Raw genomic sequence first — 144,179 nt, 5'->3', positions numbered from 1 at the left:
TTTTCAATTATGTAGAGCCCCTCATCCAAGTTCAGTTGATGCCCATATGTCACATCCATGATACATGATCTACAGATAGAAATGTGGAATAAATATTTGCCCCTTGTAGTGATATTGATGGGCCATAAAGTGAAAAATTCTATCTTAATGTCTTTTTGGACGATTTCTTCTTTCATTTGACATTTTTTTTTTAACAGATACCTTGGCTACACATTGTCTCATGCCTACAAGAGAGCTAAAATCTTCTCCATGAAGATCCTGGGTAAGAGTTCTACAGCTGTCATCATGGAGAGTGAGGGAGATACAGCAGACAAACATGGACAGGAGAGTAAAGCCAGACGGTCAAATGACTCGTACCGTTTGTCACAGGACAAAGAGGAAATCAAGGTGACTGAGGCTGACCACTGTGAGGGTCAAGAAAATCCAATCCAATCTGATGGAAGTGGAGAAGGAGGTGTGTCATCAGAGGTCAAGAAGGGAAGCGATCCCCTAGCAACGCAATGTGTGTCCTCCGTTACCGTGCAGCATCACCGCAATGGAAGCATAGTCACATAGCCCTCCTGAGGACAAGGACTCAGCATTGTATCCTAGATCTACGGAGGATTAGAACTCAGTGCAATGATAAGACTGTAAGTGAAGTCTCCTGAAAATCAGGATTCTCCCAAGTGAGAACATTGCAATCATGCTGTCACTGTGATGAAGGGTCTCTGCCAAGAACACACCAAACATGTTTGAATGATAGCTGGACAAAACTTTTCCTTTTGGTCATTCCAGCCAAGTATTTTGAACTCTTGGCTGTGTTGTTAGTAGTAGGTGATTTTTATCACAACTCTTACTGAGCTTGGCAGTTGTTATTAGAAAGCTATTTATGTGTGATTACCAGGAATAGCCTTCATACCGCACAAAGAATGAGAAGTGTACCAGAATGGAAGAGGAACCAGGCAGACAGAGACTATGTCACATGTTGTACAAAAACAACTCTTTTTTTTTTCATTTCACATCATGTGATCATCTAGAGAATCATACTGCTTGATCTATTTTAGAGATATCTTAAGGTCACTCTTCACAGAGCATATACACACATTTGCTTTCATCACTGAATCATTGAAATGCAAGATTTACCCAGATGTCATTCTTTTGCATTTAGATCTCTTCCATAATGCCATAGGAAGTACCTTGAGAAAATGTGTGTGGACCAGAGAGTCATATGATGCACAGGTAATAATGGAATTGTGTGCAAAGATATTCAATGACATAATTATTTACTTGCAGTTGGGGGGGGGGGGGGGGGGAGTGCATTGTGATTGTGTAGGGCCTAAGTGCTCTCTTCTTACAGTGAGAACAAAACAAATATATATCCACATGAATCAGTGCAAGGGATCTATAGTTATGTTCTGTTTTGTTTGCTTTTGTTACTGTTGATCCCATTTGCACTTCGATCCACGATCAGTGTTATTTTTTGTAGTGACTTGGAAAGTGATTATTTTACTCCCGATGTTTAAGACCTATGTCTGTCTGCCTACCAATGGACAACATATTGATTAAGTGTAACATCAGGCAGCAGTACTTATGAGTTATCTCTGTTTTGTTTATGAGATATATGAGAGGTAAATACTCAGTGTCCTAATTATAAGTGCATTATATTTTCTTTGCAATGTTAACCCTTCATTCGTGAGCTGTTGTGAATCTTGTGCCAAAATGAGCTGCAATAGAGTTTGTCTTTACTTTGAGGCAATATTTTTCTGTTTCTTTGCATCTTGATTTTTTTTTCATGTATAAGTTCATAAAAAGTTCATGTCAAAGCCATATTCTCTATTGTTATTTGTTTTCCCATTACCACTCATAAGAATGAAGACTAAAATGCATATATGTGTGCATTTTCCTTTTCTGAGATTGATTGGTAGTGCAGTGTATTGCCTGCTTTAGCTTTGTAACAGGATGAGTGCATGAGCCAGAATGGTGATATTTGATTACAAATGCGTGTGGGAAAGCACAGACATGGAAATTCCATGCATATTGCTATATGTGCCTCAAGACGTTTTTTCACATTCGTAGCCCATACACCACAAGGCCATTGTGATTCATGTGTAAGAATTTCGCTATGTCAGATTGAATGGATTACTTCCCAAATCGGCTTTATCGCTTAGGCCAGTAGTATGCTAAGGAGAGCCTTATTTGTAGCTTTGGGCATCATTATTTTTACTGGATAATAAATTGACAATGATTAGCAGTTCCATGTCAAAGTTTAAACACAGTAGATACTTCAGCCTTATCAGTACATTCGGCATCCACATACACAGTAATATGGAAAGTCATTTCATATTGGGTCTAGGGCAATTACCTCCTGGACAATTACCCCACCCCAGGCCCTTCCCCTGACCCTAACCCTGATCCTAATCCTGATTCTAATTCTAATTCTAATTCTAATTCTAACCCTAACCCAAATTCTCTCTCTAAACCCAACCCTAACCTTAATCTTTACTCTAACCTTATCACTAACCAATATTTAGGCGGGGGTAATTATCCTCTGGGGCAATTGCCCTGATACGATATTATTATCATCAACCATACTCACTGTATATTAAAGAGCATGGGGACTATTTGCTGTGCTTACAAACTTTACATATTCTTTGATATAACCAGGGAGTGTCTCACCATCTTGATTTAACATGAAATAGAAATACATCTTAGTTGATATTATCATTCTATACCTATTGGCAGTCTTGTAAATGGTCATAACATTGCCAGTGTAGATTGTATATATTCAGACCACTTGAACATATCAGCTAACTGCTATAAAAAGATGAAATTATATTTAGAACAATATGTAAGGATGTATGTATATGTTAATGAAGAATTGAAGGAAAGGGCTGTGAAGAAATGGAACTGATCTTCACTTGTTGTTTGGATTGGTCCACAGTGCTAAGGCAAACTTCATCTCTTCTTTGACAACCATTGGATTGGTCCACAATGCTAAGGCATACTTCATCTCTTCTTTGACAACCATAGAACTATGTGGTCAACTCACATCATCACCCACATTCCTGTTAACAGTTTATACTTCTCATCAATTCAACTACTTTCTTTATTTAGTCTACCATGTAAAGTCATGACTCTGAATTAACTGGGGTAGTTAAAATTTTGTCAATAGATTCTGTAGATTTTGACTGTAAATGTTTCATTTCAGTTTAACATAGAGGTGAATTACAACTTGTAATACATTTCTCGTACTTGTATGGTTGTGCCACAAACACGCATACACACAAAATGCATCTTGCTGAGAATGAAACAGATAAAGAAATATTGATGGAATGTAAGTTTGATATGTTCACCTTACCCTGCTCTTTAATTCTCCCATCTTGCAATTCTCACTATTTTCTCTTATTCTCCCATTTGGTGCAGTGATGTCTCACATGTTGTGCAAATAATTTGAGTGTGATTTAATGATATGTGTGTAAAAACATGCAGCTCTTTTTTTTTTCATGAATATTAGCATAATGATGCATCTCTGAGAGAATATTGCACTGGAATGTCTCAATTTATTTAGTGACTTAACTCTTAATGACACTTTCAGCAGAATTAGAGCAATGATCTATGCAAATAAAACAGCTGTGTGCCATTGTATATTTTGCTTGATATTCAGTATACAAAGGAGCTTGGTGACTATAAATGAATCAGTGTGTGTTGTAATTAATGTTTATTTATTCATGATGCATTCCATCAATTTATTCCATTACTGTCACAAAATTCTGAATGAAATGTGCATTGCTTAAGATATGTAATTCAGAAGCGTAGTTGTTCATTTGTGAAATTAATGTTTCATGGATATCACCCAGAATTTGTGCAAGAATTTCTCAGGACAGTCTGATGAAGCTGGAAACAGACTTGCATAGAAATATTATTGAGCTTTCAGGCATCGTTTGATTTCCAAATTGAAATGCAATGATTTATTTAAGTAAAGGTTATAAAAACAGTGCAAACAGTTACATAAAAACTTTAATTGTCATTCCTGCTTGATATTTTGCCAAAGAGCCAAACAATCCATCGAGTAATATGGCAAATATACTGTGAAATGTTTCATCTATCATGCAAAGTGTAAACTGTAAAGTCAAATAAAAATTATTATTCCAGAGAGATTGGAAGTGTGTGACTTGTTTGTGTTGTCTATAAGTTGTATTTTGGGTCGATACAATTAATCTACACAGACACATCATGATTACAGTGTATCTATTCTTCCTGTAACAGCTGGTCATGACTCATATCATTCTGGATGGGGAGCATTCAGTAATGCAAAACTTTGTTTTGTGTTGTTTCTTTTTCTTCTTTGCATTATCTCTACATTGAAATAAGAGCACGACCACATGCAGTGAATTAGTATAGCAGTAATGCTGTTATTCCCCTTTAAGTTGATGTTCAAACCACTCTAATCCTTTTTTATGAATGTACAATGAATAATATCATAGTGCATTCATTTCCTGTGTATCGGCCTGTTTTGATTAAAGGCATACATGTATGATTCTTTTGTTGAAGTTAATATTTGGGAACTTGTGCATATATACAGCTGGTGAATGGTAGATATGTAGATGAATTGACAGATAGATTGATTGATTGATTGGTTTGATTGATTTGATTGATTGATTAATTGGTTTGATTGATTGATTGATTGATTGATTGATTGATTGATTGATTTGATTTGATTTGATTTGATTTAATTGATTGATTCATTGGTTGATTGATTGAGTGATAGATTTGATTTGATTTAATTGATTGATTGGTTGATTGATTGATTGATTGATTGATTGATAGATTTAATTATTTGATTGAGAAGATAGATTGAGAAAGATGGGAAGCGACAAGGGAAAGGATCTGTAGTTTCATTCAATATACAATACAATGTACAGCTGAAAGAATAATTAGGTACATAGATGTAGATATAGATATGTGTTTACAAATAAAGAACAAAAAGTATGTAATAGTCAAATATGGGATAGTTTGGAACTAAATGTCAGATATACAAAAGTGATGACCATTAATTATAATTGCATTTGTATGTCAACAAATCATATCCCTCGTGGATGGGACCCATATCGATCGAGTTGCCACCATTTGCACACAATCATGATGACTACTCACACAATATTCGACATTCTAAGAATTGGAAGAATTTTATTTGTGCCTGAGTAAGAAACGTACTCTTGTTATGATTGCAAGACAGGGGATAGCAGTGGCTTCACCTAAGTAAGAAAACAAAAATTACTGTTGTTTCACTCTTTTGACAGCCAGTGGGGCATATAATCTTTAAAAAGAAGTATAATTACAACTGTATATGATTCAAGGTCAAGTGCTCTCAAAATCATGTGATAGATAAGATGTGGTTTCTCGAATTGATAACTGAGGAGATTCCTTTGTAATGACTCATTCGTATCCAAATTGTTAAATTTGAGGTATGTTGAAGTGTCTGGTCTATCTATGATATGATTTTTGCATTTGATTTTTTTTTATACTGACGTCATCTTCAGTTTACAGAAAAACGCAGGTCGATCAAGTGATCATGAGATGTACGGCTACCTGCTGTTTGCATTTCTTTTGCCTTTAATGATAGTTCATATGAATGTCTGTGTGTCCTACATATTTTCCTGCTTTGTAATAAACGTAACAGACGCTTTCATGCTTTTCCTTTGGAAAAAAAAAAGAAGCGGTTTATTGTGCCCTTTATGAAAATGACAGATCACACGACAGATAAAAACACAAAAGGGTTAGTTTTCCGTGAAGACTCTTTTGTGTATCATATCCTGCCATCACGCGCGCATTTGGCATATGACGTGTATGTTTTGTGAAATATTCGCGTATTGTGTCATCAAAGATGGTTTGGTTGTATTGTGTGTGTACGTGTGTATAAAGGCAGAAAAAGAGACGACCGGCGAATGAATGAAAACAAATCTGCTACGAAATCGAGATGTCAGACTTCAAAACTTTCGAAAATGAACAGCCACCGATGCAACGGCAGGCACAGGCACCACAGCAAGAGGCCGGTTTCTGTTTTAGGCTTTTTGTGAGGATAGTAGCTGTGATTACCGGCCTAAGTAAGTACACTCTGATAAAAACAGTAGTCAATAAGGCACAACATTGTCATGCGTAGTCCCGAATACTGAAATCACCGTGTGCTGTGTGCATCGTGCACTCGTCACTCACTCGTATTCATTTTGATCATCCAGACTCTGCAGAATTAGACATCTAGTTAGATCTTCATCATCTAGTATAAGTAGTAAGGGTGCCGGTCATGGATTGATTTCCGGCCAGTGATCAGTGATTGAGCTATTTTGTCGCCGCTTGGGTGATGTTTAATTTCAAAGACTTAATTTAATCATTGTTGACGGCGGGGCGCGCTGTAAATTATAAATTTATAAATTTTACTGTAAATTTAATATTAACTAGAACGTTCTACGTGTTGGGGTCTCTGGTGCGGTTAACCAACCACACATTCCCTTTGTTCAACTGTTGTTGGTAAGTATTTGTTATGTATTCGAATATGGTAATTGATTAATTTGGTGGTAATTTTACCAGAGCCACGCACGCCACAGAGGTAAATTTTAACAATTCTTGTGGCTGTCGGCTTATCAGACAGATGTTATGGATCATATCAGAGTATTCAGACGGTTTCATAGAATTTCAAAGCCAATTCAAACGGAAGTAAGGTAGATAATTCAGACTTTTCAAAGTACTTTGGTCATGAGCTGTTTCAGCATATTAACTGATAGTGATAGATCACCAATCTGCCAATCCTATCATTTTAGAAGAGTGACGTGATGTATCAATCATAGATCTAGTCCATTTATCACAGTCTGTGAAACAACAGCTGTTACCCAATAATTGCATCAATTGATCGAATGTATTAAACTTAAAGGGGAAGGAAAGGGAGTGATGTGGAAAAGTCTGGAGTATTTCTGTTTTGTTTTCATTTTTTCTTGCATGTGATAAGTGATGAATAGTAACGACGGAACTGCATTGTTGGGGTGAATAGCACTTGCATTATGACATAGGTCTAGGCCTAGGTAGTCCTGGGCCCTGTTTCATAAAAGATGTTAGGATGTCAACTCTTGCTGGAATGACAATTTCCCGTAGCAACAGCCAATCAGGAAGCTGCATTCTTGTCATTACCATGACATATGACATTCCAGCAAGAGTTGTTATCATATCAACTTTTCATGAAACGGGGCCCTGGAGGTTTGGGAGTTCGCATATTCCATTTTCACCCGATTGTATGCCACTAATGTGAGCAAACCCGGTAACAACAATTTATTGTGAAATTCACATTTTTGTTTTTCATCGTTTACTTTCTAAATTCATCTTAAGGCAGCTGAAAAGTTGCAGTCTTCAAATTTGATGTTGAATTTGAAGAAATCAGATTGTAAGAGCTGAAAAAAAGAAGACTTTGAAGCTAGTCCATGCATACATGTATGTCAGAGATTACAATATGTGTCACATCGTGGTCAACGTGATATATTCTGCGCAAGTATTCCACCGTATTATGTGTAACAGTGTGTGGGTTCTCACTTTTGTTAGTTATGCGTGTGTACATTGTATATCCACAGAGTCAGGACTGACCATACATCATGTTGGCGTAATATGCAGTTTGTTCTGTTAGTCTTAACTTATTAAATTAGTCTCACAAAAAGCAATTTGGTTGATATACATTGTTAAAAAAAAGTGTCAGTACGGTAGTGGAAGTATTCTAGGCCAATGTGTGTTGCTTGGCATTTCCCACCCTTAGTGAGGAATATGCATGAAAACTTTTAATTGGATAAGTATGATATGTTTAAACTAGGACATAACATGAAAGACACAGTGCTGTCAGTAAATCTGTAGTCTCATGTGTCGTTACATGCAGCGATGTATGATTTCTGTCACTATAGTTGCCTCCTTACTAGCAGCAGTGCAGAGTCCCTAGGCAGGCAAGAAATCTGATAACGATAGACTTTGTAGATTAGAAGATAGCAATATTGAGTCTCGGCTCATTCAGTTTATACATGATGTGTGACTGCATGTTTTCTATTCCCTCTCTTCATACAGTGGGAATTGTCCTGGGACTGGTGTCTGCCATTTCCATCCATGGTTTGTGCATTGTAGCTGGAATCTACATCATGTGAGTGTTGTGAATCTCTCTTTGCACATCAGTAACTTTCACATACACTGTATATAATGCCATTTATTTCATGAGGTTGTTGTTTTTATGCATTTCGTGAGTCAGATGTACATTGTATCTGCGAATTTAACACCATAAATTTTGACTCTGTACCTGATGCAGTTTGCATGCATACTTTTCTCACTGTTCATAACTGTACCCCAAATTGTGAATTTAACCATTCACAAAATTGTTATGAAGTCCCAATTTGCAAAATATTAGACTGGCTAAATATATTATTGTGTACATACAGTATAAAATAACTAGGCTGTAAATGTATCTTGCTTATGAAGTCAAGAACATGTTCCCTTATTAAAACAAGATGCTGGTATGTCCCCTGAAAAGAGCAAAAAATAAATAAATGAATCAGAGATGATGGCTTTGCAATTGTAAAGTCTTGCAACTGATATCTCAGTCCCAGCTTGGAATGTTGTTACATTGTTGTAAAACTTAACATGATAACCTTCTTACTCTCACCTATAGGCAACAGAAATACATCAGTTGAAACTTTAGGATAGTTTGAGCCTGCATGACAGATCTGGATTTGACAAGCAATGTGACCAATATTTATATGATGCCGTGGGGCCAACAATCATTGAATTCTTCTTCTTCTTCTTCTTCTTCTTCTTCTTCTTCTTCTTCTTCTTCTTCTTCTTCTTCTTCTTCTTCTTCTTCTTCTTTTTAACTGAATGTGATTGCAGAAGGAATTGAACAGAAGGGTACTTTATTCTGGGAAGAACAATTCATTATGAAGTTGCCATCATCTGACCCACATGATCAATACATGCAACAGGAAAGGGATACAGTGTAGGTTTGCTGAGGTTGTTGAGCAGTAATCAAACAGGAAGACTGTTCATTGTTTCACAGGCTTCTAGGATTTCTGGTCATACTCCTGGAAGCACCTTTCTGCTGTCAGTTCTTGGAGATCACAGATGCCGTCAGCAAGTGGAGTGAGCGCCGACCTGCCTGGCAGAAGGCTATCTTCTATCTTGTGTGAGTAATCTGAAGGTTTTCATTCTTTTTGAGAGCAAGACCACTATGGCTCAAATCAACATTGATTGTCTAAGGGCACCTACAGTAGGCCAGTACGTAAACCATCATGGGCCAGAATTAGCTTTTGTGTTTACACAACTGAATTGTGATGTTGTAGTATTTCTTTGGAAAGCTTCTTCCCCCTCCCTCTTATTATTAATAATAATAATAATGATAATAATAATAATAATAATGATGATAATAATAATAATAATAATAATAACAATAATAGTAATAGTAATAATAATTATTATTATTATTGTTATTATTATTATTATCATTATCATTATCATTAATATTATTATCATTATCATTATTATTATTATTATTATTATTATTATTATTATTATTATTATTATTATCATTATTATTATTATCATCATGATCATCAGCACTAATGTGATCTTTAAGTTTCATGTGATGTTTGGTTTATATTACATTATTGTAGATAAAATAGTAATATTCATGTCATTGCTATTACTTTAATCATTTCTGATTCCCATTTTTTTAATTCCCTATATAGGGAATCACAATCTTCAAGCTGCTGGCTTTTTCATGGTTTTCTTCAACATTTGATTATTGTACAAAATATTGGCTGTATTGCTTTTGTGAAATCAATTGAATTGAATTGAAATTGAATTGAATTGATTTTTTTTATTCATATAGTTTTCATCATTGCAGTTATTTCATTTTATTTCCTTTTTATATCGCTTTCCCGTCTGTCCTGTACTCAATATCCTCTTATCCTGTATTCCCAAGCAGATGTTGAATGTGGGAGTTTAATACTCTTAACCCGTTAAGGACGAGTCCCGAGTATACTCGGGCAAGTGTCTATGGGAAATGCATGTTGTAGCAAAATCAGCCCATCCTCTATGGGTTAAACTGTGCACACCCTGTGCCCCCAGGTATTTATCCTTCCTTCACCTTTTTCTTGTCAACTGGAAATTGAAAAATGAAAACAAACAAAATGGAAAATGATTTGCTGCTTCTCATTTGTGTTACAGCCTACCCATTGTGCCATTCTTCTTCTGCCGTGGGGTCAGCCAAATCTTTGCTTGTCTTGGTATCATGGTTACAGGAGTTCTCTACGGACTTGTTTTTATCGGCAAAAAGTAAGAACAAGTGGAATTCACCCATATCTAGTTACGCCAAATTATTCGCATGTCAAGTATGAAAGTGGCAAGAGGGCAAGATGCTGTAGAACTGACTTGTTTGTCTTGATTTTTGTTCCCCAGCAGAAGAAACCAAACTGTAGAGAAAATAGATTGAGTATTGAAAGAAAATGGATAAAGAGAAATCAACCCAAAATGAGCGACACTGTTTGGCCATTCTCACAGTCATGATCATGTAATTCTGAGTAAATTGCAAGAAACAGCATCTTACAGATATAATGCTGTCCTGACTAAGGCTTTTGTCTATCACTACGTACTATAGGTTTTTGAGTGTTTACTCCTGATGAAGGTTTTTGACTATGACTCCTGACTATTAGGCTTTTGACTGTGACTCCTGACTAAGGCTTTTGTCTATGACTACTGACTGTAGGTTTTTTAGTGTTTACTCCTTATAAAGGTTTTTGGCTATGACCCCTGACTGTGACCCCTCACTAAGGCACTGTAGCATGATGGTGCTGATTAGTAAAAAATAAATGGCACTTTGCAGGTATTTCATTTTCTCTGGAGAGATAAGAGTTGTGATAACTACAAGTGCTATGTCAAGGACTAATGGTGTTAAAAGTCATCCAGTGAAGAGCAAATTTTGTACTTTGAAATATTAAAATAAATAGTATTTTTGGTTTTCTAAATGCAAACACAACAGAAACACAGTGTTTTTTTAATTACAAATTGTTTCTTAGTAGATTGACAAGGACAGCCATGGATGATGCATGTTGAACATCTAGTTCAGATTTTTATTATTTGCTGATATTTCAATACTTCAGCTCTCATATGAGCCTATGAGGTGTCTGAAGTTCTTCAAAATGTCATTGATCTATTTATTTTACTCTGTTAATTTTGATAGTCAAATTGTATTTCCTCTTTAGAGTGACTTCCCCATTAACCTTCAAAGACAGTTATAGTTTTTCATTATTTAGCACAGAAGCCAGTCAAGATTGTTTGTTGCTTCCTCGGAGAAAGATCAGTAGAGAATTGCCTGTTGATGAGAAACGTGACGTTAACAGAACAGTGAGCCAAAAATGTATCAGTGAACAACTTTTTACCAACAATGTCATAAAATGTTACATGATGTTATATGATAGTTTCTTATTCATATACCACTGACATTTGTCACTGATTCTAAGAACAGTTTAAGCCCAATATCAATAGATATTAATTGTTTAAATTATCATGATTAGTGATCTTGACACTGGAAAATGTTTCGTCCAAATGTAGAAACTTGTTCTGTTTGTTTGCTTGTTTGTTTGTTTGCTTGCTTGTTTGATGGTGTATATCTGTACTGTGATGAGTTATTAGTAGGAGTGGTATTATGGAGTTTTCCGGCATTGAGACATATATTTCAAAAGTGATTTTAAGAATATTGCATAGAAACCTTTGCTCTACCATAGTTTGTAAAAAGAAGAAAGAAAAAAAGTGTTGTGATGTTTGAATCACCATGTAACATACAAGTCTTCTGTTCAATGCATGCTACAAACTCTTGACTAAGAGTGGATCCATCATTAATGTTCCTCATTCAGCTTTGTCTTTTGTGTCGTTCCTGTTTGTTTACGTGTGCTATTTGTGTTTGCCTTTCGACAGACTTGGTTAAAGTCTTGAATGTGGAGAAGTAAAGGGGAAGTTGAGCACCTGAAACGTGTTCAAGAATGGTCCCTTTCCTCCTCTGTTTTTCCCAGGGGTGACGCGGTGAAGAATGCTCATCTAGCCCAGCAGCAGCAGCAGCAGATGCAGCCAGCACCCTCGGGGGCAGACGCCCAAACCCAGGATCCCTTTGGCAAGAGTGCTCTCATCCCTTGAGTGTCTCCATGGTTACAACTCCCTGAAGCAGCATCACTGATGTCGTACGACTCTACTCAGCTCACTGCATTCCTTATTGATTGCCACAATATGTCGGATCGCTGACATCTTAGACACCCCCCCCCCCCCCATCTTCTGAAAAGGGAGTATGAAATTTTGTTATCAATTTTTGAATGTAATGATTGGTATGGGTAGAGTACAGCTAGTACACACGCTTGTCTTACTAGTGGTAACATGTATAAGGTTTAATGTTTCTGTGCCAGCTCTTTGGTGTAAGATATGTTCATGCTAGTTTCTAATCTGCTTCAAGTATTCACTGCAATTTATGCATTATCATCAAATGTGATATTATGACACCATGAGAATGATGCATGGCCCACATACTTCTATAGAGATGGTGACTGGCATGGGAGAAAACAGCCCATATGATTCATCAAAATGGTTGCTATGCTATGGGGGAGATTTTACTACATGAGGGATGAAGTTGAAATAGCATTCCAACCCCTGAAGATAAAACACTATATATCCAACAACAAAAGCCATCGTCTGTTACTAGTATATCATATGGGTTAGTCAAAGGCTATTGAGAGTAATGCATACCTTTACCCTGAATGCTCATTGGCAGTCATGTCTGCAGCATCACTAACAAGCACAGCTAGCTAATTATGTACAGCTATAATCCTTTTCACCTTCGCTCGCTTACTGCATACCCACATTTGCCTGACCAAATTTTATCATGCCTTGCATTTCTAAATTTGATTTCCTCATGCACCACAATTTAGTTGACTCTCAAGTATTAGCATTGTAAGACATAAAATTACATGGTATCAATTGTTGTAAAAAATATACATATATATATTTTTTCTGTCCATTTCCTATTATGCACATTTTTGTTTCCATGAAAATGTTGTTCCATGGGAGAACATTCAAGATTATCCTTCCCATGGGAGAAAATGATGTTATCTAATCACTGACTAGTATTTGACTAACCCATATAAATTGTTTATTGTTTAAGGACACCCAATCAATGCAATCTACCAAACAGTAAATCAGGCAAAATAGGAAATTTCCTTCATCATTCTTCCTCACAGTAGCAGCCAGACAATTTAGCTCTAATGTGAAACTCCCATAGATTTTATCAAATTACAGTGAACTAGACAAGGTGCATTCCTGTAGAGCGATTAATATCTTTATCTTGTCGATTTAGAAGTCATTAAGTACAGCTCATATGGAAAGGTAACATTTCTAGGCTATTTACATCATTTACGCAGTTTGAAGTAATGGGGGAGAAATAGATATGAAGTGGCCAAAAAGTGCTACTTAGTTAAATTTTAGTCTAGGTAGACTATTGGCATACAAAATGATACAATGTCATTGGTATCAAATATATTTTCTACTCAGTGTATCAAAACATTTACCATTCTGTACTATCATGGCCAGTGCCAGTGTTTATTTAGTGAATTGAAATACTTAATGTTGGTTTGTTTGTTTGTTTTTTGTTTTTTGTAATGTGTGTGTGTTTGTTTCTGTAAGTGACCATTCGTGGTATAATACTGTCAAATACGTTCAGTAATCACTGGAGTGTTTAATTTACTTTCCATTTATGCATCTACAATGTAGTCCGTGCATAATAAAGTAAGTACTGATCTGTCCAGTGATATTACCAGGCTCGCAATAGAGTTTAATACAAGTAGATGCAAAGATTGGTAGTAGCTATCATATTTTAAGTAATTTATGTGCAGTGTGCAGAACGATCTCAATCTAGCCTTGAGCAACTATTTACTCAACAGGCCATGGACCTTTTACAACAAATTATAATTGACGTGTATCATTTGTCACGCAAATACTCATATCCAACTGGATAACTTTTAATTTCCATTCTTATCATTTTTATTGTGTTCTTAGCCCTGTTTTATAATGCACAAATTATGTATGATGATTTCAGCTTTGATAATGACATATCAATCATTCATCAGTCAACACGGAGTGTGTGTGGTATCTTGCTTGATGCTTTGAGGAAATACATGTATTATCGATGTAACAAACAACTGTTTCAAATCTCGCAATGAAAACCAGCCAAGATCTCCATGCCACAGTTTGCCCAGAACCCTTTGAGGGAGTCACAGTAAACCTTCCCTAATGGAATACTGATGACTGATTAGATTCAATCTAAGGCCAAGATGCTAGGGGCAATGAGAATGATCGCACAAATTTCTTTAATCTAAATATCATATCCAAGGTTTGCTTATACCTACGTGTGTATATGTAGCTCAGACGAATGTTGGAAAAAGAGACAGGTAATGATCTCAATCAGGAAACGGGTGATCATATCAACAAATATTCATAGTGTACGATGATAGAATGATAGAACAATAGAGTGGTAAAATTGCGATTTGTTAATGTTTTGTTGTTATTGGTGGGATTTTGCCAGTATTACGAAAAGGTCTCCTGTAGACTCAATCAGTGCAAATGATACTTTAGTGGAAATGTAGGGTATAGGCCTATCGATAGTTGTGCTTCAGATATGACCTATGTTGTGTGTGTAAAGACATGATAGGTAGTCATAAATCAAATTGTGTATATAGAAAGTTTCATGGTGACAGTGTAGACAGTCTTAGGAATGTGAGTGCCAGTGTTTCCTAGTTATTGTCATCACTTGTTAATGTTACGTTTACCATTATTGTTCAAATGACTTCTAGAGTTTTCCATAAAATTAGTATCATTCCTTGCTCTGCAATATGACAAGGCATTAAGCTATTTGCTATAGATTACTTTGTTGGCATTAAGTGAGTTCTTCCTGAAAGTTTGACTTCAGTGAAAAGTAGCCAGACCTACTTCAATACACCATACTCTCAGTCCCACAAATAGGCCAGTTTGATGCAACATGGGATTAATAGGATGCAATACTTTCCAACCATTGATAGTTGTTTTCAAGACAGTCTGATCACATCAGCAAAGAAAACACAGAGGAAAATGTATGGATCAGCAAACTAGAAACAAACAAAAAAAAGTTCCTTTAATCCTATTGCTACTAAGGCAGGACTCATAGTGTGTAATACCAGTGGATTTTTGAGCCTGCAGTTCCCAAAGAGTTTAAGAGCCAGTATGTAGAACAGTCTTCTCTCAGTTCTGATGAGAATTCACCTTAGCCAAGATGCTTCCTTGTCTTAGGGCAGTCCTCTGGGCACATGAAGCAGTGATTGCCAATATTTGTGAAGCTGTTTCTTTTGGATAGTTATCATGAACAGCATGTTTAAAACTTTGCCAGTTGGTTATGGGGTTTGTTTGTTTGTTTGTTTTTTCAAAAGTTGACATTATCATGTCGGTAATAACAACCCATTTGCAGCTGACTGCACTGTGTTTATTCTGCAAATAACACATTCCATCTCCATGGATAAAGGTGTAATGGAAAAAACTTTGAGATTTCATGTTTGGTGACCTATGCACTAAGGGTGTGTTTATGCTCAATTTGCGAAGGCAGAATCAGCGTTTTGAAACGCTGATTCAAAACGCCGTTCACGGGAGCACTGTTTATGCTCACTTTCTTCGAGCCTTGGAAAGAGCGTTTGCGATCGCTTCGCTGACCTCAGCAGAGGCAGGTCAAATTGGGGCGCGCGCTGCGATCAGTGGCCTGGCCTGGGAGAGCAGCTGGGAAAGACATGCGTATGCACAGTACATGGGAAAATTGCACAAGCCAGGGTAGCTGGCTGGCCGGGTGCACGCCTTTTCACGTGAACCGGAAAGGCGTATAGATGACGTCACTCTAAACGTGTATAGAAACGCTGTTGCGTTTATGCTTCCCCGTCAAACGTGATTAGTCAGAAACACTGATCGTAAACGCACCTTTTTGTGCGTTTTGGATCGGCGTTTTGAATCAGCGTTGCTATCCAAATGAGCATGAACGCAACGGCGTTTTGCACTCATCACGTTTCAAAAGCCTGATTTTGGCCCCCAAAATGGAGGCATAAACGCACCCTAAAACACCAAATTTCAAGAAGGATTGATTTCAGAAATCTCTGCTGTGAAATAATGATTTCAGTATCATCACTCAACAATGCACTTACTTAACACACATCCTGCATTATGGCAGTTATGTTTGAGAAAATGTTTTAGTCCTTCCTAGCCCTGTGCTGAAAGTTTGATGTTCACATACTATTTGATGACATATGTAGATTTATGCACCCAGAATACTAATAGGGCAATTAAAACTACTTGCAGTACATTTTCAACTCTAAAGATGACAAAACAAAATTGTGACCCTTTTCGTTTTATTTTTCTCAGGGTTTGATGCTTGTTACATTTCCTGGATATACTACAGTGAAATGTGATTTTATCATTCCTTGTCGTACCAACTTACTGGACATTTTGCCTTGGTCTTGTACTTACAGTGATAGTAAGTAAATTGTGAGATGTTTCTAAAAATATTCATAATGTCTTTCTTTGGTGTTGTAGCATGTCATGTGACTTTTAAAACTTGTAAAACTGGCATCATCCAATTTTATGAAGAAAAAAACATATTCTTACAGCATAGTAATTATGTTACATTGAGGTGTTTTTTCATATTGTGAAAATTTTTAAAGACCAATTTTCTTAACCAAACACACAAGTGACAGTTTAGAAGCATGATTGAAGTCCATATGTATGGAGCTGTTGATATTATACACTTTTGATATTAAAGCATGTGTGTTCAGGTCTTATATTATCAACCCTAGATACTTGCCCTGTGCATTTTTTTACTGATCAGGGGTTTTGTTCATTATCCATCTAATGTTTCATTCACAACTTTGGGAAACAGTAAAAGATGTAGTTTACACAAGGGAAATTGTTCCATGCATGTACCTTTGTACATGGAACAAGACAAAAACAAAGTGACACAAATTTTGTTCACAATTGAGATGATTTTGTTTTAATGGGGTAAATGGTTTATCTTGTATTAAGATTCCTGTTCTTTGTCAGCTTTTATCAGAGGTAGCATGCATTTATTAAAGACTTTTTGTAAGCTAGTAATGTAGAGCAAAGTTGTGAACTTTGTCTTATGTTGTGTTTTGGTGTAAAATTGTCAGTTGATGTGACTTTAATTCTATCCCAGTTCTTGTGATGATATAATTGCTGAAGTTCACATTACCAAAGTTATATTCTAGTTTAGTATTAGAAGCAGAAATCAGATCTTTTGAATTCATATGGTATTCATGTTGTGCTGCAGTACAGGGCTTGATATCTACTTGTATTTGAGTGCTTAAAGACAAAATACAGTTTGGCTAACAAGCAGTGATATTATGTAGAAGGACTTTGCCTTATGTTGTCCTGAACGGTTGGTAATACAATTTTCCGTATGTTCTGCATTGTGTAGTAGTTATTGCAAATATAAAATACAGATGTTGGCTGAAAATTACCAACAAAGATAAAGGTTTTTGGAAAAAAGTAGGAAAATTCATCATTTACAACGAATATTATGTCAGTATTACAAATACTCTGATCACTCTCAAAGTCCCTCGCCTAAACCAAAGTTTCAAACATGTCAATTTATGGCTGTTTTTATACAGTGTGTAGTTAAAAAGAAGCAAAATGTATTGTCTTTTATTGTATTTTGTGGCTTTCATATTAGTAAGGTGATGCAAGTGAAACCCAGTGGACAAATTGGATGATTGTGGCATTGTCAAGAGATTTATATATATTTGTTCAGAATACATGATACTATAATGTAGCTCGGAATAAGAGCTTTCACCAAGGACAAGATTTTGGGTCAAATCAGTGTATAGTGCATTCCATTCAAACTCCAAGTTGAATGTCCAAACAAATGTGCTGAATATGGTTAATTATTTAAAAGTTTGAGTGCAGAGTCTCATCTTTATTTTTACAGCTTTATGTGAAACATTCCAGTGGTTTACCTTCTTAATTGCTTGGATTCTCTGAAGTGGCATTATTGTGCTCTCTATAGAGTTGGGTGGAACATATGAGAAAATACCATGACTTACATTGTATGTCCAAGTGTTGCATTCAGTAACAACAAAGAAAATAGGCGTATAGACAGACTTAATATGGAGTGTTTTGTGCTAACTTTTTACCGGCTCTTTTCCATGTTTTACATTCCTGATGTGATGACAATAATTTGCACATTTTTTCATCTTCATATGGCAAACACAACTCCTATCTCTGCATTATACCGGTATTAGATCATTGATAGAGAGTATGGATGTTACCAATGAATGTATCTTTTGTTTGTAAGCAAAAACTTGTCTCTTCTTTCTCTCTCCTCTTCATCTTTCTCTCTTTATTTCTCTCTTTTTTTTTCTCTCTCTTTCTCCTGACAGGCAAGGCAGATAGTCTGCATTGAAGATTGGAGGGACAATATTGTTGCTCAGAATTTTATGCTGTAATTTCTGCTTGCCAATGTAGGAAAATGTGCTGCTTGATTTCTGACTGAAATGATTGGTATTTATGTCACTATTGTATCTAAGATTTCTATAAAGTCTTTTATTTCTCTTTATTTTTCACTAACAATGCAAAGCCCCTTGTGGAGGGTACAATTTGCTGCATTCACTCATACATAGGAGTAGTGCTGATATTACAGTAAAGACGAATGACAAGATTTCAAGATTTTGATTCACGCATTTAGCCTGCACCATAATAAGGAAAGTTATATATTCTACAGTATTGATGCTACGTGTTTGATTTCTTAGATTAAGATTAACATGTCAATGTGATGTCTGTGTATAAATGGTTTGTGATTTTGTGTTATTTCATGGATGAGAAATGTTAAATTATCAAATTAGCCAAATAAATGTCTTATATATTTATCTCAATCTATCACACATTTGTGTTTGCCAAGACTTGTCACTGTGCAGCTGTGTGAAGTTGCTAATCCCCAGGGATATAAAAAGATAAAATGAACAAAAACATGCTGTATGGTGCTTTATAAAGAGAAATACAAAGGGTATTGTTTTGGGACCTTTGTGATGAGGACCATCATATGCCATTTTATTAGTAGAGATTCAAATGAGGTAATGAGTCCTTACATCACATCCAATACAAATATTTACTCATTGGTGGTTTCAATGTCTGAAGGTCAGATATCTTCCTCAGACATAGATTGGCAGTTTGAAGTGAGCCTGCCAGTTTCCCGATTACAGTACGGTATTGTAGTAGTCTTGGTGGTGACTGCATGATATAGTGCAGAAACAGCTTGTATGCTTTCTTTAAATATCCCCATTAACCCGTCGAGGACAGGCTGACTTTGCTACAACATGCATTTCCCATAGACACTTGCCCAAGTATACCAGGGACTCGTCTGTAATTCAGCAGGTTAATGTTGTTGTATGTGTTTGTCAATCCTCCTGCTACAATCTGTGTTCTCAGTGGCTACAAGCCAAGAGCCCTCCTTAATAATGTCATCTACCTTGCTCATATGATCTGTCATTTATGAAGTTATGGTAGCTATCGCTAAGACCATCTACTGGCTCACTACATTTGCTACATTTGCAAAGTTATTTCAAAGGAGAAAATCTGGACTTCGACATCTTTCACTGATAAATTTCTGTTATGGCTTGATATGAGAACCTAAAATATCATGTTCCAAGTATCATGATGAAACTTTTGTGTTACAGACATCTGGGCCAACTTGTCAAAGGGTCTATACCAATAATATGTGCATGGGGGGGGGGGGCAATGGTATGGTACAACTCGACATGCAGTGGTTGTATTTAGGGGTGATTTTTTTTTTTTTTGGGGGGGGGGGTGGGAGAGGTACATTTTCACCCATTATAGATCTCTCCTATACTTTACATTTTATCATTCATGTTAAAAATCAACCTTGTTCACACGTGTGTCACTCAGAAGCTACCCCACCCCTTGGTTGGTGACAGAGATGTGCAAATTTTTAATTGGACTTCTAGTCCATATATCCTTCTGCCCATACACCCCAAATCACCATAGCAACCAACTGTCTCAGGAAAACCAGTGGATTTTGATCCTATGGTGCCATGTTCAATGCAGGCAAACTGACCTGAGTGGACAAACTTGCTTGAGGACAAAGGGCAGTGAAATATTATACTGCAACTGGTCAGATATGACTACATCCCCAGGAATTTGTAAGGCTAGATTTTGTGTGTGTATGTATGTGTTTGTGTGCGTTTGTATGCGTGTGTGTGTGTGTGTGTATGCGTGTGTGTGTGTGTGTGTGTGTGTGTGTGTGTGTGTGTGTGTGTGTTTCTGTGTGTGTGTGTGCGTATTTGTTTGTTATTTTAACCCATTGAGGACGGACTGACTTTACCTATTTTGCTACAACACGCATTCCCCATAGACACTTGCCCGAGCATACTCGGACTCGTCTTCAACCTCAACGGGTTAACTACCAAGTCCACCTTCATGGACATGTGGATTGAGTGAATGCAGCAATATTAGTAGAACACATCAGTGACAGTTTGAGAAAAATTGGACAACCCGTTAAAGAGTTATGAATTTTTGAAGTTTTTGCTCAGTCACTGCTGGATGAGGAGACTACTACAGCTTATGATGTCACATGTTTACAAAGATATGAAGAAAACAGAAAATTCAACATATTTTCACTCTTCGCGCATACTGAAAGAATGCTTGCCTTGCCTCTTTCAGAAGGCAGGAGGAATACTATTACTTAGTACCCTTTAAATACATCAGTGGCAGGTTGAGGAAATGTGCACTTTAAAAAAAAAAAAGATTTTGTTAAATTCTCTTTATATTTTCCTTATATCGTACGCATGTGACATCATACACTGTAGTTACTAGTAGTCTTCTCATCCAGCAGTGACAGCAAAGATAATTCAAAGATTCATAACTTTTGAGCGGGTTGTCCGATTTTCCCCAAACTTGCATTAATGTGTTCTAATAATATTGATGCATTCACTCAATCTACATGTCTATGAAGATGGACTTGTCCTTTAAGGAGTGATAGAAATGCATGCAAGGACGTTGTAATTGCACATCAAATGCTTTAGGTTCAGTTTTCAAAAGGTAACTGTGTTTAGTTGATTAAAGGGAGAAAGAACCTCTTTTTGGTTGTGTTTGGGAATCAGGGCTCACTTTATCTCTCTGAAACCAAAGAAGAACCATAATATAAGTCAACGCTCGTACCAGGTATATCACAAACAAATATGGATTTGAAATATTGTACATCTTTAATTCATATCACAATTTCATAGCTATTTTGTGTGATTTCTTACAAATATTCACACTATGCAAACTAGCAATACAACTAAAAGGACACATCAACTGTAAAAAGTTCTGATTTGAAATACATTTCTTTCATTCTACAGAAGAATAAAACACTACAAAAATAAACCCGTGGATTATAATGATACGACTTTGTATCTAGACATAGACTACTAACAATCCTGTAGTCAATATCTATTCATAACAGAGTTGCCTTAAAGAGTAATTCAACTTTACATGCATAGAAGCAAAGATATACAGTGAACACTCAATATAACTAACTTCAGTAAAGGCCCAGTGAAATCACTTTGCTATGCCAAAATTTGTTTTATGAGCATTTTAAAGCAATGAAAATACAAAGCAATTTTTGGGGAAAAGCCAAACTATGCAGTGTACAAGAAATGAGACTAGAATCAAGGGAGGATGAAAATTTGAGCAAAGTGAAAGAAATGATTGGCCAGTGATAGCTGAATATCAGTGAGTCACCTAGCGGTCAGACCTAGCGGTCAGACCAGGTATGTTAGCAATCCTACCAGTTTGCTCAATTTTTCAAATATCACTTGACTTCATTTCCACCAAAGGAAATTAGAATCTATTGGAGAGAACCATAAATAGAAATGGATGAATATTAAGGCAAACAGCGCTTGGAGACATTTCATGTGATAATGCGCTATATAAATGTTGTGAATTATTACTATTAACAAGATTTCTTTTTCTTCTTTTTTTTTTTTTGGGGGGGGGGGAAATAAACCAGTTCACTTAATCATAATTTGTTTTCATGTGGGAAATTTTGTATCTTAGGCAGAAGTGTTCACTATTCTCAATACCGAAGTAGGTGTTAAACTGTAACAGAAGGTAATAACCAAATTTGACCACGAGGATATCTGCTACTAATTACAAAAGAGAAATCTCTGAATATCTGGAGGGACCTCTGGAGGGACCTCTTGAGATTAAAGGTCTCCATGTATTTGTGATCTCCTGAATTCTGTAACTCCCATTCTTGCTCACTGTCACATGAATGTGCTCTCACATAACTGCAAGATTTAATATAAACAGGGTGCCTATTATTTCAGTGTTGTGCCGATCATCACTCAAAGACACAGCAGTAATGAATAGTTATTAAAACATAAAGTGACATTCTTCTTATACAGTTTTGTCATAGCACTACATGAAACATGTAATAAATTAAAAATGCTGAGCTGGGTACTAAAATCAAATACTGACTCACATAAATCAATTGGTGCAAAATGACACACAAGTAGGTCACTCCTCACGTTCACTACTATCACACTGTCAATATGATGATATGATAACTTACATTTGAGGTAAAATCAAACATTCCATAAAAGTTACAATTTATCTATCATTTGCCAGCTCAAAGTATTTTTTTATTTTGGTTTACAAGAAATTACTTTCATATCTGTTTAAGGGGCCCCCATTCTGATTCCTTTTTGAAGTTGTAATTGAGGGCTACCATATCAGACAAAATTACATCTCAAACAGGGCCAGCCTCAGAACAAAATCTTGATAGCATACAAGCACCCACACATTTTAATAGACCACACACTTGTTGCCAATATACAGACTGATGATATACATGTGCACTTTCAGTATGACGTCAACTCCTTAAATTGGCAACGACTCAAGTCCAGCTTGATCAAGTGATTAATGCTGTTGTTTACAAACATGCAAAACAACATCACCAAGGATAAAAGAGATGCAAAAAAAGCAAACAAACAACAACAAAAGGTGTGGACTTACTGACAGTATGTAGCTGTACTCTACAACCAAACATCATATTAGTAAATACTCCAAACATATTACTGATATACATCTGTATCTACTATAAGTAAATGAATTACACTGTATTTTCTGCCCAATCTAGTCAAGGACGGCAAATGTTTTGTTTTTAAAACTCCCTCCACCACTTTCCTGGCAGTTGATAAAATGACAACCCAAAGGTGCACAAATATGAGAAAACCCACACATTCTAGAGCAGATTATGCTCAAAGCGTCCACAGCAAAGTATTTGTGCATGAAATACAAATTGTCTTCCTACTACATGGCTAACTCTACATAAAAACTGTGGGGGGAAATTTAGCAATTTTCACAAGAATTTACCTCAGAGGAAGCATTTATGTCATTCAAAACTAGTGGAATATAAGCAATAGACATACAAAGAAAAAATGGTGCAAATTGAGTAAAACACGAACCCAATGTTTACATTCACCTGACAGCCCTGTACAAAGGTTGATGGGGGTTTCAGAATCTCATTGAGAATGGATGAAGACAGTTATATCTGCAAGACAGAGAATAGTAAAACAAGTCATATGTAGACCTCATATTATCATCGTGGTCAAAATGAGGCATTACCTCAATACTATATTATTACCATCACTATTATTATGATATCATCATAATTATTATCATTATCATGATGATGATGACGATGATGATGATGATGATGATGATGATTATTATTATTATCATTATCATTATTGTCATTATTATCATAATTATCATTATTATCATCTATTCAGCAATATCACACTTGTCATGTCTCTAAGAGATAGGATATCTCTTTCATTGGTTTCACAGAGTTCATTTTTTCTTGTCTCACAGGATGTGTAATAATGATATGTTGTTGTTTTTAAAGAAACAAAAAAAAAAAAAAACCCACCAAATAAACAAAAGCAAGTCAATTAGCAGACAGGTTCCTTGGGAAGAAAAAAAAAATTGGTGACATTTCAGATGAATGAGGAGTGTAACCCAAGTGATGCCACAGTTAGGCAACTGAGTGAGCTATAATGAGATACAAATTAATAGCAATTCTATAGATAGCCTGACTATAATCTGAGAGACACGCCCACCAACACAGCGTGCATAAATTATGTCATTGTGTGTGGGAGTGTCTCCTTTTGATGTAAGTTTTCGTTGAATCTGTCAGCTGAGAGCACTTCTCAAGAAGCAACTATGGAGGGTCAAACATACAAGATCTTGATATGAAGACATAATATCCTAAATGGGATGATTGATGAACTAACAGCATGTTGTTACGATCCAAGACTGCCTTTAGAGGTTTGTTTCATGGGGGAGAAGGGGTAAGACCTGGGGAGATCCCGCAAAGAGTTTTTAAGGCTTACCTCCAGAGAGTCTATGAAAGTTTCACTGAAGGACTTGAAGCAGAAAGACAACTCTGTACCAACAGTTCGTTGTGCTCAAGAAGGGCATACTATGCCGCAGGATTGTTGATGGATATGTCGTTCGTTTTCTGCCACATATGAATGCCTTATATGATATTGTGTAATGGTAACATATCAGCAATTTTAAGAACATATCCATTCCTTGAATGTACACAATTAATGAAATGTTTTTGGCTATTCAAAAGCAATTATGTGCATTAGGTTTAGTTTGCATCCAATGTGATTCAATGAGATTGATCCATTTTAAATCCAACAAGGAATTTATATTATAGGATGAGAAATTTGATTTCTGAATTACAAAATGTAAGTCAACAAAAATAAAATATATGAAGGTAAATATAAATTGATTGCATTTCATGGGAAGTTGTTCCTTTTTAAATAAAGCTAGGTAGTGCCCACCCTTTAATTGAAAACCACTTTAGCTGGAATCCGACTATGTGCAACAAAATTCAATGCAACAAAATCTATATGTGTTACTTAGTTAGTGCATCAGGTTGTATGGTTTATAGTGGCATAACTGCGAGTTTATGTTGAATTTGTATTTCCATCACTGTGAATGGATTTCCATTTTCAGTATTCACTAGTCTAGCATGTATTTAGTGTCTTGGTGCATGGTGCACATGTTATAATTGCCTTGCATATGATAGTTTAGAATATTTGTATGGTTATATGTTTACCAATATTTCACTCTTATATCAGGGTATTCTCATGAGTAAGGTATTTCTGCCTGAAATGCCACTTTGGTTTTAGAAAAGAACATGGATAATTAATGAATAATTGTGGCAGTTACATGGTAGTTTCATTTTATTCTCTTTGATATTGGGTTATTAGCTGAAGGTTTGTGTAGATTGAGTTTTTGGAGGATTACACATGAATTGTATTTTAAGCGGCTAATCAGTAATTTTGTTATACATGTAACATTTTAACTGTCTTGCATATGCCAACAAGTTAGGGACACACGCACCTCCTGTTGCAGTAGAATACAAGCATATAAACTGTTCTCTGTAATAAAAAACAACCTCTATACAGCAGTCTCCCAGCTACAGTAGAGAAGTTTTTGTTTCCTGTGAGAAGTCATTTTTTGAGAGAACATCACATTTTAACTAAGGATCAAACACAAATTCTGATGAATTGTTGTAGCTGAATTGTGGTAATGTCACATTACTGATATAATCTTAAACATATTGACACAACCAGAAAGGAAAAACCACAGAAATAATGCCCATTAAAAATGGTTTTCCCTATGTTTATGACATAGTTTCATGATATATATACAGATGCATTTTTACATAGGTTATGAACATCCAATCTATTTCAACCTGGATGCAACTTTCAGATCTTCAACAAACCATTGAATAAACTCTGTTTATTCTAGAGCGGGGACTGAAATCTTATGATTTCAGAAATCCATTAATATTAAAAAATAAAAAGTAAACAATCCAGAGAGAAAATACAATACAATACAAAAACAAACAAACAAACAAACTAATACATCCTTGCTTTTGAAATCTCCGTTTCTTGACAGGATTCTTCAGAGCAAGGTTACTGACTGGCTGAGGTACCTTTTAGAGACAGGGTGAGGTAACGACCATGACTGAAAACCTGATGACACCCTTTAAACTTCTGACGACATAAACTCTACAGATGATTACTATATTTCACTTGAAAAATAATCCATGATGAAGATTTTGCATTGTAAAATATATTAAAAGAATGGTAACAAAATGATGCTTGCCGCCAACCAATGTGGAATGGAACAAAATCAAAACAGAATAGGCTGCTGTCATACCACTTGAATAGAAAATGTGACATAAATTAAGCTGTAATCTCCACACAAAAAAAATAGCAACTTTTTTTTATGTTCTCATGTCAAATCCATTAGATGCTATAATTAGCATCAAAATCAATTAAGGCATTCTATAATTCCACTACTTCAATTTTGTACTAAATTTTAAAATCATTTTGGCACTAGAGATAGTACATGAAACATCAAAATATGATATCTACATTGTCAAAGCATAAATGTACACATATGCAGTAAAGCTCATTAAATTTGCATAACACTGAAGAACTGCAAAGCTGCATCCATAACCTAAACAACTTGTCACATGATGAGATTATGATGTGCCCACATTAAGAGGTGAAAAGGAACTTTAATCCATTCTCCTATTTCTGGATGAAGAAAGAAGGTCATTAAATGGGGAAACTCTCTGGCTCTCACAGGACAAGGCTGCTACCTCAAATAATTTGAACATTTAATTTTACCTTGGTACTTGAAAGTGCTTGTAATAATAAACATTTTTTCTTTTGGTACTGGTACTTGACAGTGCTTGTTATGAGCCATGTGTGTATGTGTTTGTGTGGCAAAGTGTAGACTAGTCAACAGCACAATTTGTGATGTATTTACACTGAACATCGACTGATGTTTTCTTAATATTCACAGCTTGTGAATTCATATCTGACTGCAATGACTACAACAGAGCAATTACCCACACTGCATGATCTCCAGTTGAATATTTGTGCAAACTTATGTGGACAGGTCTGCTATTGTTCTGTGGCAATGACTTGATTCTCATGTGAAATTCAGTGCTTGAACTGTCACTCAACGTCTAATGGGTCATCTAGTTTCCATATCATTCCAATTTGTGCTATTTTGTCTTTCTTTCACTTCACTCCTTCAAGAACTTAGTAATTTCAAGTTTTCATGCATCTGCTCCATCTGAATGTATTTCAATGTCACAGTAGTGGTAGCAAGCATTAGTCGCTGCTATGTCAGGCAGGATTTGTGTAAGCTTTCTGGTTGCTAGGGCAACCCTGTTACATAATGATATGAAATTGACTTGGAATTTGTTTGTAAAATATTTAATTTAAGCCACTGAATACATCATATGTGAGCACAATAACAATATCACCTACCAGTCAAGAAAATACCATTAGGTATTATTTCATTACTTCATCAGGTCACTTCTGTTCAAGATTCCAATGAATGTTATTTGATAAAGTACGAAGGTCACTACCTCAGCAACCTGTGACCAAAGATTTGATATTCATGTATGTCCAAATTTCATGGCATTTATTAGTTCCTATATGCTCACATGCCATTAATTTTAAAAACCTGTGACACCCAAATACAAACAAAAATGGGTATGAAGTCAAACATGCTACACACTAGTACAACCTTGGTTTAATAGTGGCAATCAAAACTACTTTGGTGATATTCTAAGCAAATACAGTACAATATTGCTTGGCCTTGAAAAAAAACCATTCACTCTTTTCTTATAAATTAATACCGTTAAAAATGAAACTTACGTAAAGACATATAACTATCCAGCACACGCATACTACTAATTAATATAGAACTCACTGCAGGATTTTGCACAAGGAATACTGCCACCTACACATGTACCATCAGATATGCTGTGGTTGCCATGAAAACAATGCTACATTGACATTTGCAGGTCAACACAAGTTGAAAGCCACAATAGATTAATAAATTATGCAACACTATACACATACATACTGACAAAACACCAATAAATAAGCATATCTGAAATGAAAAAAAAAATAAAATAACACAAAACAAAATGAAACCTGTGCACAGCAAATAGATATCGTCTTAACACAAAAGGAACAAAATATCATCAGATTCAAGAAAACAAAATCAATTCCAGAACTCCCAAAAGTGAGGTTTGATTTTTTTTTTTTTTGCTACCAACAATAATTATATTCATATATACAATTCTTTCAATGATGTTTTCCTATGTACAAACCATTCTTTTTACAAATATAAAGGATGCAAAATCTACTTTTGTACAGTTACTATACACAATGACATGAAATATCAAAGGAGAATATAACTTGAGATTTGTCTCAATCACAGCGAGTGAAGATCTTTCATAATAAAGTGCAGATATATAACATTAAATTCTATATCAGCTTCTGCTAACAATTACTCCCTGCTTTCCTTGTTCTTCTCCCTTTCATGAAAATAAAATCTTTGCGTGTGAATAAATACTTAATTAAAGATTGAACAGCATTAGCACAGGTAGAAGCATAATATAAGCACAGTCAAATGCGATATCAGTAATTGGAATACGTGAATTGTATCTTTGATATTCAAAAAGGAATTGTCACAGTATGTTGTATCATAAAATATACTTGTCTATCAAATTTCTTGCCGTAAAAACATATGACGACATGTCTGCACTCTTCCCTTTCTCTTGATCTTACAAAGTCTCGGTGGCGGAATGAAAATTGCATATGACTGCCTTCTTCAGCCACACCACATAAGTGGAGCATAACCAATGGTGTCTGTAATCTTGTACAGAAATCTGTCATGCCCTCCTCATCTCCCATAAAGCAATCTTTGCTCTGGTTGGAGTTATATGATGTTTTTACAAATGCCTAGATAAATAAATATTCAATCTTGCACCTGCAATTCACTCTTCAAGCCTATACATAATTATTTTCTGGAAAACCGCTCAAATTTAGGAGATATTACCCTCAATATGCACAATAACACAAACTATTACACATGAGTTCTGAAAAGCAAATATTTGTACATGAGGAAAATCAACCAAACAGTAAGCATGTTCTATATCATTTCAATGAAACCAACCCATCAGTGAGATTTTAAAGTAGCTGTCTTTCTCAATCAATGCTGTAGTTTGAAGAGGATATCAAATACAAGACATTATCTTAAATAACAGTCTGTTGCCTTATATTGTACAAGCACACATTAACAAGTAGAGCAATTGCGTATGAGTTTTTACCCTTTGATGAGATGCAAATCTTCCAATTTGACTCACACTAAAAAAGAAACAAACCAGCACCAAAACAACTTTTTCCTAATTCCTAACTCCTACACAATGTAATGTGCAATATGAGGAAAAAAAAACCAATGTAGGTTGAAGCAACACATTAAAGTTCTTATTGCATTTTATGATTTGGTAGCTGGTACAAGCACTTAAAGCAGTTCCCTTGATACGAGGTATCTTGCTTTACCACAAATAAAAAAAAAATCCCATCCAAGCATACTGCAATGCTAGGTTTGATAGCGGCATACAAATCCTCAGTCTCTCTACTCCCTTTCATCTTTTCATTGCCACTCTAAAAAAAAAAAAAAATCTGCAAAGAAGACTGTAGATGAATTGCATGGAATTAGAAAACACTCCAGTATAATGGTAATATACCAGTCTCTATATCATGCATGACAAATTTGTGGATAATTGCACCCCACAAAAAAAGCCTGATGGCAGGATAATCATTTCACCTGCTGCTTTCTAATTTATTCTTTTTGATTTGTAATGCTTTGTTGCAGTTTTCTTCTCTCTTTTTGCAATTTTTCACATTACAGCTCAGTGCTGATAATGGAAGTGACGGATCTCAGTCATCCTGAGGCCAAATTTCAGGTTGCCATGGATAATTCTTCAAGAGACGGCATACATCAAGCTGAATACATCAAGACAACTATGCAGGCAGAGATGGATCAGGGGTTACCTTCTTCCCTGGTGACATCAACATTTTTTCTTCTCTCTCTTTCTCTTCCTCCTTACAACATCACCTGATCTCATTGCACTTCACTGGACAGTGAAACAAGCAAATGGAGCAAACTAAGCCCAAATTGCCATTAATATACTGTACCCATCTCCTACCTAAGTTTGCTGAGTGTCTATTATTATTCAAAGACACTGCATGTATACAGTGTTGTAGTTATATCATTATGTGCTGTCACTCCAATTATGATTATCAAATAATTTCAGAGAGACTGTAATTTTGTTGTAATTTTGATGTATTCAAGACTAAAACTGGCTACCATTTATTCTTCCCCCTCCCTGTACTTCTATTTTCTCACTCATTTGCGCTCTGCCAAAACCTGAATGACTTTCTATTTTCTCTACAGTATGGATGTCTGATAGATACTGAGTTGTAGTGTGAAGATACCAGGGTAAAGAGGAAGCTGGAAGAGGGAAGCTGGAATAACTTGCAAGTATTAAAGAAGAACAAGACTTTTACCTTTACTCTATCATGTCTTATTTATAATGCTAAGTTGGAAGGACCATTAGGAGATGAGTTCATATTGCAAGGCATTCCTCTGAACCATTCCTTGAAGACATAGACCGACAAAAAAAAAAGTTGAGCAAGGTAGCAGAGACATAGCAGGAGGACAGATTGGCTGTGAAGGTCACATTCAGGTGGTGAGTTGTCATGGAGATTGCCCCACCCTGGGGTTGGGCTGACTGGGCGGGGTCATTGTGGAATCTCTAGGGAGAGGGCTTGGACGATCCAGGGGTCACACTTTGACCCTTCTCGAAATTCATCTTTTGTCAGCATGCCATCTTTGTTCTGAGGAGAGCGAATAAAGGAAGAAGAAGAAAAAAAAAAGGAAAAATTTAAAGACCATTGTATTCAGAGCAAGTTTTCTTGATTGGACTAAAGAAACATTGAATATAAATCAAATAACAATTGCAAAATTTTATTATGACTGATCACATACACAATAAAAAACATACAGTGGATAATACTGTTGCCTGAATTTTTACTTAGTTATAACCGGAATTTCGTTATAACCGTATTCGTTATAATGGGAGTGTACTCTATCTTCACTGTGCATGACATGGGTGACAGAAGAATGATTAGTGATCAAATGAGGATGAAGAAGATGGTGGTGATGATGATGACAATAACAATAATTATTCAATTCAATTCAATTCATTTATTAATAACTGCAATAATGCTAACAGTAACAATAATAATAATGAAAATAATGATCAATGACAATAGTCATAACAGGATCTTCTGTTTCTGATAAGACTACGTAGTATCGACAGCAACAAAGAAAAGTGCTGACAATAATTTGCTTTAGAATCATTTATACGAGATCCTTAACCTGTTGAGGATGAGTCCTGAGTATACTCGACGGGTAGGTGTCGATGGGAAATATGTGTTATAGCAAAATCAATCTGTCCTCAACTGGTTAAAATATCAGAGTGACATCACTAGTGATATTAGAAAGTTGGCAAATGTGAAAAGGAAAAGAGGAGAAGGTCAGCCTCAGCAGTATGACAGATAATGATCTTGAGAAAACACACTATCAATCTATCCTTGAGGTGGTTAATCATTGCATAGGATACAAAGCAGACTGAAAACAAACCACAAACTGATTAGTTTATGCCTTACAGTTTATGAAAGAAAAAAGCAATCAAAAACAATTTACATAATTTACTAGTTGTACCAAATCATACATTTAAGTGTTTTCTTGGTTCATAAACTTTCACAGCCAGCTGTAAGTGATGTCATTAACCAAAATAGGATTGTTCAAAATTTAAAAGAACAAAACTGCATAATAAAAATACACATACATTACATGCATATAGTACATTACATATTACATACTATTTATAAACATTACATGATCAATTTACTTCATGTAACTAACTTTTCATACACATAGTATCTTCCACATATCACTATGCATTTTATAATATTCACAAACATTACAAAATCAATTTGCTTCATGTACCTCATTCATTGCATGACTATAAAACCGACATAGACAGCATTTCTCAAAAAGAAAAAAACAAAAACAAAAAATTCAACAAGTCAGAAAAACAAAAAAATGAAACAACAACAACAACAACAACAACAACAATAACAACAACAACAACAACTTATTGACCATTCTGGCAGCAGAGGGTACACTCTTGCCCTGTATCAGGACAAAGCATTTATGAAAGCATTCTTTCACTAAAGACTAGTTTTGCTTTGAAGGGGGCTAAATGTAACAGAGAATCCTATCATATGAACTATTAATAGTCATGACACTGATGTACAAAATTACTAAGGTCAGCCCAAATTCAAAGTTGACTCATACCGTCTTTTTTACTGGCAAGTTCTTTTTACATAAATCTTTCTATCAAAAACAAACACACACACACACACACACACACACACACACACACTCATAAAAAATATTCTGCAGTGTTATCACATGCAAATCATAAGACCTTAACAAATGTCATCAATTTGATGAAATTATAACATTAAGGCTCTCTTTGTAATTTCAAAGAAATGGAAAAGAAAATACAAATTATCTCCTAGCTAGCACTTGAAAGTGCATTCTTTTTTGGAAATGGACAAAGATTATACTACTGAGATGAGATTCTGCTGGCTAAAGAACTGATTAAGTTTCCAAGGGATGAAGAAAGTGGGGTGGTTGGATGGATCACTACGTTGAATGGGATTGAAACCTTCTATCTCCTCCATCCTCTGGCGCCTGAATAAATCAAGCCCCAATGAACAGAGCACTGGAGTCCCCCTGGTGTCATACCAAGCTCCGTTGTTTGCATGCGTGCCCGTCTACATAAGTGCTTCATGACACCCTTAAAGGCAGAATCTCACCAATGAAAACCCTCCACAATTTTAAAAATATCCTTGGAAGTGAAAAATTAGAAGCAAAGAAGCCTAACTCAAATTTTAGTTGATACATTCAGGTGTTCAGCAGTGAATATTGAGAGAAAAACCATACTGTAATCTCTTTTTTTTAATAAAGCATTAACATACAGTTACTACAGATCTCACAGGTTTATACCTGAAGTGAAAAGTTAGTAGTTGTCCTCTGCCAAGCGGAATTGAGGTCTTGGAGAGAGACTAACTTATAATGGATACAATGATAGCCTCTGTGGGTGATATATCACAATCCTTTATCCAATGGAGATTATGGAAATACATGCATGTGAAATATCACATTTTCCTACACAACAACACAACACAACATTTTGTATTTGGCACACTTAAATCTGCTGCCAAATTACTAGTTTGTATCAACATCTGGCAGAAATTTGACAGGCCTTGCAAAATGAGGTCACTACCTCCAAAGATCACAGTTCTCATTTGTGAATTGCTGTTGGGTCTCAAATAGAAAGTAAGTTCAGTGCAACAGAAAAGCAATTTGCAAAACAGATAACACAGTATTCATGTTATTGCTGTGTGAGATCGTTGGACACAAACGTATGTGGACTGGTATAGTGAGAATGAAAGTTGAAGAAAACCCACAGACTACTTCTTTCTTCATTTGCAATTTGATCATAACTTCACATGGTATTGCAATAACCAAACCACATGTGGTGCATGTGGTAATAAAATTTCTAAGAAGCTGGTAGGGTGAGCAAAGGAGAGCTATGACCTCTACCATACCAAGTTTGAACTAGATTCATTGGAAGTGGCTCCTTATCTAAGAATTTGAAGATTTCATCTTTGTCACACTTCTTGCATTATAAGCAAACTTTACATGTGGCATGACTGAAAACTGATACCATGAGGGGTCTAACAACAACAAAAACAACATGCAAGCATACATGCATAAACAAACACACACATAAACAAACATACACAGGTACAGTGTATAAAAAAAAACATAATCATCAGGATTGGAAGACAAGCTGCAAACCAGGAATATCCAGACCAGAATGAATATTAGATGGAATAAAACTTTAAACAATCTACAAGAAAGAGTGTACCTCAATTCAAGAGGAGAAAAGTGTACACTATGTGCATCTGGGTACATACATAGAACACATTGCTCTCCTGTATCATGTCTGTCTGAGTAATTCACTGCATACATGCATTGCATATCTGAAAACCGGTGACACAATACCTGAAGCAGGGGAATTGTGCATGTATCATTTTCTCAAACCCTGTAACACAGGTCCATGGAGAAATGAGATGAATTTTACTACATACCAAAAGATAACAACATGCAGAACGATTCTTGTTTTTGTTTCAAATGATTTTAGCTCTCTGTATGTGGTACAGTCCATGGTTTGACTAATAGGGCGTCACAAAGCTACCTGAGACCCAGTTCAATCTAAGAGGTTAATCTACACCCACAGCCAAAGTTGGAGAATCTTTGCTTCTTTTTCTGGGACACAGGATTTACGACTGATTTCAAGATTTATGTCGATCCTGACCGTGTTTTGAAGAAACTGATTATCAATTTATACAACTTCTTACTATACACATCACTCAACTGTGAGTGTTTGAGGCAATTTTCTTACGTGAACTTATGAGATAGGTGTAGTATTACATCAGGGTAAAAATGCTTATAATGTTATTGGTAAAAACACACAAAAAATGTAAATATATACCCTATCTGTCTAAACCTGAAAATGATTGATTGATGTGATTCTCACTAAAATTCTACATTTATTGTATTATTCCTCAAAGACAGAAAAAGAAAAAAAAATGAAGAAACAATGTTTTATAGCAAACAGGGTCCCGTTTCATAAAACTTGTTATCAGTGACAACTGCCACAGTTCTGTGACAAATTTGCTCTTAGCCAATCAGATGCAAGGAATTTAAAAAGTTTTATGAAACGGGCCCCAGGTCAGTAAAAGTATAACATGACACTATATGCAGTCCGAGTCAATTTCGACCAAAAACCAAAAACAAACAGGAAAACAGTGATACCAGCATAGTGGTGCTTAAACATGTTTGTGGTTTTTAACCCTCCATATTAGTGTGATCAGAAAAGCCAGACAAGAATAGATAAATAAGATTAGAAATACAGTGTAGTTATACAGAGGAAACAACACTGATGAAGATTGACTGAAGTCAGCTTACAAGCCTTAATCAAACAGGTTGGTTTACTTAATCAATTCATTAAATAAGTCCTATGACACTGTATTTCTTCTTCTTCTTCGGCTCTGGGTGTATGAAAAGTTCATTGCAAAGTTCTTGAATCATCAGAGATCATTTGGGATGGCTGATTTTTTTTTTTTTTATTCATCAAATGAAATGCACTGAGAAGCAAAGATACTTATCTCTGCTGGAAACAACTACACTGTAGGAAGACAACTAAATCTTGGCTCTGATGCAGCAAAATGAAGTTTATTAGTTCTTATCTCATCATCTCTTCTAATGCTCACCAGAGAGACTTAAGCTTTTTGCCATGGTGGGAATGTTATTTTACATACTGGCCACTAGAGCCAAGAGCTGCTAGTACGGAGGATCCTTGCTTTATTGTACAATCCACTCAATCCCGGAGGTGTGTGTGGGTGGGGGTTAAGAGGAATGCTGATGATTATCAAATCAGCAAAGATGTGATTTCTGCATTGCAACAAGGAAGAGATTCAGGGACAGATGTCCTTGCAGAGACAATTTGAGTAATACAATGAAAAGAAAAAGAAGATGTCGTTGTTATTAAAGATGATGATAATGCATGGCCATACCAGAAAGGGAGCCTAAAGGATGAGACCGGAGAAACTGTTATACCCTAAAGTAGATTTTAGGATAATGACATAGCACTGGTTTATGGGAAAGAGTCAAGTGAAAGGAGAAAAAGGGAATAAGAAAATGAAACTGACAAGAAAAGTGAGATGCAGCAACAACAAAAAAAGAAAAAAGAAAAAGGAGGGCCCAAAAAAAACTGATACTTGTATCAAAGTGATAAAACATTGATCACTTAGTAGAAATATCAAAATTATTCATTTTAATCTTAATGTAGACACACAAGTTTATGGGAGGATGAGAAATGTGATGCATATTGAAAGATGATAAAGAGTAGGTGGGAATGAACTAGGTTTACTTGAGGTCAGGATGGAGAGAGGCAGAGGACAGAGAGAAAAAGTGGCAGAGAGACAAAAATAGACAGAGAGAGACAGAGAGAGAGATAGAGACGGGTCACAACAGCCATCAGACCGTCCTCTTCTACAAAGGCTCTTAATCTGTCACCATAAATCTATTTTCGCAGACTGAGTATTAAAGTAACATCATGTTGGAAGGTATGACATCGTCTTCCTAGGTACACAAACACAGCAAACATTACGATGTTACAACATATATTTCCAGTGGTATTGTACACTACCAACTAGACTCTAACTGGTTTAATGGAGTAAGTTATTAGAAGGCAGTAATGGAAGGGGTAAGAAAATGTGACGCAAGGCGATCACTGTGCTTCCATAGTAACCATGACAACCAGACCGTCATGGAGGACACAGGAAAGATGTCTGCTCACTTGACCTCAATTGCTTACAGATATTTTACTTCTCAGTTATTACCAGAGCTCACCAGAGCGAACACATGTTCTGTCTCTCAATACATTGTATGCACAGCCGAGCAGATGCAATTTCTTGCCACAGTGATCTCAATATAGCACTGAAGAGTTTATACCTCTGAGAAAGTTTGATACCTTTTTCATAAGCAAAGCTGATACTTTCCTCTTCAGAGGAATATTCTCAGTTCTATATTGAGTTGGATGACATCCGCACAGTTATTGCATCCGGTGAAAGAGAAAGCTACAGCTGTACCACAAATCTTGTGATTGCCCTTTTACACCTTTAGTTATCAACTTTGAGACAAATTCTCAAGGAGCCACCAACATCAAGGCACATTAGAACACTGTCATAGAACATTGACATCAAACAGGAGAGCCATGGAGTGCTTATTTTACATACTGTAGTGCTCCTGCTGTATGAAAACACTCACATGTGGGTGTTAGGGCAGTTCTTCTCATTCTTTGCAGCAATGCATCTACCATAACTGCAAATCACCTGAAGTGAAATTCCACACTCTTCAAAGATGACATTATGAAACAGGATAACTTCAGTTGAAAAGAAGAGTTAGAGTATCATATGTCATGTTTCCACTGAATAGTTGTGATATTAGTCATAACTGCAGATACATAGATTAGCTGAGCTACTGATGTCATCAAACAACTCTCCCACTAGTTTGTTCACACACACAAAAAAAAAAACTTAATAAAACCAAGGTGTCAATAATTTGCAAACTATAACTCCAATCCCCCTCTTCTCCATAAAACGACTAAAAAATAATAATTTCAAGTTTATTGCCAAATAACAAACTGATGCAAATGTAAAAGTTCCTATCTTTCATTTCATGTCAAAAAGGGATTTAGTAAAGACTTATGTGCACATCAATGGGAGGCTTGTGAGGTTGTGGTATCTCCACCTTGTTAGAAAGTGTTGCCTTTTTAACACTTCCACTGATCTCTCAAGTTGCACAGCACTCTAGATATCTCAACATCTCATTCAGAGTGCTACACCACTCTAAATTAAACACACTGCTTTATTGCCTCTGCTCAGATCCTCAATTCTCTTTCATCCTTGTTTTCAAACAGGAAGAGCCATCCTTTGTTGTTATTTTCCTTTCAAAGTTTTTCATCTCAAATGTCCATGAAGGAGACTGAATGTAAGAGCACTGAACCTATCAGATAGGCTTGCCTGGGAAAGCTGAACTCAGCTGTGAGTAACACATCTGCTGCCCCCAACCAACCATTTCCTGCCTGATCAAGTAATGAGGCATGAGCAGGGAGAGTAATGTCCCTTGATTTCACAGCTTGCCCCCTCACTGGGACAAAGACAATGCAATCCATGCCCACAGCATGGCAATAACAACAAATTTACACCTGTGCAAATAAGCTCACAAAATCCCACACACTTTCTTGTCATGTTATATTGGCTGGATGAGCAAAGGGAAACATCAGAATATATTGCCCAGTTCAGAAGCACTAATGAGAGAGTTGGTACACGCGGGGACACTATGTTGATGCCATGAACTAATGACATGCTTTCCAGTAACCTGAATATCTGGATTAGCATTCACATCATATGACTAGATGAGAAATAATATGGGGTATCATGAATCAATGCAGAACATGAAATATATTGCTCGTGGTATGAATAGCAATCAGAGCATAGTAACAATGAAGTTGAAATTGGGGGCAAGTTGAGAGGAGTTTTGTCATTAAACCAACTATTTTGAAAAATCATACATCAATCACATAACCCCATAAGGAAGTAAAGATATTTGTGCTCCATTTCAATAACCTCTTTTCAAATGATTTGTGTTTCAAACAAGACTTTGCCCATGGTGTACAAAAAGGTAGATTTTGATGGCACTGCATACAAATCATTCTAAAAACAAACCAGAAGACATCCCCTCAAAAAAAAAAAAAAAAATGTACAAAGGACAAGATCTTCATACCCCTATAGGTTAAGCCATGTCTACTATAAACCAGATAAATGCATATGTGGGCTTTGAACAAAGAATTTCAAAAAATAAAGATTAAGTTCTAGATGGCAACTTATAATTTTCTCAAGAAAGAACAGAAACAGACATCATATCACCGCTGCTGTTAAAAACATCCTACAGACTAAATGTAACCAGATCCCCCTTCTAAATGCCAAAAGCAAGAAAGTTGAGCCTCATGTTGAGTAATAAGCACCAACATTGATGTCATAATAGAACCTCAAGATAGCATGATTAACTGTCAATGAGAGAATAATCTCCAAAGAAGCCTAGGTAATATCCCCTCTCTGGCCCACTTCAGGTGTGTGCAGGCCTCTGCTGGATTTACCATTCAAATCCAATTTTCTTCCAACAGAATGCGCGTTATGCATCAGTTTCCATGACGATGTCTAGATTGACTGGACAAAAAAAAAAGGAATGACTTGCGTGGGTGAAACCACTGGGTGAATTCATGATTGGTAATCAACTTAGCTTTGAGACAGCTCAAGCAGGTAAAATACTTCAGTAAGAAATCTCAAAATAGCTATTGGTGTATCAGTACGCATTTTTAGGTATATAAACACAATTCTTCTCACAAGCCAACTAAGCAAACAAACATGATGTTGTAATCTCCTCAAAATGCAGCAAAAGGGTAAACTTCTCATATTTATGACAATGTATTAAATGTATGTGTCTTGTCTATCCAACAGCATTTACAAGGATTCATCATATGGCCCACATAGTATAGAAGAATACTACAGTGACTGTGGCCATCCTGACCAAATCCTGCATCACATTTTGGAAGACTGCCACAAGCGGAAGTTCCCAGGAGCGCTTGAAGAACTTGCTCAAGCAAGTGATGCTGCCCTGAACTGGATCCACAGCTTAAATATCAACCTGTAATCTATAACCCCTCACCAACCCCTTGTATTGCATCATATAACAGAAGAAGATTTTGAAATAGATGATAATATGTGACATGGGACATTATAGACACATTTTTAAAATGTCAACATTAAAAAACATTCAACTAAACATTGTGCTGTCAAGAAGACAAAACATCCAGTCTGAAGGAAGAACATTGCATTTCTAATGGGAATAGTTGCATTGGAGAGCATAGACGAGGCAAGAGATTGTGTGCAAATGTATCAAATATCTACGTCACCACAATCCCTCTGACATCATACATGATAATCAATGTAATACAATCATCCACTTCACGCACAAATGTGGGTAGGAAATGAAATCTCTGCCACATTGAATCTCTACTCTGCACAAAATCCTCCAAACGTAATCTAATCTTTCTAGGAGCTCATGTCAGCTGAAGATGTGAAAATGTCATGAAATCCATCTCTTTCTCCTACTCCCATGATTTGATCAAGTAAACAGTATGTTCCTGCAGGTGACATAGTTTGATAGAAAAAAAAAAGAAGGCTGAATGCTGTATGTATTCAATTTCCTTACAAAATGTCTTGAAACTTTAACTTTTGAAACTCATATCAGCTGAAGATGTTAAACTGTCCTACATGAAATGTTTCTGTTTATTGTCTTACTAACACTTGAAGCTATCATATGGGCATAAATACAGACAATGTTTATACCACTGAAAGCAGATGTCTATTGGTAAAATATGTTTGTCAAATCTTCTATTCCTCCGCTCTGTTCATGGCTGACATGGGCTAAAGATGGTAATATATTTAGGGGCAAAGAGAAGTGTTTCTTGTTGATATCTCACAGGATCCATCTCAGATGTGAGAAGTAAGGAAGCAGGCCAGCCCCTCCATGTGAGAAGTAAGGAAGCAGGCCAGCCCCTCCATGTGAGAAGTAAGGAAGCAGGCCAGCCCCTCCATGTGAGAAGTAAGGAAGCAAGCCAGCCCCTCCATGTGAGAAGTAAGGAAGCAAGCCAGCCCCTCCATGTGAGAAGTAAGGAAGCAGGCCAGCCCCTCCATGTGAGAAGTAAGGAAGCAGGCCAGCCCCTCCATGTGAGAAGTAAGGAAGCAAGCCAGCCCCTCCATGTGAGAAGTAAGGAAGCAGGCCAGCCCCTCCATGTGAGAAGTAAGGAAGCAGGCCAGCCCCTCCATGTGAGAAGTAAGGAAGCAAGCCAGCCCCTCCATGTGAGAAGTAAGGAAGCAGGCCAGCCCCTCCATGTGAGAAGTAAGGAAGCAGGCCAGCCCCTCCATGTGAGAAGTAAGGAAGCAGGCCAGCCCCTCCATGTGAGAAGTAAGGAAGCAGGCCAGCCCCTCCATGTGAGAAGTAAGGAAGCAGGCCAGCCCCTCCATGTGAGAAGTAAGGAAGCAGGCCAGCCCCTCCATGTGAGAAGTAAGGAAGCAAGCCAGCCCCTCCATGTGAGAAGTAAGGAAGCAGGCCAGCCCCTCCATGTGAGAAGTAAGGAAGCAAGCCAGCCCCTCCATGTGAGATGTAAGGAAGCAAGCCAGCCCCTCCATGTGAGAAGTAAGGAAGCAGGCCAGCCCCTCCATGTGAGATGTAAGGAAGCAAGCCAGCCCCTCCATGTGAGAAGTAAGGAAGCAGGCCAGCCCCTCTATGTGAGATGTAAGGAAGCAAGCCAGCCCCTCCATGTGAGAAGTAAGGAAGCAGGCCAGCCCCTCCATGTGAGATGTAAGGAAGCAGGCCAGCCCCTCCATATGAGAAGTAAGGAAGCAGGCCAGCCCCTCCATGTGAGAAGTAAGGAAGCAGGCCAGCCCCTCCATGTGAGATGTAAGGAAGCAGGCCAGCCCCTCCATGTGAGAAGTAAGGAAGCAGGCCAGCCCCTCCATGTGAGAAGTAAGGAAGCAGGCCAGCCCCTCCATGTGAGAAGTAAGGAAGCAAGCCAGCCCCTCCATGTGAGATGTAAGGAAGCAGGCCAGCCCCTCCATGTGAGAAGTAAGGAAGCAGGCCAGCCCCTCCATGTGAGAAGTAAGGAAGCAGGCCAGCCCCTCCATGTGAGAAGTAAGGAAGCAGGCCAGCCCCTCCATGTGAGAAGTAAGGAAGCAAGCCAGCCCCTCCATGTGAGAAGTAAGGAAGCAGGCCAGCCCCTCCATGTGAGAAGTAAGGAAGCAGGCCAGCCCCTCCATGTGAGAAGTAAGGAAGCAGGCCAGCCCCTCCATGTGAGAAGTAAGGAAGCAGGCCAGCCCCTCCATGTGAGAAGTAAGGAAGCAAGCCAGCCCCTCCATGTGAGAAGTAAGGAAGCAAGCCAGCCCCTCCAAGAATGCTTAGCATACAAAATTCACAGAACCTGCTTGACCTTCCCAACCCCCTCAAAATATGCAAATAAAAACATCTTTTAAAATATATATATACATGTCTATCTATATATGTTACTATCTTGAATTTCTAGAAAAAAAAAACTATATTGAACACTTCACTGAATTTTAGCAATGATATAAATATGATTTATTCACTGTCACATTGATGACCTCAGAAGAAATTTGCAGCTTGATATCATCCTCAGACACAGAATAATCCCAAGATTTATGGCATTGCTGAAAAGGATATATGGGTAAAAACAACATCAACAACATTAATGAGCTACCTCTGCTCATATACACTTGAACAGGGGTTTTCAGATTGGATATTGAAGGGAAGAAAAACAACAGGTAAGGGGAATGCTATGTCCCAAAAAAAAGAAAAAAAAAGAAAAAGAAAACCTGTAAATTAGATGAGAAGTGAACATCACTTACTGTGTCCATCTGAGTGAAGATCTTGTTGACTCTCTTCTCCGGCGTATCCTCATCTTGTGGAAGTTGCAACATATTGCCCTGTTTGAGGAATTCAAAGTATGGCAAGAGATTTTCTTACAAATTCTACATTCAAATTATCGCACAGTGTTTTGCAGTTGTCATTAATCATTAGAGTTCAGCTGTAAATATTTTGGAAATTCTAATTCATCCCATACTGCAAATCAGCAAAATCTATTACAGTACAATACTTATCTACAAATAAATGTATGAGATCATCTTCCATTATGTTCAATTTCATATCGGTGAAGAGTTTCTTATTTGTGCATCATGACATAAACTCAGAGAGAATATAAAGTACTGCTCCTTTTAAAATGACTTTTTGTTTTTTACTTACCACCATTTTGTATATTGCATCAACTATGTCCAGCATTTCTTGCTTGGTGATGTATCCGTCCTGATCTAGGTCATACAGGTTGAAGGCCCCTATAGGGAGAGAGAGAAAGTTTAGTAGCTAGGATAATCAAACAGATTATGTGACATTACAACCATAGGAAATTCTTTATAAATGCTATGATCAATGAATGATGGCCAATCTGTTGAAAACATAAAAGATTAGATATTAATTTCTCCTTCATACTAAAACACTTACAGGGAGAGATCAATCATTATACCGGAAGTCAACTTTGTAGTCATGAACACTAGATCGATGAAAAGCTCTTTTATATCACAGTTTTGTAAAGGGTGTTTTCATGAAAAACTCAAAACATGCCAAAACAATACAACCAGCACATGAACGGTATGATGAAACTAAAAGGGAAGAAAGAACTTGTTAGAGTGAGCAGAGCTTGCAACAAAGTGCATAAAGCTAACACAGTGGGACACAGTAAATGTCCCTGGACTGTAAAACCCTTCTTTAGTACATCCTCCCAATACTTTCCACAAACATTTTCAAGCACATCTCCAGCACAATGCCACATATTTCGCATCATAAAAATTATGTTAAGCTTGCTTTGCCATGTAATTTTGTGGAAACAAGTACAGATATGAATTATCTCGGTCCAGCAAATTACAATGTCATATGACATGGAAACAAATGTAACATTTAGTTAAATGCATGAGTCATTGGTGTAAGGTACAAGGAACTTTACATAGATATGAGTCATAGTGAAGCCTGCATTTGGCTTAAAATACTAGCAGCTTTGAGAAACTGTACTTTCAGGAAGCAAGATTAAATCAGCAAATGTGATATACATCATTAACACAAATGCAAAAACAAACAAACAAACCAAAACAATACAAAACTGGATTTATCTGCACTAGATGTTCATCTGAACTGAACCATGATGCAATTTACCACTGACATTTTGAACCCTGTGAGGACGAGCTGATTTTGCTGTAATGCGCATTTCCCATAGACACCTGCCCGAGTATACTCAGTACTAGTCTCAACAGGTTAAGATTTTTACCAACACGAGAACTTTTGTTGCATGCAGACCTCTATGGCAGTTCTGTTTGCTCAGTTTTCACTTATCATCAGTCATCCTTGATTAATTCTCTGGGTTTCTATCATACAATCAGGGTAGCTTTAAAAGCCTTCTACTCACAATACACCACATTGTCCACTCTTTTCCCAAAATTTAGCTTTTGATTACTTTTTACCCAAATCAAAGAGTAATTTTGGGTATGAATTTGTCTGCACATTAACATTAACTTTGAATTCTAAGTGGTTGCTTTCCATTAGAATCACTCACACCAAGCTACAAATATCAACAAAGGGAAGTATGAATTGTGAGATTCTTTGGTTTTTGCTTCTATGTGGTACAGAGGATTGTACACTCCTCTCAACTAAATGTCAAAGAATGAGATGATTAAAATCCTTTTGCCAACTCTTCCCCTTCCTGTATCTCTACATGCTTTGTCTGTTAATTGCTCTGGTATCACATTGATGTAATAAATCTGGCTACACCATATCAGCCTTCAGTCCTCGTGTCAAGTTTCTCTCCTCCATGCTGTCTCTCACCATCTCTTCCCCCCCCCCAAAAAAAAAAATGAGACAAAACACACTGATAACCTAGATAAAATGAGATCAGCTTCGACACACATGCTTTCACTTCTTATCAATTTCTATACTCTAAAGGAAAAAAAGGGCCTTAAACAACATTAGCATTCACCCTCTCAACAACTGGCTACCGACTGTTGGCGTTTGCCATATGTTGCAATACATCTGTCTGGGTCAGCTAAACACTAATGACATTCAAGATCAATGGTGTTACATGACATGCTCTTAATGAATAATGCAAATTCTTCATTGTCTTTAAAGATGCTTAGTAAGATAAGGTGGAGTTCTTTGCAAATAAACAATGACTTTGCATATTTGAATTAAGTCCTGAAGCAAACTAGATGGAAAATCACTGCAGTTTTCAGACCTTTGGTTTTTGTGAATATTCTTCTGAATTTATTGCTGAGTGATTCTTTCATTGTTTTTCCTGGACATTTTATTGTTCTTGCTTTTCCAGCAGGTCAAGAAGGAATTTGTAACTTAGTAAAAAATTCACATCTAAGATGATAACTGCCTTCATGAGGTAACACACCACTATAGGATGACATCCAAGCACATTGTTTGCCAATATCATGTACAGATATAGGGTGACAATGAGAGTCAAAGCAGAAATGCAAGATGAATGAATATCTCTCATCATATTGGGATGGGAGATATGTGTGCTACCTGAAGAAGAATTCTTATAGAAGTTTAGGGTTCAAACAACAGGCATATGAAGAATGTACTGTATCCCCCATTCAAACAGAAGATTCGTGAAGTGATAGCTGTTGCAAAATATTGGCATAATATGTAATTTAGATTAAATCACATCAGTCAAAAAAACTTTTTTTTCTTTCCATTTTAAGGTATGTGAATATCTTTTTTTTTATGTGTGATATATTCCAGAGACCAGGGTTAAGGAAGCTGAACTGATTGATAATCTGGCTCCCATAGCCATAGTTACTTAACATACACAGCCAGTACACTGATGGGTGGTATAGCTTAACAGAAGGTGCATGTATTTGTATCATCTCCACAAGCCTTCCGTCTTGAGTCCATCAGGGTACATTCTTATACAATGCTTCACAAGATGTGTTACAGCCATTCCAAGGCACCAGAACTGAAGTTTAATGACTATTGCTAAAACATATGGTATGACCTGGTATCTGCTGGACTCATAACTGTGTGTCAATACAAGGTGAAGGGAGATACCATTTGGTGGGGGGGGGGGGGGTATTACATGATGGAGGAGGGTGAATGAAATAATTCATGTTTGCCAGTATATGATCAGCATTTGGGTAACCTCACAAGAAGGATTAAACCTTTAGATGTATTCTGGACATGACACATTCTATTGCTACACTGGGCAGTTACTGTGAGATAGTATATTTCCTCATGCTGCCATTCAAAGGGTCAAACGTTATACAGATCAACAGAACCGAATTTTAGGACCAGTGGCAGATTTCCTTTGAAAAAAAAGAAGGATATCTTTGTTTCTTGTCTTTACTTTACTTCAGTCTCTATCACACCCTCACTACCACCATCATCATCATCTACATTATCACTATCATTCTCACAACTGGTGGAATGATCATCATTATCATTTTAAATAGCAGTAGTTCAAGGGTAACAGCAGCACCAAAATTTTTGGAAGTGCCAAGAGAAGAACTCCACAGTTCATGGTGATATTGCTGCTGTAATTATTGTTGACTTTGTTGTCATTAATTCTTTGTTGAAAACACAAATGAAAACAGGAATCAAGGGGAAGATTGAGAAAGCAAGGGGCAGACAGAGAGATTGAGAATAAGACAAAACTACAAAGAGACCTGTTGGTTAGACTACACAGCTCAAGTGATTAATTCCTATACTGTAGCATAATGACAGCCTATGATTGGGAGTAGCACCTCCCTGGCTGCTAAACCATCCTTACCAAGATGACCTGGGATAGGGAGGTCCCCTGGGCAAAGTGGGGGGGGGGGGGGATGGCAGGGGTGGGTGAAGCAATCCGTTGCTAGGGAGCAACCATGTTCAATTAGTCAAACTTGGCTTACCACTACCAACATGACATGATCTAAAGTACCCTAATGCTTGCACAACATTTCTCCCTGCAGCTGTACTGACAAAGTACTCTCAAAATTGACAAACCCAGAACACTGGCCAAGGGGCAGAATGAGGCTGGTATAAACATTCCTGATAGACCAGTTTACTAATTCATGTTCTATGCATACGTTTTAACAAAAGGTTGTTCCTAAAAAACAGAAACTTGCCAAAGGCTTGCCCGACATAGCAACAACTAATGTATGCAGGGTAGATTCCATGTATTGATGTTTAAAATATCAGGTACTGTTAAATGGAAAAGCTTGTTTCTAGGAACAGGAATGAACAAAACATTCATAAATTTGACTATATCAGTCTATTGGTATTTATGACCAATACAAATTCCTACTCAAACATTTTTTTTTAAAGACTTTCCTGTTAATTTGCTGATACAAAGTGGTATCCATGCTAAGTGCATCTGTCTGCACACAATGTAAATGAATTCTTACTGTGCCAGTCCATGCCAGCTTCAGGTGGCTTCTTATTTCATAAAGTCATATCAAAAGAATAGATTTCATCAAAATCAGACCTAAAATGATATCATTAATGAATCTTGAAGTTTCTTGGGTTTTGACATAAGGTTTTCACCAACACTACTCTTTGATGAAAATCTGATAAAACATTTAAAAAAAACCATAAACTTTGGTATCCTATGTCTGATTTTCATTAAACTCCAATAATTCTATCTGTCAGATTTTATTTTCTTTATTCAAGGTACTGGTAACTGGAGAGAAATTGCAATGTAAATATCCACTGTTCTACACGTACCTGCCATTGTAAAGTATTTTAATGCATTTATCCATGGATGTATTATAATTCTCCACTACTGATATTATAATCTGTATGTGCACCATAAATATTTCAACAAATTTACTATCATATATATCTGTCTTCTGCTAGACCCCACCCCTGAATACCAAAGAGGATATCTTTGATACCATGGCAACGATACCAGCTGGCTGGGATAAATGTAGCAATACATCATGTTTCAAAGCTCTCCTTGACAAGTGTGTACTTGCCCACCACAGTATGACATGATGTCATTCAGTACCACCTCAGTGCCTTTTGTTTCCTAGCAACGCTGCTACATTTCGCACACAGGAAAAAAAAATCCTTAGCTGGCCAGTTGTGGAGAGGTATTGTATCAAAAGCTGTCACATCTTTCTCTGAAAAAAAAAATGTTCCTACACACATTGAATGGTGCATGTGCTTTTATTTCAAGCCATTAGGAGGTAGTAGTGTCATGGTGAGAGGGGCATTTTTTTTTTACATCAGCAGAATTTAAAGCATCTTCTCAAAATTTGATTCAATTTGTTTGGGTAGTATAAATGCACTTTTTCTTTACTGCATTTGAAAAAAAAAATGATCTGTGCTATTATCAGTCTTTAAAAATGACAGAATGAATACTGCATACTCACAATCTAACTTTTCATCCAGCGTCCCTCTTGATGTGACCGATAGCGCACAGATGAACTCCTTGAAAGATATGTAACCATCCTGCAGCAGAAAGAACACAGGAAAGGTAAAACCAGGGAAGGTAAAAATACTCAAGAATTTACAAAAAACCCACAATTCAAGGCAATTGTTGAGAAGACGTTCACTTTTCCTCAAAATGTACGGATCACAACCTCACGCAGTACAAAAATTACTGGAAGAGCAGTAAAGAGGGGTTTTGATGAATAACACATGGTGCTAGAAAGTTCAACATTACATTGTTTTATTAACTCATCTGAGGCAACGCTAATTTATACTATTATACCTCATTTCATTTTATAGGCAGTGGCGTACCCTAAGGACCTAAACAATGCTTTGCAGCTCTGTCAAAAATGTGAAGTTGATTGCTTCTGGTACTCCATGCACGTGGGGAAAAAATGAATGTTTACTTTTGGAAAAGCATTTCCTGATTTCTTTCTTTTTTTTCAGGCTGGCATTTATCTCAGGATTTCAGCCTTCATTACACTTAAAAAAGATCCCACTGCCAAATGGTTTTGTCATAACAACACTACAGCATCCATACTGGATGTTACTTGATGAAGTAAGATCCAAAATGTCAATAGTCATTGCTCAAGGAGAGAAATGTCACACTTTGATGTGAATCTTTGACACCTGGCACTGAGTTGTTGTTGTTGTTGTTGTTGTTGTTGTTGTTGTTGTTGTTGTTGTTGTTGTTGTTGTTGTTGTTGTTGTTGTTGTTGTTGTTGTTGTTGTTGTTTGCTTTTTAGTATCATGGACATGTAAGTTATCCTGTCATGCTCAGATATCCTTAATATTCTGAATTCAAAGAAATTTGAAGAAACACCTGTGTGTCAGGAAGCTGACAAATCTTATATGGACAGAAATAGAAAAACACACAGACTGAAATCACAAAGCCTCTGGCATCAAGGCAGAGGAGCAACCCTAGACACCCCCCTCCCAACAACAAACAAACGTTTCATGTCACTCTAAGCTGACATAACTGATTTTACTGAGGCTAATCATGAAATGGTTGATAAAAGCTTCATGAACATAAAGGAGAAAACATTGTTCATGGACCCTTTTTCACCAAGATTATTTCTCACTTCAAAAAGCTAGAACGTTCAAGAAAAAGCCACGTTTGCATGATGAAGGCATTATTCGCTCATTATTCATACATGAGAGAAATCCCTATCAATCTGGAACAATTTTGAATTACACAAAAACAAATTACTCTTGGAAGTACACCATTTGTCAAGTTAATGTAGTCAAAATAGCAAGCTGCAAGCTATAGACAGGACTGTCACTAGCGACTAGTACGTCAACGTCATTCCCACGCAATCACAAACTTCAGCCAATATCCTGACCTGTAATGTGACTGGCCTATTTCACCAATCTTCAACTAATGAAGACTCACTTAAGAAGCTACAGACAAGCTGTTCTGGGATGATGAAGACTATTTTCACACTGAGCAGGGACAAAATCTACTCACAGCTTTATTTCCAACTCAGTGCTCTTCCATCACACCAACAGACGAGAGAATAAGCAAACCCAGAAAACCAAATCAAAGAATCTCTTTAAGGTGTGTAAACAGCTAGAGAGGACTGTCTAGTGGCTCAAATCTCTGTGGAGCAAATTTGGATAATTTGGGGTGTCTCCAAAAGTGCACTTCAACATCTAGATAGTTTACTTTCCCAACGTCAGCTCATGCAATCCTAGAAATACTGCTCTCAAGAGAACACACATGCTGAGCAGTCAAAACAATTCCATAACATGATGCTATATGTAGCTTCTTTTAAATCCATAAGACATGGATATTGCCTTCAGTGGCTTTTTACGTGATATAAACCCAGTCCGTCTCTAAACAGTGCATGCTATGATTATTCATATAATATTACATTCAGTGCATGTAGGTTAGCACTTGCCGACACTCTATTTGTAAATAATGCATTTCAAAAGCTTATTTAAATCATTTCAGTTACCAAACAAAACAAATCAGAAATACAGTGCTTAACATAAAGCAAATCACTAGATTTATTTTCACTTTAAAGAGAGTTTGCATTTTGTAGTTTTTGCTACTATTCTTTGTCTTCTAACTTTGATAGATACACTGTATATTACTACATGATGATGATCACTTGTTAGAGTGTGGTGATCCCCTTGCATCTGCAGAAGCCATTATGCAAATGAGGAGTGGTGACGTGCATACCGATGTTTTTCTCACCACCATATCTATTGATTTTGGGGGGATATGTAATGACAGACAGGACAGCTTGGTATCTAGTCAGCTGAAATCACCTTTGAAAGAAAACATAGAACCAAGCTGGCAGAACTAGCTGCCAATCAAAGAGGGGGTAAAAATAAAATGCGCAAATTGCCATTTATGCTTAGGCCATTTTATACCCCTAAAGGTTTGGGACTTCTGTTTTTTGAATCATGAAATTGATGACCGAAACTCTTTAAGAGTCAAAGAAATAGCTGATACATACACACAAACAAAAGCAGACATATAGAAAAAAAAACACAACAAAATATGGTAATACAAACAATGCAGCATAGACCACGGTGAATTGTGTATTCAACTACTGTGTCAAATGTAACCCATACCTGAACACACATATCTTCTGTCACATCATTTTTCTGGTAACATTCTGCTGTAATTTAAGTAAGTATTTTCGTGTGACAATTTTTTTTTTTTTTTTTTTTGCGCTTGGTTGGGTATAAAGAAACATTTCGTGTGTTGTTAATTCTGAAGAATCAAGACATCAACTACTGGAACATATGGCAAGCAAAATATTTGCGTGTTTGTTTTTTTTTCTGGCTTTAGTTTCTGGTTGCACAAAATGCGCGAATTTTTTTTTCCACTTTTACAGTATTACAACACCCACAGCTTTGTTATTCTAAACTAAGTCTTACTTTTGTCATGACCTAGCAAGTGTGATGATATTAGGTAAATTTCATCTCATTTCAAATAAAGGGAAAGGCGCACTTGTATGCAACATTTTACACAACAGTTGCATTTGGAACTAGCAACAAAAGAATAGTTCATGCTCATTGTTTTAAGATAATCCATACTTGATCTAATAAACATGCAAACTCACAATTGGTTACAGTATCGATAGTATATTGGTGCATTTCCTTTTAACACACATTGCACAAAAAATTCACTTAAATGTATACTTGATGTATCAAATCAAAACAGTTACATTTTCATTCTGTTCCAACTCTACATAAAAAATGACAGACCTACATAACCAAAATTGGTAAACTTTCAATTGATCAAGAGTACTTGGTAATGGAACATAGAGAATGTAGTCATTTACAAACAAACAAAAATGTAAAAAGATACTTATAACTTCAAAGCCAATCTATGAAATCCCTTTGCCAATGTGTTATCTACATGTAGGCCTACCTCACTCACATTAAGCCTACAAAATCTGTCTGTTTGTCTCTAGCGTTTTGATTCACAGACATTGTCATTTCCTGCCAATCCCTGAGAAGCATTCTATCTAAACTGTGAACAGCTGTTTGATGCTATAAACTGGTCATTTGTATCTCCACTACACCACACAGAACAAACAGCACTTAATGGAGCCTTGTTAATGACTAGTAAGTAAGCAATCTATCCAATCCTCACCAGAAGAATACACTGTGTGAGATGAACAGTGCAGTGAGATGTCTGGATGGAGAGGGTTATGAATACACCCAGTGGGGGTCACTCTACCAATGTCACGTCTCCATACTAATGGCAATGATCAAAGGTCGGTCTAATCAAGAAGGAGAACAAACTACCCCCCAGGCAGCCCCCCCCCCTTCAGTAGTTGCTGCTCCCGATGACTTTCTTGGAAATCAGAGGGAGTAGCTCCCGCAGGTCACTGTAGCGAAGGCTGCCTGGTAATCTCCCATTCCTCAGAATACTGCTACATGGGTCTTCACTACATGGAGATGACTGACTTCATTTGCAAGGTATTTATGGAAGTTTTGAAGACATTATGGACTCATTTTGATATCATATAATGACTCCTAGAGACATCACTGCATGTGTCACTTATTTACAGCAGCTCATGTGGGTTTTTTTCTTGTGACAAAAAGTCACTGTGGTTGCCATAGCTCAAGACAGGGGTCCACTACCTTAGTTCACTGAAGGAATAACCTGAGAGAACAAAACACCAAGTGAGATTCAACATAACAAGGGCTTAAAGAACTCCACACTATGCCATGTATAGTTGTACACTACATACTTCATTCATCATCACAGACAGGTAAAATCTGGTATTTTTGTGAATGAGGAGCCATAGACATTTTCCTGAGATAACATGTTGTTTTTGCCATTTGACACACTAGGCTATCTTAAGTGCACTAATATTCTAGCTTGTGGCAATATTGTTGATTTTGCAACCCAACAGAGATTTACAAATACCCAAAAATTAAATCCTTGCAAAAATAACTTTTACAGTACATTGTGGCTCATTAAAACAGTTTTCAAAGATATAATTCATACAATTTTATTTTAGGTATTATGACATATGTTGTAACGTAATATAATTATCTAATGAAAGATTCCTGCATAACCTTAAAAAAAGCAGTGAATGTCATTACAAGGATTAGACCCAATGTGATTCCTAACAACAAAAACTGGCACATACCCTCACTGCACTTCAAAACTATAGTATCATATTATACAAGAGACGGCCATCATATTGCATCCCTTTAATATACATTTATGTCTTTCTATTGGCTCAGGAATTAGATGAACCTGATGATTTCCTTTTTTTCATTTATGTGCTTTGGCAGGAATTGGCTTCAGTCGTATGAAAAACATGTAGTAACCATCAATCATACAGCAATATTGTCCACAACCAACATTCAGGCAATGAGTTTATATCTAATGTAGATGTTAACAAACTTGATGAATTACTGATAACAATCTGATCACAATCATATCATTATCTAGAGTTATGTTGTCTCCCTTGACAATTAAAGAGATTCCCCTATTTCTTACTCTGTGCAACCACAAAATCATATATTTAAACTATTATAATTGCAAAGGGCAAGACTTGACAAGTAATGGGTATTCATGCCATTTTCTGGTTTTTACTGTATTATCCTTGTTCTTCTATACTGTTATTGAATATGACTGTAAACATGTACATTTGTTGTAAAAAGATTATTACTACAGCCACTCCTATTATAACGAAGTCCTCCAGACCGGCAGTTTTCTTTCGTTTTTTATATCGAAATTTCGTTATAACCAAACAAATAAACAATAAAAAACGAAGAGCCAGTAATGTTGCGGCCTGAATTTTTTATTTCGTTGTAACCGGAATTTTGGTATAATCGTGTTCGTTATAATGGGAGTGCACTGTACAGTGAATAATAAATGCATTTCTTTATTCATTCACTCTCTAATTTATCCATGTACATTCATTCATTCATTTACAAGGTATCCATATGTGAATATCAAAATATATAACATTAATTCAAACAGCTGGACACATTTACAAAGATTCCATACGTATAACATGTATTCACACTGTCAACATTCATCAGTCATTGATTTTCTCCTGCCTGTAACTATAATTGCATGTAAGTCAAGCTATTAAGTGTGCTGAGCATCACATATAGACAGTCAGTTTATCTTATTGGGGCAGATTATTGATTTTGGACTGTTAAACATACGAGGGGCGACTGAAAAGTTTTGAGCCTTTAAGAGATGTTAAGAGGCAGAAGTACTTTATTGCTCTATTTTTCTACATTATCCCCTTGTGAGTCCACACACTTCCTCCAGCGGTGACGTAGTGCCTCTATTCCGCTGCAGTAGAAGTTCTTTGGTTGGTCCTCCAGGTAGGAGTCAACAGCATCAATGACCTCCTCATCAGTGGTGAAACGTTGTCCAGCCAACTCTTTTTTGAGGTTCGGAAAGAGGTGGAAGTCCTATGGGACTAGATCTGGTGAATACGGTGGGTGCAGAACTAGTTGGAACCCCACAGTCATGAATGGTTGCCATTGCAACTGCTGATGAATGCGCTGGAGCATTGTCCTGGTGAAACAAGACACCTTTCGTGATCATTTTGTCCATTTTTTATGAATCACCTGATACAGAAAGTTAAAGAACCTGTAAAATTAGGATAAAATTTGTTATGACCAAGAAATTTGGTTGGTAGGATTAAGATATAATAAAGACTTCATGGACCAAATTTGGCCTTCATATCTTAATCCTATCTATGTTAGGCTCAAAACTTTTCAGTCGCCCCTCGTATCTACCATTGATTTCAAACTAACATCCAAATGTCACTGCCCTGGGTAATTTCTTTCCAGCAGTATAAATTGAACTTTACAGTGTATCTCCCTTTGTGGTATTCAATACTCTGCATACATGTTTTCTTCTCTTTTTTTCTCAGCACACATACAGTCTCTCCCTCTCTCTCTCTCTGCTTGTCTCCTCTCTGTTCTCCCCTCTCTCTCTATACACTGCTGGTCTATTTCTATCATATCTCTCTCCTCTCAATCTTTCCCTTTCTCTACTTTGTCTCTGTCTGTCTGTCTTTCTAGTTCTCCCTCTCTTGTTTTGTTTTCTCTTTCTCAGCTTCCCTGTATCTAAGAGTAAATGTTATTTTGACTTGAGCCCCCCTCCATCCCCCCCCCCCCCCCCCCCTTCGACTGATCCTGTGGTCCCTTCACAGTCTAATTACCTCCTCATGGAGACAGTTAAAGTGCAGTGCACCATGCTGGTATGACATTCCTAATGGTCACTATCAGAGGATGGACTGACTGACAGAACGACAGACAAATGGAATAAGGTCATATCTTCTCTCCCTCCCTTCTGCATCTCTGTTCTCTCTGACATCTATTCTTCTCCCCTTGTCTTGAATTTTAAAAAAAAAATCTCAGATTTTTTTATCCATAGATGTCTATCCCATAATCCATCTGTCCATTCTTAATAAGAAACATTACTGGAAACTCATGCAACATCAAGGAAGAACTGATGCTAATAAACAGAAACAAATTACAGAGAACTGCTAGACAAAAGGAGAGGATTATAGACATATTACACATAGACACAGAGAGACACAGACACATAGATATACATACATGTATATGTACACATAAGATACATACACACAGTGTATTTGTGTGTCATGTATTGTTCATATTTCTGTACAAACTTGTATTTGCACTACTCTGTTTCTTATATGATTATTTTATTTCTTCTCGCTGTAATACCTCATTGCTTCTCCATTCTAATTTTGTCTTATAGTTTTTCCCCCTCTCCTGACCTTTAGCAGATGTTAAAGACCTAATAAAATGCTTGCAAAATGTTTTAATATGCAAAAGAAATGTAAAATATATGTCATGATTATCAATGTAAATATGTTGTCAGTGTCGTTCCGGTTTTTATCGCTTCTAGAAACTCCCCCAAATATCACATTTTTGGAAGACCCCGTTGCAGCTTTTGCGAAAAAGATAGTCACGTGACCAACACCCCTGAACCGATTGATGACGTATAAGCACGGAGTTGTGCTCAGTTAGCAGACGCCGCTCAGCACAAGCACTCAGATTACTAGCTTGGTACACGCGCGTACACGATAGCTAGCCCGCCCGGCCAGGCCCGGGCCCCGCGGGATGTGCGCTCCCGGTAAAGCGGTCGACCCACTGACTGTCGACATGTACGCATTACCACGTACATTATCACTAAGTTAGCTTGCACAGATACCTGGTACCTCGAGTATAATGTCTTCCCCTATATGGGTAAACTTCGACATTGATGATGATGATGAAGACTGCAGCTCTGACGATAGCGGGGAAGAAGAGGAGGCACATGAAGTTGAAGGGGAAGATGGGGAGGGAGAGGCAGCCGATGAACCAGAACATTATCGTGGGGCTGCACCTTACCGATATGAACCAGCTGCATCTCCCCCGCTGCCAGTACAAGAGCGTATGAACATGGCACCAAGCCCGAGAATAGACCTCACGGAAATGATCGCCTGGGAAATACAGAGTGGTATGTCTGGTATGCCCCCATATAGTTTAACGTTAGAAAGGATATACTGTATTCTACATGATTGACATTGTAAGTTGTAACTGTTTGTCTAGTAAGTAGATTAGAAGAACAGGCCCAGCTCGCTCACAAAGTGAGCGGCTACTCCGGCCGCAGCAAGCAAGCGGGAGCGTCCCGGGGTGGCCTGGCCCGTCGGCCGGCGCTTACAAGTTAAACTACTACTACCAGTAGTAGTCTAGTAGTAGATCTAGTAGCAGTCTACTAGTAGTTATAGTAGTCTACTAGTAGTAGTAGTCTACTAGTACTACTGCTAGTAGTAGTACTATTACCACTACGGCACTAGGTCTAGTAGACTAGTAAGTAGTAATAGCAGAATCTTTGGTAGTACTCGTAGTACAGAGGCTACACTCTAACGCCTAACGGTTAGGGGGATGTTGTTACAGGGTGGGTCGTGGCTCAAAAAAAAAAAAAAAAAAAAAAAGGCCTAACCAGTTTCCCATAGTCAGTTTCTGCAACATTTGTTATCAGTAATTTAGATGCGCCATTTTCTAAGAAAAACGATACCAAGAATTATCGTCAATTTTGGTCGAGTTGTTTTTGTTTTATGCTAAAAATCATACTGTGGAAGGAAGCCCAAACGCCGTGCTTATCTACCGATGAATGCCACGGTGGGGCTGGATTCACGAGTAGGTCTAGGCCTATAAAGCAGGCGAGTCGCCGTAGTATTAGTACAGACACGCAGTGGTGGTGGGGCTATCGTGAAATAGGCCCCACCGCAGTGCGCGTGCACCGTACCCGTGCGTTTATAGCAAGCAAGGGTAGGTCCTCCTAGGGTTTAGGGTTAGGTAGGGTTGTATTTATGGTTAAATTGGCCGTTAAATTAGTCGAGGGCCATATTATGAAGTCATTTTCGCCGCATTCACGAGTATTCACTGTGGAAGGCAGCCCCACCGCCGTGCTTACCTACCGAGATGAACGCCACACGGTGGGGCTGAAACAGGCGAGTCGCCGTAGTATTACTATTAGTACAGACACGCAGTGGTGGGGCCTATTTCACGAGTTTGCCGAAAATAATGGATATCCAAGCGTACCACAGTTGTAATCTGTATTATTGGCAGTATTAAATCCGATACAGTTCATTAAATATTCTTTTGTCTAAAGGCATGGCCAATGACAATAGTGCAGCGCAGCACCTGCTATGCGCTCGCTAGCTCGCTCCCCCGCCAGCGCTAGCCAGTGTAGCCGGCCGCCGGCCGCCTGTCGCTGCGCTGCGCTAGCATAGCCTTGCGAACTCGCTGGCTACGGCTAGACTGGTCGTGAACGACTCCGTTCTTAGACGTCATCACAATTTAGAAGTGATAGTGCGCCGCATGCGGCGAAAGTATAGCAAGTTTTCCAAAACCGAGGAAATTGCATCCATTATGTTAACAAATATAGAACAAAATTCAGAACAGTAAAAAACCCCGCACAACCATAGAATTACTTAGAATTTAACATTTAATATTATTACATCATTGAGAAAAAAATGCCTAAACCATTTTATTAGGTCTTTAATATCTACACAATATCATTTTCTTCTCCTAAACACACTCATGGACACACACACACACACATTCATAAATAAAGATTTATGGAGAAATAATTAGAATTCAGTATAGGCCTAACTAGTACATGACATATAGTTCATTATTTCTGTCAGTAACTACTATTTGATGAATTACAAATATATCCCTCAGTGAATAATATTCCCCTGCAGTGTTCTGCAATATTTTACCCTGCATAGTTTAATATACTTGGTAATTCCCCAAATGGAATATTTGGAATCAATGGCGTATCACTAGATGCCACCACCCCCACACAAAAGTAATTGTAGAAATACATCTGTCTCACATTTGTGCGCACAATTTCGCGTTGACTACTCTCAAATCACCTTAATGACATCCCCAGTTATCATAGCTGTAGTTCCATCTGATAGGAAATTTGATTTATTTTCATACATTATATCCCTAAGTGAGGATTGATGTCGGGGGGCCCGGTATGAGGATGTTAACCTGCCTGGCCAAGTTACGGGAAAGTTTCATGTTGAACTGAAGTTGCAATCATCAAAAGGTGGTACTTCCAATGACCAACATTGAGCAACTTTTTTCATTTCCTCATATCCATCTTATCACGAATGAAAGATACTTGAAACATACTTTGAATACATAAACTGATATAAGGAGATAGACAATTGGCTAAGAGCTTTTCACTCCTTATACTATAGAGTTATGTACAATGTACATTGTATATTCCCGTCCTGTTATCAATCAGAAGTACCAACGTGTTTAGTACTTTACATTAGATGACTTACAATGCATATATCTCCTCATTTACAAAATCATTGTCATAAGATTTTGGATGCATCAGGAATGCTTTCTAAACAAAAGACATTAGAACGCAGTCTTCCAGTTGACTAACATTTTTGTTTGTTTTCACATCAAAGCACACAAGTACAGCTCATCAAATCTCACTTTGATTTTACCAGCACTACATGTATGAACCATTCATGTAAACATTGTACTAAATTTATTAAATATGAAATAAAGCTGCCACATAGAATGGTTATGATACCGAGAAAAAAACTTGTACTTTCACCCATGAATATGCTCTTTGTATGCACAGAGACGGACTAAATCCATGGTACATCCAGACTTCAGATGTACCATGTGTGGGTTAATCTGAGCACTCGATCATTTACCAGGGGACAAATTGGATCCTCCCTGGCTCTGGTTCATCTTCATTAATGCGGCAGCTTTCCAAGGCCGTTTAAAAAGCCTAATATTCCTCATACCCTCACCCACATGCCTTATTTCTCTCTCTTCTTTTTTTTTTTTTTCAACTCACTCTAATTCACTAACTGATCTCTTCTGTCATCAAGGTTACATTTGTTTTTTCTTTCCTGCAGCCAAAATTGATAGGATGATTTCCTGTATGTAATGAATGAGTGGGAGATGTTCACTCCCAACGCCCACTTCATGCAAGCTTGCATGATGAAGGGGAAAAGAATTTAGGAAGACTTGCAGATGGCATCGATTCTCTTTCTTCAAAGTCACATACAAAAAAAGGGATACATACATGTGCTATTGCAAGGATTGAACTGAGGAAATTTTGACAAGCCAAAAGAAACATAGTGATTACATGTCACCACAAAAGCTGTGTAATGTCAGGAAAATGATTGTTTGGTTTTAGGCAGATCTGAATTTGGTAAATGCTAAGCTTTAAATTGATATCAATTTGTCCTACTTCTACATGGAAAGTATTTTAAAAAGAATTTAAAGTTAGAAAACTCTAAAGGTTACATCGCCAAAGTCGGCATTATGCGCATTTTCTTCCTTTCATGATCTCAGACTTTATACAGGCTACATGATGAGGCTCACCACATTACACATGGTTTATGAATAAATGTATCCACAATATTCTGACTGTTAATAGTTAACCTTGCTTTGCGGTAAATCCTCAGTCTACGTTTAATCAAATTTATGTTGTCGGTTTTGTTTTTTTCTTGCTTTGTAAGCATGCTCATGGAACCTTGGTCTAATTATAAATCCAAATTGGAGTTTGCCTCATTGAGCATGAAACATGGACTACAGAAAGCTTTTTGTATTTTCTCCTATTGCACAGGGTATTTCAAGGACACACACACACAAAATTACTCAAACAAAATGACCTGGCTAAAAATGCTGAAGTGATTTATATGTTTCACAAGGCATCATATACCATTGAAACAATGAGAGTAGGTGAAACATACTCTACACAAGAAAAGTCAGTTTATTATCATTCCATGGACTATTTCCTGCTCAAAATGATATGTTTTTTCCTCCTGGTAACTGAAGTGATGCCAATTTTCAGAGATTATTTGTCATGTCAATCAATACAAACATCTGAATGACATCATTCTAAGATTGGTAACTCTTGTCAACTAGTAAAACAGGAACAATGTGTATTAAAAAAAAATTAACAATTATACACTAAAGTTGATATTGCTATTGAAACATCTGTACAATTCCCATTTTAGTAAAAACCATTATGAAAAACTACAAAATTATTCATCTAGATATTTTACTTAATTCACTTATCACCAATTTCCAAATTTTTCACAGTATATTTTTCATGTTTCAATCATGAAAAAAAATTAGTTTTGCTATCACAGTGCTCAATAACAAGAACATTTCTCCAATATTAAACTGGCCCCCTGCAAAGTTCTACAGACAAATTTGTTTCCACGGACTAGGTCATTCTTAGAATGGGTGTTCATGTGGTTTCTTTCTTTAAATCTATTCTGTTATGATTTTAAAAAAATATTATGTGCATATTCCATACATTATGAAGATAAAGATGAGATGGCTTCTGAATTAAGAAAATAACAATTAAACAGATCTAGGTCTATCAAATACAATGTATGCACCAAGTTCAAGGGTCCATTTCAATTTGTTTGTTATTCTGCCACCATGGCCTGTGATAAACCTTGATTCAAGCTCACCCCATGGCATAAAGTATACTTTGTATACTCCTTACCTTTGGTTCAACACCTGTCCTCTCATATGCTCACCACCAACCCTCACCCTCCCCCTTCCCCCCTCTCTTTCTATCCCCTCATCCTCTTATCCTCCTTTCCCTGTGATACTGTATATGATGCATTCACTGTAGCATTCCAATCAATTCGCGACCTCAGATAGCGGCTAACTGTGTCTGACAGCTTAAAGACATCTTCATCTGTGGTAGACAGCCTGCCAGGCGTGAAGCTAGCACAGTCTCTGTGTCCCTTGGCGACTACCATGTCCTGAACTTTGAAAGTCATAGGAGCTCATAACACATCTTAAGGTGTACATTACCCCTTGGAAACAAAACATAATTTTCACAAAATGTAACTTAAGTGAATACATCCATTGCTGTGAGGACTGAAAGTAATCTGGCACATTATGACTGACGCAATGCCTTTTTAATGATGAGAACAAAATCTTGCAGCAACAAGAATAATGAGGATTGTCATGGATTCTTAGTCAAGCCTTCAATTCATTTGTAATGCTTCTTTTATTCATTTGTCCTCACACTTACATGCAAACAAATTGTGATTTTTTTTTTCATGCGATTTAAAAAACTTAGTTCCATTTCATTAAGATTCTTATTTAAACGATAAATTTACAGTACATGTATGTCACAGTTGAAACCTGGGTGCTTGTTCTCTCAGGCATCTGCAGTTTAAAAGCTCTCAGAATGCAAACATTTCAATCCCAAATTCTTTGGGAATAACAGAGCTCTTTCTAATTCATGCCAGAAATACTCAAGCTCATATTGTTATTTTCAATTCAATTCATCCTCCATCTTTCATCCACAGGCTATACATGTCCTATCCATTTACTCAAATTGTGATTCTTCAGAGTTTAAGCATTACACATTTAATGTCCCATGATAGAAAAAGGAAATCAATTCAAGCCCTGCTCTGTTTTCCCCTATGATGCATCACAATACAAGGCTTGCTATCAGCATGATTAGAAATGAGACATAATTCATCATTGCAGGACAAATAAAACAAGAAAATTTCAATTCCCTTCAGTTAAATTACAGCCTGACAGAAATTTGCCTTTTCCATGACTTTCAGATTACACATGAATAGGGAATGCATTCATTTATCATTTCTTGGATAATGTTTCAAAATATTTCTGAAACACAGTAAAACAGGAAAGGAAATAATTTTTCCGGTATTGCATCACAATTTGCTATGCATTTTTTATATACGGCTGCTCGATACAAAATTAGCTTTTTGTACATAGGACTGTACAGAACTCTGTTTAAAGTATTTTCCTATTGATCAAAACTGATAATCAAATTTGAGATGCAAAATTATTCCCAGTAGGATGTTAAGAATAACCTTTTGTAGATTGACAACAGAAAGCAAAGCAAAAATGATCATATCAAAGTATGTTTACAAGAAATATTGCATGAAAAAATGTATGAAGTCAGTGTGACATGAAGGCTGTAAGAGAAAGTATTTCTTGCAAAACAAGTAGGTATCCCAATCTCATCAACTTCCTCCTTTTTGTATTTAATGCCATTCAGTAAATATTCAATTCAAAAGACGCAGCTCATGAAATGTAATTCAATTCAAATACGGACAAACACAGTATCACATTTGACATCCTAATGATTTAATTGTTGGTTTACAGCAGCTTAATGTATCAATACTATATTGCTTCTCATCAGAAGGGTATTTCAAGTTCAAAGACTGTACAAAATTTATGAGGTTTAAACAACTGTTATGGGCTATGCTACTGTTCTGGTCTTCATTCATGGATAATCTCTACAGTATGTATGAAATCGAAGAGATTGATTCATTTCACAGTACCTATAGTTTGAACTTGAGTAACATCACTTTTATAACTTGATTCAGCCTGAATGTAAAAGTCCTGTGGTCCCTACATGGTCCCTGGTGAAAATCAAAACCTGGAGAGCAGTTGTATTACATTTGCAAAGCTAAAAAAATGTCATTACAATAACTTGAGTGCTGTCGTCTACAGTGTGTCTCAAAAAAACCCAAATACTATACATATACTTTTGAAATGGCTGCCGAATAAGAAATGATTCTGGGGGAAAAGCAGCAGCGTTCTTTTATGATAACAGATACCATCGCAGTAACAGTGCCACTGCTGTCCTTTGGAGGTTCCGACAAGTCTTACCTCATGTAAGATGCCCAACACGCGCAACATCCTGACTCACATGAACACACCACTGAGTCTACCAGGGAAATTTGCAATGCTGCAATACTGTAAAATAAATGCAACTGCAGTTTGCTCATGCATAAAAGTTTGATTTAATAAACCATGTAATTCACTCAGCAAACCCAAACTGATTGCAATTGATCATAAATTTATCATATCAACTTCAGTTTTGTAAGCTCCAACGGACTCAAAAGGCTAATTCCTGCACAGCCTAATTTTCATACCCTTTACAAAAGTGAGCAGTGCTCATTCAAGCATGAATTATTTCTAGACTTTTTGGTGTCATATGAAAGTTGAGTCCATAAGCTATCCATACATATAAACCTTTTCCCCCAGAATCATTTCTTATTCGGCAGCCATTTACAAAGTGTATAGTGTTGTTGTTTTTTTTGAGACACACGGTATAGGTTTCTTATGAAGTTTCGAATGTCAAGTATTGTTAGTGTGCCATCATGCACCCTCCCCATCCTTGGCTATAAATCAAGGCTTACATATGTACCTGTATGGCTGAGGTCATTGCTAAAACCCACTTAGTCCTTAAAAGACTGATCATTACAAAATATTTTCACATTCTTAAATGACTTGTCTTTTTCAGCTACAATGACACTGTTTTCTTTTACTACCCTGCCAATGTTCAGCAGACAAGGCCTACTGCCTCATTAGGAGCAGACTAGGTAGCTTGTCTAGGCAGTGACTGTAAGCAGACTGCTCAGCCTAGAAAGGGGAATCAGTTCACACTGCACAGTTTAAATAGTAGTTTACTGACCATCTTTTACCATCACATTGTACCACTTTCTCATCAAGTTTGGACATGTGTTCAGGTAAACCCAATCTCCTTTTGTGCAGTTCTTATCAATTTATGTGGCATGTTACACTCTCACACACAACTGAGTAGAATACTCAAAACACAATGGAAATGGAAGTTATCATCAAACAAACCATAAATATGACATGAGAAAATGTGGCGAGTTGAAATATATCCTAGCAATGGAAAAAGGTCTCTATTTACCTCACATAATGATGTATGTACATACAATGTATGTGTGTGGAACCATAATTTCCCTTTACATTTCAGCATCATATAGAGGTCTTGTCATGCCATCTCTACTATTAAAGTAGAACACCATTTTGGGATGAAGTACTGAGGATTCACACTCTCCTCCTAAACCAGTCTGAAGTGATCCTAAGTCTGTTTAAAGTGATGGTGTGAATCACCCTCAAAGCATCTTGAAATCACAGGCTGCAAACACCTGACTAGACACATCTCAAGTGAGCACCTCCATGGTGTAAAGTGGATCACAGTCATTAGTCAGGGTAATGTCACAGGTTAGCGTGTCTCCTGTGGCAGCTGAATGGATTACTCTATGCATCTGACTGAAATATGTGCACTTTCTGCAGCTTTCTGAGAAAACATCTGAGTAAAAAACACAATATATGTATATCTGTACATGTATCACAAACCAGCAGTAAGAAATGCACACACACACACACACACACACACACACACACACACACACACACACACAAATCAACCTAAGTTTCTTTTCTCTTTTTATTTCTTTTTCCTTCCTGTTTTACAGATTTTAGCTTTGTCATAAAGTCATGATAGGAATTGATATTGAGCTGCAAATGAACGATAGATAATTTGCTACATGAAACAACTGCCCATTTAAAATATTACCTGTGAGTCTTGCTGTTGCAAAATTGATCATAATCTTTTATCAGTTCTGAATTATTGAAGGCACAGATTCATGAATAAAAGAAGTGAAAATATGTGATTTAAAAACAGACCTGAACCATGTAAAAAGTGCACCTAGAGCTTCAGTCAATTTGAAGAGGATGACATTTCATACATGAAATGTTTACAGATGAAATCATACTGTGTCTATAGAACAGCACTGATGGTGATGTTGTTCTGAGATGGCCACACAGTATTGTATCAGGTGATTCACATATGTTCTGGTGCATTTTTCTTTTCTTCATTCAGATTTAAAGTTTCTAAGTTTTAGCTCTCATTCTAGGCTGAACACTGAGTAGGAATTTGTAACTTGTTATATGTAGTCACAGTATCAGGGGTAGTCTTTACAGCCCATTACAATTACCGTTAGAAAATACAAAAATCATGACAGATTTTTTTCTTAAAAAGGAATGCACAACATCAATATCACCTTTTGAATGACACAATGCATTAAATATCATCCTTTCAGCTTATCAAAGTATCAGTCTTGAGTTTTGGCTGTGTTGTAAAATTTTATCCAAGGTTTTCTGTGCTCACACACTCACACTTATAAACACACAAACATGCACACTTTCTTCCTGGCATTACAGAAGTTCCAAAGACAAACTTACCTTGTCTGAATCAAAGACATTGAAAACAAATGCAGCAAACTTGGAAGGATCCCCATTGGGGAAAAACTGTTGGTAGATGGTTTGGAACTCCTGGGCAGACAAGAAAAATGTGGAAAATGACAACTGATAATTTAAACATCAATCATGAAATTGAATGAGAGGAACACACAGGTCATGTGTTAATTTCTTTATGGAACATACCACAGTGACATGCAATGGTATAACTCTGTTAAAATGGGATAGTACATTGTAGAAAGCAATGACTACTTCTGATTACGAGTGTCTAATCATAAGGACAAATTGTATTCATCATAATAGACGCAGTGATGCTGAGGACTGACAGCAACAATTGGCTCTCATGTGAAAGGGCTAAAAACCTACTACATACATTGTATCTTGATGTATGGCATGTCATTGAGCTATCAATCATCCTGGTTTCTCATTATGATGTCACTAACACATCAAACTCATCATCTCAAAAGACAAAAAATATCACTTTTCTTGGATATATGCTTGCAGGAATTAACTTCAACTGGTGGTAGATGGATGTACAAGCAGAATTTCTAAATCATAAATTGCATGATGAAAGTTAAGTCTTTCTAAAATGCATGCCAGCCATTTCACACACAAAATCATTCTGAAGGAGTTTCCTACATGTGACATCAAAGTCACATGACCCCAAACTATCTTGGAACGTCAGAAGAACACCGTGGTTGCTGACGTACTAACATTCCATTGTACAAACTTTCTTGCTTATTTGTCTAAATATTTACTCCAACTTTCTCAGAGTTGTTGTTTCCATTTAATTACCTTCATTGAACACAAATTTCTTGATGGGAATAGATTCCCTCCTGACACACAATCCTCAAGCTTCATCAACAATTGTGCAATATTTATCAGTGAGTGCAGGCTTAAAACAAGATGTAGTGCAAGAAATGCCACCACTGCAGTGCACGGGTCTCCTTCTCTCTTCCCTACATTACGCATCCCTGCACCCCGCATCGTTCTAATCACCAGTAAATTAAATCAAGACCAGGCAAGCTGTAGTGGATTGATGGCAGCTGATCATTGTTTACCAGCTCTCTCAGGTTATTAAGGCTGTGGGTGTCACACTCAGGCTTGGTACACAGCAGGCAGAGGGAGATGATTAATTGGAAAGTGAAACAAAACAAATATGTGTAGCTGCCTGGCAGTACAGGAGCAGTGAAGTACACCGTGTTATTTACCCTTCATTTCACACATGTGTGTATAACACAAAAGCCATGGTAACAGAAGAAGGAGTAAATATTAAAATACACACAGGGTGTAGATCAAATACCTGCAACTCATGAATTGTCTGTGTGTAAGCAATGTAATGTTTGCAGTGGCACAAAACATCATGGACAATTTGTTTCTAAAAGGTGAAAGGCTGCAAGCAGGGCAAAGCCTTCGATACACACATTAAACAGAATCTATGGTAACTATCGCTATCATGCTAACAGTATTAAGTTTGGTTCCCTTTGTGTAGTCTCTAAATTTCAACACGATCTCATTTGAACTTCTAGACAATAATCATGGCATTCAACCATCTTTTTTTGGTGTTCGTACCACAGCAAACAACATGAAAGAACTGTTAGGTTTGCTTCAAATGCCAATTGATTTTTTTTTTCTATCCATATTTCCAGGTTGGATATTACACACTACCTGTAATGAGAAACCAAAGTCTCTGAATAGGGGCAAATGTGCTAAAAATACTAATCAGACAAAACCAAAGGAATACCAATTTGGGCATTTGTGATATCCACATGTAATTTGCCATTGTTAATATTAAATGCACAGGATAGTTTAATTTTCCATTTATGTGTCCTTGTTTGATCTTTGACACCTCTCTTTCATACATCATATGAAGATATGAACTTGTCACAAGTAAGTTACAAACTTGTGCATGGTACCAAACAACCCGGCACACATTGCAGGGAAATGAGAAAGCAAATATGTGCTTTTAATATAAAGAATAGATGAGACATTATATGCATTATTTTCACTTTCCTGCAAAACCAAATCTTACTGAAATTTACTATCAACACACAAACAATCAAACAAACATACAAACAGCGAGTTAAACTAGAAACAACTTCTTTTTTTTTTCAAGAATGAGACTGAATGATAGCAGGGTATATAAAGTATGACAATTTCCTTTTTTTTCCCTTTTTTTTTGCTCAAAAGATAGCAACCCCCCCCAAAAAAAAAAAAATAAAAAAATTAATAATAATAATAATAATAATAATAATAATAATAATAATAATAATAATAATAATAATAATAAAAAATGATGAAAAAAAACCCAACATTTCCCTGGACCTTACAGTATAAAGTTGCTGGTTCTTGAGTGTGTCTTTAAAGACATCAACGACAGATGATATGATGTTGGTGGGAGATCTATAAAATTCACAGTTAATATTATCTGCAAAGCACATTTATCAGATGTCAAGATGTGTTATGATGTAGGTGATGATTGCTATTAACCTGTCATTAAATGACACGCCATAAATCTCTCAAGGAAATGGAAAGGAAGTTTGAGCATGTACCCACCCACTGCTAGGGGGACAGGGAGGGGCAAGAGGTACCCACCCACTGATAGGGGGACAGGGAGGGACAAGAGGTACCCACCCACTGATAGGGGGACAGTGAGGGACAAGAGGTATACAGTGTACCTACCCACTGATAGGGGGACAGGGAGGGGCTGTATAACACATACAGGGAAGTGATCTGGCACATATTAATTAGCACCCTTTGGTGACCTGCTATGTACTGTATTAGGTGCCCTTTCTATGAAACAGTTCTGAGCAGATCACACACCAGGTAAACTGTGCCCAATGGTTTCCATACTGAGACACGAGAGAGTGATTCAAGTGAACTAACAGACATTACACTAGCTGCATAAAGTTAACCCAATCAATAGGATTGAAGTTTATCATAAAATTGAATGATGCAGTTTGTTACATGTACATAGACTGCACACAGCATCTTTTGTGTTGCTTTATTTTCTTGAATCTTGAAAGTCGACTAACATTTGTGAAATTGTCAATATATCATACATTTCGTCAGACAAGCACTATGAAAGTATATCATTTTCTTCAAGATGGGAAATTGCTAATAGTGCTTCTTCACAAGAGAGAATCTTGTTCCATCAGTGTGATTCCCTAAACACAAAAGTAGCCACTCACAACAGTGTTTTATAAGACTAGTACTGAAGTGCAACAATCATGCTCTTGAAATATACACATGATTGTACAATTGTATGTCATACGGAGCATTGGGCATTTACATAATAGGCCTATTTACCAACATGAGCAATGACCGTAATGTACTCAGAACTGTGAGAAGTATCATTCAACCGAAAATTTTACTGAAATGAATACAGCATACAGTGTACATAAATTGACCAGAAACACTCCTTCCTCTGTTACCATTAAAACTAAATCATCACATTGATAGTTAACCCAAGAATAACATTAGATATGGATTTATGAGGATAGAGACATCACTTTTCTTTAAACAGAGAAAACAAGACTTACTTCTTTCCTCAAGGCACCACTTGGACAGTCTTTCATAAAGTCTCTATGCCTGTAATAAATCAAATAAAACAATTCATTATTAAGTCATATCAAAAGTCACTTTTTTGCATCACTTGAAGTTCCTGCAATGCCTCCCACTGCTTAGATGTGGGACATTTTTGATGGATCCAATATACCGGCTAGCCTTTAAATGTGAAAGACTGTGTTTAAAGAAAAAAATCCACTCCACATTACAGTTGACTTTTTTCATAGCTTAAATCATACAAAAAGAGTCATACTACCACAGGTTAATTCAGAAGAGTGATATCACCATCTAATGTATGTTACATCAGAGAGAATGGAAACTGAAATGTGGGATGATAATGAAAGTTTATAGAACTTGGGTTTCACTCGATCCATAGAATAGTGAAATGAGGCAGAACCAGTTCTAGTCTAGATGAGGTGAGCCCGTCATCACTGTACAACTCTTGTATTGGTATCTACATGTGCACAATACATTGAAATACTCAGGAAATAATGTTTTGGTCACAAAGTTAGCAGTCACAAGGTCTTATACACACTGTAACTGTAAGTGCATCTGTAAGTGTAAAACTCTGAAGAAATCAAATAAAGATTTAATGAACATAAAATTGAGACTTGTGAGTTTATTTGATTTGTGTGAGTGATTGCGCCAGCTGCATTGTTCCTCACAAGTGAAAAATGAGACAAGGTGAAAACTCAATCTCATCTGTGATGTTTGACTAGACTGAAAAAAACAAAAAACGATCAAATATTGTTCTGGTGAAAACTTACAGTTTACATGAAGTGGTTTAGAAGCTGCACATGTTTTTGAAAAGAAAAGAAAACAACAAAAAGAAATCTATTGGTCTGGGTGAAAACCTATATTTCCTCAAGTTTCTTGTCTGCCACTTTTATAAAAAACTTCAAGGGACAGGTATTATCATATGTGCCCTTCAGGTAATATGAGACGACATTGTACATGTGCAGAGTACTGTATTGATATCTCGCATGTATACAGTATGTGGCTGCCTGTTTGCAGTGGGGCTCACAGTAACCCTATAACCATGGCAACCAGTATTTGAACAACAGTGCTTCTGGTTTGCCCTTGTCATGCTGAATTAACACAGATTTCTATTATGGGCATTTCTTGGTGGATTGTACGCATTTTTAAGTCCTCTTGTTCTTCATTGTAACTGAAGGCAGAGTTCGACATCAGCATTGGTTTGGTAGTCCATGGCCACGAGAAATTGATGTTGGACCACCAAATTTCCAAAAAGGTTACCTTTTGGTGGCCCAATCGGGCAGCTAAAATTCACAATGAAGATTTATATCTCCTTTTTAGTTTGGGCCACTAACATTTCAATTTTTGGACACCAAATCTTCAAATTCCAAGATTTTAGTGGCCCAAATGGGTCACCAATAAGTCTAAAATACTGAACAAATACTCTTATGTCAATAATGAAAGTTTTTACGGGGTTTGTATTAAAAACAAACACTTTACATATCAAAATTTCTTTGCATTTAGTGTACACTCATACTGAAGAATAATAATATTCTGCAGTTCTATGCCTTGATTGATTGAATACTACATGTACAATGAAAACAAGTCATTTGGTGACATCTGCAGCTTTCAGTGGTGCCGCCTCGGTACACTTCACTGGACTCGCTGTGCATCATGCATCGGGGAATTGGTAGAGTGGTCACAATGAAAAGCAATCTACTAAAACACCTGCAAGGCTCATGAATATTGTGTGAAGCAGAATTTCCAAGTAATAGAATGCTAGTAAGCTGGGACTGAGCACATGGATGGCAGTACAGAAAATTAAATTATGAGCTGGGGATCAAATCAGCACAACAAGAGACTTTGAATACAATGTATTTGTCTGGAATGGATGGTGTATGTGATGGTGGAGGAGTCTGCCTTAAAATGGTTGAAATACAATGACACAATTTAATAAAAATCTGGTGGGCTGTCATATGTTAATGCCAATAGTAGAAATAAATGTCTGATCAGTGCATTTTCACAGAGATTTGTGACTGATATCAAGAAGTCTTTCACGACCGATGAATTTGGGGCACAAACATTACCACTTCAGTGAGAAAGTATGTAAATGCTTTAATGTAGCTATCGATGTATAGCTTTTCACATTTATCATACACGCACAAACACTATTTCTGCTGTTGATATTGTACGCTCAAGCACAACACGTGCTAGCGAGTTGTAATGTGGTGTACACCAGGGCTGCCAACTCTCACTCATTGAGAGTGAGACTCACTCATTTTGGTCCTTTCTCACTTTAAAACTTTATTTCATTTGCATGCATTTCTATTGATCTCACTCATTTTGACTCCTAAATTATAGCATTGGCCTATGGGAGTCTCACTCTCAACTAGTTTCCAATGTTGGCAGCCCTGGTGTACACAAGGCACTATAAGGTCAATTTGCTCTTACTGTGATTATCTATGATATGTTTTCATTTTCATAATTCATGATAAAGAATGAAATGTAATAATGAAAAAAAAAATCACTCTTGTTTGCCTTTGTTGAGTCTGCTACCACGCAAAGATAATCAAACCTGGAAGGTCTCTCTAAAGCCCGCCGCACACTACACGATTTTGCCCCGATTCACCGGTCTTAAGATCTTAAGACTAGAAGTGTGACGTCACAGTCTTGCCATTTTCTAGTCGTACGACTGGGTCTTAGCGCCAGTCGTAGAGATTTGACATGTTAAATCTCTACGACCAGTCGTGAGCTTTCAGCCATTCACAATGCAGCAAAATGCAAACGCACGCAGTGCGCACTGCGCGCGCTTTACATTCGGGTCGTATAGTGTGCGGTGTCCGGTTGTACGACTGGTCTTAAGACCCAGCTTGGCTTAAGACTTTAAGACCAGTCGGATCGTGTAGTGTGCGGTGGCCTTAACTCTCTCCTATAATTTCCCTCATAAGACAATCAGATGAGCAGCATACGTTTCCCTTCAAAGACAGTACATGGTATCACAGTGATCGCATTTATGTCCCCAAGTTTTTATTGCCTAGCATTTGCAAGAAAAATTGTTGGTTTGTATTTGGGTTAAGTAAGATTTCACATTGAAAACACATGACAACACTATAAAGACAATCATGTGCTAGCCATCATCCAGATAAATAAGAGATCCAGAAAAGCCATGGCTGGATAACTGAGGGCAGACTGTAGTGTCTTAACATCTAGTCGAACACTACTCATTGATAATTACGGAAAACACTCATCCATGTCTCTCTAGTAAAACACCCATGACAAGCATTGGTTTGAGCTAATAATTGCTAAGAATTACTGTATAATTTTGTTGTTTGATAAAGGGGGTAATCTTCAGAAGTGAAAAGCAGGTTGCAAAACTAGGCGCCCTTTAATACCTAAAAAGGGTTATATTTACACTGCTAGAAGTCATAACAACAAATAGATGTACTGGCCTTCAAAGGAATTTGTGGAGTACTATAGCTGAATTGCTGAAATCTAAGCAATTACTAAAGCAAGAGTCAGCTGAATACATGCCACAGAAGAGAAATAAATATAGATAGAAAACAGAAACTTATGCAATATGAGGTTACATATATTATATTTTATATACATATTGTTCATCACAATGCTTCAAAGTGGTTTACTAGGTGTATCAGCTCTCAGGGTCACTTTTGCTTTCCAATACGCTACGATAGCTTCAACCCATTGATCATACAAATGCAGAAAACCTGTTTTGGGCATGAAGTGGTTGGGCTCCTAACAGGATGGGTATTGTAGACTGGGTGTCATAATCACGGCAGCATGACACTAACCAGTGTTCTATTAAAAATGACACTGACCGGTGTTCTATTAAAAATGACACTGACCGGTAGTCTGTATGACACTGACCAATGGTCTGCTAATGACACACTCCAGCATATGATATACATGAGTCTACCTCTAACTGATTTTTTTTTTCAATTCCCTTTTGTTTGATGCTATATAAGCAAACTATTTCATGTGACAGCCCTGTAATAGTCTGTAAGCCCTGCAGTAAAAGAATTCCAATTGTAATTGGGATCTGAATTTAAAAGTGAGCTTGGGTGCCCCTTGTTATCCCTCAGCATGAGTGTGTGCCTGATACACTGAGGCCCTGGTACACTGTTGATCTAAACAAAATTTGGAAGGAAAATTTCTTGGTCTGTATGATGAATGATAAACTGCCTATTACCTGTGGATTTCAGAGCATTGAAACTAATAAAAATGGTCGAGGTCTCTTGCTCAAAACAAATTTTGCATTTTTTTTTTCTTTTCAAATGTTAAATTTGACAAAATCTACACTATCCTTATTATATATATTGGAATTTGTGTGCAAGTGTGTGTTATAAAGGACACATTTGTGTGTTCTTTATTTGCAATAAAATAAATGGAAAGATGCCTTGATCTATTCAATGTCCAACTTTTGTAAGATTTCTCTTGTGTCTATTTGACATTTTGTGGAAAGAATGGAAAATCTAACTATGTTTCAATGGAGTGTTTTTTCAATACTCTACTGAGGAATTAATGACAACTACTCTGAGACACAACACAGTATTTCTTTTTAGCATTGCAACTTTTGACCCATTCTATGCTCTGAAGAAACCTACAGCTAGGAGTCAGTCTCACTCCTATGATGACAAACAAGAAGATCAAGTAGAATAAAAATTAACTATGAGTTCATCATGACCAATGCTACTAAAGTGAAAGAAAATAATGATTCTTCTTTTAATAATGCAACCACAGAAAAACAAAAAGTGGTAATCTAAGTCTGTGAACCCTCAGAAAGTCTTAGGGTAACGATCAGCTAAACTTCCATGACTCCCGAGTCATTATGTTCGGTGCCAATGATCTGGGTCGCGCCTGCCAACCTACCCAACGGTGGAGTGCGAAGACTGCTGTTCCTGCATAGAGCAATTGTTACATCCAGATATCCACAGGCGTATTCTATTAACCCCATGATGGCACAGCCAAAGCCAAGAAAGCTTGCTGCCAGCACTACAACACAACTGTGGCATTCTATACTTTGTACAGTGCTCTGATGCATTTGCCCTTCATCTGATTTTAGGACAATCCACTGAATGCATTGTATGTCAATGAATCAGAGCTCTATCTATGTATTATATTCTGCCCATGATCTTCTCTCTTCTACTAGAACTACATGTTTTCCTCCAAGTAATGTGCACACATTTTTAGATGGAAAGAACTTACATTGTTATTGTTGTTGGTGGGCTTCTTTTTTTTTGGGGGGGGGTTGTTGAGAGCAATTTCATCTCAGTTCTGAATTCAGACAACATTGATGTTACACACTGTATGTGGAAAGCGCAACTTGGTTTCTTGTTATAATATAAGACAATGGCTTTTGCAAGGCTGGTAATACCAAGGAGGTACTGGGCGAGCTACAATGTAGCCTCCTTCATAAAATCCTGAAACCCTGAAAGGCAGTGGCACTCAATTTCACGCTCTCTCAATTCAAGTCTATTAGCCTACAGCCTGAAGCATTAGGTAGGTACAGGTGCTTCCTCCTACACAACTGTCTTTCCTATCCTCCTTCAGCTTGTCATGATATACAGTACTTGTCAGATCCCCATAGTACAAATACCAATCACTTTTTGATGGTTTGATAATTCACCATATTTTTCTGATTATTCCCACAATGCTCTGATACTTGGCACTTTGGAAAGGACACCAGATATCAAATGGACCAATAACTAACTGTAAACTATCTATCTATCTATCTATCTATCTATCTATCTATCTATCTATTTATCTATCAATCTACATGTATCTATCTATCTTTATACTGAATTCACATCAAACAGAAAGAAAGGATCCCCCTCCCCCAAACTCCCAAAACAACAGCAACAAGAACAACAACAACAGCAGCAGCAGCAGCAGCGAGGCATATACATTATAATTATGTGGCTGAACTTTGACATATATTAAAAGTCAAATTCAAAACTCAAAACAAACATATCAAAGCATTTTGTACACATTACATTATCCTTCAAATGTATTGAAGGGTATTCTAGGCTCAAACTCCATTGCAATGTTTCAGGGAGAGGAAAATGTGTGTTCTCTCTCACACGGGTATGGCACTGCTTTTACATGTACAACAAAACTGGACATAGTATACATTGTACCACAGTGATAACTTTCACTTGCTTACACCCCAAGATAGACACATTAATAAAGCAACCAAATTTGAGGTTTGGACTCAGGCAGTCCAGCTAATATGATCTTTACTTCCTTCAGGACATCAATATACCACCAACACAGTGCCTACTACATTGTAAGTGTACATAATTGTATGTAACATCAAGACTGATCATACGATATATATGCCAGTCTATTCTTACCATTATTCCTGAGCAATCAAATCAGTCCAACTCAGATTGATAACTACAAGTATTACACATACACATGTGAGATCTCTGAGGTCAGAATACTTCTCCTGTTACAGTTATGTAATGAAGTCCTCTATGACAGGATATATCCATTTCATTTGGAACCAAGGCTAAAACCAGTCTAATCAAAGCATTCGGGTAGTTGGCATAGAAACTGCAATCACCTCCATGCATTTGACCAGATTAAAAGGCGGCACTCCTTTTGAAACAAGCCTGTGGCATTGAAGAATACTTAATAAATTCAGACTGTAGGCTGCTTATACCCAATAACTATGTATACAGCTCTAAATATCTAATCAGCAAGCATTTGAATGTAATGCAAAGTATACACTACACTTGTAAGGGTTACATTCATGTTGTAAAATGACAACTTAGAAGAGAAATTATGAGACTCTATGCAGCCATGGATATACTGACAGAAATTGATAGGGGCAAATACTTAGTGTGGAAATAATATTGTCATCAAATGAATTTTGTAGGAATGATGCATTCAACATTCTTTTACCCTATCTTCATTCCCCCCCCCCCCCCCCCCCCCCAGATTGCACACCACACTGTTCCCTTTACTTTCCCTGGACGATGGAGCTACAATACTAACAGAGAGTTAGTAGCTCCATGCCTGGACTCGGGGGCTCCATCAACCCCACAACTCTCACCTTCTCTCACCCACAGCTGCTGTCACACCATGGGTTTGTTCTTTGGAGGGTAAAATCACTCTCCCTGGTGGCAGCCCGCCTAACATGCTCTGAGCTGCTTTTATACGCAAATGCAAATGTAGCAATACATGTAATCCTATTTTGGCAAGTTCACTCATCTAGGCAGATATTGACAACTGCCATTACTGGTCAACATTATGACTGCTTGGTGTGAAAATCTAATCTAGTGTAAACACTGTGAAAAGCCACTGGGTATTATTATACAGCTCAAGAGGCCATTGAAAAATAGCAGTTATAAGAGTGATGATGCACGTGCGGTGAAGTTTGTTCTTCACCTCTGTGTAAAACATGCACATTTGAAAGGTAAAGCCCCCCGATGACATCACAATTGGTGTTGATTTTTTTTTAACCTATTTTGAAATTACACATGGCTGCCATCTTTGACAACTCTACCGACCAATTCTTACTATCATTCACTCCTGTATTTTTGCTCAATTTCCAATGTTTGTTACACTTTGATTGCTTCTTCCTTAACAAAGCTGCTATAAGGGATAAGACCTATCACTGGCTATCAGGCAAAAGCTTGGTGATCTAGTGGATATAACGACTGTCTAGTAATCAGGATGTCATGAGTTTGAGTTCCACCTGAGTATGTATGCTCATAATTTTTCAACATTGTATGTAGCTATTACTCTCAAACACTGGATAATCTGATGCTTTATGTTGATGAAGGGCAATTTGTAAATCTGTTGCAATAAGAAAAGCTATGAATGTCTGTCTATCGAAGGAAGCAAAAATGTATCAAATGCAAGGTATAATAGCAAAGTTTCGTTCTTGAGGATACTATGCAGTATTAAGATTCCTTGACAAGACGAAACATGGCAAATGAGTTAACATCACAGCAGACACTCCTTGTAAATGATGGGCATTAAACAGCTTTGACATTTAATTTGAACCCTGTCTCTAATAGACAGGGGGTTCATAAAGCCCGAAGGATAAGATTAAAGGACCTTTTTCAACAGACTATTCATAGTCACTTTTTGTTTACTTTTCATTTTTCATTTCCTTTTCACTTTACTCTGCAGTATTTCCTCAAATTTTTGAGAATGTAGGAAAATGACAGGTGAGGAAAAATTAGAGACACATTTTTCAGATCACAAAATATCTGGATTTCTATCACAAACCCCCCCCCCCCCCCCACACACACACACACACACACTCACACACACAGCATATCATGGAATACAAGCCAAATCTGGCAAAATGTAATGTTATGCAGAACTAAAGACAATTAACAAACTTGGACATAATATGCTTGTGAATCAGCTAGTACTGTAGGTGTTCTACCAGATATTTGCATCTGTATAGATGATTAGATCTAGATTCCAAGGGAAGATTTCCTCCATGTTTTTTTTTTTTTAAGGCAAACAGAATGTTCACCATCAGTTTCATTACAATTTGGTGGGAAAGTGAGAAAGTAATATAAGATTGTCAAGTACCACATTTTTTTTTTCAGTGAAACAGTGATACTGTAATGTAGTCTCAGTAATACCAGGTAATCAGATAAAGGGATCACCTAAATCACCTTCCCACTGGTCGGGAGGTGTTTCATTAACGTTTGTCGGCGCTGACAACTTGGATCACCATAGTAACAGTCAGTGACCAGAGCATCTCAGCCGATCAAAACCAAGGATTTTGCTGAAATTGTCAACGCTGACGACAAACGTTGATGAAACACCCCCCCCCCCCCCCGTCTCTTTGCTATCAATGATGTGATACCAAGGACATGAATTTTTTTAAAAAGAAGAAAAAAAAAGTTCAGACCACGTGCCAGCAACCATGAGACTGATGGGAGTATGACTGCATTAATCTTTTGATTTAATTAACTACACATATCTTCTTTCTACTTTGTATGTTATAGTCAACCACAAGATTGTCCCTAAGTTGGATTTGCAAAATAGGTTTTCTCTATTTTTAATCAAATCTTTCTTTGACCTACAAATATGTACTCCTTTTTTAGAGGAAAAACATGTTTACACAGTATCATTGATGTAAGCAGGAAAAAACCAATTTCTAGTCACAAAATGAAAGATTGGTGGCAGTTCCTCTCATAAACAAGGGGAGAAAATGAGAGTAATGTCCAATCAACATTCAGATCTTCCTCCCTGTGCCTTCAGTACATGTAGGATCCTTCCATCCATTCTGGACTACTGACATTTTCAGCATGGATTGATGCCCGCTAACAGGGAATGGTATCCATGGCAACAAGTCAATAGCTTAGCCCAACTTCCTGCTGAACGGTCTCATGTTTTATTTTTCTTTCTTTCTTTTTTCTCATGACCATGGCAGACACTCTTAGGGCCTATGGATGGCTAGGAGAAGGTCATCCACCCCTTACAATGTCATCCTTAACCCCCTGTTGTATCATTATCATCTTAAAGCAGCCATCAGCCACTACCTACCAACAAGATGTGCAAGGTAGAATATAATATTACAATGATAAAAAGTGCTGAATGTGAATCTGCACAACACGTCTTTCATACAACTTTAAAAGAGACTGATCTAAACAGCAACATTTCATATCAAGATGTCTCATCTCAGGGCATATCACACTTGACATTTAATAACTTACGAATATTATACTAAAATTCTACTTTTCCACCTAAAGCTTTTAAAACGATTAGTAATTTGTATTCTATCAAAAACTAAACAAATTCAAAATGCAGTTCTTGCAAAAGTGTATTGAAAAAGTCTACTAATTTCTTAATTTTGCTGTACACAAAGTAAATGAAGTCACATGTCTACTCACCATTGTTGTAATTCTTTCTTGTCAACTGTAATGGGGAGAGAAAATGAAATAAAATGCCTTACTCTGAAGACTAAGGACACTCATTTGCTGCCGAATATAACACAGGAAAAAAAGTCTGACTATGCCATTAAGTTTTAGTGAGACAAATATGTTGTGTACTGAGTGCTTGTCATATTTTAATTGGACTCATCAACCCAGCCATTATCTTTGCCAACCAGTCAGACACACATGGTAGCTGCTATACCTTCTTCACACACACAATACACCACTGTGCTGTAAAATTGAGTGCAAAACATGATAGGAACATTTCTGATGCATTATCTCAATGCGCTCATCTTGTATTGACATACCACTTTACTGCATACCTACTTACTGTTAAGTACTCTCATGAATTACAATTTTACTGAATGCAATTTGATCATTCATGAGGCTGTGATGTCAGTTCTTAACCTGTTCAGTACTAGTCCTGAGTATACTCGGGCAGGTGTCTATAGGACATCCAGCAAAATCAGCTTGTCCTCACCAGGTTAGATTTAGATATAAAGCGTGAGAAAGAGTGATATTAAATTATGACATTTCTTTGTTGTTGTTTTTTTTTTTAATTCTTCCTGAGAAAGTGGTGGTGGGGAAGGGACTGAAATGATATTTAAGTTTAAAATACTGAGTATTACATACAGGAAATGAGCCTGTTTCTCAGTATAACTAAAGAGAGGATGGCTTTATAATGTTCTCACAAATAATGTTTACCTATAACCGCTGATCTTTACTCCAGTGGCGGCTATACTCAAATGAACTCATGTTGTTAGTCTAATTATCTTTTCTTTTTCTTTTTCTTTTTTTGCATTCAGTGCAGCTCTGGACAAAGAATTTAAAAATATATTGGTATATTACATATCATCCACAGGGTTCAAAAATGTTCACATGATATGGATGTCAATAGAATTGTATGAAAAATGTGAGCGACATACATTGTATGATCGACTGCCACTTCCACATACATCCCATGTAGCATGGCTGTCAGTGCATGACTCCATTCAAGATTAATTCCAGAATATTGTTGTCATACACCATCCAGGATGAAATAGCTCAATCCATTCAAACAAATCTTGGAAACATAATACAAAGACCTGCACATGCTATACATGTACATGGTACATCAATTGGTAACAAGACAGTGGCATTATTTTTCATATCATTTCTCCATGGTTGTCTCTTCTTCTATTATGTTTCTGAGATTTGTTTGAAAGGATTGAGCTATTTTATCCTGGATGGTGTATACATGGCAACAATACCCTGGAATTAATCTTGAAAGGAGTCATATGCAGAAATTGCAACTGTTAAAAAAAGAAATTGAAGAGGCTTTCCTCCAGTCCCAGAAATCCAGAAAGGGATATACAGGGTGTATTCTCTTTTATTTAAACAGGGTGACAGACTAACCGTTCTCAAGAATACAGCCTGGTAGAGTGAACCACTATATGTCTGCTCTGTTCCGGCATGAATTACACAACATAAAGTACACTGTACATGTTAACCATGTTCTTGTACAATGTACAAATCCTCTAGAAAGGAGAAAGATCTGCTACTTTGTTTCTCTAAAAAATAAAAAAGTCACAGAAAATATAACATGTGGATGTTTCCAGTGGGATACACTAAATGAGTACCATGCCAAACCTGTCAGATACTGTACGTGGTAGGAGTGGAAATTTTCATGATTAATTTTTTGTATCTAATCCAGCAAGACAGAATTCATGAGTTTCTAATTTTGCTGCCATCATCACCTACCAATGATAGAATGATTCAAGTGCATAGAAAGTCTGAGTGGAATTTATTTGCACATTTCACATTTATATTTTCACTGTGACACAGAGCATGAAATGCATGAAGATTTTCCCTACTCAACATTAATTTTCAAAGAAATTTAAATTTCTAGTACCCATGAGACAGTACTACCACACAGTATACAGACCTGTATGTTTAAATAGTTTATGAAGTTCACCTTTTTAACACTACATGTATCTTTAACAAAAGGGATGTCTGTTTGACAAGTCTTTCCAGTCAGTTTCAGAAAAATTCTGTGATCTTCTGAAATGTTCATTCCAGGCTTCCTTCTTCCAGATTTGAAGTAGCTTTGTAACCTACATCCAATATCAACACCTTTGAATTTGTCACATTTTCTTTGTTGTTATATCTTACATTAAAGTACATTCATTCTATAAATGTACCATAAACCAATGGTTAATTTTACCAAGCACAAAAGTGCAATGATCTCTGTAATGATACATCTGAGCCTAATGGGAAAGTCCATCAGACTGAGGACAGAGCTATCGTCTGGCATACACAGGTCCATTTATTTGATCAAATTGTTATTATCATTTTCACTTGTCTATTTAACTACATTTTACTGTATCCACAATAACAACCTGCTTTATAGGTTACTTTCAGCTCCAACACGATAGTGAACCAGGTTTTAAAAAAAAAAGATTTTTAATACATCATGTCAGGTTAATTCAATACACCATTGTGGCTTACAATATATTCAAAACATTATGACAAAGAAAAGTGAAAGAGGCAATGTTCAAAGTTAAAGTTATGACTGACTTTGAACTCTAAATCCAATTTAGGTATAAAAAATGTAACCCAAGGGAGTTGAAAGCTTTTTAAGTTTTGGAAATAAGACACAATGATTCAAGATCATATTGTGTGTTACACACACTATGATACGAGATCATATTATATTTGATGGAAGAGCAATATGAAAAATGTGCCACAACCACATACAAACGTAAACACATACATGTACATGTATGTCATACTATGTGGTACTAATCACAAATGTAGTTACATGTGTAGCACGGATGGGCATTGCACTACATTGTGTGCAGTTTTTGGTTTAGAACTATGCAATTTATGCCATGACCTTACCTGTGCTTAAGGATGTTACACTTGTAGCATAACTTGCCAAGCTTTTTCATCAGCACTCAGTAATCCATCAAAAATTTGACTATAACATATTGAAGTTATTTATAGATTAGCACTCTCATTCAGGCACAGCAATGTGCCCAATTTCAGACAGGAAGGCGATGATGACACAATGGCCAACGCAATAGGGATCAAGGAGATTAGCAAGGTTAAAGGAAATCTTTATTCATAACACTTACACTACCGAGTTTCCAGAAGTCTGTGCCAATCAGCGAACAAAGCATGGCAAGGGCTAAATGGCAACTGCAGCAGGGTGCTACTTGTGCTACTTGCCCAGTCAGGCAAACAGATTTTCAGATTGTTGCAGAACACTTCCCCAAACATGGATTTTACTTGCCCGAAAGGAAAGTCCAAAAAATTTAAGAAACTGATTTAGAAAGTTCCTTGTAAGTCAGGGTTTAATAAAACACAATCATTTGAATGAACGGGCACATGTTGATTCCCACACTTTAATCAACACACTGGACTCGTTTAGAGTATTCACAAACTTGGTTCAACTGAACGTTTGTGTTGCTTTACAGTAGGACTTCTTCACAGTGCTGGAAAGTTGCTGAAATGAAATTAAAGTGTGTTGCATCACTTAGAGGACAAGTCCGTCTTCATAGACATGTGGATTGAGTGAATGCAGCAATGTTTATAGAACACATCAGTGAGCGTTTGAGGAAAATTGGACAATCTGTTAAAGATTTATGAATTTTTGAAGTTTCTGCTCAGTCACTGCGGTCCCATGAGAAGACTACTACAGCTTGTCATGTCACATAGGTATGTGTAGAAAGATTTATAAAAAGAATTTCATGAATTTGAATGATAAAAAGATATAAGAAAAAAACAAACAAAAAACACTGGACTTACCTCTTTCAGAAGGCAGGGGGAATAATTATCAGGTTCTACCCTTATTTCAGTGACAAGTTGAGGAAATGTGCACTTTATTCAAAAAGAAAAATTTTGTGAAATTCTCTATATTTTCCTCATATCATTCTACACATGTGACATCATATGTTGTTGTTGTTATTTGAATATTTGCCATTTATCATTCCCCTAAGAATATTTATGCCAAATCTTTATTCATGGAATTACTTTAAATGTCAATTTTTACCCTATATCATTTCCATTTTATTACACGTAATTCAAAAAAATAATCGATTACATCAAATAATCTCCCTCACTAGCCTCAGTTTGAGCTGCCCAATCAACGATCATATTTTCTGGCCAGCCCGGCTAGGTAACTTGAGCAGGGTTCTCAGCAAGGAAGGGCCGTGGTCGGCTGTCCACCTGCCTACAGTAGGCCACTCCCATACACGAGAGGGGCTCGACCGATGCTCGTGATTAATCAGGACTACTATGTAAATGCGAAATTTATTACAAATTTGTATGAAATTGAAAAAAAAATGCTAAAAAGCAAACATCTGGGCTGTGTGCAATGTGCAGAATGATTAATACAATATCAATATGAAATTGTGTTAGAGTGAATCTTCTTGTCCTCTGGACATACTGAACAAAAGCACGCATAATTGATGCTTTGAGCTAGTACTTTGACTACAAACAGCAAAATATGATACACATCAGTAATAACTATTTCTGCTAATAACATACATATTTCTATAATGTACTTTGGACATCCACATAAAAAATGAGTAACTGTTTCAAAAATGTGTGCGTTATGCAGTAGTCTTCTCATCCAGCAGTGAATGCACAGAATTCAGAAAGAACCTTTAAAAATTCATAACTTTTGAACGGATTGTCCGTTTTTCCCCAAACTTTCAGTTTCACCGATGTGTTCTAGATTCTAGTGACAATTACTGCATTCACTCAATCCACACGTAGAAGGTGGAAAACTGTCTTTGGGCTTCTGTATGGTTGACTCTGTGGGTTTGTAAGGGGGAAAGGTGAAAAAAGGGTGGTTTCAAACCTTTCTCCGGGCAATCATTGTTCCAAAACACTTGCCGACTTCAGTCCGGGAAACCCGCTCATGAGGCCTCCGGAGAGCCTCATGACGCCCCTGGGGAGAGAGACTTATGAAGCTCCCTGTTCACTTTTTATTCATCTCACATCTGGCATATAAATTGCCGCAACTTTGCACAGTGATTTTTTGTTACACGGTGATTTTTTGTTACACACACATGTCCATTATCCATGATGAAAAGAAGAAAAAATTCTGTCAGTGTGGAATAGTAATTTGGAGTATACACAAGATCAGGTTAGTACTGATTTTATTTTTCTCGTTACAAATTTTTGTAAAAAGATATCAGACTTCAGCTTCATGAGGCTGATTCGGGCGCGGAGAGGTGAGAGCCACAGAAAAAAGTCAAAAATATTTAGTCGGATCAGGACGCTAGGTGCGGCAGCCTTGAATTGAGCGAACCCGCTGGCGCCCGTGTTTCGATGGGTCGCTGTGCACAGCTGTGCAGCGGTTGATTAAAACTCGATTGTTGTAAAAAAAAATAGAGAGAATTTTTTCTTCTTTTCATCATGGATAGTGGACATGTGTGTGTAACAAAAAATCACCATGCAAAGTTTAGGCAATTTATATGTCAGATGAAAGATGAATAAAAAATGAACAGGGAGCTTCACAAGTCTCTCTCCCCAGGGGCGTCATGAGGCTCTCCGGAGGTCTCGTGAGGCGGAGGAGTGCTCGTATGGGGGAGCAGGCCTCATGAGCGGGTTTCCCAGACTGACTTTGATTTTAACTTGCCTCGGGCAATTGGGCAAGTACTTATGACCTGTATTGATGTAGCACCTTGCTACAGTGAAAGCAGGTATTAAAGTGAAATGTAGTAATTCTAATATAGACTAGACTAGATCGATGGTCTAGTCTAATTTACACTGAAATCACAACAAGCTATGTCATGATTTGGTTTGTTCGTCCAACATGTTCTCCTGCCCTGTAGGCTGTATACAGGAAGCCAAGCCATCCCATATTCATCATCATCATCATCCGATCATGAAAATACTAGGGTAGGTAGTAGGTCTAGTACTATCATGACTATTGTATTGACTTGCTCCAAATATGCTTCATCTCAACTTGCTTGCATGAAGTGTCTAAACTATTGATCTATTCTAGATCTAGTCTAGTCACTGTTAGTTTTCATGGAGTATAGTCCAAAAGAGGATTAAATTTAGATCTACAACTTGAGACACATCAGTAGATGAAGTAGGCTAAATATTGGGTACCAAATATTGTTACCGGTAAATTTATATCGCGTCGAACAAACACTACAATAAATCAAGCAGGCGGGACTATTCATATGATAAATCTTTGACTTACAGTAGGTGCACTGTCGCAGTTCCTTTATTTCTCCCGCGCTCAATTTGCTTGTCCCCTTCCCCATTATTAACCTCTCTGGTAAGACTGCTCTGCCAGGTGAGATAACTTTTGAGGGAGAAGATAATCTCCAACGGATATGGAACAAACACAACACTGTGTCACTGTGTGTTGTCCCTGCTCTTGTTACTGTTGACAAATTTCATGCATCGCATACACATCCGGGTGCGTGTTGTATACACGGCGGCGCGGCGGAAAGTCACTGTTGCTCTGTGGCCAGACCACAGCTAGCTCGGCTCCTGTCAAGCACACTAGCTTTGCGTCCAGTCGTTTTACCACAAAGCCGCAGATGGTGACAGCGGACTATGAAACGAAACGGATATGAGTGAGCGCCATCTTCCGCTAGAAGCAAATTAACGAGAATAGTAGGTTTCTGTTGTAATTTGCTCAAGAAAAGAACAGAAATCAGCTGAGGTTGAGCAAACATTGTAAAGTCAAATACAAACGTTGTTACAAGGCAGTTACTCAGTAGGCTTATTTAGCATAAAATAGGTGAAGACCACAGATATTTAGCCGATATCAGTCATAATAAATAAGGCCTTTTGTGAAATATACTCTCTAAAAAAGATCGAGTGAATTTAGAGTGAAATCATAGTAATTTGAGTGAAAATGTTCATTTTCACTCGTTTTCGAGTGACCTCAGGGATCACTTCAAAATCTTCGAGTGATCCCTGAGGTCACTCCAAAATGAGAGAAAATGAACATTTTCACTCAAAATTCACTCCAACTTCATTCTAAATTCACTCTTTTTTGTATTCACTCTTTCACTATTTTCACTCGATTTTTTTTAGAGAGTACATATTTATTTTGTCAAATGCTTTCATATTAATACTTTGCCTGGTTTCAACAACAACAACAACAATGGCAACAAAAAGAAGATATCTTATTGTTCATTCAAGTAACTCTTCACTGTAATTTGAGTTGAAAGGTTGATTAAAAAAAACAAACAAACAAACAAACAAACAAACAAACTTTTGATTGCCTCTGTGGCCGGGCCATGTTATCCTCCATTCATCTGTGAATTTTGCACACATTTGACTCATTAGCACAATTTTAAAGGTTTAATGTAAATCCTGTTCAGTGTTCCGTCTACATTACATTATGTTATCAAACACCACACAGAAGAAGAAATGCCAACGGTAGAGTAAAGATGGTATTTTGACACAATTTTTCATGGTTACAGTGCACTATACGCCATATTCGTCGGCCTCATGCCAAAAGGGCCCTAACACGTCTGTACAAAGTCTGTGGTGTTAAGGCCCTTTTGGCATGAGGCCGACGAGTATCTGATATGCAATAGATCAATGTTTGTTTTGCTTTTTTTTTTTCAATAGTGTGTAGCTAATAGCGTTGAGCACATAGACCACTGTGTGTGATCACATCTAACACACTGATTGTCTGCGCTACATAATGTTTTGTTTTGTTTTTTTTTTTGTAATTGTGGGCCTATATACTCTGATTTACTTGCAGGATATAAAACATGGTTATACAGCTCGTTATTCCGAAGGTTCGTTATTCCGAAGGCTCTTCAGTCCAAAGAGTCGTTATTCCGAAGGTTCGTTATTCCGAATTTCATTTTCGGATTAACAAATCTTCGGAATAATGAACCTTCGGAATAACGGCGCAAATGTTCGGATTAACGAACCTCTAGGTATAGGGAATTTGTGTGTTTCGGATTAACGAACCTTCGGAATAATGAACCTTCGGAATAGCGAACCTTCGGAACAAAGAACAGCACCCATAAAACATAATAAATAGTATGCATGGTTTTGAGTCACTTGTGAAACTATATGGAATCGTCAGTGATAGAAATTACAGTACCACTTTTCCTGTCGCTTTGGAATCCATGAGTGCATGGTCTTTTGTTTAGTATCCTCTTGCATAATGTTACCTTACCCTTGCTGTACTCTAACTCAACCATTAAAATTTTGTTCATTCTTCCTTCAGTAGCTTTTAAAAATATTTTGGTATTATATTTTATATTACATAATACTATGAGGAAACTTTACACTGGTTGAAGCTGGATGTGATTACAAATGATGACATTCAGATAAAAAGTGGAATTTGACATACAAAGATGAAATCCTTGGCATTACAGTACACAAATCTCACACATAAAGATACGTTGTATGCCAGAACACACAACACTTACATAGGCAATGCAGATGAAAAAACAAAAAACAAAACTTGAATCTTTCTGTCCATTACCTCATTATTACACACACACACACACACACACACACACACACACACATATATATATATATATATATATAAAATGAAGAATAAACCGGTAATGCAATATTTCGCCAATATATAAGAAAGAATGAGTTTATTGAGCAACTCAAATTTTCGGTGGCTTCCATCCAGCTTCTTCAGGAGTCTCCACGCGGAATGTCAATGCCAAAACATATTGAACATGAAGAGCACGCACTCATATTGACCGATTCGGGTTCGTTGAGGGCAGCAGACATTTTACGGCACAGGGCGCAGCCATGGTGTGTATCAGCCGACCCCCCCTGCTCTCCCCCACCCCGGGGCAACATGTTTATCACGCACTTGTAACAAAGGTTCGCGCACTAAGCAAGCATTCGCGCACTCAGTACGAGACGCCCATTGGCTGAAGCAGTTTTTCATTCTGCGCGCGTGCTAATGTAGGGAGAGGGGTGGGGGAGTGTGGAGGGGGGGTCGGATGTTACACCCAGTATGGCTGCGCGCATGCCAAAAATACACATAGCGCGTCACAGAATCGGTCAATACACAGAATTGGTAGCTATGGGAGTGCGTACCCTTTACAATGATGTTGCCATGTAGACGCAATGTAGTCAAGGCACCCCACGCATAAGGAGGACATTGACAAGCTTATTACGTAACAATGGTGTTCAATTACTTTGTATTATCACAAGTTATGATATAGACATATGTACTCATCAACGTACCATAGGTTACAAAAATAAGTTAACGAGCGCTTCAGCAATTAAATTGTTTCATGTTATGATATCGACATATGTAATCATCAACATAAGTTACAAAAATAGGTTAAAGAGCGCTCAAACAATTAAATGACTTAGAATGCGATAATCATCGGTAGGAAGAAGTCGATATAATAATTCCTGTTAAGAAACAGATGAAATAATCAATTACAAAAGTCACAGTTCAGTGTCTTACTGAAATCTAAACAGATTTGAACATACAAGTGTGAAATTGATTGTATCATACAAATGAGTAATAGGATGACAGTGTGAATCCATCTATAGAAAATAATACAAAGTAAGAGTAAATTGATTATTAAGATGGAGACATGAAATCATAATATTCGCTTTAATTCATCATAATCTCAGACAGAATAACCCACTGATTTCTCTAAACACCAGTGGTAGTGAAACAGTTATCAATTAAAAAGATATTTTGAAGAAAAAAAATCTTATAATCCTCGTCATGACATATTCCTCTCTTTAACGGAAGAATGAGTAGCCGTTTAGAATGGATAAATCCCTGTTCAACCCTTCACCTTGAAAGCTCTTACTCTTCACGATTACTCGTAACTCGGCGAGTTTTCTTCCCTGTGCTGATGTGTAACCTCCCCCGAAAATGCACACTCTTGACATCCGTCAGTGAGTGGCCGGGGAGGTTGAAGGTTTATATATATTAAATGTGTATATATGTATATATACATAAAGGCGCATCTGGAATTTGGTGCTCATGGTCTCACCGCTATAGACAGCGTGAGGGTATTGTGCACAGATCAGACAATACAGCACATTACATTAATCGCAGGCAAGTCTCTGTGGACGGAGGGTGACATTGTTGGAGATATTAACCCTGGTGTCAGTAACAAGGTGTTTACAAATTTGGCACCTAGGCTTAGCACATGGTGTGTTACCACTAGGTGGTAAAGGTGCTGGGAGTTTGGTGCTTACAAGCAATTTTCTGAGATTTGGGGGCTGGCTGGGCATGTATATATACATACATGTACATAGATATAATATATATATGAAGAGTTTGTTTGCAAAAACCGATAAGTCCATATTTGCAAAATGGAGATATTTGCGATTAAAGGTCAAGAAAAATAAAGAGAATAATAAGAAAATGTTTGCTTCTTTTGACCATAACTTCAAAAATGTACCTTTATATGTAGTGACCAATATATCATTTAAAAGATATTATTTTGTACCTTATGACAGATACCGTACTTCAAAATCTTCAAAAATGGACTTATTGGTTTTTGCCAACAAACTCTTCATATCAATATATATATAAATTATACACATACATAATTATATACATATATATATATATATATATATATATATATATATATATAAACATGTATATAAAATAGAACAGAACTCCAGCTCATGCTGTCGATATAGTTTATATTTTGACACAAACATTTTTGGGGTCCTGGCCCTTTATCAAGTGTTCTTGATTCAAGCATGAGCTTGAGTTCTGTTCTATTTTTTATATTATTTACTTTTGTTACTACATTTTTTATATTATGGACAACAATTTACTCATAACATATATATATATATATATATATATATATATATACATATATATATATATATATATATATACATATATATATATATATATATATATACATATACATATATATATATATATATATATATATATATGAAGTATTTTGCAAAACAAGCTAACTCCATTTTTGTTGAGATATTTGTGATTAAATCTGCTAAAAAACAGAGAAAATAATATGAAAATATGGGATATGTTACAAGTGAGGTATATCACCGGAAAGGTTTATTTTGCTCTGATGATGGACATACTTTAAAATGTTTAATATGGTGCTCAGCACATTTTGCAATGAAACTCTATCTTTATATATATACATATATATATATGTATATATATGTGTGTGTGTGTGTGTGTGTGTGTGTGTATTCCTGTATACACTTGTATAACTATTCACCTCTGTCTAAACAGAATATTCCACAGTGCACGTGCACGTCATGAGACCGACACCCGCGAGTCATACAGTCTACGAGTTATACAGCCCACGAGTCATACAGCTCATGAGATCGTCACTGAGCAAACGAGGCCCATGTGCAAGACCTGTTGCATAAAACCCTTACCGCTGGACTTACCGCTCCTTTCTAGCGGTAAGTCTTCAAATTAGCTGTAAATTTTATAATCCTTGATGCTGATTGGCTGTGATGCCTAATTTTGACGGTACAACGTAGTTACCGTTGAAATTCAACGGTAAGTTTTATGCAACGGGTGGTGTTTCATTTTCTTCTCTTTTTTCTGTTCATAAGATCACAATTACCAACATAGGGGTTAAATTTTGATTTGAGATGTCTCATTAATTACTGTGGTTGGTCAAGTCCTCTCCTGTTACAGATTAGTTGAAAACACACACAAATAAACACAACAGTCAATGACACTACACAAAAAGTTTGTACAATAGTAGGTCTCAACTCATCAAAAGAATGAGTCCAGCATTTTATCTCACATGAAAACATATTTCAATTAAAACAGAAAATAAAGATATACAATGTACATGTACTTGGTAAAGGATATTTTCCATCACACACCAGTTTTCCAAGATGACAGGAAAGGGAAAAAATATTTGCAAAAAGTATGTTTCATGGAAATTGAATATCACAGATGAATCAATTGATACATGTATGGCTGGTTACAATGAATCTAAGAGTAGGTGAGAGGCTCCACACCATGGACTTTGCCTTGGTGGAGCCACTGAAAAGAAAGCTGACCCTAGCAGAGGCCAGAGGAACATTCAGCACCATGTCACTGGCCACAACCATTGCTAACACAGTGAGGGATGTCACAAGCCATATGGCCAACATGAGTCTTCAAGTTAGCTACAGGAAGCTCAGACCATTCTTGGGCTCACCTATGGTATCTAGGGAGAAGACCCCTTTGATGTCTGGGTTGACCAGGTTGAGGGACACCTCCAGGAATGGACAGCTGCCGGCCTAAACAAGACAGAGGAAGCGGAGGAGGGTCAGCAAAACACTCAGACCGCCAGCCTCAAACATCAGCCGTGATCTCCGCCTCCAGAATCTACAAGCCACTGCTGAAGATTACCTGGCAGCGCTTGAAGCTGCCTTTGGATCGACAGAGAACAGTGAAGAGATCTTGTTCAAGTTCCACATGGTGTAGCAACACCAGGAAAAGCCACTGAACTTTCTCATGTCGTTAAACCAAGGAGGTACTAGGCGAGCTCGCCTAGTACCTCCTTGGTTAAACAATACTTTACATAGTACCATGAGAAAAGCGGGAACAGTACCAGACAGAGCAGACTATCTGAGGCTTGAGAAGTTCATCCATGGTGTGTTTGAAGAGATGCTGCTAGTGAGCTTTCGACTTCAAATAATGCCAAAGAGTCCACCTAGCTTTATGACCCTCATCAGCATGATTGAAGATATGAGGAAGAGGCAGTCCAGGAGAAGCAGAAGAGGCCAGTAAAGGGGTGGAGTTTTCAGGCAGTTTCCTACGGCAAGGGGAATACAAACAGGCCAATGCCCAAGGGTATTGAAGATTGCCTGGCCAAGCTCAAGGCCGAGGTGAAGATGCAAGCTTCCATCCCAGCACCTCTCTCAATGACAACCACTTCCTTCTAAGCAGTGTCAGGTGCTAAGGCTACACAAACTTGATGTTGAGCCTGAACTTCTGTTACAGGATGTGGGGAGAATGGTCATTTCTGCACATATAGCCCAAACCAAGAGAACCTTGTTCTTGTGAACCAAAAACTGGTGAGATGTCTACAACAGCATTAGGGAAACTCTACCAGTCGCCCGAGAGGGAGCTATCAGGGGCCCACAAGACCAGTCAAAGCTCCAACCCTACACCAGCAACAGATCCCCAATCCATGCTAATACACTAGGAATTCCTCAAAAATATGATGTCCCTGATGGCCTGATGGGTGAAACTACATCCTATCTTTGCTTCATAGATGAGTATGTATCTGTATGTCTCCTTGACAATGGTTTCCAAGTCACCCTGATATCGGAAAGTCTCAGTGCAAAACTTTTGTTACAAAATCTTCTAACGAGTGGCCTTGTCCTGTGGTATGGATTCCCTTCTTTGGCACTGGTTATACCCAACAACAGGAACACCAAAGACTATCCTGTTGTCATAGGAACTCTGGGATTTTCAGAATTTGTTAATCTGAAATACTACTGATTTCCCTAGTGTAGATTGATAAAAATAGAAAGTTGCAGGCTAAAAAATATATGTTTGAGGGTTGCATTTACTTCATCTTTAAAAGCTTTTGCAAATTATGTGGTCCAGGTCAAAATAAGAAGCATGATAATTACATTATTTACACCTAAGATGTGCTATTCACACCAGGACAGGCAGGGGTCACTGCCTTCCTTGGTGCATGCCAACACAGTTCTTGTTTCCTGACATTATGAATGTTCATGGAAAAACTCTGCCAGCAATTGAAGTGCTTTTCCTCGATGTGAGATGCTGTTCTTCAGCTCACTGGCCATTTCAGCATACCTAGGAAAAGAGAGATAAAGAGCAACACATAGAAGAGTCACACATATGTATAAAAATACAGATATTGAACCTATTATGTCTAAGGGACCAATTTTCTGTGGTTTTATGCAGAATTTTTACATTGTGATTTTTATGAAATTCATAGTGTATTTCATAAAGTAGAGAAAAAGGGTCATTCACTCGAGTCCTTTGTTGCTCATATATAATTGCTTGCTTCGGTGGCAGAAGTTTTGAAAGCTCCCTTCTGACTTCTACATTTTTAAACTCATTCTTTAATTGACAACACTATTCAGAAGATTGAAGTTTCTGCTTTTCTCTCAAATATACAAATAGTTGTAAATTACTTTTTAATTCAGTGCATATCTGATTCATTTCACCAATTCCATAATCTTTTGCCAATAAAGAATACACAGTTAGACTCAGAGTTGCCAATTTAATGCTGATAAAATGATAATTACAGCCAGCAAACCTGTCCCCAGGTCTTGATGAGATTTAATAATATATAGACACCATGTGAATTGTGTTTCATGAGAAATAAGATGACAGATGCAGGACTATAGGATGGAGAAAGGAATGTAATAAGAAAAGGACAATACATTGGAGATAGAGATAGAAAGAGAGAGAGAGAACTTTAACAAAAAAGGAAATGCCAGGGACATAGATGGGTTAACATAAATAATTTTGTGGACAGAAAAAAAAAAGAGTGAAAATATATAAATAAATAATAAAAATAATAACAAAATCAATAAACAAATCACCCAAGATTTCTACAGACCCTACTGCATATCTACTGCAGGATTTTGAGTACTTTAGTGATATGTTGTGTGTGAAATCGTGAAAAAATCTGTTGTAGAATCACATACGTTTGGTCATAGCCCTTCGGCTGAAAGCAAGGATCCCAGCCAAAGTTAGGAGGCCCTCTTGGTTCAACTATACTTCCCTGCAATTAGAGAAATTTGAAAGCTGTTAGGTCAAAATTACAATCATAAAGAGACATGGCAAGAGGCTCATTCTTAGTGTGTGATGGACTCGCTCTCTCTTGCAAAATTTGCACTGAGAGCTTGACAAAGATTTACTGAACACACTGAAGAATATCATCATTGTAACAAAAAGAATGTGGGAAAATTTCACTCAGAGCACTTTCAGAGTGATAATCTGTGAATAATTATTGATTAAAACATCAAGCATTTACTTGAAAAAAAAATTGATTAAAACATCAAGCATTAACTTGAAAATTACTAGTCTTTCCTAAAGGCTCTAGAAGCACCAAAAGCAAAACATATATGGTTTCTAGCATCTTTATGCACTTTGTACAGCTCATTCACATCACTTGTTACCATTATAGAACAGATAACTTAGTCTATCTTAAATATTACCATGTGCTCAGTACAATAAAGTGACATTGATGTCATGGTGCAGAAATGTTTTGGGTTACCACCAATGATATTGATTACTAACTCTGATAATTAATTAAGATCATGTGATGATTGTCTCCATACATGATGTAACTGTTAGAAATTTGATAATGTCATAAAGACAAATATGCATGCCAATAATGTTGCTGCCACTAATTACAAGATATGGTACCCTGCCCATGTAGAGAAAGAAGACCTCTGAACTATACTGATTACATTGCATGAGATATTGAGCATCAAAGAGCAAACATATACTAATGATGGAGAGAGATAATTGGCAAGACATTGTGTACTTAATCTCTGATGTATCCATCAAGTAGAACAGTAGTACAGTGCATTCCTGTTCTAATGAACATGGTAATAACAAAATTCTTGTTACAGCGAAGTAAAAATTCAGGTCCAAAAATCATCATCTATATCTTTATATACTTTACCGTTTGGTTGTATTGACTTTCCAGACAGTACACTCCCATTACAATGAACATGGTTATAATGAAATTCTAGGAATTTTGTATTGAAGTGAAAATTCAGTTCCTAAAACTACCATCTATATATTTATATATACTTTACATACTGTTTAGCTATAAAGAAATTTGGATATAAAAAAGATAACGGCTAATCCAAAGGACTTTGTTATAACGTGAGTTCACTGTATGGTGAAAAAAAGTGCTAGTCCTGAGGACTTTGTTATAACAGGAGTTTCCTGTATAGTACAACGTACAAACCTCAGTCTTTCCCTGGAATAGTTGCACCGGTTTGGTCTTCTCTCCAGTGGAATATGCAAACGTGCAGAGAGCATAGGCCGACTTATCCTCCCAACCCGTAAGTAATCTATGTAAACCTTTAAGGATGTAAAAGAGAAAAGAAATCAATGTTCATAGTTAATGACACAGGAATTCCACCCATTGATGCTGGAAGCAAGCTTAAAGAGAAAGCATATGATATCTATCACTGAGTTTTCATCAGGTAAGGTAGGGGAAACACTTTCCATGGGAGGTCACTCCTATTTGACATACTTGTACGATTACCACTTTATTATGTTGTGCCATAATGTGCACAGTTAAACACATTGTAGATTGGACTTAAAAAAGTAATGATAATTGTAATTACCATTGCAAAATGTAGAACTATTGAAAACTAATTAGCTGTTGCATTTACATATGTCACTATATATTACTTGTTTAAATTACTTGTATCCACATCCATGATTTCTCCTGCAGCTTCGCAACATGAGGAGCAAATTTGAAGTGAATTGTGTCCACACTCTTCTCATGTCAACATATTGTAAACACACACACTCACATACATATATCTGCAACAATTATCAGGATTTAGCAAATATGGTTGGTCATGCACATACCTGATGGACCCAGTTTGCTGAGAAACCATTTTCTGTGGACATTTAATAAAAACCAGTGCATTTGGTTGAATTAAACATGCTACAAACAATTCAGAGAAATCAATCTAGCACTATCAAAGTTTGCACTCAAATAATTTTGAAGGGGATCCCAATACACGAACTGTTTGGCTATATATGTAGTAGGGGAAAAAGCAATATCAGTTTGACATGAATAGTTCATCTTAACTATCCAAAGAAAGGTTCTCTGCTAATATCCCTGTTGTTTCATTGCATAAACCCTAATTTCACAAGAAAAGTATATGGAAATTACAACAATGAAAAAACAACTATAGAATAAGAACAATAATATAATGATGATCATAATACAGTAACAACAATAACAAAAAAGGAATATATAAGTGTATGAATACATGGCACATCTGATGCCCTACAACAGAGTTATTGAGTGAAATATGATTGCCATTATCATTCATTGCAACTAGAATACTGAAGGGTATTTTGATCGCATAATTCTTGACATGAAACTTCTTCTGCATGGACACACTGGAGAATCTTATGAATTGTTCTTCAATGAAATTCAATTCAATTCATTTCAAAATTAGTCAGAATGGCTGTTTACTGGACAAAGAGCAAGTAAATACTGGTAGCCTACTTACATATATGGTCCTGGTAAGCCCCCAAGAGCATTGAAACACAGGCATGTATCTTCTACTATAACAGGTCCTTGTATCTATAAGAGCAATAAATAAATAAATAAATAAAATAAATCACAAATACACAAGCAACAATCCCATCATAGCACAAAAATGTACTCACAAATGTCTCCTTATTCCATCTTTACTTAGATGTTTAGAAATATTATAATGTGAATAAGAATAATCACACGTGTCTACATAGCAGAGGTTCCATGCTACACCATTAGAAATGTTTCCGGGTTAATCAAATTATCATTTGCAACACCAAATCCATCAACCTTCAAGAAGTTGTACCAGACATTATCATTGCTAAGTAATGATAGAATTGAACATAACTTTTGGGGAGCTTAGCTGCATAATGTGATAACAAAATGTTCCGAGAAGGCAAGGAGACATGACCAATAGAAATTTCAAATAATGTAATACAAAAGTTTCACAGACAGCTCTACATTCTGTTTATAAAGATACAACAACATCTTAATTTTCTTAGAACTCTTGGTCAATCTGCTCAATGAGCTTAGATGTGGTCTTGTAACACTTGCATATGATGTTAAGCTGCATTAACCAAAATATCTTCAATTTTTACTGATTTTAAAAGTGAATAAAAGCTTACATGTTTCACTGCCTCCAAGCACTTTGATCTTGATATATCATCTGGTTCCCCCTGAAACTCAGGCACTGTAAATGACATGAAAGCAATGAAGTCCAAGTAGTGAAATAATTGTTGGGTATATTCATATAATGCAGTTTGAGTACTGTTGCCTTGAATGGAGGGACTTTGAATAATTCTGGGCTGTAGATTGCCAAATATGTGATGGATCAGGTCCTGATTGAGAAAAAAGAAGAAAAAGAAGATAATATCCTTTTTATACATTATGTAGAAGTAAATAAGACCTCAATACAGGAGAGCCTTCACTATGCAGACTGTAGAATATAAAATGACAACAATCTGATCTAGGGGCAGGTTTAAAGACATAGTAGGGGAAACCGGGGCAAAGAGGAACACAGGGCGAAGTGAATGTAAATTCAGTCTTGAATCTAAACTCATGCACCAAGTACCCTCTAGGAGGCTACATCTTTTGATATCAATACAGGGCTGTGCAATTGTATGTGTGGGTGTTTTGTTGTTGTTGTTGTTGTTGTTTTTTTTACTCTGCATTGAATTCCTGTTTTGGCTGGACAAAAATTTTTGGTCCACTTTGCCCCGGGTTCCCCTACCTTTAACAGTAACACTCCATTAGATTAACATAAAATGAAAAATTATACGCTCTATATGATCAACAACATCTGCTCATACTTACAATCAATGGCCACAGACTGCACATCAAACTGTTTGCCAAGTATGGCTTTCACCTATATGGGGAAAAAAGGAGGATCGTCGGTATGCTGCACAATTTCCTCATTCTTGGAGTACGCTAGGTTGTGCTATCACAAAGTACTAAACATTGCTTACAACATCAAGAATCTGTCTCTACTACAATGGTTGGATCACTGGCCTCCACTTATCTACATCATTGTATGCCACTACCTAGCTGACAAGACACAAGTTTAATACTTGCAATAGGTGATATGTCCCTTGGTTCAGAGTCATACCAAACAATTCAGCTAATAATTGGTTTTGGTGCCACAACATAGCTTCCAGAAATAATAACCCACCTTCTCACTGAAACCAAAACTAAAACACCCATCACATTCCACACCAATAAACTTAGTCCTAACAGCACAATGTCAATACTGATTTTTAAAAAAAAGAAGAAAAAATCCCTACATTCAAGTTTGGTTTTCATTCACAAAACACTGTTCATTATCTTTCACACGTGGATTCATGCAAGGACCTAGGAGTCACAGTTGATCCTAAACTTAAGTTTGAACAACACTTCCAGGAACAAATAAACAAAGCTAATAAAATTATGAATCTAATAAGACGCACAGTTGTTTATCTAAATAAAGATAATTTTTTTTATTGTTATATAAAGCTTTGGTAAGACCTCATTTAGAATACGCCCATGCAGTATGGAGTCCTTATTTGAAAAAACATATAAAAATTTTAGAAAATGTCCAACGGAGGGCCACAAAATTAGTTTCTGAAATAAGATCATTATCTTATGAACAAAGATTGAGGCACCTCGGACTTTCAACTCTAGCATACCACAGGGCGAGAGGTGACATGATTGAAGCCTTTAAATTATTTCATAAATATGATCAGGAAGTAGTGCCTGACTTGGGTTTTAAAAAAAAGTGCACAAGAGGACATAGTAAAAAATTATATATTTTTCGATCGCAAACCACTACAAGAAGAAATTCATTTTATATGCGCATCAGGAAACCATGGAATAGTTTACCTAGAAATTCAATAGATGCACCCAGTGTCTTCAGCTTTGAAATTGGTTTGGATAAACTCTGGGAAAATGAACCCATACAATTTAAGTTTGACGCCACGTCACCTGGTCACTACCCAGCTCATCTTAAGGACTGAACCTGGATCTGAATACAGAGGCTCAGCCTGCGTTCAGAATCTTCCATAGGTATCCATAGGTAAAACTGGGGCGGGGCTTCTTATGTACCCCCCCCCCCAAAAAAAAAGAAAAGAAATAGTATACATTGGTTGGAAATAACATTTCATTCATTGCTTTATTAGTTATTCCTAAGGCCGTAAAGGTGAGAAAGTTGAACAACTCAGGGATTTTTAGGATTAGTTGAAAGTTTTGTGGTGAAAATGGCGGTCAGCTCCAATTCACAATGAAAGTCTCATGCCACAAATGTTTCTCATTTTACCGTATTTACAACTGCCACTGGGACCCCCCCCCCCTTGATCTTGCCATTGCAGACTGTCAGAGTGTCAATATCTTGTCGTATGTTGTGTCCTCAACTATCAGTTCTTTGAATTGTCTCCATAATTCAGACATAGCATGACCAGATGAAAAGCAACACTGCTGTGACCCTCAGCTGTAGTATGAATGACCCAGGGGCGGATCCAGGCATTCTGTACGGCTGTACGGGGGGAGGGCGCAACTTATATTTCTGGTGCCACTACCAGGTTTCATTTCCTTTTTTTTTTCTTTTTATTTCTTTTGTTTTTAACGAAAAATAAAGCGGGGCGTGCGCCACTTGTGCCCCCCCCCCCCCCCCCCCCCCTCTGGATCTGCCACTGATGACCTGTCTGTGTATAAATTGCACTCTGTCTCTAGTCTAACCGTTACGTCCTGAGACAACATTCTTCTTGCTTGATACATGTCTAAACTTTACAACTTAATCTATTTGACCATGTCAAGTTAATATCAGGATAACCGCAGCAGCGACCCCGCGACGGGGTTAATATCAGGAGTACATCCACAACCTTTTTATAATACTCTTAAAAATGTTACTAAACAGTTAGCCCGACCAGACGCTGAAAGTACGCTGTGCCAGCGACTGGGCTGTGTATAGTTACTAAACAGTTATGTTATGGTTAGTATTTGTAGTAGGCAAATGGCACCTCTATCCTTTAGACACAAATCTGAAGTTCACCATCCCTGTATAGCTCCGAGTGTTAAAGAGCATGCAGCAACATCAAACAAGCATCAACTATTTTCAGTTAGTTTTACAGTAGACGTCTCTATAGGATGGTTCTAAATACTAAGTAAATTTATTTGTACTAACTGTTAGACCCTAATTTACATAGGGTCTATAACTTATTATAAGTTTAGCTCTTTTTACTATAGGTTAACTGGTTAAGTGTGATTGATATTATTACCTCCTCAAGTTTGTTTTTGTTGCCTGTCACAAATGTCAGAGTTCTCCGTGTAGCAGTAGCCTGCATTGTTGATTTGGCGTGGAATCGCAGCAAATGAAACAAATGGGCAAACGGGGTGGCATGGATGATAGATGGCGATTGTTTTAGTAACTGTGTCGTCAGTCCGCCTGACAGAAGGGTAGGCGATCCGCGATTTGCGAGGCGATGAAGCTGTCTTTTCGGTAGTGAAGCAAGGAGCTTGTGTTTGAAGCTCCTTTAGTGATCATGAAGTCACGGCGCGCGGTACGGTACTCGCGTGGCGTGGATTGGTCAGTGTGGTGCACGTTGTCTGTCACTCGCTCGCGAGATTACCGGAACCCCATCAATGACGTCATTACAAAACAGTTCATAGGTCAAACATCGTAAATCGGTGAGAGGAGAGAAACAACTCAGAAACCTCATTCTCAATTCTCACTCTATGGATAACGGGACCTGGCTGGGTCGAGGTATTCTTCGGTGAGAAGAGCACAAGATATAAGATGAACGAGATTATGCTATGACTTAGTAAATATTCTACGTCATTGCTGCCGTTACCGGTTACTTTGGTGAGTATTCCGCGTTCATCACAATTTGTGTGTCAAGGCTTCGGGGAATAGTCCCATCCGCTCATACTGATGTTGTTTAGGAATTCCTTAACCTCACGCCGTCGTCGGCCGCCCATTTCATCGCATCACCATGCATCATCACGTCCGTTCGCGAATCGCGTCACCGGCCGGTCGGGCACGCAAGGTGTACTCGCTCGTACGTGACTTTCTGTCTCATGTATTGTAATTACCACAGTGCCGAGTGGCAAGTAAAACAGGCCTAGGCCTAGAACCTATAGCTGGTGACAATCTCAAATTGTGCATTCCTCCGGGCCTCCGCAATGACGAAATCAGGCACGGGATGTGGTGTAGAGTTTACTCAGCCCTGTCACTGTACACAAGTGTATAACGTAAGTGGTTTCTTAAAGTCGTGACAGGGCTGTATCGAGTGGACACTACGTAATTAGGTGATCCGAGTATCCTTCGGATCACCTTCTGTATCTGTACGGATTCTTTGTTCTTCTTCTTCTTTTTCTTTCTTTATTTCTGGACAAAATTTGTGTATCGATTAGCTCAGAAAGTGTTCTTCCTATCAATTTCAAACTTATACCATATATATGTATCAATCATGTCCCAAAGACGACGGGCCTAATAAAATCATTCATAGTGATCTGTCGACCATGATGTGACTATGACGTCATTATATGAAAACACGTTCTCAATCATATCTCATCAATGGAATAGAATTTTTCAATGAAATTTACGTCACATATATTTCAAGTTATGGGCATTCTACTCATTTTCTCAAAATTCATATTTTCTCTTAAAACGTGCGTGTACGCGCGCATTGAAATATTTGTATGCTCCAATCGAGCTCAAAATTTTTTTGCACACGTTTCAGACCATTTTGAGCATTTTTTGAAAAATTGAAAAAATTGGACGGACGCGTACGCGCGCGCACATATACGCACGCTCAGCTCATATGCAATAGAAATTTCCCATTTTTTTACACTTTTTACACCGCCATTTACTCGCCAGGATGGACGATGACCCCCCATTTTCTTTACATATTTTGAAAGCTGATGAGTTGTACATGTCATTCCATGGGTTGGCGATGATGGAAAAATGATGAAAAGATATCAAATTTCTTAATAAAATAAAAAAAGTAAATTTTCAAAATGACGTCATCAAATTTCAAGTTTACTCGAGCGTATCTCACTTATCCTTGGCCAATTTTCACCCAGATTTCAGTATGCTGTAGCTAATTTAATGCTCTATCAGTTATGTAATAATACAATTTTGATTGAATGACAGCATGACCTCGTAAAAATGGATTGAAAGTAACCTTGTCGAATTTGACCAGTTAACGTGTTATCTCTATGGGAGTGCAGTTTTTCTGGAAATGAAAATTGACATGACTATTTCTATCGAGCACTAGCTCACTTATGCTTCGGTGAATTTCTCCCAGATTTTAATATGTTGTAGCTGAGACTTTGAGCTATCGTAACTGTGCCTTTCGTTTTTTCATACCATGTCGGGATCACGTCGATAAACTTGGTTGAAATTAAAGCTTCGATGTATTGAAATATTTCTTTTTTTCTGCAACTTTCTTTGCAATAACTCAAGAAAAACATACCCTATCAACACCATATTTTCCACATGCTTAGTTCATGTCACGTACATTATTTCATAAAATAACAACTACTTGATCAGACGCCATCTTGGGTATGTAAATTAGGGTCAAAGGTCATGAATGTTTCATCCTGTATCTTGGTGAATACCTGTCCTATCTTTCCTATATTTTGCACACGTAAAGACCATGTTACAAGGATCATTTCACAAAATAACCACTTTTTGCTCAGATGCCATCTTGTCTGTGCAAAGTGGGGTCAAAGGTCATATGTACTTCTTTCTTTATCCTCATTATGACGTGTTATCTCTATGGGAGAGAATTTTTCTAGATGTGAAAATTGACATGATTGTCTTTATCGAGCACTAGCTCACTCACCCTTCGGTGAATTTCTCCCAGATTTTAATATGTTGTAGCTGAGACTTTGCGCTATCGTAATGGGTCCTCTATTTTTTCATACGACGTCAAAAGCACGTAGAAAAACTCGGCTAAAATAATCAAAGCTTAGCTTCATTAGGTGATCCGAGTATCCTTCGGATCACCTTCTGTATCTGTACGGATTCTTTGTTAGGTGATCCTAGAATCCTCTCGGATCACCTTCTGTATCTGTACAGATTCTTTGTTCTTCTTCTTCTTCTTCTTCTTCTTCTTCTTCTTCTTCTTCTTCTTTCTTTATTTCTGGACAAAAGTTGTGTATCTACTTACTCAGAAAGTTCTCACAGTATCAATTTCAAACTCATACCAAGTGTATCATGTCCCAAAGACGACAAATTTTATAAAATCATAGTGATCAGTCGACCGTGACGTCACTATGACGTCATTATATGAAAACACATTCTCATTCATATCTCATTAATGGAATGGAATTTTTCAATGAAATTTACATCACATATAGTTCAAATGAAGCTGATTCTACTCATGTTTTCGAAATTCATCTATACCCGTAAAACGTGCGCGCGCGCGTTGAAATATTTGTATGCTCAAATCGAGCTCAAATTTTTTTTGCACACGTTTCAGACCATTTTGAGCAGTTTTTGAAAAATTGAAAAAATTGGACGGACATGTACGCGCGCGCACATATATGCATGCAAAGCCCATATGCAATAGAAATTTCCCGTTTTTTTACCATTATCGGATGCCTGAAATGTCAAGGAATATTTTTACCAAGTTTCAAGTCAATCCGACTCAATATGACGTCATACGGGCCCGTCAAAGTTGAAATTCTGCGCGCGCGTCAATGGCGATATGCAGTGCAACTATGCAAAAAAAACACCAATTTTCAATCCGATTTTACTCGTCAGGATGGACGGTAACCCCCCATTTTCTTTACATATTCTGAAAGCTGATGAGTTGTACATGTCATTTTATGGGTTGGCAATGCTGAAAAAATGATTAAAAGATATCAAATTTCTTAATAAAGTAAAAAAAGCAAATTTTCAAAATGACGTCATCAAATTTCAAGTTCACTCGAGCGTATCTCACATATCCTTTGCCAATTTTCACCCAGATTTCAGTATATTGTAGCTTATTAAATGGTCTTTCATAAATGTTATAACACAATTTTGATTGGATGACGGCGTCACCTCGTAAAAATGGATTGAAAGTAATCTTGTCAACTTTGACCAGTTTACGTGTTATCTCTATGGGAGTGTAGTTTTTCTGGAAATGAAAATTGACATGACTGTCCTTTTCGAGCACTAGCTCAATTATGCTTTGGTGAATTTCTCCCAGATTTTTACATGTTGTAGCTGAGACTTTGGGCTATCGTAAGTGTGCCCTTCGTTTTTTCATACGGTGTCGGAGTCACGTCCAAAAACTTGGTTGAAATTAAAGCTTATCTTCGATGTATTTTCATATTCCTTTCTTTTTGCAACTTTCTTTGCAATATCTCAAGAAAAACATATCCTATCACCACCATATTTTGCACATGTTTAGTTCATGTCACTTACATTATTTCATAAAATAACAACTACTTGATCGGACACCATCTTGGGTATGTAAATGAGGGTCAAAGGTCATAAATGTTTCATCCTGTATCTTGGTGAATACATGTTCTATCCTTCCCATATTTTGCACACGTAAAGACCATGTAACAAGAATCATTTCACAAAATAACCACTTTTTGCTCAGATGCCATCTTGTCTGTGCAAAGTGGGGTCAAAGGTCATATGTACTTCTTTCTGTATCTTCGTTATGACGTGTTATCTCTATGGGAGGGAATTTTTCTATATGTGAAAATTGACACGATTGTCTTTATCGAGCACTAGCTCACTTACCCTTCGGTGAATTTCTCCCAGATTTTAATATGTTGTAGCTTATTATTTGCTCTTTCTTTTTTGTTCATCATAGTTTTGATTGGGTGATGTCATTACCTCGTTAAAATGGATTGAAAGTAACCTTGTCAAATTTGACCGGTTTACGTGTTATCTCTATTGAAGTGGAGTTTATCTGGAAATGAAAATTGACATGACTGTCTTTATCGAGCACTAGCTCACTTACCCTTACAAGTACGTAAATTTCTCCCAGATTTTAATAGGTTGTAGCTGAGACTTTGGGCTATCGTCATGTACCCTCCGTTTTTTCATATGGCGTCATAATCACGTCAAAAAACGTGGTTGAAATTAAAGCTTATCTTCGATGTATTGAGATATTTCTTTCTTTCTGCAACTTTCTTTGCAATAACTCAAGAAAAACAGCCTCTATCACCCCCATATTTTGAACATGTTCAGTTCATGTCACTTACATTATTTCATATAATAACAACTACTTGATCGGACACCATCTTGGGTATGTAAATTAGGGTCAAAGGTCATAAATGTTTCATCCTGTATCTTGGTGAATACATGTACTCTCTTTCCCATATTTCGCACACGCAAAGACCATGTTACAAGAATCATCTCACAAAATAACTATTTTTTGCTCAGATGCCATCTTGGGTGTGCAAAGTGGGGTCAAAGGTCAAATATACTTCATTCTGTATCTTCGTTAGTGTATACGGAATTCGGTACCAAAGATGGCAGGTCTGACTCCCTTTTCTAAATGAGAATCCAAACGTCACACGGCCAATGTCCCCTAAACGCAGATGAAACATTTATGGTCATGCCTATATTGCCATCAGAACTCAAATCATTGATTTCCAAATAGATCTGATCACCTAATTTGTCAGTGTTGACAAATTCCAAGTCTAGTTAATCTTATTCTTATTATTCCGGGGCGCCGATTCTATTTTGAATTTACTGCACCATATTTGTTACTCAGACTAGACTAGTCTACATAAGATGAAACTTTATCTATTTAGCTACCATCTTTAGCTATCGATATTGACATACATATTTCACAACTTATAAAAAATGACACCTTTTTTAATTTATGTACGCCGCAGAGATTGTAGAAATCGCAGAAATATTTCGAAATGTCGGCGCAGCACTGCAAAATGATGGGCAAAGGGGGTGCTGTCGACCGTACAAACTCTAGCAGCGCAATTTGCATCGTTCAAAGCTGCTGGGAAAGATTTATTTTGAATCGCCCAGCAATGATCACAGCATTCCGGGTTAAGATTGGACTTTTTGCTCAGTGTATGTTGCGTGAGGGCTTGCTACGGACTGAGTGATATACCATGCTCATAGTCCAAGCATCTCAATTCACGTGAGTGATTTGTAAAATTTATGATAAGAATGTAGAAATTTTCAACAGTTTTGTTGTTGTGTGGCCGTGTTCGAGGGGTTTAATAGATTGGTGTATCACACACCATCAGTCGCCGTGCACTAGCATGGCGTCTGGTCGGGCTAGGTAGTGTTTTAACTAGCTGGCTGGTAGCTGGTATGGGGAGACCAAGGATTTTATTTAAGTAAAATTAAATTCAGATCTAGATTTACTAATGTTGAAATTCTACCTAAAACTTTACAATGTAGATGAGAAAGAACTGGCACAGTCTGTTGTAAGCATGTAGAATTGTAAGCCTTATCTGCATTATTGATTTATTCTGCAGACTTTTACTGTCAAGACTCCGTGGGCAAGAGACATCTTGGTAGGTTTTTATTATTGTTATTATTATTTTTACTCTTGAATGGCATCTCATTAATGATTAACCATATAACATTTCTGTTTTATATGAAACTGAAACTGAAAGTCAACAATTCATCTCAAGTGACATTACTGACAATGAACTTCTCATGACTCAATGTTTACATGTTTTGAGAACCGGTAGTAATCTTTGTTCATGACTTTTTTTTCTGCTGAGTATTTCTAGTTCATACACATACTGAGTGTACATTACATGTCAGGGGTCGCACTTAACTTTTACTAGCACTTACAAGTAGATCTAGTAGACTCTTAATTGATTGATCAAACTGTCTTCTTTTTAGAGATCCCACCAAGGCAAGTGTAGCCAAACTGTAAGAATGCCATGGGAGCATACAAGTCCAGGCCCACTTCTTCTTGTGCAGGTTAGTGAAATAAATTCCATGGTGTTACACTGTATATTGTACAAACTCATACAAATAGTTTCTGGGTTTTCTGACTAGCCACCAAATGTTTTTGGACATTTTGCACATTTTCTCATCAGAATCTTTTTTTTTTTTTTTTTTTTGAGAACAATTATCCATGAAATGACTGTTGCCCTGTTCAGTATGAATTCGCATTTTAGGGAGCAATTGATAAATAATTTGTATAAAAGTGTAGCTCTATCATGACAGGGGTCCAATGTCTATTAAACATAGCAACTATGGTCATCAAAGATATGGGTTTAAGTATCTCAGAAAAATCAACATAGGCATTTTATTTTTAGAGATAATTTTCATGTGTTTAGATGACATTTTAAAAGCATAAATAAAACATTTTGTAGTGTTAGATTCTGTAGTGACATTTGAATAAAATAATGAAATGGGCCATAGCTTATTGTTTGTGTGGGGGGAGGGGGGGGGGTGGTTGGGTGGTTATTGACTAACTAGTATAACCTGAAGTGAAAAAAAAAGATATTTAAAACTTTGACATAACATGCATTTAACTGCAAGAATTGACTTCCTTGTCTTGCTTCTTGTAAGTGAGTGCATTTAAAATACTATCCAGTGCTGTGGCTTTGAATTGACAAGAAGAGACTTCCGCCATTTTCAAACATAATTTTGCACTTGTTTCAAAATGCAAAGACTTCAATAGATTACTTTGTAACCTTCTATTCTCAGAGGAGTGGAATAAGAAAATCACTGAGAGTTATGGAGTGCTGAAAACAAGACTGAAGGATGATCTGTACCCCAAAGACCAGGAACAGTTTAGCTGCCTACAGCAAGCATGCTGGTAAGAGAACAAGAAAAATGTGAGAGATTTTCTTTCAATGTCAAGAGTCTGTTTAATAATTCTCTTGAAATATTTGTCTGATTTATTCTTAAACTTTGCATTGTCTACCAAGGCAAATAAACAGACCCTAGAAATTGTTTTGTTCAGTTGTTGTGTGGGCATTTCATGCATACTTAAAAGATGGCAGCAATGAATAATGTTACAAATGAGAGAGCGATATAGTGATCAGATGGACAGAAGTATTTTATCGTTTGATAAGTTATGTGAGTGTACAGTACTTGTAAGTGTTTACAATGGTTCAACATCTCCCAGTTAAATATTCAAAGGGTCCTAAATGACTATTCCAATTTTCTCACTGTGGCCTCTTTCTGATATTTGTGTCGTTGCCGTGGTACCACCAGGGAGGGGGACACAGACAATGTCCTGGAGCTGGCAGATGAGCGGAGTATGATGACCAAGACAGAGACCGGTCTGACCCTTCTTCATCTCACGTGTGCCTCATCAGGTGAGAGACTGACAACTTTACAATACTTACTACATGTATATACTGGGTGAGACTTGCTCCTGATGCAAAGATTGCAAAGTTTATTTTTAACACTGTTCCAGAAACAAAAAACATTGAAAATTTCCTCCGTGTTTGTGTGAGTATGTGTTATCTGATTGTACACATCATGTAAAAACATGTGATTGTTTGGTTTAGACTGAAATTATCAATCTCCAAAATATTTCCTATCTAATATTTTCAAGTGTACCGGTACTTCTTGTGATAAATAACACAAACAAATCATATTTCTGATGTATTTGTCCCATACCAACAGTCATATTGGTAGTTCACAGTTCAATTCAAATATTTATCACATATCTTTGGATGTCAATGTAGGGAGACATTAGTATGTGGTCATAATTACTCCATTATAGAGACACTAGACCTTAAGGATACAAATTTGTGTCTCCTGAACGATTTCAACCAAATTTCATCCCATTCAGTCATTGCTTTACTGCTGAAAATACTTACAAGTAGTACACATTTTCAACACATTGTCTCACTAAAGCTGGATCCAGAGTTATTTATGGTAAAGTCTAACCTAATTGATGTGTGTGCCTGTTGCAGCATGCATAACCTTTTTTTTTTTTTTTTTCCAGGCAAAATTGCCCTGGTAAAGGTTCGAATGTGATTGTAATACAACACAAGATTGTCTTGATCTCAAGCCAAATACATGTATAGGCCTACTTTATGTAGTTCCCCTGTTAGTTTTTTATTTTAACCTTGTAGGAAAATTGCTGTTGCTTTATTTTTACGGAAACCCATAAACTTCGGTTTAATACAATATCATTTGCCACTCACATTATGTGAGATTGCATATTTTTGTTTCAAGACAAAGTAAATCTGTGACATGGATGATGGATTATGTTTTCACCTCCTGCCCTTCTTTGTGTTTTCACAAGCAAAATTTTGTATCTATTCTGCCATGAACAAGCATGACAGTATACAAGTCATGAGCCATGACTTGTATACTGTATACTAGATGTTTCAGTGCCTCCGTAGTCAATTTCTCTTTCTCCATTTCTCACAGGGCCAAAACCATTCGTCAAATTTCTGGTACATGCTGGTGTGAGAACAAACAGCCTGAGCAGAAACGGCTTTTCTCCATTGCACCTGGCATGCTTTCAGGTAGAGTAAAAGATCATGTGCTTAGAGTGTATTCATTTCCTGTCTTTCAGTTTGTCTATAGAGCTGTCTGTCTGTTCCTATTCTCTCTTTTCCTCTACATTGTATCTACTCATTATATCAATTTGAGTCTTGTAGTGAGTAATGATAGCTTTGATTATCACTTTTATATGAATGCAAAGCCAGATGCAGGTAATGACTTTTAGCGTCTTATTTGATTACTGTAGTATTATTGGTTTCCCAAATAAGAAAATAAAAATGTTATGATGTTTTGACAGCTACTCTTATGCAAAAGGAATTGAAGTGTGTGCAGCAATTAGCTAGAGATGTGTGTAGCAGTGATAAGAGATTAATATTCTGAAGCATTATTTACATGGAGCAGACATTGACCGAACTTGACTTACTTTTCTTTTAATTTTCTGAGTGTAGACATGAGCCAAAGGGATTATTGACTACATCAGACACCATGATATTAATGCTAACAAACCACTTTTTTCTTGGTATATCCTACAGAGCGATGTTGATATGGTCAAAGACCTTGTGCAGGAAAATGCAGATCTTAACCTGGTTGGCTACAGCTCAATAACACCCATCCATATTGCTTGTCTATGTGGCAATGAAGAGGTATGTAATCATTTCAAAGAAGTGCAGTGCATGTTCTGCTGCAATACCATACCAATGGATAGATAGTTGATACAAACTTCAAATTGAATTGAAAATAATGATTCGTTGTGCTTTACATTTAGTCTATGTTTAAAGCATTGACTTTTGATCAAACACAGCTTTTGTGCAGTGGAATGCTGGAGTGTACCATTGTGTAATCATCACCAACTCCTTTTCCCCATATGCGGCTAGGAGCCTTTTTGTCCAGAAGTTCTTTTTTTTTTTTTTTTTTTTTTTTTTGGTTAGTGAATGCAGAAATTATACAAATTCTTCTGGCAATATCATTCAGCTCTCAGGATTTCTACCTTTTGTTATCATTTTGTTTTTCTTGTAGCTGTTATCACAAGTTTTTTTCTGATGCACAGCCATGATTTGGCATTCTGTTCACAATGACATGACAGTCAAAAAAAAAATAATAAATGAGCCATGTAAGCACATTATAGTGGGGGAGCAGAAACATTGTATATGCACATTTAATGCCATTATATTTGCAGATCAATGCACTATAGACATTCATTTTAGGATTACAGGGTGTAAGAATAGTGTGGATGTGTCTGAATCAATGTTGTCATTGAAAACAGTATTTTTAACCTGTCAAGGATGAGTCCTCGAGTATACTCGGTCAAGTTTCTGTAGGAAATGCGTGTTGTAGCAAAATCAGCCCATCCTCAACGGGTTTGGAAAGGTGACAGACTAGTGGAATTTAACCATCATTTTACTAAAACATCAATTATAAGATATTGAATTTTCATGATGTCACTTGTCTAGTCGTCTTCTTTAAACACTGTGACTGAAACATTGTGATCAGTACAGTCATTTTATGTGTAACTACATTGTAGTTCCATAGTGTTCTCAGCAAGGATGATTTCTTTTTGTTGTTCATGTTAAAAAATTTGAGTTATCTTGTTCTTACATGTCCTCTAAAGCATAGAGAGTCTCTCAAGTATTTATGAGCACAGAAAATTGGAGAGGTCTATGAAAGATGATGCTAGAGTCACATACCCCTCCTTCAAAGTGTTGTAATCTTTAGTGTGAATATTTAAAGGGACTGTACAGTACTGGTTGAGGGAAGGGATTCATGTTTTGAACATTTCTAAGTGAGATAATGAGAAACCTCTTATGAAATATGAAAGAGCATGTAATTTTAAGAAGGATTTAACGTTTATTTGATGAAAATTGGTTTTGAAATTGCTGAGATATCCAAAAAAAGTGATAATAATAAAAGGCGACAGGCCACAACTTTATTAGGATCTCTTTGTTTCATGCTGTTTTTGGATATCTCAGCCATTTCAAAACCGATTTTCATCAAATAAACTGTTGATACCATTAGAATTGCATGCTCTTTTAACATCTCATAGAGTGGTTTCAGAATATCTCGCAAAACATTAAAAGCTAAATCCTCACCTCGACCAGAACTGTACACACCCTTTAATGTGTTTCATTCAGTGAAATATTGACATACATGTATATGGGTGAATATTTTGTTCACTTTCTATTGTACATGTAACTTTATGCCATTTCTAGTGTAAACATATCAACAAGCATCAGAATTGTAGTCAAATTAATTCATCTCACTGAAAAAACAAAAACACCCAAATTAGTTATGAAATTATTCAATGGTTTACAGTACATGCATGTATATTTGTATTTGCACACAGTACTCTATGTTGCAGTATTACGTATTGGATGGATAGTTACTGATATTGTTTCCTGTTATCAACTGCAGGTGTTCTGTGATATATTGCTCTATTACAGCAAGTTGTCATTGTGATTAACTTCTCAGAAGCATTATTTGGTTTTATTGCATTGTAATCTAGGTTTTTTACCTTTGTACTTGTCTGACAGATAGTGGAGTATTTGCTGACTTGTGGGGGAGATATCCATGTAAAGGACACAGTGAAGTTTACTCCATTGCACGTAGCCTGTTACTTTGGCCATGAGAAGGTTAGTATAGCTAACAAGAACCATCAAGTTTTAATAACTGAACACATTGTCATAAAAAAAAGGTGTGTTAAACTGTGATGTCTGTATGACATTTTTGTAGTACTCTCACAGCCTATGCAGGCAACCATCACCATGTCTGTCACAGGAAAATATCCTCATCAAGTCATGTGAAGTTTTTCACTGTGGTAAAGTAACACTTTAGAATTTCCCTTTCCTTATTAAAACAAGCTATTTTAAAGTCCCTGATAGAAGTATTAATGCTGTATAGACTTTGTACACAGCAACCTGTGTATTGTGGCCACTTGCTTGTAATGGTCACTTGTTGTATTTAAATGAGACACAGTAATCGGCAGATGGGATGGTTTACACTCATGTAGCCATTCTACAAGTGCTGTGTAAATTTAGTGAATATGAATTGAGGACAACATGAACTCAATTAATCTAGATGTGATCACTCTGTACTTCCATGTTGCTAGGTGGTGAAGTGTTTGATCAACCATGGAGCAGACATTAATCTTCCAGGAGAGGTTGGGGATGTTCCTCTTCATCTGACGTGCATTAAAGGCTATCAGAGCATTGTGGAATTATTGGTCAAAGGTCGGCGGAACAACAAAGCTAATGGTGAGACATCTGGGAAGACTGGGAAGATTATAAATTGGCAACCTATACCAGACAGCAAATAAAGTAGGAATACATTTCTCTGCATGTTCAATGTGAAATAAATTCCTTTGCCCCTATATTCTTAATTTCTACTGGTCTACACTATAATTCCATTGTCATAGATAAACTTTTATCTGCAGTGAAAATATGGATGTTAATCCACTGATCTAGAATACACTTTTCGTTGGAAGTTATTTATTTATTTATTTTTCAAATGATGCATTATCAAAATGTGATAGGGGAACATAAGCTTTGAATAGTGCTCCAATATTAAAATCACATGAATGCATCTTGTTAAATGAAGCTGTCTGGATGATGTGAAGTTTAATTTGTAAGGTATGTGTAAGTGTTTGTATGTGTAAGTGTTTAATCTGTAAGGTATAAAGTGTTTGTATGTTGTCAATCTATAAATTCAAAGCGAGATTTTGTGTGTGTGTCTGATTCTTAATGTTGGTAATGTTTCAGTGAATGCCCAAGACAATGAGCAGAACACACCGCTGCATTTCAGCTGCCGAGGTGGCCATCTTCACATTGTTGAAAACTTGTTGCAGCCAACGCTTGGGACCAAACCACATGAAGTTAATATATACGGAGACACACCTCTTCATTTGTGAGTTCCTTCTTTGGGTTTGAACAGATTGAAGTATATTACAAGTCAACAAACATTTGTGTAATGATTTCCAAATAGAGCACAACTAAATTGGCTATTACATCAAATAAATTTGATTCTGTGATGTTTTCAATTCCTAGCTATGATTGCTCTATTGGGTTTGAAAACATGTATCAAATACCAAATATTGCTGTAATTCAGTGTTGTGGATGATGTAATTACTTTGGTAGAAAACAGGTTACTTTTGGTTTTAAAACACTAATCATATACCAAATATTGCTCTAATTTTTCAGTTTTGTGGAAAATATTTATAATTTGATAGAAAACAGATTGCTGGTTCTTCATTCTATCACATCCAAGTGGGGTATGCAGAGCTTTGTCTGCATATATTGACATTTGTTATAGTTGAGGTGACAATTCAGTCCACATCAAATTATTTTCTGCTCTCTTGTAATGATTCTTTTATATATATATATATATATTTATTTATTTACTTATTTATTCATTTATTTATTTATTTATCTATTTATTTATTCATTCATTCATTCATTCATTCATTTGTTTGTTTTAGTGTTTTCCTATCCATGAAGAATGTGAACCCAGGGAAGGTTAGAGAAGTGTGAATATTACATCTTTGGCTGTTTCAGATGCATACAAAAAAAAAGAAAAGAAAAGAAGAACACTCAAAGCTATGCTATACAATAAAAAAAAATAAGGTGTTATTATTCTTGTGGTTATTAGTTTGTAATAGAATTATGCACCAGACAACAAAGATATCTCCAGACCAGAAAGAATACATGTAGATTCTCAAAGTTTGGGCATGAAATTTGGAAAATGAATAAAGGGATATAGAAGACCCTGTGTATCATGTACAAGACCCTGTGTATCATGCACAAGATTTAGATCAGGCTCTCACTACTCTGATCCTTGTTTTCCAGGGCTTGCTATGCTGGTCACCTAGACATTGTAAAGACTTTGATTTGCAAAGCAGGTCCAGCCAGTCTGAGAGTGGAGAACATTTTTAGTGAAACTCCTCTTCATAGGTGAGAACCAAGGTGGAAGTAATTCACCTCAGTGATGATGGAATTTTAAAAAAATGTAATGGTGATGTATAGGCCTATGTTAAACGTACAACTGATTGTACACTGTCAGTGTAATGTGTAGAGAAACTATGCGAATATTAATGATACGCAAACCACAGTGCAATCTTTTCTCATGGTCAACTGAACAGCTTCTAGAACCGACAGCCTTTACTTGAATAGATAAAGTGTGCATCCATGTTAGGGTATGATGTAATCGAAGATATTTAAAAACAGACATTTTCAGCATTAGTTTCAAATACAAGAATTACATTTTGTTGTCAAAGCAGTTGCAGTAATGCTGTATTTATCAATTCTTTCAACTATCTTTTAAAGGTTCGTACTTGTACGGTAATTCCTGTCTTTTGCCACAGGAACATGCCACAAATACAACACATTTTAGCTTTCTGTAATCACTCCATGTTATCACGCTTTATGATTAATGCTTAAAATGAAATAAAGCAAAATTTTACTGTGTCAGTGGTTGAGTTACTTTAGGACAAGGAATGCCACAAACAGTTCTTTCAATGCAGATATTTTGCAGTAACAGACAACTGTACTGCCCTTTGCCTTCAGTGCTTGCACCTATGGTCAAAACTTGGAGCTGGTTGAATATCTGCTGGAGCAGGACAGTGTGGATATTAACACACAAGGCAGAGATGGGCATACAGGTTTGTCTCTCAGTTATTATTTTCAGACTGATTGTTATTGTTTCACTGACATATCATAGATAGATTTACAGTAGTGTCAAATGCAGTGATACCTTGGATACTACATACAAAGTATGCTGGTATATGAAACTCCTTGTTCACTCTTCTTTGATATCTTTCACATCACATTTAGTTTATGGAACTCATTACCAGTATTCATTTGTCTTCATTAATAATAATAATAATATGAACACTTGTAATGCTCCGGTATCCATCATGAATAGGTGCTCATGGCGCAAGAAAGAGAGGCAGAGAGAAAATACCAGTGAAAAGATGTATGAAAAAAAGAATAGAGGAAATGTTACAAAAAAGCTTGTCTAAATAACCAGGTTTTAAGTGAGCTCTTAAACTCACTTAGAGAAGACAGATTACGAATGTTTTGTGGGAGTCTATTCCATAGGAATGGGCCAGCATACAGAAATGACCGATCACCCCAAGAATTATGAGTTTGTGGTACAGCAAGTAGAGATGAGTTTGAAGACCTGAGGCGCCTAGAGGGATTGTAAGGGGTAATCAAGCTACAGTTGTAGTGAGGAGCAGTTCCATGCAGTGAATGAAAAACAAATAGCAGTAACTTGAACATGATACGATAATGAATGGGTAGCCAGTGTAGAGAGATAAGTAAGGGTGTTACATGTTTTCTCGTAGGTGACAATAAAACTAAACGGGCTGCATTATTTTGAAGCTTTTGAAGACGGTCTAGTTGTGATTTTGATGTGTTATACAGTAGAGCATTACAGAAATCCAAACGAGAAGTATTAAGTGCATGAACTATCTCTTCTGTACTAGACTGAGTGAGGTACTTTCTGATAAACCCCAAGTTACGCAATTGGTATCGTACAGACTGACAGATACTAGAGACTTGATATGACATAGACAGAGTAGGATCGAAAATAACACCAAGATTTCTGCATTTGTTAGACAATTGAATTAATGAATCCCCTACTTTGATAATACAATACGTAGGTACATGCTCCAGACTTTGACAGATGAGCCTTAGAACCAAACAACATAAATTCAGACTTCGCATTGTTGACTTTGAGTGAGTGTGAGCGCATCCATGCTATAACATCCTCAATACATACTTCAAGCTTCTTTACAGCAGATACAGTATTTTCTCGACCAGGTATGAAAGATATTATCTCCAGCATAACTTTTGAATTTCCTTATGAAGATTTGAGGCTGACTTTATGAAATCATTCAGGAAGGCAGCATTCTCACCCAAATTTCTGTGGCAAGAATGATGATAATGAGGCTGATAAATTTCTTTGTGTTCTTGTCCTGAGTAGCACTCCACAGTGCCTGTTACCATGGACACTATGCCCTGGTTCAACTCCTGCTGGACAATGGGGCGGACCTCAACCTGGTGGCATCAGAGCAAAATGGTGATCTGGACAAGGACCAGGAACAGACCTGTCTGGTCTGGGCATACCAGAGAGGTATGATGTACAGAGCAGGACCTGATCCTGTATGCAAGCTATTTATTTTCTGGGGAATTGGGTTGGGGGATCGGGAGTCATAGACATTTTTGCTGGAGATGGGCATGATGTGATTAACTCATATTACTGGCAGCATAGCACTGAAATCACATTTTATGATATTAGAGACAAAAGCAGTCTTTTGATCCATTCCTCTGTCAGTTTGTCAGTGCAGGCATGCATCAATATTCTGTCATCACTATGAGTATGGTAACAAAGTATCCAAATGAAAATGAATAGTAATGAAAGATTTCTCACCTTGACAACGATCTATTCTAAAGTGATGCCTAACCTCAAATTTCTGGAGGAATTCCCTGTGTCTTTCATGTGTCACTCTGTGTTGTATTTGCAATGAGTCTTCTATGTAAAATGTGTGTATGCGATATATTCCCAGGCCCAATTGGCAGTCAAAGTATTGTAGAAATTATGTCACAGCGTTACATCCAGTCCATGCTAGCAAATATTTTACGTGAAATTTTCATCAAAGGTTTTTATGAACACAGGCATGTACAGTCCATTGGTTAGTGTATGCACTGCTCTGAGAGATCTCATCATACGGTACCAAACTTATAATTTTTTGCTCTGTAGTATCTATGGTAGATACTGCAGAGCAAAAAACTGTAAGTTTGATGATTACATTATTTATCTTCTTCTACTTGAAATGATCATCTCTGTGGCATTACCCTCACAATTCTATGGGCATGTTGAGCTTCTTGTGCAGTGTGAAGTATCCTTCGATCTCTGTGAGCTTCATGTTTTTCATGTGCTTCAAATATTTTCAAAATATGTTGAGATTTGTCACTGTGAAAGAGTATATTTCATTCACTGCATTACATGTTACCTTATTGAATCTTGTGAAAGTGATGTAATGTGTGATTGCTGAGAAGAAATCAGTCATCATGGATGTTTTTAATTTCTTTCCTGTGATACCATCTCCCAGGACACGATGCTATAGTCACTCTACTCAAACATCACAAACGCCCTCAGGATGAATCGGCATGTGGTGATTACTCTCAGCCTGGTGGGGGTATGTATTGGGCCTTTGGTGCATCTTTAATCTTTACAATGTGTGCATGTTTGCTTTTTATTTGATTACCTTAGTCTTTTGATTTGTGTATTTGTACCTACGTTTCTCAGATGTGCTACTACTTGTGTGCAAAAAGGAGGAAGCTTATGTAGAAAAGAGCTCAGCATAAGTTTTTATGGTTGTGTTTTGTGGATCAGTATATGACAACTATGAATTCATTGTTACAATATAACTTATCCCTGTTAAACTAGTTTCTGTTCTTTTTTCTGAAGCACATTTCATGCTATATACAAGCATTAGTTAAACCGTAGGGAAGCTTTATGGCTAGATTTAAACTGAAGTTTGCGCAATGCTATTCTGATAACAATATCATGTATTCACTGGATCCTTGTAAATGAAGAATGTGCTGAGGATGCGCCAAGAATAGATTTCTTTATTGTCATTTGGTCTTGCATGTCTCTTTGTGAATAAAGACTTGGAATTTCAGAGATGAAATAGAAGTCAAGTCATTTTGACTTGTCATCTTGTAGCCTTAACACAGCTGTGGATTTCTTTGTCACTGTTTTGTTCACTGTGATTTTACTTTGTTAGAATATTTGTTGCAATTGTGTAAGTGCAGACATGCGATATATGCAGACAACATACCACATGAATACTGCATCAGAGATAATGGCATAACTAAGCGTACAGTTCCGTTGCCTCCGCCACGAAGTGGTGCCGGAGGCATTATGTTTTCGGGTTGTCCGTCCGTCCGTCCTTCCGTCCGTCCGTCCGTCCGTCCGTCGTAGCATCCTTCCGTCCGTAATGAATTTCGTGGACAAGGTAACTATCAAAACCTGTTGAGGTATCCTAATGAAACTTGGCATGTATGTGTATTAGGGGGTGAAGTTGTGCCTATCAACTTTTGGGTGCACATGCTCAAGGTGTAAGGTCAAAAGGTCAAGGTCAAATACATAAAATTTCACTATTTCCACCATATCTATTGAATGCCTGAAGATATTTTCTTGAAACTTAGTGTATACATGTATCACCCAATTAAGATTCTCTGGTGAAAGTTTGGGTCATGAGGTCAAAGGTCAAAGGTCAAAAGGTCAGGGTCAAATACATAAAATTTCACTATTTCCACCATATCTATTGAATGCCTGAAGATATTTTCTTGAAACTTAATGTATACATGTATTACCCAATTAAGATTCTCTCGTGAAGGTTTGGGTCATGAGGTCAAAGGTCAAAAGGTCAGGGTCAAATACATAAAATTTCACTATTTCCACCATATCTATTGAATGCCTGAAGATATTTTCTTGAAACTTAGTGTATACATGTATTACCCAATTAAGATTCTCTGGTGAAAGTTTGGGTTATGAGGTCAAAGGTCAAAGGTCAAAAGGTCAAGTAAAAATATTAAAACTTCTTTTTTTTCTCCGTACCTTGGAAAATTTTTCAAGGTATCTTCATGGAACATAGTATATACATGTACTGACTGGAATTGATTATCTAGAGAATGTAGGGTTCATGGGGTCAAAGGTCAAAGGTCAAGTGCAACACTTCAAAATTTTACTATTTCCCTCATATTTATGCAATGCCAGCAGGGTTATTTTTTTTTTTTACACTTGGTGTATGCATGTGTAACCTAATAGAAATTCTCTGGAAAGTTTTTTTTTTTCTTCTTTTTTTGCCTCAAAGGTCAAAAGGTCAAAGATCAAGTGAAAGTGCTGAACTAACTTTTTCCTCCATATCTCGGAAGTGGCTCAAGTTATCTTGAAACTTAGTACATATTATGCATGTTCTACCTGAAAGTGATTATCTTATGAATTTTAGGGTCAAGGGCCAGATGACAATGGTAACAATTTACTATTCAATTCAGAAATTCACACCAATTCTCCACACCTGTACCTTGAAAATTACTCAATGCCTAAATGTATGAATGGGTCAAAGTCAAGTTAAAGTCCTTAAATCCCTAGATACATGCTCTCCTATTCATCCAATTAAACCTAGGTCAAGGAAGGTGAACATTCAACACATTTGTGACAAATTTGTTATTTCAATATTTTGCCAATTTTGTGAAAATGTAATCACTCATTGTCCACATGTACTATCTAGACCTATTGGGAAAATCATGCATTATGGCGGAGGCATACCAGTCGCCAAAGCGACATTTCTAGTTGTGTTTGTGTTTGTATTTTTATTTTTTTCTTTACCTTTGTGGCTATGTTTGATTGTATCATCTTGTTTTTATTCTTTGTAGATGGCTCTTATGTATCTGTCCCATCCCCCTTGGGTAAACTACGTTGCATTACTAAAGGTAACTTTACTTTGCTTGATTTACCTGCAGTTGCTGTTTGTAGTATGTATAAGTATTATCTGTCTCTCCTTTATTTAGAAATTAGAATTCTGTTTTATTTGTCTGTAATGTATTATTGTAATTTCACATTCTCTTTGTTGTAGTTTCGAGCACCATTAACTTTTAAGATAGGATATTGAATTGCATACGCCTATTCTGTGGTCAAATAGTAAGCAGTGCTTATGGCCTTCACCTGTATTTCATTTTCAGCCAGTGAGTTATTATTGTGTATGTCTTCAAATCATGCCAAATTGCCCATCTGCAATGTAGGTTGATAAATAAAGGACAAGTTTCACAGTACTAGATTAAATTGAGATGACTAAGTTTGACTGCTCCACATACCCAATCTCTCTCTTGCCTCCCTCTCCCTCCATATTACCAGAAGTTTGAAGTCGGATTGCTCAATTTTAATAGGCATGAAAGGTATGAAGTATTGCAGTCAAGTTGGTGACTTAATGATTGTAATTTCTCATTTTGCTTTTTTTTTCCCCCCAGAGAAAATCAATGTATTACATCTCCGAACAGCACTGCCCAAGTACTTCCACCTTGATATTGAAGAGATTGAGTTCCTAGAAACAATTGGCAGTGGTAAGTAAAGCTGTTTTCAAGAGTGAAACAGTCTGTCTCTATCTTTGCAATGTTGCAATGAATTTCCTGTGTGTTCATTGTTACCTAATCATTGCCATTGTGTAATTTTGTTATTACAGTTGTTGCAGTTTAGAGGTTATTGAGATAAAAGATGAAATGTCAAATAAGGTACCTAAGCTTTTGTTAAAAAATAATGTTTTAAATACCAGGGAAGTTTTTTCAGTTCATTATTTGCAGCCTTTACCACTCATATTTTGTGTACTGTATTTATGATGGTTCAGAATAAATGAAAGTTCATTCGTGTCATGATGTTCTGAGACTCACAGGCTGTACCATTCTTAAGTCTAATGTACCAAGTTGTATAATTTTCCCTAGGTTCATTTGGAAAAGTGTACAAAGGCTACTGTAGACAAAAGACAGTTGCAATAAAGAGGTAAGTTATCCAACATTTGATTGATTGTAAATACTGGCTTCTTAACAGCGGCTTATGTTTATATCAATTTCTCCCACAAATTTCTTTTGAATGGGGCTGTGTTCACATTATTGGTGAACAAACGATTCATTCGTATTTCAGTGCAGATATATGATTTGTATATTTTCAAATTTGGGGAGACTATTTGCAGCAAAACAACTTTTCATATGAATACCTTATAAGAATATGAGTGAATTTAGTCACAAGAACAATGAGGGTGTTTATATTTCCTAAAGTGTACAGTGTATAGTACAATGTCTTTGCCCCTGTGCCACCTCCTCCATGTAATCTATGCCATCGGTTATTGATGCTCAAGCTATTATGTACTTTGACAACCACCCTGTATGTCTCTTATTAATTTTTCATAGATTTATTGTAACATGCTGAGTATTTTGTTAAAATCATATGTCAATATGTACCATTATTTCAAGCACACTTAAAAGAGTATATTAAATAAATTCAAATTAAGGTTTATAATGCAAATATGCCTTGAACCTGCCATTTGCAAAGATATGATTATACTACTGTTTTGTTGTCATAATTTGTATATATGCTTATGTGACGTATGCTGAAAATAGGTGACTTATTACTTTTAAAATAAAAGTTTCTGTGATGATGAGAATCTATATTTTGAAAAGTGACAAATTATGAGAGAATTTCTTGCTGCAGGTATCGCTCCAGTGTTTTCAGTGCCAAGTCTGATGTGGACATGTTTTGTCGAGAGGTTTCTATTTTATGTCGTCTGGACAGTCCATATGTCATCCGCTTTGTTGGTGCTTGCATTGAAGATCCAAGTGTAAGTGTGAACAAGTAGTTTTATCTTGGGATTCAGTCTCTCAATGTGTGTCACATTTTTTATTTGAGGAGAGGTATATAGAATGCAGGTGAAGTGTTTCTGCCATATCATATTTATCAGCCTGTCAGGAAACAGTTCAATCATAATTTGATTTGTGACATTGTATATGTTGTGATATACATTTGAATGTTAGATAAGATTTTTCTCAGTTCTGTTACAAGCTCTTGGTCCTATTTTTCAGCAAGTATTAAAGGTCTTTAGATTTGATATTCTTTTCCAAGCTGTGTCAAGGGAATGTGATATGTACATGTATTTTCTCCCCCATTGATATATATATATATAAACATGTTGAGAATTCACCTATTGGCTCCATGAAGAAATGAAGAAATAAACTGGTAATGCATTTTTTTTTTTTGCCAATAAAGAATGAGTTTATTTGACTCAAATTTTCAGCGGCCTCCGCCTTCTTCAGGAGTCTTGACAATGACAGTATCATTGATACCGGCATTGTCGAGACTGAAGAAGGCGGAGGCCGCTGAAAATATGAGTCGAATAAACTCATTCCTTATTGGCAAAAAAGTGCATTACCAGTTTATTTCTTCATTTATATATATATATATATATATATATATAATTATATCATCCAAGAATGCTCTTCTTCTCGCGCTGAATATAAATAATGAAGGAGCTACACTGGTGCTGTAAATGGTCGAGGCCTCTTCTCGCACTCTCTCTCTCTCTCTCTATATATATGTAAATATATATGTATGTATATATATGTATATATATATATATATATATATATATATAAATATATTAGATAAGACACAAAACTGGAACAAAGTTCATGCTGTATTCACCACGGTTTATTTCTGCACACAAATTTTCGAGCGCCTCGCCGCCATTTCTCGAGTGTTGATACTGAGAGAACAATAACAAAATCAAGCCATAACAATATTGCAACCGTGTTACGAAGGATGCGCGCTTTAACGCATCAATGCTAGGCATCCTAGCACCCAGCACGAATCCTGGCAACTGTGCAATGTTACGTCATAATAAAATGACAGTGAGTATAAAGCATACATAAAAAAACTGATATAGAAGTAATTCCTCTGAGGACGCAGCTGCTGTGGTGATGTAAAAGCAGTACATTATTCCTTTCAAAATTCAACATACACATAAATTAAAGGACAAGTCCACCTTCATGTACATGTGGATGAGTGAAGGCAACAATATTAGTAGAACACATCAGTGAAAGTTTAAGGAAAATCGAACAATCCGTTCAAAAGTTATGAATTTTTAAAGTATCTGCGCAGTCATTGCTGGATGAGAAGACTACTACAGTGTATGATGTCACATGGAAAATAAAAAAAATAAAAAGAGAATTTCACAAAACTTTACTTTTTGAATAAAGTGCACATTTCTTCGACTTGTTACTGACATACGTTAAGGGTAATATTATTCACCATGCCTTCTGAAAGAGAGAAGTTCCAGTGTTCTTTTGTTTTGCGAGAAAAGTGAAAATATGTTGAATTTTCTTTATTCTTTCTTTATATCGTTGTACACATGTGACATCACAAGCTATAGTAGTCTTCTCATCCAGCCGTGACAGAGCAGAAACTTCTAAAAATCATAACTTTTCAATGGATTGTCCGATTTTCCTCAAACTCTCTCTGATGTGTTCTACTAATATTGCTGCATTCACTATGCCCACATGTCTATGAAGGTGTACTTGTCCTTTAACTTTATGTGTATGTTGAATTTTTATTATGAAGTAACATTGCACTATTGCCAGGATTCGTGCTGGGTGCTAGGATGCCTAGCATTGATGCGTGAAAGCGCGCATCCTTGGTAACACGATTGCAATATTGTTATGGCTTAATTTTGTTATTGTTCTCTCAGTATCAACACTCGAGAAATGGCGGCGAGACGCTCGAAAATTTGTGTGCAGAAATAAACCGTTGGTGAATACAGCATGAACTTTGTTCCAGTTTTGTTTCTTATCTTGTTATCTTGCCAACACGGGGACAACCTACTCAATATATATATATATATATATATATATATAATTATATTCTCAGAGAAAATGAGAGGTAGAAAAAAAATCTTTTTATATTCTTTTGCATGAGGTCGTTAACTGCAACTTGAAACTTACACTAAATAAACTTGCTGCGCTTTCAAGATACTGTGTAGATATAACTTTCAGCTGCTGCACAAGTTGCTGTAGACTCTATTACAATGTTATATACTATATTACAATGCTGTATACTATAATACAATGCTGTATATGTACTATATTACAATGTTGTATACCATATTACAATGCTGTCAATGCCCTGTTTTCTTCCCTTCACAGCACTTTGCTATTGTCACTCAGTATGTTTCTGGAGGGTCACTGTTCTCTCTGCTGCACATACAGAAGAGGTTTGGAATTCTTTTGTTGTCTCTTCTTCTTTTCATGGTGATGATAATTATATAATATATGGTATTTGCCTGAAACTAGGATGATATTGGAATGATAAAGAACATGCTTGAAAGAGGTAATTTGGGGTCTTGAATTGAAATAGGCATCATATCACTTACAATAGTAGTTAACATTGTAAATATGTCATAACATATCATACAAGATTATGATGCTTCTGTCACTTGAAAGAGGTTTTTGTCATGTCATAATTTTACATGTCTGTTAACATTCACATAAAAATATAACTCTAGCAGTACATTTACGTTCTTGCTCCTATATTATTGCTCAGCCTGAGAATATTAATGAGATACAAATAACAATCTTATTCCTCTTGAAGCATATGCCACCTGTAAGTGAAAGTTGTTTGAAGCTGGAACTTTGTCAAAGAGAGCTTTACTTCTGAATACAGTCATCAAAGTGCTTTTAAGTCTAGATATAAACAATATCTTTTAAATGCCTATTGAATTGTATCAGTCCATCTTTGTTAGTCTTGTTCTGTATGTTTGTTTTATTTGTGTAATGTAGTAGCATATGTCTTTTATCTCATCTTATTTGTCTATGTTATCTGTAACTGTCATGAAGTAATCTGAATGTAACTCTGAATCTGCATTTGCATGTATATTCTTATGTATCCAACTCTCGTAAAGGGGATCACTTGTCTCAAGCCTTTGGCTTTCTTTGTGAACTCCCCGACACATTTTACTCTGTATATATTTCCATTTTTATGATTATCAATAAAGTGAATTGAATTGAATTGAATTGAATTTAATCAAGGAAAGATATAAATCATACTTAGTACAGCCAGCTTTAGCTGTGTATGATCCAAACCTGAGAACTAATACTCAATTGGTTGGCATCTCTTTTGGAAGGGGTGGATGATTCCGAACAGAAGAAGGCATCTTTTAGTCTTTCAAATTTGGAGAGACAGGAAGCTAATTTATACCTTTAACTGCTGAGCTCAAAACTAGTATGAATCACAATTGAAGTCTGCTCTCTGGAAGTCACTATAATCTGTACAATTTTTATGGCATATTACTTTTAATAGAATAATTTTACTTAGAAGACACTTGAGCTGGTTCTTACTTTTACTTATTAAACTAAAAACTCTCAGTGTCAGGAAGCCACTATCACCAGTATGCAATCTCACCTTTTGTCACTGTCAGAACAATTGACCTGCAGTCCAAAATGTTGATAGCACTGGATGTAGCCTATGGAATGGACTACCTTCACAATCTACCCCAACCAATCATCCACAGGGATCTCAATAGGTGAGTCATGTTAGCATTTTAAAAGTCTGTTAACCTTTTCTAGGTCCAAATCACAATGGGTAGCACAAGCAAAAATGCAAACACACAATGGTGTTCAAAAGAATGCACAATGTGCGTATACGTATGACATGAATAGATCTATTATTGTGTCACAAACTTCTTGAAGTTTTAGCTGCACACGGCCACACTACACAAAACTGCATGTAGTTTCATGAGAAGTGAGAAACTTCCCAAGTGCATGCAGGAAGTTTCGCGGGAAGTTATGATGGTAACCTCTTGAGAAGTTTGCGGTCACACTGACCAAACTATGCAAAACAAAATACTCAGTAGTGAAACTACGCACAGTTTTGCGTAGTGTGACCATGCCTTGTATTATGTGTGTGTATCTATCTGTCTGTCAGTCTATGACAATTTTCCCACAAAACACTGCACAATCTTGTCAAGGTTTCTCACTGGCATTGTGTAACAGTTGTGAATCAAGAATAGATAACAACCATATAACTTTGTTGGTTTTTTCTTTTCAGTCACAACATCTTGCTTGATGATGTGGGACATGCAGTAGTAGCAGACTTTGGTGAATCTCGCTTTGTCAAGTCAGTTCATGAAGACAACATGACAAAACAACCAGGAGTGAGGAAATGATTGTTTATAACTAAACTTCATCCTTTAAGTATTAACTAGAAATTGGAGGGGGAGGATGCATTTAAGCTTTTCTTTCTGTCATTATTTTACAAATATCACAGTGCAGGTCGTGTTGTTTCTCCACTCTTGTTGGTAAGACTCTTCTGTCAGAGTTTGTACTGCCTGTATGCTATGCTTCAAAGCTTTCTATCAGTCATAATGTATTTTCCGTGGATCTTGACGTCTGTATTTCTATCTTGAGTTATCATTGTCAATATTTGCTTTTTCTGAATTGAATTGTGTACGGTTTGTAGTGTACAGCTACTGATCATATGGTGCAGTTGAAATTTTGGATAAGGCTAGTCCTGCCTGATCATCATTGTCTACCTCTCATACTGACATGTATTAGATTATGACATTGGCTCCTTTAAAGAACTACCCTGCTCTCATCAGAATGTGACATCAAACTACCCTCTTTGTCATGGACAACTAAATACAAAACATCAAAAGACCTAAAAATTCAAGAAATGTATTAAGAAGGTATTAAGCTCGGAATGACAAAAAAGGACTTGTCATTTGCTATGTAAATTTCTTAGTTTGCCAATTTTATGAGTGTGCCTGTTTTTTATTTGCCTCTCGTGTGAGATGGTCTCATTCGAATTATTTCTGAAACCCGACCTAGAATCTGAGATGGATGGCTCCAGAGATCTTCACTCAGAACACCAAATACAGCATCAAAGCTGACGTCTTCAGCTACGCCCTCTGTCTCTGGGAGCTGCTGTCCGGTGAGCTCCCCTTCGCACATCTCAAGCCAGCCGCTGCAGCTGCTGAGATGGCCTACAGGAGTACCCGGCCACCCATTGCCATCACCATCCCAAAGTCTATTGTCAACATCCTACAGATGATGTGGTCTCCTACCCCAGAGGTAAGGAGTCAGAGTGGTCTGGTGATCTCCACTGGCCTTCTGATAGGTCAGCCACTGGGACAGCACAGTGCTGTTCTTGTGATGTCCACTGGTCTTTCAAGTGGTCAGTCACTGTGCAGTGCTCTATGGTTACAAAACCCAAATTTGTATGTTTAATGTTTAATGTTTTAATTGAATTTGAGTTCTTTAGTCTTTGGAAACCATGAGGTTAAATGATGCAAAACTTTACTTCATTGTCATATACACATATACCTACAAAAGAAGACGTGTAGCACATGTGAACTATGAGTAAGGTTGAAATTAGTGAAATTGCTCGGAAACCAACTATCAATAACATAATCACTTACATGTTTTACTTTTCAGGTGACAAATCATTGTTGTCCATAATTTATTCCTGTTTTGAGTGTTTGGTCATTGCAGTAGTACATGAAAGACCTGTATCTTTAATATGATCGTTCAAAGAGGGCTCCTTGTGGAGACTGTTCCTTGTAAAGGTACCGGGGTAATGGTTTTCATTAGCAAAACATTTTGTGTAATGTATAGTGGATGCAGGTTGATCTGACCCACCTGTATGTACTTCCAGTTGTATTTATCACACAAGATCCAGAAGATTTTTAGCTCTGTATGTAGATGTGCAGGTTGATTTACCCCTAATTGATTCATAACAGATGCCACATAATTTTGTTTTGATCCAAATTTGATGTCATCACAGGAGAGGCCCTCGTTTGCCCAGGTACTGCCAATGTTGGCTGATTGTCGTCAGGAGATTCTGGCCGTAAGCAAATCTCTGTCTGGTGTGCTGAGCATGCTGGATGCTGAATGGGTAACGTGTGGCATGGTGCCCTCCCTCTCTCAACATTAACAACTAATACCATGTGTACTCCGTTTAGTGATTTCACAGCTGTTTCTTTGTTGTCTACAATAACTTTTTCCCTTCCATACTTGCTTTACAAGTGACTTGTAGTTTGACATTGGCAGTGCATCCAGTTGTGAATTCACCAACCTGAGACAAACAAACTTTGCATTTTTGTGACCTTATTTAATGTCAGTTACAGTAACTGTTATATTCTCTGTGAAACGTCACTTATCAACTAGCTGTGTCAATGCTCATGTATCAAGTGCACAAAATGTAATACAATTGTTGCCTTTGAACTTAATTATAAGCATATTTTAAAAGCAAATCATAGAACTTGATAAGATGTATCTGTTGAACAAAAATATCTTATTTTGAATAAAAAGTTCAATTTTATGACATAAATGTGTCTTTATCCTCCATACTATTCATTATTGATTTTAAATTCTTCAGGAACATCTAATTTGTGTGGAAATAGATTTGTTATGCACATACCCTTGTATTAGCTGAAGTGACATTTGATATGTTCATCTTGTACTTCAGGTAAATAATGATTCACTGGAGTAGAATAGTACACTTGTATCACATGAGTGCATGTGACTACAGCAATGCTCATGATGTAGTTACAAAATAACAACTGTATTTCCAACATTGTGTCATAGAGTACTGGTAATATGCCTGAAATACTAGTGTGAGTCTCAAGCGCATGTTGTTGTGTATGTCATTTACAAAAATATGGACCACCAATATGAAAAAAGGAAAGAAAAGGAAATATCGACTTGCTGTTTTTCGAGTGAGTGACGGTATTTAATTAATTAATCATTTATTGATGTGCAAACTTCTAATTAATTCAAACTGTTATTTCCAAAATCAGCATAATAGAATTTATAAAGCTTACATTTAAAAAAAAGTTGTCAGTCATAATCCTGCTTCATACTCTATACATGCCAGATATGTTACGAGTGTGATATTTCGTGAATTGGTATTTGTTTGACAATGTATAAAGTGATAGAATTCACAATTGACTGCTGTAATGGCAGAATGAGAAAAAAATTATCTATTTGTTGGAGAAAAGTTGATAATTTCCCACCTTAGATTACAATATACATTATAGAGTACATTTGTGATATGAGAGGCATCATTGTATCAGTCAACTCCCCAAATTTGTGAAAATGTGATCATCTCAAATATACTGTGTATACAGCATATCAAGAAATACACACTGCACTGAAATGTATTGTCACTGAGACACTAAAGAAACTATATTATGATGTCATTCCACCACCAGGCCTCCCCTATTGATGCCAGTGAAGATGGCTGTGACCTAGGCTACAGTGGTTTGGAGCCCTCGCCCAGTGACCTCGAGCCAGCTGAACTCCCAGCAGGCAATGTGACGGCACTGAGGACACAGTGGGAGATGTGTGCCCGGTCTCTCAGGTTGGTCTTCTGTCTTCTTTAGCACACTGGTTCTGGAATGATTGCAATTTAACTTGTTCCTTACACAATACTTCTTTTTTTTTCATGTCATGGTGATCAAAGCACTTTACAACAATAGCCTTATCACTGGAATCAACCTACACACACACCTTACTGACTTGACTGCCACTTTACAGGGCAGGCATACTAAATCCACATCACTCTAAAGTTTTACCTGTCCACTTTGTACCCATCTATACACCATGCTAAGGAGGAACATTGTGGATACTATGACTTGCTCAGAGACAAAAGTGTTCTGCAGGGGCTTGAACCATGGACCTATTCATTAAAACACGGTGCACATCCACTGAGCCGTATCATCTCCACAAGGTGCAACCATTAACCCATTGAGGATGGGCTGATTTTGCTACAACACGCATTTCCCATAGACACCTGCCTGAGTATACCCGGAACTCATCCTCAATGGGTTAATGATGAATGATGAAGATCTCAGAAGAAAGTGAGCTAATGATACCATAGAAGACTGCTTGTAACTCTACTCTATGTGATTGGTGATTTAATGATGAAAAATTCATATTCGATGCTGTGAGGATGTCTCATGATTTATAGCCCTTCCCTCCAAAGTATTGAGGATGTCTTGGACAAACAAAAAAGTAATTGCTCCTTTGGGTGACAACTCATTATAACCATAGTTCGTGTATGATTCATGGTTTAACCCTAAAAGGGCCGGGGGTGGAGGGTTGAATTAACCCCCCCCCCCCCCTTGACATTTTCCGCGACCATTCTGCCGCGTGAGTTTTTTTGATCGTGCCGCTCGCTGACTTTTTACTTTCAAGTCTCGCACAATTTATGACACCATTTTCGCGAAAATCAGACATACCGTTACGACACTGCATGACCTTTATGCATGCTTGTCAGACCGAAAATGGCTCAAAAACGTGATTTTGTGTACAAAGGCTCTGCTCACCTTATTCAAAAAGATATGATTATTTTCACTTTCAATGGCTGAAATCAATTAATTTTTAGTATAATTATGCTTAAAATTGGTTCTGTGATAAATTTTGTGAAAAAAAGAAGAAAAAAACAAAAGGTCGAAAAACAGAAATACATAAGAAATTCATAAAGCAATAAAATAGATAAGAAATTTAGTTTGATACCATTGTTAGGAATGCTACAAGGAATAATGTCACCAAAAATTAGGATGCCATTAGCTTTATTTTCTGAATTAGAGCAAAATTTATGATTTCACACATATTAATTAATATAGAATAAAAAAATGAAAAATCCAATTTTTTCTTTTATAGTTTGGTAGATTACGCGACAAGTAATGTATGTGCCAATTTTCAGGGCAATTTGCGCGATTGACGGCTGAGATTTGGGGGGGGTTGAATCAACCCCCCCACACTCTACAAGAGGGGCCCACACTCTACAAGCATTGTCTTTTTAGTGGGTCCCTCCGTTTTTTCACACAGTGCATATTGACAATTCTTTCATTTTCGTTACCTCTGCAACAATTGCAATGTATTGATACTGTTAGTTTTTCACATTATTGTTGTTTTCTTTGTACGAATTTACATGCATTGTTTCTGTCACTCAAGAAAGTGAGATTTATGTTTATATTACTTTATTGTGGAAAAACAAATAAATTCGAACTTGAACTTGAACTTGAACCCTCCTCCCGCTACAGAACTCCCCAAAAAGCCCGGCCTGGTTAGGGTTAAAGATGAAATATTTCTCTCAAATGCAAAGAAGATGCTTAACAGGAGCAGACCTTTCCTGTTGTCTGAAACAGACATTGAATAGTGGCAATGTTAAAAGCACATAGACCCGGTGGTTTAGTCAAATGCGTACGCTGGTGCACAGCGCAAGTTTCCTACAGAGACCTATGCTATCAACTCCTCTTTAGTGCTTATGCTTTGACCCATTTCCATGAGTCCGAAGAAGTCTGATCCACTGTAGTCAGTGGTCCGATTACAGTTCGGCTCATGATTCGGCTGATGATGACAGCTTTTAGCAAACTTCTTCTGTGACGTCATACTAAGAAGCGCGCACCCTGGCATCACTACAGACTGCGTGATGCACAGAAGACAACAAAAGCAACGTTACCTAGAAACACCTACACGTTTTACTCTTGATGACAGGTCAACTCAAGCAATCTTCATATCAATGCTAACGGTGATTGGCAGTATCATCCAACAGCGCCCCCATAACCACCGGGTTTATGTACTTTTAGGCTTAGGACTTTTCTGATAATTGTACTACATTTAAGACTGGTGTTTGGAAGATGAAAGATTTGTCTTTCATGAAAAGAAGATGCAGAAATTTCTTTCTTTGTATGCATGAAAAGATTCAGTTTCAACAATTTGGAAGAATTAAAGAAATCTCAGAAAGGAGGCGTTACAAAAAATGGTGTGAAACAGAAAGAATTCCTGGGCAGTCTGACAGACTTGGATATGTGGCCTGAGTTATGATTAATTGGACCTCAGCATGTTAAGACTGCATCACCTGACCACATTCTGAGCTCACTCAAGGAAACTTGACATTTGTTGAACAATATACATGTATGTCTTATGGGTAATTTTTCTTTTCTTTCTTCCTATTTTAGTGGTGAAAACAACAGCAGCAATGTCTTTCCTGCAACTGATAAGAATGGTGAGGGGAATCAGTTTCTTTACCTCTAGCTGTAGTTGTTTCTTTCCACTGTATATAGCTAGTCAATCTGCTAATCTGTTAAACTCTCATTGCATAAAAGGCAGGATTAAGGAATGCCATCATATGCACTTCTTTTTATTTGTGCATCTGCAAAGTGTCTTGATACTTGATACTGCAGGCATATTTGTTTGGTAATTAAGCATAATTTGACAGCAATCTATTGCACTAGTGTTTTTTAATTTTCATGTACAATTTTTGTATTTGTCATTGAGGTACACATTGAAGTAAATGTTTTGATGTATATGCTATCAAGAATTCATACACAAAATTTGTATATTTGCAGATATATATATATATATATATATATATATATATATATATATATATATATATATATATATATGCATATTGTCAATTGATTGGTCGCTTGATAAACTGACAGGCAGATGAAAGAGATGTAGATATCGTAGATATATGTAATTATGGATATCATATCCATGTAGCATGACATTACATTAGCTTGGAAGTGGTTTTAATAACAATTGATTTTTTTCTCTATCCATGCCAGGGTATGTATCAGACCCCTTGAGCACACTACGAGCCAGTCATTCTCCTAGACCACACCATATGGACTAGCCAGGACTAGCCAGGACTAGCCAGGACTAGCCAGGACCAGCCTGGACCAGCCTGGGCCAGCCTGGAGTAGCTTGGAGTAGCCTGGACTAGCCTCAAACAGTCAGCCAGTATGCATGGAGGATCTGGAGAACAGTTTCCCATTGAGAAAGTCAGGTTTCCTGAAAGTAAAGTATAAAACTGGTGATACTTGATGTGAAATCTTCCTGTGGAGTCTATGAAACTGTCAGTGCATACACTACATCAAACTTGGTTGGTCTGAACCTCAGGGACTCTTCCAGACTCGATAGATTATCATGGAGACGCTGGTAGCTCCGCAATAAATGTGTATGTATTTTGTAGTATTTATGACCTTGTTTTTTGTTTATTTGTTTGTTTTTATAACAAGTTTTCTTCATGTGCCATATTATTTCAAATGAGTCGTTGCACTGTGGAGCATTTATTAGTGAAGCATGTCAAAGTAATGCACAGACAATGGCTTGCCACAAAGTAAACAGCAAACAGAACAAGGAAAAGGGAATATAACATACATGTTACTTTATCTTTAAGATTTTCACGATCTTACCCTTACTGTGATTAATGCTTTGATGAAACGATCAGGAAATTGAATCGCTGGTGTTCATTATATTCCAGGGAGTTAATTGTGAATTTGAATGGTTTTCAAAAGGGAAAGATCTCTAGAAAAGAGCAAAATGAGGTTTGCCATTTGGAATTGTGTTTCATGTTGAACTTAAACATTGTGATAATTTACTCTTTTATAGGGCTTTAATTGAAGATTCTTTGCACTACTTCATCGTGCACCGTGATCCTGGAATGCAGAATTTATGTATATTTATCTTGTAATTAATAGACAGTCTCATCATCTGCAGATGAAGCCAACAATTGAGATTTGTAAATCCCAATCTTTGCATTCTGGAGTTTTCTGAGTCTCAAACCTTATTGTATCAAGTGCATGAACATACTTCTGGAATCCATGTACATGAGCAAAATATTGGGGCAATAGGTTTGATTCTATATTAAATTGTGGAAAGTGTTTGCCTTTTATTTCCCTAATGAACTTAGCTGGATTAAAATCATATTCTCTTCCATGAGCTATGAACCCTTCTCAAGGCTGTGTAGATGTCTCAAATCTTTTGATAGCGATGCTAGAAGTCTGATTGTGGCTTCCTACTTTCTATATATGTCTCCCTTTGCAATGTTTTACTCTACAGGGTACCTTTCTTTTTAGTTTAGCTGAATGCAGTATTTATGGATGCACATAAATAGTTGCCACCATTAAATTATGACTTTTATGAACAGAACATTGGTCTAACAGGACATTATCAAGACATTTCCTAAGCATGTTAGACAAGGAATCAGTCAAATCAGTCGGAATACAGTTTTTATTAGGTGTTTCTGGAAAACAGAAACTTTTTGTGAAATTTTGTCTTTCTCAAGGCAGGAAAAAAAAATCTGTTCTAATTCTAATCTATGCAAGGTTATCAAATAAGCTTTTACAGTCATGAAAACTGAGTGTTTTCAAGGAAAATTCAAAGGAAACTTGGATTTCTTTCCAGCATAGGCTACATTTAGTCCAGCCTATTCCAAACTATACTTGATGAGTTCAATGAAATATACTGTTAAGTACTTGTACATTGTGGCATGTTAATCCTAGTTTAAGTTTATGTATCCAACCGATGTATAGAGCTTTTCTTTGATCAATGCACACAAGTACATACAAAGTTTGAGTTTGTCAGTGATATTTGCGTATAGGCAAGTTACAGTGTAATGAATTGGCCTACATATTGGAGCTGATTTCATTGGCTCAGTTACTAATAATCAGGTAAAGATCTGACTCCCATGCCATTCTGATTAAGCAGTGGCAACTGTGTATGTGTCATTACAAGATTTGCAATTGTTTGTGTGTCATCATATTTGTGCTTTACCTACTAAACCTAATGCAAGTACTACAGCATAGCATTATCTTTTTATGTATGCCCTTAAAACAGCTGGGTTGTGACAGTACCATTGCATTGCTTGAGTAGGGAGATATTTTTGCTATGATTGAAAGAAGCACAAATGAGTCACCAGTTTGGTATCTTGTTTTATATGTTTGTACTATGTACTTAATATGCATTCTATACATATTTGGAGACTGACTTACATCATTATATTACTTAATAAAAGAGATAGAGTCTCTACACTTACTGCTCACACTGGGGATGGTACATGTAGTCAAACTTTTCAAGTTGTTAGATGATCACAGTGAAGAAGAATAAAATGAGAGAAATTTAGTTGATGGCAGAAAGGGCCACTTTTAGGCCCTGTAATACTGACATGAAAGAACTAAATTCAGCTAAAGCAACTATCATAGTTTCTTTTCATTGCTGTGGTGACCATTTACAACCACTTACATTATTCTGTTAGCAGTTGACCTGGACTGGTCTCAGCTACTATTCTGGTATTCATGAATTTAAATGAGTGTCACCAGGTCATTAGGTTAAACTGGTGAATATCTGAAGTTAAACATCATTAATCTGTGCTGTGTTGACATGTTACTTCATAGATTCATATGGTAGTACTCATATAAAAAGTTTATCTATAATATCTTCATGAAATTGACTAATTTTGATTGTGAATTTACTTTATCCATGAATTATTCATTTGATTAATTTTATTTGTATTTTTAGTGTCTGAACAAGCAAGAATATGAATGGAAGGCCTGTGGAAATGCTATAAAATGTGATGAAATGCTGATAAAGATTTTATATCTATACCAAGCTTGATGGGAGAATGATGTCAATTTGACATAGGCTGTGTCATTGCCAGCTGCTAAATATTTTCAAAATATATGGAAGAAGTACAAGAAATGGTTATTTACCCCAGACCTTCAGGCAGAATCTGTGAACAACTCAAGATGGGAATTATGCTGCTTCAAATTTCTTATGCTGCCAGAGAAATTCAGGTTGCGCTATCAAATGAGCATGTTTGAACAATTTATGTTCAAGTTCCTGACCTAAAAAATCTCAGAGGGTAATTTATTCATGTCATTTTCATTGTAATTTCCATTGAATTACTAGAAACAATTCTGCTTATACATTGTATCAGATGTTAATGGTCAGACAAGCTGGAAGGTTGATGTGGGCTGTGATTTTAAAGTCTGTCTCTGTACATCAGCAAACTTCACAATGTTTAGAGAGAGACTTTCTTGACTCACAGACATGAAATCTCAATATCTTGGTAGGAAATTGTGTACACTTGTTTATCTTTTTAAGTATCCCTCTATGCCAGTTATTGCCATTAACCCCTGGTATGTGATAGAGTTTACAGGGTAGTAAATACCATTCAAAGTAAAAAGTGAAGTATCAAGTTATATGTCATTGATTTTACCTGCCACTAATGGGTCATCATTGTATGCTTGTCAAAGTACTTGCCCTGGAACTCTTTTGATGCTTGCCTAGGATTCTTTAAACTTGTGCTAGGGTACACTAGTGCATGTGTGTCTGATTATTATGGTGTATCAAAAACAAGCTACTGTAAAAGTGGAAATTTTGGCGATGTTGAAATTTTGGGGGCATACCAGAAACTGGCGCAAAAATAAAAGCTCACAAATGTTTTTGCTTGCCATATGTTCCAGTGGTTTATGTCTCGATTTTGCAGGATTAAAAACATGGGAAACTCACCTTTCCCACCAAGTCAACTCACACAAAAATATCCACTTTTACAGTACGATATCTATGTTCCTAACAATGCATCTTTGTACAAAATGTATATTTGACGTTGCCATGTATTCAATAACTCAAATTGTGTAGTTGTAAATATATTTGTTGATAGAGAGAATGACATATATTCTTCATGATAAAAATAGGACTATATTTCAGAGTTTTTCCTGCAGTACTGTGTATTCACCTTTGTATTTTAACATTGACAAAGATAAATGTTGTGATGGCACAAGTACAGCTCAACCTCTGCAACAACTTCCATGAAATCTTTTAACTCATGGAAGATTGAATCAACTTTCTAAAACATCAAATCAAGAAACTATTTTTCTTGCATCATACAACTATCGTAAAAACAATTGCTTGTGGTGTGTTATATTTGACTTCAAAATATTGCACCCATTGTGCTTTCATTCTATCAGTCATGCATGTCTTGATCCCATTTGTGGAGAGATTCATCGTTGAAAGTAGCAATACAATGTATAAGATTATATTTCTGGAGAACACAAGAAATATGAACTTTCAGTGTGCAAAAATTGTGCACACTGGTAGCGAGTAGCTTCTACACAAGCCAAAGGACTTTGAGAGACACAGCATCTATTTATCCACAGAGTTCAAGTATTACGCAATCCAGAACTTTTCAACTTGGTATTTCTCTGTGTTCTAATTCCTAATGCCAACGGGACTAAGAGACATTTATTTTCTCTGACCTCACTGTTTTTGTTTTTGTTTTGTTTTTTGACTGGCTGAGCCGTTTTTGTAGTCTTTAAAGAATGTACTTTGCGACATCAGAAAACTTGGTTTTCATCATGTTCCTCTGTGCTAGCAATGTCTAATTTTGCACAAAATGGACTCCTCCTATCACTGATACTGCATACTGTGCCTCAATTAAAATCAAATTGCCCTTACTTTCTACTCACAATATGGCATTGTTTGAGGCAACCTACAAGATGTTGTGTCACCCTCAAGGACAGTCACTGTCATTTACAATCTGAACATATTACCATGAGTCTACCCCCCCCCCCCTTTCCAGCTTGTAGAAGACAAGAATAGAAATACAAGGTATGTCAAGTGTATGAAACTAAGGCTGCAAGCATGTGCAATAAGGAATTTAATTTAATAATACATATATAACTGTGTACATGCATGTTTGTGACCAGCTGCTATGCACCTTTTGTTTGTTACTTTGGTGCTAAATAACAAACTGGGAAAGTGAAAGAAAGAAAGAAAGAAAAAAGATACTTTGTCAAGACTATGGAGCTCGTAGCTCCATGGTCAGACTTTGTACATGTAAGGAGCGTACATTGTGGTATTAAACAGAATGATTAACGATGGCATACTTGAAATAAAATTGAATATTGAAAGGAACAATTAATCGTGTGAGACTGCTCATTACAACAGAGGTAGAACAAAGTCATGTAACATAACTTTCCTCTTGAAAGTGGCAAGTCTGAATGGATCCAATCAATCATGATGTAGTCTGTCTGTCTGTCTCTACCAGACCACTAGGAACCATGCTTTGTAAATATGACACTGGTACTTAGGAAGTGATTCTCAGACAAGGAAGCTGGGTGTTATCCATGTGTATTGTGGAAGGCACATACAATGTATCATGTATGTGTCTGTGTGTAATATGTGTGTATTTTTGTTTTCCATCTATCTATCTATCTATCTATCTATGTATCTATCTACTGTAGATTGATACTGTAGATAGATAGATATGTATATATTTCTTTTTGGGGGATGTATACACTTATACGTGTATTTCTTTTTCTTTCTTTTTTTTGGGGGGGGGGGGGGGGATAGGGTTGGGTAAGTACCGGTAGACTTAAGCTTCACATAAGGAGAAGACTGAGGCCAGATTTTCATAGATTTTTTTTTATTATTGCTCTTGACAAGATACAATGTATCTTCACTTTTTCATTTCAGAGGAAGTGAAATTCCTTTGAATACATAGAGCCATTTGTCTATGCTTGTTCTTCATTAACCAAACACACAATTGTATGTCAGTTCATCAGAAGCTATGTCCATGTGCATAAAATACACACAGCAAACAGGATGCAACATATCATCAAACATTAACCAACATGTACAATCTATGGTAAGTCCTGGTTTGGGAATGTGAAGAAGAGTTAAAACTTAACCTACTTGTACTGCTATGAATCATGATACATTTCTGACCTCTCACTACAAGAGTCTGAAAAAGTCTCCAAGCAATAGTGTGATAGTGATGTACTATCGACATCTGCAGGCTCTATATATCATCCCTCCAATAATTTGGAATTTTTCCCTCATACACATCATTAACTATTGAAAAAATAAAAAACAAAAACATACTACTGTGTACATGATATCCGAAGTGTCCAGTATACATTTTAAGAAATTCTCCTAAAAAGGTTAAATACAGTCGAATGTTTACCATGACAAAATACAGTCAAATATATTAGGCCATGTCAAATACCATACTAACATGCTTCATTAGAAAATTTTAAAATGTTCCTCTAACTACACATAAAAATCTCAGAAATTTCAAATTTGAAGGTAGGAGGTAGATTAGATATCAAAAATGGAATTTTGAACAAGTGTCTAATTTCTTATCTTCAGCTAATCATCTTAATGCAGTTAACTCTGCTATCTTACTTTTGTGATGTTCTCAAGGTGTTGTATGAAATCATATGTATTCAGAAAAACAGATAAAAACAGACATCATATGCTGTATCCGACACATCTTACAGTTTGGAATAAGCATGATCTTTTCAAGATACTTGTTATTAACAAATGTCATAGACAATATAATTTATTCGCTTTTAATAAAACTACACACATTGCTGTGCAAACAATGCCTTGAATTATATTGCTTACACAAGGATTCCACATGATCCAGATGTAGAAATCTATAATTTCGAAGATTATTGCTACAATGAGGAAAGTAAGAATCTAAAAATCAAGAATGAATTAATGCTTTATACTTTCATTGAAAGACTGCTATAAAGCTTCAATACACAGATAAACAGAAATAAGCTGGTTTGTAAAAGCAGTGTGTTTGCTACTTATCACATGCTTGCATAAACACACAAACATACATTAGTGTTGTATTACAATATGAACTGCGGCGACAGTCTGTATGACAGCATCTGTGGCTCTGTTAATTTCTTGAAAGAAATTTGGAGTGTTCATATTTCACTGAAATCTCAAGAAATGTAAACAAACACATCCTCACATGAAAGTACATTATATGACAAAATTATTGCACAATAGCACTCTACCAAGTCAGACATACTGTACACTGACCAAAGCTGTTCCTGGGGACTGTTTCATGAAACTTTTTGTCAGTGATTTACACCGACAACTGTTAAAAGCTACTGAAATCCTTGCATCTGATTGGCTGATAGCAAATTTGTCGGTGAAAACCTCCGACGAACTCGTTGATGAAACGCCCCCCTGATCTTTGTTACCAGGATGTACAAGCAAGTATTGACCTAACTCACATTACACTTCTTGACTACACATAGGCATTGTCAATAACACAATCCACCTCTTTATACTCAAATAGGTCATGCTATAGGGAGATACCCAGCTGACCCATTTTCTACTACTACCCTGATGTCATGTGGAAACCTCACTTGATTTATAAGTTTTCTAGTAAGAAAAACACTTACCCTGTAAATTGGTGCACTCAGATACTAAAAAATATGCAATAAGTGACAGTTGATTACAATACACAATTATTATTATCATTATCATTATTTTATTGTTTTCACTATGAGATACATGTGAAAGTTAACCTTTATTTGAAATTAGTGTACAAAATCTTCTCAGTGAGTTGATTCAGTTTGTGAGTTCAGACGTTTATCTTAAAAATGTCTGGTGTTTCACAAAAGTGTGCTCTCTATGATTAAAGTACTTTACTACATCTCCTGGGATGCCAGTCCCCTACATTGCACACACATGAGCATAATAATTAAAACATGTGCTGAAACACATGATTACATCATACAGATGGACATTTAGCAATATGATGCTTGTTGCACTTTGCAGTAGGTCACTATTAAATGCAGTGCAATGTGGGGAATATAAGACATTGTGATATCATGAAGAATGCATCATATCCAGAAAGGTGCTCTACAATATAAAAATATATTTGTCTGTTTGTCAACATGACTTTTACCTCAAGGTATTAATCAACTTTAACATTTATTTTTGCTCACAATACAGTCAGTAACATAAATAAAAAAATCAATCTTCATACGCAATCTTAACAATATCTCATTATCACAGTATGCTACTTTTGCACTATCAAGGAATCTAAAAAAAAAAAATCTCTTCATCTGAAAACCTTATGACACAAAGCCGACATAATCACATGATTGTAAACTATAAAAAAAAAGTCACAAAACAGAGAATAGAGTTGGTGGCTATTACATCAGAACAAACAGGATGAACTAGTTTGGTGTTCTACACAACCAAACATTGCACTATACTAACTGCAAGAAACTTCTCACAGCTTATCAAGCTGCAAAGTATAATGTACATCACAGCCTCCTATGCATCATAAGAGGTTTCTTTGGTGTATTGATTAACTACAGCTGCTGCTATACAAGATTTTGGACGGAATATGCACCACACACACACACACACACACACACACACACACACACACACACACACACACACACACACACACACATGCTTGTGTTCGGTGAGATAATACAACAACAACAACAAAAATCATTTTAAGAATTCTGTAATGCTCACATCAAAGCTGAGAAGTAGTAATTAGGATGGCCACATTAACTGTATTGGCTTCTCAAACTTGAAATTATGGTTTAATATTTATTCATTCATCATTTTAGGTTCTCAAGTATCAGAGTATAAATCTAACTATGGAAACTCTGATTTCAAAATATCAATTGTAAGCAATGTTGACTTCAGCTGGCCCATGCCGTACAAAAAGTCTAAGTTCAACCATAAGAGATGAGTTGGTATTTGACACATGTGCTCTAATTGCCAAAGCTAGAATTCAGTAGAAGTCCCAAATAGATTAACCTGTTCCATACTGAATTCTGAAAGCCGCATAGACTTAATACACAGATCACCAGGTTCCCATATGGAACAGGTTAAAACTTCTGTTCGTCATTCAGAGTGTGCTGCGAAGTAATCTTTGAATCTCCTTGCATACTTTGATGGGTTGACTGCAGAAAACGGTGTTCTTGGCGCTATGCATGACTTCAGGATATTCTCAAGTCGTTTCTTGACCGTGTACTGCCCTAAAATATCAATTATGCCAACAAAGTAACGTTCATGTGGTCCATTGATAATGTGCACAGCATTGGCCTGGTTTGGCAGCAGCCGCCTGTTTTGCCGCTGGAATGCCAGCTGAAGTTCAGAAGCCAGACGCGGGTCTCTCTCCTTACCTCCAGTGAGGACCGTCCCAAGCTGACTGGCAGCTTCCTGACTACCTTTGAGGTTTGTGTTGTACTGGATACCAGTGGGAAGGTTTACAGCAGGATTCTCTTCAGTGGTCACCATTCCTGGTAGATCTGCTCTTTCTTCATTCTCACTTCTACTATCAGTCACATTATTAACTTGAGAGGATTTTTTCGTGCCTTCCGTCAGATTGTCATAGGTTTTCAACAGCTTTTGAGGAAGAGACCTATAATTGGAGAGACAAACAAAAGCAAAACAAAACAAGTTGACATGATTAGTTTCTTCAGAAGATAGCTCTTAAGTTGTCCTTCTACCCGGCTCAAGGACTTCAGCCCTTACTTGCTGATAAGCCCTATGGATACATACAATATTAGTATTAATGATATCATGAATAAAAAAACATACAAGGAAAGCGATCCTGTCATTTCAACAAGAAGTACCCCCTCCTTCACTTAATCATCTTAATTACTTAGTTGCATTTGCCAAAAACCATCATTTTACTGACAACTATGGTGACCTCTAAATCGTCGCTGGGGTGACAAGACCTTGTATCTGCAATTTTGGTGAAAATGACTTTTTTGCATTTATGGTCAAATAATTGGTTAAGTGATGTCCTGTCCAAATCCTAGTTGTCTTACCAAAAAAATGAAGCCACCATGGCATGTCAAAGGAATGGCTGTCCCATTCGGTATAGTGCTTTAGCTGCCATGTTTTTTGGCTCTCCTGAACATTTGACATTTTGTAGATACGAGGTCTTGTCGCCTCAGCGACAAAATACTTTTAAGGACAAGTTCACCTTCATAGACATGTGGGTTGAGTGCATGCAGCAATATTAGCAGAACACATCAGTGAGAGTTTGAGCAAAATCAGAAAATCCATTAAAGAATTATGAATTTTTGAAGTTTCTGCTCAGTCGAGGCTGGATGAAAAGACTACTATAGCTTGTGATGTCACATGAGTACAACAATATAAAGAAATAATAAAGAAAATTCAACATATTTCCATTTTTCTCGCATAACAAAAGAACACTTGACTTCTCTCTTTCAGAAGGCAGGGGGAATAATATTACCCTTAACATGTGTCAGTAACAAGTTGAAGAAATATGTTCTTTATTCAAAAAGTGAAGTTTTGTGAAATTTTCTTTTTATTTTCTTTATCTCGTTGTACGCATATGACATCACACAGTGTAGTAGTCTCCTCATCCAGCAGTGACTGAGCAGAAACTTTCAAAAATTAATAACTTTTGAACGGATTGTCCAATTTTCCCCAAACTTTCACTGATGTGTTCTACTTATATTGTTGCATTCACTCAATCCATGTGTACATGAAGGTGGACTTGTCCTTTTAACGAGGATAAAAAGATAGTAAAATACATATTGACTTACTTCCTGACCCTAAGGACCAGCTGAGCCAGGTTGGTATCTTCGCCAGTCTCTGTGAAGTGAAGAACCTGCTGTCCTACCAGCAAGCTGTAGTCCATGATGTTAAAGCTCCGTAGAAAGTCCACATCAATGTCTATTTGACGAAGAAACCATTCTCTCTGATCCTCTACAGATAACAAAACATAGAATTCTGTGTTAGGTTGCTACAATCCATTCAACACACATAGATCGACACTGGGTGCATTGCAGCGCTCTAAAGCAAACCAAAGCTAACTGATTAAAGCGTACTGTAGGCCTACTGAACTGTGCCAGATTTGGACCTTTCGAGCACTCTCTTGAGAAAGTGTGCCTCATGAGTTATTTTTAGAAGAGGTCACGCATTGTGTAGCACGAGGGTCATTCACCTGGCATGCTTGAACTACTTATACTGTAGCTGTCCAGCATAAAGAGAATGAACTCTTTGCATTATGACGTATGTGCATGTTACATGCATTCTAATGTGCAAACTTTTGGAACGCTTTTGGTACCCTTTTGGAGCACATCGGGAAGTGGTCCACTTTTGGCTTGGCACAGTATGGTATGGTAAAATTTAGGAGCATTTGAGCGCTCCTCTGGCGCGGGTATGGTACGGTACGGTTCGCTTTAGCAGAGTGCTCGAACACACCCACTGACAGCTAACAGCTTATGATGAATCACTTCAATAACTTATAAGCATCTACTTACCTCATTCTCTAAATGAACAAAGCAACCTGCTGGTCGGGTGAAAGGTCAGCCCATTACCGTATCATGATTTTAAAGACAGAAAACTTTCTTCTTCTTTTTTTACCACAAGAGCAAGACCTAAAAAATTTACAGAAGCTCCACTCAAAGAATATGAATCATATTGTCAAATGTTACCATCTGGACACATTCAAATATAAATGGAATATTCTGCACTTTACTTACTCAGAACCAGCTTTTGATCTCCAAAGTTGACGTCTTTTAGAACACTGACATAGTTACTGCCCTGCTTTTCTGGACTGACATAGCGGTGCAATATACATCCCTTTATGTCGTACCTGCATGAAATAAAACACAAGCAATGCAAACAAGCAATGAAGCCATACTCTAAACTCTCAATACTCTCAATATTATCTCTTTTGACAATGATACTTATCTCCAGAATGAAAATAGAAAGCATTTGCAGTAAATTCAAAGTCACAATTTTAGTTAGAAGTTACAGAATCATACAACATTCATGCAAATAAATCCTTGGAGCTCTCATGAAGTCACAAACTCACCTGGCATAAATTCGCTCTTCTGGATGAAAAACACTCTGCATGACAGAGAAGAATTTCTGCATGTAAAAAAAAAGGAGATCATTGTTAGCATACATCCCATTGCAGACCAGCAAAACTAATGCATGAACATCTGTGCATTAAAAAAACATGACGGCAAGTTTTCATTTGATACTGCTCTGCATAGTACAATATAAACAAACACTACAGATTATTCGCTTATTTTCCATTGCCTGTCACAGGCATAGAAACTATCTTTATTCCTTATACATCCAAGGACAGTTAAACATAAATGACAAAATCTAATCTTTGTAGAGAATATATGATAATATTAATATACCAATTCTTTTATGAAGCTTTCACAAATCTCCTTTTCCAGACATGAGTGAATAAATCATTTTTTTTTTTTCTGACTAGACAGAAATTATAATTCTGCATCGCTACGTTAATGTAATTCATAAGTTACAGACTACTTCTTTTTTATTTTTCTTTTTTTTTTGGGGGGGGGGGAGAAAATAATAAAATGCGAAATCAATAAATGAACATACTATAAGGCATTACTTTATGTGCCAATATGTATTAAACCTAATTAGCAACATGGTACTACCTTGAACCTGA

At 36.8% G+C, this 144,179-nt stretch overlaps 6 protein-coding genes across 6 annotated transcripts in view; 3 read left to right on the top strand and 3 right to left on the bottom strand.

The window, feature by feature from the left end:
* Positions 1-555, top strand: part of LOC139724212 (uncharacterized) — a 21,732-nt gene extending 21,177 nt beyond the window's left edge. The window contains exon 13 of the mRNA XM_071635356.1: positions 198-555. Coding sequence (XP_071491457.1) covers positions 198-555 — 358 coding nt within the window. The remainder of the gene's footprint in view (positions 1-197) is intronic.
* Positions 556-5,917: 5,362 nt separating this feature from the next.
* LOC139724192 (calcium channel flower homolog) lies at positions 5,918-12,292 on the top strand. Its single transcript, XM_071635336.1, has 5 exons — positions 5,918-6,083; positions 8,071-8,143; positions 9,050-9,175; positions 10,219-10,326; positions 12,060-12,292. Exons 1-5 carry the CDS (start codon positions 5,957-5,959, stop codon positions 12,178-12,180), a joined length of 555 nt encoding a protein of 184 aa, XP_071491437.1. The 5' UTR covers positions 5,918-5,956; the 3' UTR covers positions 12,181-12,292.
* An 18,428-nt stretch (positions 12,293-30,720) lies between these two features.
* On the bottom strand, positions 30,721-84,847 carry LOC139724191 (uncharacterized). Its single transcript, XM_071635335.1, has 8 exons — positions 84,646-84,847; positions 78,402-78,426; positions 68,517-68,565; positions 64,960-65,049; positions 47,823-47,901; positions 42,664-42,752; positions 42,270-42,347; positions 30,721-30,911 (listed from the first exon to the last, which is right to left on the bottom strand). Exons 1-8 carry the CDS (start codon positions 84,707-84,709, stop codon positions 30,816-30,818), a joined length of 570 nt encoding a protein of 189 aa, XP_071491436.1. The 5' UTR covers positions 84,710-84,847; the 3' UTR covers positions 30,721-30,815.
* Positions 84,848-92,035: 7,188 nt separating this feature from the next.
* Positions 92,036-99,573, bottom strand: LOC139724190 (inosine triphosphate pyrophosphatase-like). Its single transcript, XM_071635334.1, has 8 exons — positions 99,403-99,573; positions 96,971-97,022; positions 96,283-96,347; positions 95,631-95,704; positions 94,975-95,006; positions 94,340-94,455; positions 93,063-93,139; positions 92,036-92,199 (listed from the first exon to the last, which is right to left on the bottom strand). Exons 1-8 carry the CDS (start codon positions 99,466-99,468, stop codon positions 92,106-92,108), a joined length of 576 nt encoding a protein of 191 aa, XP_071491435.1. The 5' UTR covers positions 99,469-99,573; the 3' UTR covers positions 92,036-92,105.
* Positions 99,574-99,823: 250 nt separating this feature from the next.
* On the top strand, positions 99,824-127,087 carry LOC139724188 (serine/threonine-protein kinase TNNI3K-like). Its single transcript, XM_071635333.1, has 23 exons — positions 99,824-99,986; positions 105,584-105,622; positions 105,960-106,040; positions 106,776-106,887; positions 107,289-107,392; positions 108,462-108,559; positions 109,070-109,180; positions 111,065-111,163; positions 111,640-111,784; positions 112,289-112,433; positions 113,372-113,476; positions 114,089-114,183; positions 115,512-115,661; positions 116,641-116,727; positions 118,973-119,029; positions 119,564-119,656; positions 120,032-120,089; positions 120,798-120,924; positions 123,281-123,348; positions 124,552-124,656; positions 125,181-125,286; positions 125,960-126,202; positions 126,915-127,087. Exons 3-23 carry the CDS (start codon positions 106,001-106,003, stop codon positions 127,062-127,064), a joined length of 2,298 nt encoding a protein of 765 aa, XP_071491434.1. The 5' UTR covers positions 99,824-99,986; positions 105,584-105,622; positions 105,960-106,000; the 3' UTR covers positions 127,065-127,087.
* A 13,521-nt stretch (positions 127,088-140,608) lies between these two features.
* The window catches only part of LOC139724206 (phosphatidylinositol 4-phosphate 5-kinase-like protein 1), a 7,948-nt gene continuing 4,377 nt past the window's right edge, over positions 140,609-144,179 (bottom strand). Inside the window, exons 5-8 of the mRNA XM_071635351.1 lie at positions 143,565-143,620; positions 143,230-143,342; positions 142,288-142,450; positions 140,609-141,128 (exon numbers count right to left, since the gene is read on the bottom strand). Of these exons, the coding sequence (XP_071491452.1) occupies positions 140,609-141,128; positions 142,288-142,450; positions 143,230-143,342; positions 143,565-143,620 (852 nt within the window). The remainder of the gene's footprint in view (positions 141,129-142,287; positions 142,451-143,229; positions 143,343-143,564; positions 143,621-144,179) is intronic.

Source organism: Diadema antillarum, unplaced genomic scaffold, assembly GCF_040938485.1.
Source record: "Diadema antillarum isolate AM-2024a unplaced genomic scaffold, OU_Dant_1.0 scf00000208, whole genome shotgun sequence".
Lineage (NCBI taxonomy): Eukaryota > Metazoa > Echinodermata > Echinoidea > Diadematoida > Diadematidae > Diadema > Diadema antillarum.
This window is presented reverse-complemented; position numbering and strand designations above follow the sequence as displayed.

What these genes read in the sequence shown, in the direction of transcription:
- LOC139724191 (XM_071635335.1), bottom strand. Translation starts at nt 84,709, where the DNA reads ATGGGGAAGGGGACAAGCAAATTGAGCGCGGGAGAAATAAAGGAACTG. An exon ending in ACTGCGACAGTGCACCTACT is followed by an intron (nt 78,427 to 84,645) that starts GTAAGTCAAAGA and finishes TCCCCATTACAG; the next exon opens with TTGACAAGAAAGAATTACAA. An exon ending in GTGGTGCCTTGAGGAAAGAA is followed by an intron (nt 65,050 to 68,516) that starts GTAAGTCTTGTT and finishes TTGTCTGCCCAG; the next exon opens with GAGTTCCAAACCATCTACCA.
- LOC139724188 (XM_071635333.1), top strand. Translation starts at nt 106,001, where the DNA reads ATGGGAGCATACAAGTCCAGGCCCACTTCTTCTTGTGCAG. An exon ending in GTTACTTTGGCCATGAGAAG is followed by an intron (nt 111,164 to 111,639) that starts GTTAGTATAGCT and finishes CCATGTTGCTAG; the next exon opens with GTGGTGAAGTGTTTGATCAA. An exon ending in AAGACAGTTGCAATAAAGAG is followed by an intron (nt 120,090 to 120,797) that starts GTAAGTTATCCA and finishes TTCTTGCTGCAG; the next exon opens with GTATCGCTCCAGTGTTTTCA.
- LOC139724192 (XM_071635336.1), top strand. Translation starts at nt 5,957, where the DNA reads ATGTCAGACTTCAAAACTTTCGAAAATGAACAGCCACCGATGCAACGG. An exon ending in GTAGCTGGAATCTACATCAT is followed by an intron (nt 8,144 to 9,049) that starts GTGAGTGTTGTG and finishes ATTGTTTCACAG; the next exon opens with GCTTCTAGGATTTCTGGTCA. An exon ending in CTTGTTTTTATCGGCAAAAA is followed by an intron (nt 10,327 to 12,059) that starts GTAAGAACAAGT and finishes TGTTTTTCCCAG; the next exon opens with GGGTGACGCGGTGAAGAATG.
- LOC139724190 (XM_071635334.1), bottom strand. Translation starts at nt 99,468, where the DNA reads ATGCAGGCTACTGCTACACGGAGAACTCTGACATTTGTGACAGGCAAC. An exon ending in GCTTGGAGGCAGTGAAACAT is followed by an intron (nt 95,705 to 96,282) that starts GTAAGCTTTTAT and finishes TTGCTCTTATAG; the next exon opens with ATACAAGGACCTGTTATAGT. An exon ending in CCGAAGGGCTATGACCAAAC is followed by an intron (nt 92,200 to 93,062) that starts GTATGTGATTCT and finishes CTCTTTTCCTAG; the next exon opens with GTATGCTGAAATGGCCAGTG.